This window comes from Indicator indicator, chromosome 6 (assembly GCF_027791375.1).
Source record: "Indicator indicator isolate 239-I01 chromosome 6, UM_Iind_1.1, whole genome shotgun sequence".
In the NCBI taxonomy this organism is placed as follows: Eukaryota; Metazoa; Chordata; class Aves; order Piciformes; family Indicatoridae; genus Indicator; species Indicator indicator.
Genome location: NC_072015.1, coordinates 32,391,791 through 32,535,969, shown reverse-complemented (window position 1 = coordinate 32,535,969; position 144,179 = coordinate 32,391,791).

The following is a 144,179-nucleotide window of genomic DNA, read 5'->3' as shown; positions in this document are numbered from 1 at the left end:
AAGTACCCTCTTTCATCCTGGGTGTATATCCAGGATGAATCTGTCTGCTGAGTTGCTCAGTAATTTTTTTTTTCCTTATTTGTGAAATGGGTGCAGTGACACTTCCCTGCCTCTTATAGACATCAGGGAGAAGAAATAAATTACAGGTTTTGTGGTGTCTTAGCAGTACTATAAGACAGTCATGTCAGTACATATGGCATCATGAGCTGGGGTGGGTGGAAAGGCTAATCACATGAGCACTATATCTTAAGCAAGCCAATCCCTTCTTTATGTGTGTCTCAGCTGGCATTAAAATCTGACAGTGGTTAATGAAAACAATAAAGCTATCCAGTCTTATTGATGGCTATGTAGATTTCTTGGACATGAGGAGCTCTGTGTTCCCTCTTCTATATTGATAAAGATGTCTCTGGGTTGTGCACAGCTTTTCTAGTTGTATGCTGAAGTCCCAGAGCTAAAGGTCCTCCTGAGAGTCTAATTACTACTTCTCTCTTACTGCTTCTCTATGAGGATGGTGCAGATTTCTTTTTTGCTTAAGGCTTTTTCTGCTTTTCTTCCTTCCTTAGGTTGGAAGCATGCATTTGTTCAGTCTGGTGGATGTGGTCATGTTGGTCAGTTCCTGGAAGATGCTACATGTTGTTCTCAGCTTTGACAGATAGAATGAGTATGGACATCAGTGTTCACGTGAATGTTTAACACCTAGGTGACTTGCACAAGCTTTCATGCTCTAAAGCATGACTATAATGCTGCCCCAGGAGAAGGCACAAGGATCTTCCCTTGCATGCATCTATTGGACCCATTTCCCCCTCCATCAAATATGATATCAATATCAAATATATGATATCCATCAAATCATTGATGAGACATCTCTGTAACTTCTCCATAAGCCACACACGTGCTGTCATGCTGTAACTCTTCATAGAGACTCCCAGGCTAGCTGATTGCTGAGGAGGAAGCTTTTGGCTTTTCAGGCACCATTTACATGTTGTTTCAAAGTACTTCATGCTGCACTAGTTCTAGTTGTTAAAATGTGCGCCCCAGAGCTGAAATGTGCAATCCCACTTCAAACGTACAGGGACGAACTACAATGTGAAATGTTGTAGACCTCCCAGGTTGTCGCAAACAGCAAAGACAAATCCTTGGATTGAAATTTTAATGAAATACCCTGCTATACAGCCAGAGACTAAAACACAGGAATCATTTGTGCTAGACAAAGCAGTCAAATTCACTGTATTTTGTTTTATTTGATGTAGGCCAACTTCTCAATATTAATTTTAATCCTTAAAAGACAGAAAGAAACCTTTCTTTACAGGATTTTCTCTCTCTCACACACGTACTCAAGCACACATACAAGCACGTGCCATTTCTTTCTCTGGGTGTAAGGCATGGTGGACATCTGGTTGCCAGGCTTGCTCTTCTCCCCCACTAGCATAGAACAACATCATTGTTTGAATATGTTCTTTAGAAGTAGACATTTAGGGAATTTATCTCCTCTCCCCCAATAAGTGAGAACATTCCAACAATTTTTTGCAATGTGTAAACGGCAGATTAATTGCACAAATTATATAAATTACCTTGAAAGTTTTGTGTAATGTTTGCCATGTCAACACTGTAATTGAGCTGACTGGGCATGTGGAAAGCCTGCATGTGGCAAGTGACAGTCCATGATGTGGATAGAGAGTCAGTTTTCCTGTACTTCTACATTCTAAGTACTGGAAGGACCACAGTCTGCAAGCAGAATGAGTAATGTGAGACTTTCATCAAAACAAAAAAAAAAAAAAAGCAATGGGCTGTAGTCTTCCACATTACTACCTAATATGGAGGGGTCTGTATCCCTCTCCCAAATATTAGGTGAACAGACAGTGTATGTGTGTGGTGAGAGAAGGGGTAAAAAAAAGCTACTGGCTTAATGGTTTCAGCAAATAAAAATCTTCCTTGCATGTGAAATCAGCACAGCAAGGGAATAAAACTACAACTTTTAACTGATTTGTGTCCACATCAGCTGAAATCGATTCACTGTGGTTTGGACTGTGCAGTGACTCCTCATAGGAGGAATCCCACAGGTTGTGTCAAATTTGTCTTGTCATTTCAGAGGATGTGTTAGTGTAATATCTGGATTTGTGATGGAAAAGAACAGAGCAATGACCCAGAGTATGCCTTTCCATCAACAAACACAAGCAAAATAACTGTAACAAAGCATATAACAGTAGAGTAACCTCTTAGAGGTTATGTTTAAAGTGCTGAGGACTCTGAATATTTAGGATTCACAGGAAATCATATCCCTCATATTTACAGAAACTAGAACAGGGGATGGTGAAGTAACCCCTGAGGAAGGAAGGCCTTGAAACAAGCTGACACCTACCCAGGTCAGAGGCTGAGCTCTTGAGAAAACTTCAGCTCTCACTTTACATAAGCATTGTGTGGCATTTTGTTAACATTCTCTACTTGCTTCCACCTCTACTTGCTTCCAGCTCTACCTCCAGCTACTAAGGCTTGCTTAACCACAAAATGTGCCACTATTTCTTAAATTCTTAATTTATTTTTTTTTTTTACATTTTTCCTTTCAGAAGGCACCTAAAGACTCCACTGTTTCCAACAAGAGTTGGATTTGGACAAGAAGATTGTAACAGGGCATGATGTGTTTGACCTCAACAAATTTCATTCAGGCTTTCCCATGTCTGTGTAATGCTCTCAGGGTTTCTCATCAATGGGAGAGGGGTGTGGATAGTTATTCAATGTGCATTATATAAATCAGGTGTTTGGTGAATGTGTGCATTCTCTGGTTTAGGGGAAGAATTCCCTTTTGTGTGGTACTCGAGTGGTGAAAGATCTCAGGCTTAGTATTCTGGAAGACATGCGAGAAGAGCGCAGGGCAGGAAAGGAGTGTGAATGGCTGAACCAGGCAAGATTTGTGTCTAAAGAAGAAATTCTGCTGTTCCTCCACATGCCTTTAAAGTGAGGGGCAAGTGAAATCTTGATTTTGTTACAGTGAGAGGAAAAATTCCCATTGGTTAGACATGGCAGGGATTTCATCCAAGACCTCCATATCGTTCTAAGACACCCAAGTAGCCCATATTTCATCTTTTACAAAGACTATTCTGCTTCTAGAAATTACCAACGTTTTCTAATTTTGTGACCTTATCATCTGCAGTGCCCCTGTTGTGACTTCTTTTTATACAACACAGTTTTGTTCTTTTTTCCCCCCTTTCTTTCATTCATTAAGCCCCCAAAGATCAAAGAATCATAGCATGGAGTAAAAACAGCTCCTTGCAAAGAATAAAAATATCCTTTTTTATAAACTATTTTTACTTTAGTACTTAATAAAGTAAAATACCTGGATAAAATCTGGCAGTTGAAGAAATGCAAGATGTGTTCCTGATTTGACTGGGGCCAGGATTTCACCCCACATTTTAATGGGGAATATTTTGTGCACAGGCAGTCCATCCCCCACTCCCCTGCCGTCCTCATATCCTCACTTCTATGTATTTCAAAGCAAGAACAGAAGGCAACGCAAAAGTAGCTGCCACCATCCACCAGATAATTCTTTCAAACATGCCTCAGCATTCTAAACCATAATCTAAACTTATGTCCACATAACAAATAACAGCCCTTTGAAATGAACTGAGAAACTGTAAAGCCATTAAGAAAATGTGCCATTAAGGAATGGATTTCAGCATTTCCTATGAAAAAGGTTCACAATGTATGTATTTCCACATGTTCAGAGAAATGATTAAAATGTTTATAGCTGTTGTAATTGGTCTCTCTCAAGCTAAAAATACAGGCTTTAAAAAAAAGTTACATTTCTCTGCCGCTCTTTGTCTAGAATAACATTAATGAAGTCCCATTTACTCAGTTGCTGAAGGTAGAAAACAGGGAAGTGATGTGTTTAAAGAGAATGTGTTCTTGAAATGTGCCGTCTGTCTGCCTATATGCCAGCAAGTGTGGCCTCTTGCTGATGTGTCCATCAGACACATTGTGCCCCTGCAGGGTCTGGGGATGCCATGATGCAGGTAGTGGTGGGGTCCATACAGCAGCAGGGAATCATTGTCCCTCTCAGGGCACCCTTCTCCATGCCACCTTCCATGCTGGAACATAAAATTTGAAGGAAGACACATACATCTCCACCCTGCTCACGTTCAGACTAGGATGGTCAGCATAGTAAGAAAGCCAATTTCCATCGTTAAATTCCTAAAAGAGGAGAAAAGGAGGTAAGGAGTCCCTTTCCAAAGTACACCCAGGCCTTTATAGGAGTGCTCATGCTCTACTCTGTTAAATGCCATAAACATACTGATTTCACTGATAGAAATCACATGGCCACGTGTTCACTGTGAGTGAGGGAATCAGTAATGGCTTGGTCCTGGAGGCCAAAGCCACTTTCATCACCTGCAGACTGTGGCCATTGGAGTGGTTCATGCACATCTGGATCGATCTGTAAGAGAAAGAGGGAGATTTTCACCCAGTTTCCAGCAGATGAAGACGTTTGTTTTACAGATAAGAATATATACACAGATGTATAACTTCCTTTTTTATTTTTTGTAACTACTGTCAGTCAGGTCACATGTTAATTTTTTTCATTCTATTATTTTTCTTTTATGCTGTTAAGCTAAAGCTTTAGGTTTTGTTTGAATTGTAAAAGCATACATCAAATGTTTCCTTATTTCTTTTCATAATACCCTGGGAGAGGGTGTTTTACCTTTCCTTTTGTAAATTAGCTTAAGTAGAAATTGTCAATCTGGAATTGACAGGTATTTGTTACAGACAACAAGGCATTGTTCCCACTTTGCTTCATCCACCAACACAGGTGCTGCTGTCACATGTCACAACAAAGGGGAAACTTATTAATCTATAAAGAGTAATAACACTGTAATATAAAGGAACAAGGGTAAAAAACCTGTAAGTGAGTTTGCTGGCTGGAGGTAGGAAATTCCATCCTTCATGTAGCTGATCTGACAGCTCTCTGCCTCTCCCACAAAACTCTACTTTTCTGGCTCCTTCTTCCAGTACCTCCTTTATAAACCACTGACACCCCCTCTTCTCTCAGATAACAGGAGTATAGAGGCATAATTTGATCCATGAGCTTGCTCCTTACATGCTGAATTGATCAAGGGGAAAGGGCATGGCTTCTGGGAGAGCCAGGATTACAGAAAGGCTGGGCCAGTTGCAGAATTATGTTGAGGAGTGTGATGTGACGATGCAAATATCCACAGGCATTTCTTCTGTCAAAGACTGACCTGGATACAGGGAGTTTCCTAAGAAACTTACTGAAGAGCTCCTGTTCTGTGAACTTGTCAGAGAAAGTGATAGTGGTCTTTACTGGGCTGGTGATGCTACCAACCCTGGGCTCTGACACTAATGACTGGAGAGAGATGTAGTCTACAAAAAAGTCTGAGATGCAGAATGTGGGGCAGGATTCTACTCGCGTCACCCAAATTTGAGTTGAATGTGAGCAAATTAAATCATTGCTATCCTCTGAGTGACCACAAATAAATGGGTTCTTTGGGCTTTTTCCCTTCACCACAAAGTCCAACAAGAGTAGCAGAGACAGAAGTGACATCATCTGTAGGAAATTTTTCCCTTTTCTGCCTGAAGGACTGTTTTGATTTCCAGCTGCATCTCAGGTAAGCACGAAATGTGATATTGGATTGAGCGTGCCAACTGCTTGTAAATGGAAATACTTGTGGTTGAGCAGAGGAAGAGACAGCATTGTGCTGCCTTTTTGATATCTTTTCAGGTATTTGTAGAGACCAAACAGCTCCTGGCCTAGCTTCAAATAGTTGAGACATTGGTTAAGTAATTTTAGATGTTGCAGTCTCAGTGGGAGCATGGCAGTGGCGGGGGTGATATGCAATATTTTGCAGTCTCCTGCTACTCCCACTCCTCTGTACTTCAACTTTCCCCCTAAATCCCATCTTTCTTCTTCTGTGGTACAGAAGAGCTGGTGATTTGGAGCCAGCTACGTATGCTTTATGTTTCCTGAAGATTAAAACCTGTGTGTAATACTCCATAGCCTGTCAACAGCCAGCTTGGGAAAAAGACCAAAGACCAGAGAGCCAAACCCAGACTGTTAGATCAATTAAGGCCAAGATGTGCTTCCCAGTTATAAAAACTAAAAGAAAACTGGTCAGGAAAGAAGTCTGTCCTTTTCGATGCTGGAGGACAGCTGCCCCCCTATCCTGTGCCTGATTCCCTGGGAGTCAGACCATATACAAATCTGCAAAAGAAGATACTGTGTGTTTGTTTAAAATACTTCTGCCATCAGACAGGGAGAAGACTGCTGTCTACAGCAAGTATCAAGGCTTAGGATAAGGAGGCAATGATTTGCGTTCCTTTTTTCTTTTTTTTTTTTTTATTTTCACTTGGGTTAGTACTAAATAGTTGTCTGAAATTATCTGCTTGGGCAGAACTGAACAAAGTGGTATGTGTTCCCAAACACTAAAAACAAGTTGTTAAGACACATCCTCAGAGACAGAGGGTCCTTTTTTTGTTGTTGTCCAAGAATGTCTTATTTAAAATGGCATTCCTTGTAAAGATGCAAATTCTATTTCTTTTACAATGTACCAGTACTGAGAATAAAGCAAGCAAAAGAGGAAATTAAAACAGTGGCAGGGGAGGGAGGTCTAGCAAGTTGGCTTTCAACCAAATGACCTCTTGATAGATCAGCTGGGAGCCAGGAATGCATGAGATTACCAAGAACTAGAGAGATTTATAGTTCTTTGTTTGGTCTCTGAGTAAATTTCCACATATCGTCAGTTTTATGATGGACAACGACAAGGGAAAATGGTGGGCAAAAGAAATCCAGAACCCCAATTAATGTATTTATTGTGATTTCATAAACAAACATGGAAAGAAATAGCTATTTAAATAGTCAGAGCATTTGTTTATTACAATTTAACAATAAACACCCTTACTAATTTTCAAAATCCAGTGCTCTTTAAGGAGAAGATATTTGCATGTTGCAAATATAACTCCAGTTGAATCAGGCACGTGAGAGTAGCACAAGAAACATTCTGTCATGGCAATGGGTGTTTGAGTTTCTGTAATCACCATACAACCTTCCCCTGAGCTGACCACCTGCAGAGAGAACATCCCTCCATGGGCTGCACTAGCTAAACACATCCACATACTGTGCCAGAGCCTCTTCAGAAGCATGGAACTCTTGTATTATCTCCAAAACTTGAATGAGTACTTCTATTTTCTTACCATCCAGGTGACGAGGAACATCTGAGCATTTACAGTTTATGTTATCCAGATTAAATTGTAATATGGTGCATTAGAGATCAAAGATATTAAACCAAAACCCCAAACAGAGTTCAAATTCTAATTTATGAGGCTGTCCCAGTTTAATTGGTGGTGCCATCAACTGGTTCATCAGTGTACAGATTGACACACGCCATTGCATCCTGAAAGCCCAATCAGTATGGTGAATCCAGAAAGATGGGGTGATCCAGGGGTCCTTAGGATATGTAAATCTTAAATAGCAAAGCACAGGATTTTCCATGGAGTTGCAAGTGCATTTTACAAATAGTGGAAGTTTGAAACAGCATGAGTTAACAGGGAGACTCTTAAACAAGGCAGAGGATCTGGCAACAGTTTTGTTTTGAATGCAACCATTTGCTTCTTTTCCATATACAGCATATATGCCATTAGTTCATTATTATTACACAGTTCTTTTCAACCAGTGAAGCTGTGCTTGGCTCTGTACTAGGTAAAAATAAATAAATAATCTTATACCCCAACACAATATTGTCTGTAACATCACAACTATGATGTCTGTAATGTAACATTTACTATTTGCTTTACATATTAACTGATTCTCCCTTTCTGTTAAATGGATGTATTATATTGTCTCAGTAATTTATTCACTTGTCAAAAATGAATGTTAAGAAGCCATGAGGTTTACCTTAAACTTCTAATAGAATTTAAAGGGCAAATGTTCAAAATTCAGCTTCAAGGTTTGGACCTTTAGTACAACCTTACAAGTGCGTTCTGAGTCTTATCATTTTGTCACTATGGTTCTGCCCTGATTTGCATTCTTCACATTTCTCTGTGTTGAACAGGTTGGAGTTTGCACATGTAAGTTGTAAGTTACTGCAAGCAACAGTTGATTCAAAGGTACCTTGCAAATGCAAAATAAACACATTTTGCTGAATGTTCAGCTTTAAAACAAGAGGAAGACTGATAAGACAGAAAGGGTTTGCAAACAGAAATGTCATGACCCATGTCTTGGTGAAAAGGTTTTCTACAAAACCCACTGACTTCTGATATTGTAGATTTTCGAGTGCCCTAACCGTGGCTTGGAGATTCTAAATTTAAAGTGATGTTGAGGAGCCCAGATAGAGAGTATGCTTTGAAAATATTTTTATCTGGGCACTGGATGGCCTGACGATTTGGACATTTTGAGAGGCTCTATTCACAGATCCCTGGAGAACTCTGATTTACATGAAGGAAACCACTCATTTCTAAGGAATTTGGAAAAAAAGAAATGAAAAGTTCAGAGGCTAGTGAGGGCCTTTCCACTCGGGAGAATGCAGCCATAAATCTTTCTGAATATGAAGCTCATCCAAAAGCTCATTAAATAATTCAGAGCCAGAAAGAAAACTAACTTCTGTACTCTTAGTGTGATACAGTGTGCAGCAGCATGCTATATTTTTTTCTAGCAAGGAGTCCATCAAATACAAATGTAACATGTATGATGATCCTTCATTCTAGCTCTAACACAGATGGTTATCCCTGTAACAAATAAATAGGCAGGCTCAGAATCAAGAAAGGATAAGAAAAATGATAACCAAAAGAAAACAAGAAAAAAAGGCCCAGTGTAGATGATCTTGTGAGACACCATTTGATCCAACTCTCCTTAATACCTCATATCTCAAAATCACAGTGGGATAGCAGAGCCTAGGAGCACTTATAGAGGAATACAAATATGGATAACTGCAACTCAAACTATCTGTTAAACACACAGTCATATAGTATTCTGTCAGGCAGGTTCAAGGCATTTTGGAGCATTTTGCTCTGCAGTATACTCCATTACCCTGAGTTCTGTGGTCAGTTCTGGGCTCCTCAATTTAAGGATATTGAGACACTTGAACGTGTCCAGAGAAGGGCAATGAGGCTGGGTGAGAGGTTTCAAGCACAAGCTCTATGAGGAGAGGCTGAGGGAACTGGGGTTGTTTAGCCTGAAGAAGAGGAAGCACAGGGGTGTCCTTATTGCTCTCTACAACTACCTGAAAGGAGGTTGTAGACAGGTGGGGGTTGGTCTCTTTTCCCAGGCAACCAGCACCAGAACAAGAGGACATAGTTTCAAGCTGTGCCAGGGGATGATTAGGCTCGAGGTGAGGAGAAAGTTCTTCACAGAGTGATCTGCCATTGGAATGTGCTGCCCAGGGAGGTGGTGGAGTCACCATCTCTGGAGGTGTTCAAAAAAGGACTGGACATGGCACTTGAAGCCATGGTTTAGTTAGTCACGAGGTGTTAGGTGTTAGGCAATATGTTGGACTTGATGATCTCTGAGGTCTTTTCCAACCTTGTTGATTCTATGATTCTATGATTTCTTCTGGAGCCCTCCAATTCTTTCAGTTTCCTTGCAAACTTTGGCCCTCCTGAGCATTTATTTATTTTTAATATCCTTTTTACGTGATGCCTCTGCTTAAGAATAAAAGCAACTGAAGAACAGCTTCCCCAGTTTTATAAACTTGGGCATTTTACTGTTCATTTTCTGTCAATAAAACATTTCTGCAAGGTAATTTTGTATCTGACCTGCCAGTGTTGGCAGGCCTGCACCAATGATACAGCATGGAAAATGCCAAGATTAAAGCCTACACTCAGTCATTGTTCCTTCATGTGCCTCTAATTTTTCTTACCATGGCTTCTTAGGGTTCTTATCACCAAAATCTTTAGTGTTTACTAGTAGTAAGGGAAGAAAAAGAGATGAAGATGTTAACATCTTTTGGGGTGCTACTGGGGCAATCAGACAAATTCAAAGGAAAGCCACACGAGAAGTCATTTCATCTAAGTCAGGTCTGTAAGCTCACAGATTCACTACAATCCTTTCCTTGAATCCGCAGTATTCAATGCAAATCCAGAAACCTTGTCAGCTCCTGCAGATTAGCACAGTGAGCTACAAGACTGGTGCAGAGTTAAAGCATTTCCTGAGCTTCTGGAGAAGCTGGTCCTGTCCTTTGTTGCCAACTTGTGGGGTGCCCTTACATAGGTTATTTAAAAGATAGTTTTCAAAGGCTTGCCTGGAAATGTGGTAAGTGACAAAGAAGGGTATTCATCCGGGAATGCTTAGAATAAGTCAACTGGAGTCAGGATTATTAAATTCTCCTGCTGTCAGTGACTTGCAATGCATAGCTTGCACTGATTTAAGTAAGCTGCTTCGTTGTGGCCTCTGTTTATATTCTGGTCTTCCAAACCTTTAAGATTTTTATTAGGCAAGTTTCATAACATTTAAAAAGTAAATTAGTGATAAATATATCCACACTTAATAACATTGAAGTAATATCTTCACCAAGCTGCAAAGATTGCATGGATAATTCAATCTATAGATTTACAAATAATTTATTCAGTTATTATTTTAACTAGTTTTGCTGTATGAATGAATTAAACAGCTGGCAGCTTGCCCTGTCTGTTCATTGCTCTGCTCCTTTCTCTTCCATTTCTAAGGCAGCTATTTTTGTTCTTGCCCTAGCTGGAAATATGGCATCTCTTTTACTTCACAAACATCCTCTCCAAACAAGTTAGGCAAGGAAGATGTTGGAGTGTGAGGTGATCTTTCAGAGCAATTTGAAGACGTGTTTTCATATACGATTTACTAAGTGTTCTCAGAAATATTGTTTCATTTCATAACATCTCCTGGCTCTTTTTTCCCCTTCTTTTTTTTTTTTTTTTTTTTTTTAATTTCTGGCAATCTTCTTTCCTAGTACAGTGGAGCAGATTTCTGAATGAGGCTGATGAGATTTGTAATATACCCTGAGTTAATTTAGACAGCAGGTTAGTCCTCTCAACAAAACCGTGGCACATATACAAGTCAAATCTGCTTTTTTCCTTGGGCAATGATTTATTTCCCTCTTAAATTGGCTGGACCAGTTAGTTTTTTATTTTTATTAAGTCACACTATTCTTAAATGAAACTATTGATTTAAAGTCAGCTTAGTGAGGATTTAATTTGTTTTCAGGGGATTAGAGCAGGTAACATGGGATAATTTTACAATAAAGTGGAATAGAAGCATTCCTTCACATTACCCTCACCTTTTTTTTCTTGCCAGGCTGCACAGACATTACAAATTTTCAAGTGAATTGTGGAAATACATTCATAAATCAGGCCTAATTCCTCTTGCCTGCTTAAGGGCTATTCTAAAGAATATTTTCCTTTGACCTTGTCCATGTTTGTCCTTCCATGGGCAGATGCATCTGATAATTCCCCAGAAACACAGATTCACACAAAATATTTTTGTGTCCACAGTAAGAATTGTAAACAGGGGCATTTGTTGATAAATACAAGACCAGACACGTCTTTTAATGCAGTGGCTACAGAGCACACTTTAGAGTTTTAAAATATCACCATATTGCTCACAAACAGGGGGATAGTTACAGTTATTTTTGGCATGCCTCTATAGTGTATATAGTGGAGATGCTGGGTTTTGTCTGGATTTTTTTTTTTTTAATATAGCATGGTGTTTTTAATCTGTGTTCCATGTAACTTCATGAAACCTCTTCCCTCTTTGCCATTGTCTTTCAACCACATCTAACACACCTGCAACAATTTCACTTGCTGTGTAGCCTGCTTTTGCTGCTATTGTACTCAGTGACTGGAGTAAGGGTAGGATCTATAGCCCCAGGTGACATTACCCCAAAATCAGACATCCCCCTTTGGAGTGTTTCTTTGCTTTGGTTGCTTTGCTTGTTTTCCTTTGCAGCCCTCTGCTTTTCACACCACATTCTTCCTAGGATATATTCCAAAGCTTAACCCACATAGCGTTCACACGCATGGATCATGTTCTTCCTGACTCTGCCTTTAACTTACGTGGAGCACAAATGTGCCCCAACAAGTTGTGGGAAAACATGATGAGACCAGCCCTCGCTGTAGCACTGAACATCATGTTGCTGCCTGAGCTCCTCACTTCTGCTCTGCCTCAGCCTCACAAGCTGGGAAGCCAAAAGCAGCAGCAAAGTAATTGTGCTGACTTCACACCTTCCTCTTTCATGCTTTTCTGTTGTCCCTGTCTCTCCATCTCTGTCTTGTAGGGTGTGAGGAATATTACTCCCTAGTACTACTGAGTGTTGTAAGGAAAAAAGGCTCAACTCTTGTCCTTATGTATTCAGCATGCAGAAGCTGTTCCTCTCTTACTTGACTCCTTTTCTTCTCCCTAGTTTGATGGCAGGTGTGGAATGAATGTCGATGGACTTATCTCAAATATTTATAAGAGCAAAAGAAAAGAGGAGGATGAATTAGAGGAGCCAGCACAGATACCTGGTTATGAGAAGGCAGGAGCCCTCCTTTCCCCAGTGCAGGACAGACCCAGGACAGGAAACACCTGCCCTGCTAATTGAACTATGTGGTTTCCTGGTCTTTCAGGGCTTACTTTAGAGTGGAAGATGTCTCGTACTTTCCTCTTCTATTTCACAGAATCACAGAATCAACCAGGTTGGAAAAGACCTTCAAGATCATCTCGTCCAACCTATCACCCAACAACATCTAATCAACTAAACCGTGGCACTGAGTGCCTCAACCAGTCTTATTTTAAACACTTCCAGGGATGGTGACTCCACCACCTCCCTAGGCAGCCCATTCCAATGGCCAATCACTCTTCCTGTGAAGAATTTCTTCCTAACATCCAGCCTAAACCTGCACCACGTCCTCCTGCAGGTAAAGGCCTCCTTTGCTCTATTCCTATTACAGTCCTGTGGACTGCCTGGATTTTGAGGGAATTTTTAAGTCCCTATCACTTAACACAGTTGGCTTCTGATTAGACTTTCTGTTGTAGGTGTTGCTGATAAATTTCAGTGAGAGCACATGGAGTCAGCTCTACATGTATTTTAAACCAGATGCGTCTCATTGGCTAGGCTTTTTCCCCCTTGCTATATAAATGTGAGATCATAAGTAGCAGAGAAAGAAGGAGCTGTTTCTTGGAAGAGAGAGGAAAAAGACCCAGCACATATTCTCCATTGCACTGCTTATAAGTACTGTGTTTTATTATTGTTATTTATTTAATAGGGGGAAAAAAAAAGAAAAAGCAGGGGGTTAAAAAAAGCTTTACACACACTATACTACAATTTTATGAGATACACATCTGGAATCCAGAGCATCTCAAGAATCAATCTATCAGGCCCTAGTCAATTGTAATAGTGCACCTGGGGTAAAATTCTGGCTCCATTAAAGTTAGCTGGAATTTTGCCATTGCAATGCAAAAAGTGATGGCTGATATAGGCTACTCCACATTAACTCTTGGGCAGAGTGAGATGGCCTTTAAGTTGCCAATATTTCCAGATTTGGCTTAACGTCCAGGGGAAAAAAAGCAAACCCAATCCCATGTCTCTATACACAGTGAGGAAAAGTAAGAGTTATAATGAGGTCATAGCAATTGTACATTTGGCTGTTACTGGAATAAATGGCCCAAGTGCTCATGAACTTTTATCCTTGGATAGAGGCTTTTAGGATTAAGCAGAAATACTGTTTGTTGTACCTCAGGGTGAACATATATATTTGTGTGCTTGTGTGTGTGTGTGTATGTAAGCCATCCAAAAGCCTACTTATAAATATCTATTTTGCTGTGCTTTTTCAAAACCTTCCACTTGAAATGAATTTCCCACTGTAAACAGTATGTCCCCATTACCTACCCATCAGTCAAATCTACTCATTTCTGAAATTCAATTAAAAGCATCTCATTGCCATAAATTGAAAAGGATATTTTATTGTTACTTTGTAATTTGGAAGAATGAAAATTAAAACAGTGGCTCTGATGGAAAGAAATGGCTACTAAATCATAATGATATTTTGCAGTTTATCTGCTCATTGCCATTTTATTTCAGCTATTTTAGAATGGAAGGACGATGAAGTGACTTGCACACTCTATACTAGTTTTATTTATTTTTTTGGCTACTCCAAGGACTTGTCTAAATCTTTTTTATGATTGTTTATCTAAGTTTCTCCCAAATGTTTCATCAATTGCTATCCCTGTTCTTTTATTCCATATGTTAACTGCTTCCTGTGTATAAAAGACAGTTTGCTTAAATTCCTTTGGCTCTTGACCTATTCTTACCCTTGGCAGAGATGCTCTGTAATTTTGGGATTGTTTTTTATGCTGAGCATCAATTGAATTGTCTTAGTGTCAGATAAAATGCACAGAAAGGCCACATGTGTCATTTAACTTGTGAACTTGGCTAAAGATACAATAGATTTCATGAAATGGGTGCGAGGTGGGGGACAACCAGAGGTTGAAATTGAAGTTCCCATGCTCTGGCTGCTGATTAAAATGGAAAAGAATAAGCATGTTAAGAGTCATTTAGTATCAGCCACAGTGACTAGTAGTAAATAATAAAAAATACTGCTGCTCTGAGGAAAATACAGTGCCAAATCTACCACCAATCTTTCAGATTTAGCAGGAGCTTTAGTAGGGGGAAAAAAAAAGATCCAGTTTTGTTACGTATTAGCTATAGTGCTATCAGTATAGCGCTTACAAGGGGCAAAACTCATTCTCTCTGTTTTCAAACTCCACTCAAAAACCATAATGCTGAAAGTTTTACTTCAGCTGATCTGTTATGCATTTTGCCTAGAAACATCTGTGGAAAAAGAAGAAGAAAAGGATAACTGGAAATGCAGAGTAAAATGAATTTACCAGCTGGAAGAGTGAAAAATCACACATATCAAAGGATTTTGTGCAAGGAGAAGAGATGACAGCAGAGCATATCTAATAAAACCCCTACATAATTACCACCTATGTGTCATATACAATATACATAGATGATGGACTTTGGCCTGTTCAGTAGAAGATTGGCAGAATAATGTATGTATGTAAGCTTTCATTTGGGCTGGATGCAAGCATTTGGAAGCATACACATATATGTAGCAACTGTAAGCAAAGAAAACATGGTTTTAAATTTAACCTGGAAGAAAGATTTACAAAACCTGCTCTCCTTGGTAAAAACTGGTGCAGGTCCACATAACAACTACCATAACATTTGGTTATCTCTAGTTACCATAATCCTTGCAACAAAAATCAGGCAGAGCCTGTGAGACCTCTTTGCTGGGCTCCACGTTCCAGGACAATTACTGTTATCTTTAATCGGTGCTGTGCCTAAAGAAGGGCTATAACCCATCCCTTAATGAGGAGAGTGGTGTAACTTGGATGGCTTAGAGTGCTCAGCACCATAGCTGAAGTCTATGTTTCCCTTCCCTCCAAAGGTCCCCACAGCAGGTGAGGCTTTTTTGCTTCCTTTGCTCAGAAAATTAAACACAACAAAAGATGTTTTCTGTAAAGCGAGGTATGCAGCACAGTTTTGCCTTCTCTCTAGTTGATGTACTAATGTGTAACTGTAGGATTTAATTTGGCTTTACATTAATCAAAGAACAACAAAGGCTATAAAAACCCCACTAAGAAGCATTTTAAGTTAAGATCCAAAGCTAAATGTCATGGGATTTTGCCTATTGTCTTGTTTTGTCCCCCTGTAAAAAGAGCTAGATAGCACGAGAAAGAAAGAAAAATTGAGCCTGTGTTTTTGCATAGAGATGGAGAAAACACATAATAAATTAGGGGGAGGGAGGAGTGAAATAAAGGCCAGAGGTAAATGATGTTTAATTGTGTGAGCTGCTCTTCCTCTTGTGGTTCCTGCCAGCTGCTGCTGCTATTGCTACCTTCCTGTTTTAAGATGAAAGCAATGATGGTAGACACGTGCAGACACACAAAAGAACCTATTTGGACTGGTGTGTCAGCTCATCTTTATCAAATGTTGCACAGGTATATTTTGTTGCCATGCTTCATTACCCCAGAATGGCGTGCCTGAAATGTTTGTCTCTTCTATAAACCCAATAGCTTTCCCAGCGAGTCACATTTGACAGAGCAATAGACAGGTATTTGCTTGCTGGCATCCGTTTGTAAAGCCTGGGCAATTATATATATATATATATTATCCATCTATACACACACATATATGCATACATACAGGGGAATAAGTACACACACACATACATACATATATACATGTATATAAACACAAAGAACATGAGAGGGAGATATATTATTATGTTGTTTGTATACACAGAGGGACTAGACATGCATGTATGCACTGTAAAAGGGATGCTCAGTACATAAATACATGCACACCAAAATTAACCTGTGCACTTGTAATAAATTAATAACAGAAACTAGGATTTTAATATAAATTTCCTGATGAATCAAAGAAAGAAACTTTAGTCAAGAATGTTAATGGGAAAGATAAGTGGATATCCTATTATGAATATTTTATTTAAAGGGTTTTACACAGGAGAAAAAATATCCACAAAATATGAGACACATTGCTTTAGTTTGGAACTAGTGTTAATAATAGCCCTATTTAAGAGAAGGAGGAAATGAGAAGAAGAGAAGAATAAAACGAAGCTTTCTCAATCTCTTGCTCTCTTTCTTTTCTTTTTTTTATTTTATTTTTTTTCTTTTAATTTTTTTTTCTGAGGAAAAAGGAGTTATTTGGAGGAAACAGCTATGAGGGAAAAAACCAGCCCCAGCATGTGCTTCAGGGTCCTTCTGCACAAACAGCCAGCCCAGCACAAACAGAAGGATTTGCAGGCACATCTGCAGAGTGAGAGAACGACTCAATAACAGCCTGGCCACCTTTGATAGTTTTAAGCTAATTCACGTGCTAGTGCTTGGTGTACTGCCTGAATATATCAGATCGTTCACCTGTAACACAATAATATTTCCCTCCTTCACAGGGTGAAGCTGAGGGCTTGTGTGCTTCTCCCTGGCAAGCTCCTGTTCTAGCTTTACTGAAGATGTGCACACAGCAAAGCACACGTATGCTTATAGTAGAGGAGAGAGGATGAACTATGCTGCCAAATATTCTTTTAGATGGAAAGCAAGCTGCAAACTTTGGCATTGTGAGGTGCTTGCTCCTTGCCCTGCTGTCCAGGGTGGAGGGCTAATGGCAAGGAGGCAGAGGGAAGCTGGGTGTAATCACATGGGACTTGAAGGGTGGTTATGTCCCAGAATGGTAACAGCATTGAAATTACTTGATGGATACTATTTTCATTATTATTACTTTAATGCACCATTGTGGACACACGGTTCTGTGCTGTGAAAAAAGTAACACAAGCAAAACACAGGACTTATATATGCAATTACATCTGCTGCAGCTCCAAAAGAAGACAATTAGTGGAATGCATTCCCCAGAAAGCCATCCATGGAGGTCAGAGTTCAGGAGCAACATTTCCTTTCTCCTCTCTGCTCCCAGAAAACTAGACATTAGCAACATCAAATAATCTGTGGAGCACATTAACTGAAAGGAGGACATTATGGGTGTGTAACAGGCAATGTAATTACCTAAACAAACAGAGTTTAGACAGAAAGACTGTGATCCTGGCATTTCTAAAATGTGGTTGTGTTTGGTGTGTTTTGATTGGTTTTTGTTGTTGTTGTTGTTTGGGCTTTTTTGTCTGTTTTGTTGCATATTTTTTGTAAGTTTTTTTGTTTGTTTGTTTTGTGGGTTTTTTTTTGTTGTCATTTAGTTGCTGTTATTGTTTTGCTGGTGTCTAATTCTAAGAAGCAGTATAATCCAGAGAATGCTACCTTGAGTTGTTGCCAAAATGAAAATACAAATTTGTACATTCCAGTAAAATTATAATGAAGGTGGGAAGAAAAAAATAAATGATCTGGACTCTCAAATTTGAAACAAATCTCTGAGTATTGAAAGCATTTGTGGAGCTAGCTTTTTCTCCATTTCAATATGTGCTAGTAATACTCAACTGAAACTGGAAGACACTTAGCCTGTGAGATGTTGTCCTTGTTGTAGGAGTGGAGAGGAAGCCAGAAATAGCACTGCTTCTGTACTGTACTGCTACTACATTTACAGCCTATTTGAGCAGATAGATGTTGTTTGGATGGGATTTGGCTCAGCATTCTCAGGGCACTTGAGTCAAAGGTTCTTCCCTCCTCTCCAACTGTCATATTGGAATCCTCCAGAAACACATGGGTATGGCACTACCTGTTACTAATGACTGCAAGCAGCTGCTGCAGTTCATATCTTAGTCTGCTCACCAGGGGCTGGTTTATGTGAGGAAGGTGGTTCATCCACAACTGGGTTGGGTACAGGAGACCTGTAACTAAGTAGATCTGGAGATCTCTCTTTTATAAGCACATCCAGCAAAAGGCTGTAGTACCTCTCAAGTAATATTGGCAGCAAACATGTTGATTGTTGTGCTTGGAAGTTTGCTCTTGTCCACCTCCATTGCAGACTCTTCAGAATACATATCCAGTCCCAGCCAGCTTGTTCCCAGGACCAAGGTCTCTAATCTTGATTGGTGCTGAGGCCTTACCAAACCTTTTATGATTAGATATAGTTTAATACTGACGAGAAACCTGGAACTCCTTTGACTGTTGCTGGGTTTGAAGTTAGTTCAGGAAGTTAGTTCTAGGTTCCAGAGAAGTGCTGCAACTTCCATTGCAGATAATCCACATCCTTTTAGGATTGTGGAGGCCAACAGGGCGATCAGGCTCAGTCGGAATAGATCCGTGTAGGGCAGGTGCTGCTTGCTGAACCAGATCTCCTTCTATGAAGGTGACCTGCTTTGTGGATGAGGGAAAGGTTATGGATGTTGTTTACCTCGACTTTAGTAAAGTTTTTGTCACTGCCTCCCACAGCACCCTCTGGAGAAACTGGCTGTACATGGCTTGGATGAGTGGACGTTTCATTGAGGGAAAAACTGGCTGGATGGCCAGGCCCAAAGAATGGTAGTGAATGGAGTTAAATTCAGTTAGTAGCTGAACACACATGGGGTTCAACAGGGCTCAGTTTTGGGGCCAGTTCTCTAATATCTTTATCAATGATCTGCATGAGGGGATTGAGTGCACCCTCAGCAAGTTTGCAGATGACACTGAACCTGGAGACAGCGTTGATCTGCTTTAGGGTAGGAAGGCTCTACAGAGGGACCTGGATAGGCTGGACTGATGGGACAAGGCCAGCTGTATGAGGTTCAATAAGGCCATGTGCTGGGTGTCACAATAACTCCTTGCAACGAAGATGACTTGGGGAAGAATGGCTGTAAAGCTGCACTGCAATGTTGGTTGGTAGCCAGCTGAACATGAGTCAGTAGTGTACTCAGGTGGCCAAGAAGGCAAATAACATCCTGCCCTGTGTCAGGAACAATGTGACAAGCAGGACCAGAGAAATGATCGTGCCCCTGTACTCAGCACTTGTGAGACTGCACCTTGAATTCTGTGTTCAGTTTTGAGGCCCTCACTACAAGAAAAACACAGAGGTGCTGAAATAGGCTCTTCAGAGAGGTGGTTGAATCACCATCCCTGGAGGTGTTGGAAAGATGCATAGATGTAGTGCTAAGGGACGTAGTTTCTCACCAGACTTCGTAGAGTTAGATAATGGTCGGTCTGAGTGATTTTCAAGGTCTTTTCCAAGTGAAATGATTCTATGATTTTATTATCCCTACTGTGTATAAATTTATTATCTAAAAACCTGCACAAAATCAGAAGGAGGTGGGTTATGGGAATCAGGAATTGAAGATTATGGGCTTTAGGGGTCAGGAAGAGACGCTGAAAAGACGCAGCAGGTTATGTGCAGCTATAGCGTGCATAGGACCTTTATGGTGAAATTATAGTACCCATTGTGCTTATAGCCAACACCATGGGGATTTTCTTTAATGAAAAACCTCAGGCTATATAGGTTCCCAGTTTTTCGGTTGAGGAGATTTTAGAGGCTGAACAGTAATTGACGCACTAGAATCAAAGGCAGGGGAGCACGAAATCTGTAGTTGCCTCACAACTTGTTGGTCCAGGATATAATACTGAATACAACTGCTGGGGTGGGTTTTCATTTGCGTTTCCTGTATATTCCCTTTCCTTTAATGATATTTCTTGTGGTCAGAATTTTGAGGTGGCTGATGGAAATCTCTATGAGCCTGTTCCTAGGCATGGCTAATGGTAGAAGTGAGGCTGTGTTTGGTAGTCGTCAGCCCTGTGTCTGACCTCCACATCTGTGTGCATCTATAACAAGAATGCCTGTTGATATGAAAGAATTATTTCCTTCAGATATTATTTTGGCTTGATATCTGCTTGTGGACTGAAAATTGGCAGAGCAAATCAGAATAATTCTAAAAAGTGTATAACATTATAAAGCTGCTGTGAGGGAACCAGTTGGGACAGCTGTGGTGAAATCAGATTTGTAGAAGCAAGAGTTGGCCTATTGGAAGAAAGTAAGTAAGTGGGGTGTGTTACTGTGTTAAAATGGCATTTTAACTCAATTTACTTAATTTAAAGGCTTGCAAATCTTAGAAAATTAGTTAGAAGTCATTTTTATCTCTTGTTTTTTGCTTAGATATCTTTGCTTGTTTAGCACACCTTTATTTCCCGTGTGTGGTAATGCAGGTTGAGTAATCTCCAAGAAAATGAGAGGGCAGAAAATAGTGTCTGTTATTTCATGTAGCCAGAGAAAGAAGCAACACCTTGGAGGTGAATGATAGATATTATGATAAAAGAGTTGTAGCTCAGGGCAGGTGAGTGGTGTGTTAATGAGGAGCCACCTCCTGCTTTCTGACAGATGACTGTCATTGTTCAAATGCTGCCATCAGATTGATTAATAACTGGGTCATCCTGCCCTGCAGTTGGAGTAGACTGTCTTCATTCTTCTGCTGATTTCTCTAATCTGCTGACCTGGAGATGACCCATTAGAGGTGGAGTTGAGATTAGCATTTCATTTCTTGTAGAATAACTGGAAAAAATTCACAAGGGAGGAGGGGGAACACCAACTGAAAACTCAAAGAATGCTCCTGTCCCTAGAGCAACCCCCAAATCTATTCAAGAGCAAAAAGTCCCTGTTTTATGAATAGGCAGTTATAGTATTTGAGACATTTATATTTTTAATAAAGATTTAAATCGGTAGTGTTCTTTTCTGCAGTGTCAGCTTAACCTATATGGAAAGATGTATAAGGTCTTTTCAGAACCCACACAGGAATGTAAAGACCTGGGTATTGAGGGGCAGGGGAATGAGCTGATAGAACATAAAAATGCTTGCTTTGCCTTAATGTCTCTTAATGTTCACTAAATTCACTATTAAAAGACCAAATAGTAAACAGCATGCTTTGACAAGTGAAATACAGGCATATTATCCCAGATGACTGTTATTATGTGGAAAGAATGGTAATTCTACTTCAAGATTTGTGTAATTTTCTCTCTTTTCTTGATTTAAACTCTTCTGAAAGCAACGGCATGGTGAGTTTACCTTTCTCCTTGTCATATGTTGGCAAGGTGTGATGTCTCTCATCTGCTTCAGGAGCATATAGCACAATATAATAGTCAACTTGTGAGCCAGGGGGATCCTTGTGACTAATTAGGATTCAATTTTCAGACTTTTTGGAACAGTGCTTTGGCCAAAAGTTATGCGAAAATATCCTTCAAATAGCTTGTGAAATTGGCTCATTTCTGGCAGTCTTTTAAAATTACTGATCCTTCTATTACATGGACCAGCTCTGCAATTTAATACTTTTCTATTTAAATGCAACATTTATAACACTTTACAAGAATACTCTTTATTCCTTCAATCTTTCTGGAGGACAAGGTCCCTTCCCTCCTTCTTTCTTGTTACTTAACTTACAAAAGCAACCAAAGCTTTCTGGTCTGGGATTCCACAACAGAATAGGACTCTCCTATGGGATTTAGGTAATCAGGTGTACAGACCTAGAAGTGCTCCAGTTTGATCATATGTAGTCTGTTCATGTGTTCATACCTTGCAGAGTGCCTTTAGCTCAGTTAAAGCATTAGATGGCTTGTGAATTAGTTGTTTTGTTTCGACAGAGGACAACTTTCCCTTTTTAAGTGAGGCTTGTGTTTTCAGATAGAAGCAGTGAGAAGCCAAAGCCAATAATTATCACCTTCAAGATCAGCTTCAAATCTCCACACTACAGTTCTGAATCATAATTTGTGTTTTAAACACATTTGGCCTTACAGCATGCGAGATGGCTTTATGCTTACAAAATACATAACTAAATACTATAACAAGACAAAACCAAGAAAAAAGAAAAGAAAACCATAACCTTTTTAAATATTTAATATCTCTAGCTGCTTTTTTTTAATACTTAATATCTCTAGCACCATAGTTCAAGCAGTTTCTTTACTGTGAAGTCATCTTTGAACAGTTATCTCTCTCTGCAGAATGCTTTTTAAAACAAGAAAGAAAACTTTCATGTAGGTCAGCCTCTAAAAATTGAGGTTTTTTGAGCATGGAAGATTCCAAACAGAAATACTAAATCAGTTCCCTTTTACTCAAAGCTGCATGCCTATAATATATTCACCACATCCTTGGTGCTTCGTTCAATGCTGTTGGACCACTTCATGTCCCCACATGCAGTCTTGGTAAACTGGCATCACTTTGCAAGTAGCTTCTGTTTGGAAAGATTCAGCTTGGAAGCATTAGATCTGCTCATTAAAGACTGAACAGATGTAAAATGGGAGGTAGGCACTGCTGTCCTCTTGTGCAAAACAATTGGTCCCAAATAACTTTCAGGTTGGGTAAAACAATAACCAGGAGGTTGCTTTGCTATTATGCAAATAATATTTAGCACAGGGCTTCTGTGAAAGTAGCCACCTCTGGAGCTGTGCCAGGCATAGAGACCTGCAAGTAGACGTGAGCTGCTTCTGAGCCCCTTGAAGTAATGGCTATGAAGATTCTCCATTTAGCTAAAGCACACTGTTAAATCAATTCAGCTACATAGGACTATGGTAGAGTAACATTAAAGGCTGACTTTAAACCCATAAAAGCCAGGAAATTCAGGGTTAAGGCTGAAAATCTCGACTGCAGCTCTGGTCTTGGCTCAAGGCCTTATGCAGAAATAATAATAATGCAAAAAGTTTTGCATTAAGCTGAAGTGGCACACTAAGTTTCAGACTCCACTCCTTCTCCTCAGTCATTTTTTTACAGCAAACACTTCTCTAAACACTATGCTTCAGACACCTGAGGTAGTTGATACTTTTCTGTAGGTAGAAGTGGACCTAACACAGTAATGTAGTCACCACAAAATGGCAGATGTTCTGTTCTCAGCATCGGCCACTAAGAAACTTTTAAGATTCCAATCTTGGGACTTGTATTGACAAACTGCTATGCCATTGAATCTGAAAACTGCTTTTAAATATTATCTGGTTGACCTCCTTCTGCTTAAACCATAACTCAGAAAGAAGGAGTTCATCTAAGAGTTCTAGAAGCAGCAGAGAAAAAAAGTTTTCAGGGAGAAAGTTCTGTTGTGAGTAGTGGTCTGTTTTCTGTAGTGGAACAGAGTAAAATACTGTAAAGTCAGCAGAAGAACCAAGGCACAGGCTGCAGAGGATTCAGAATGATCCTGTGTCCATTTTGTATCTATGGTAGAACAACAAATGACTTTGACCCGGTCAAGATTTCAGCTTGAGATCCCCAGTTTCACAAACAAGGTGATCAATGTTACTTTTGTGTATGGGAAATCTTGTTGTCCCTTTCTGCTTATTTTAGCTCCCCTTATTGTAAAGACTTTTTTTTCCAAAGGAATATGGAAAAGAAACTTAACAGATGATTTTATCTTCATATGTCTTCCAAGATGGTTTGTTTAACCTGACACTTTCTATATAGGCATTGCAAGCACTAGCTGAAATGGCAGAAAGGGGAACAGTGTGTGGAACCTGAGATGAATGTTGGAGTCTCTTGTAGTAACTAGCTAAGTATTTGTTGCTGGTTTAATGAGGAAATTGATTTGGCATATTTAACGTTGTTTCTTTATTTTATAGGTAATGGACTATTCCCATAGCTCTGTTATAAAATAGTGTGCATGTATATATATATCTATCTCACAGATTTACAACCCTTCTGTTTCTCTAGGGATACACTTAATGTGGTATAAGTCTCTGGATATGACAATTAAATTCACATGACCCACAGAATACCTCACAACCCAAAACTGCCCTTTGCATATTACAAAAGAATAGTGATTACCCTCTAATCACTTATTAAATCTACTTTTCCAATGAAATTTTGTCTTTCCAGGCACTAAAAAAAAAAGGAAGAAAAAAAATCTGGTGTTTGTAAGGAAAACCAGTAGTTTTGCAGTGCCCATTACCTGTACTTCTGTTGAATATGCTCAAAAGACCAGTAACACTTTCCTTCCCCATCACAAACTTGCTGGAACAAGAGAGCCTTTTGGTCAGAAGAATCTTGCATGCATGTGTCTACATAAATTTGTAAATGGATTAATTTGTGTGGATAGTAATATTGCACTGAACGGTCTATCACTTAGGATGTGTATTGTGTATGTGGATCTCAGTCCCAATGCTGACAAAAGCAATCCTATTTTTTTCTTAACTTGTAAGAGGGTAAGGATGAACAAATGTCATAGGGAAAATCAAAGTTCTGAATTTGCCATCACTTTGTGGTTTTAGAGAGTCCAGATTCTAGAGAAATTCAAAGTATTACCTGATCACTGATTTGTTACAACTTTTTTTCTGTCATTGCCATAAGCTGGAAGTGCAAGAGTGCAGTGTTTTCTTCATTATGCTTGGAATGCCCAGAGTCTCTAAAATGAGAGATTGAAGCTTGGCTGAGTCAACTCAGCATTTCACTTTGTGAAGCAGATAAATACACATACATTTAACTTACTGTGGGAAAGTCTTTAAAAGCTGGGTCCCATGGCACTTTTGTTGGTAGAAGATTTCTGCACCTGGGGTTTTGGCCAAGGTTATGTGTACTAGCTGTCCCCTTGATTGCCATTCTTCATCCCAGAAGTGACTGAATTACAGTGATGGGTGAAGTGATTTTTCTGCATCAACTTAGGATATCTTTGGACACAAAGCTTAAAATAAATGTGAACTGGGGACCCCAGAAATGGACACAATACTGCAGACCAGGGCAGAGTAGAGGGGGGAGAACCTCCCTTGACCTGTTGGCCACACTCTTCTTAATGTCCTCCAGGATAGCATTAAAGAAGATTTAATATTAAAAAGTAAAGGCAAAAATGCCAGTTCTTGCTGGGTGAAACTACTGTGTTCTGCAAGCTTGTTTGGGACAGAGACAGGGCTGTGAGATCTGAATATATTTTTTGACCCCTTTCATAACTACAGAGGACAAATGGCCTGCCAAATAAGCATGGGACTCAGGAGGGCTCCTTGCCCTTTTACAAATGACCTGTGTTAAGCTGAGTAAATTCCTTATGGAAATACGTACCACCTACCTGCTTGGAAGAAAGGGATGGAATAGCATCTCCCTCAACTACAGAGGTGAGGAAAACCACACTAAATACACCGTGCCTTTCGGCTCTGATGAGGAGGGAGAAATGAAAGCCTATATTTAGAATGCTAATGCTGATGCGATTAAGATTAACCTCAGATTCTGTCTGAGGTTTTTACTTGAGATCAGCTACAGCTGCAACACCTGGATCGGAGTTTCACTGGAGTTTGGGGCTTGTGGGAAACAGACTGCTTTGGCTTGGGCCCCTTATTCTATCATGGAGACTTTTTTCACTAGGCTGACCCAGGGTCTTCCAGGCTGATCCCTCTGTCACTCCAATTTCATGCTGTAGCTGATGTGATGGTGCAAAGCTGGACAATATAAGCAGATCTCAAAGGAAAGATTCAAAGTCCCCTAACAAGTTGTGCTTATGTCTACAGAGTGGTCTATCAGGAACTCTCAGCAGTCAAATTTTCAAAGCAGTGCTAAGAACATATATTTCACATGGTACCATTATTATTAACAGCAAATATGAGCAAGGGAAAGGAGAGGGCAATCAACACACAACCCTACTATTAACCCACCCACCTCAGTCTTATTTTTCTTAAGCCTGAATTCAGCTTGAAGTATTATTTTGAAACCTTTTGAATTTAACCTCGAACTCACCCTCCCAAAGTTCTGTTGTTGGTTCATAGTAACAATTCAAACATAACCAGTCATCCATTAGCTGCAGCCTGTCCAACACAAAATCTGTTTTCACCCATTGGAGTCCATACAGCAGCATTAGACTGCAAGTCCCTTCATTGTCCTTGGCAAGTGACATGCCAGGACATGTGTAATGTGTCTTTATCTCAGCGTATCCATGTGCTGCCAATGTTTGTGGGGACCCATTCAATGTGAAAATTTTCCTTACCTGCCAGTGCTTGAAGGCACAGATCAACCTGAACCTCTCCACTAAAGCCATGTGTCTGTTACCATATGGGTGAGTGGAACAGAGGTGCAGCACTGATGGGGACACATATGTGAAGCCATCCCTGATGCTGTGCTGTCAGGCTGGGGTTATCCAGGGAAAAGAGGCAGGAAGGACCCATGCATCAAATATCTTGGCAATTCTGAGCTACTGTTTGCAATCCGTATAATCCTTCCCAGAGTCTTAAAACATTAGCGTACAGATGGATCTCTTCTACATGACATGAGAGTTCCTCAGTGCAGGACCCTTCCAATACCAGGAAATACTCTCCTTATCCCCCTCAGCGGTGGGGAAGCTGAGACAGGAAGGCAGCAGGGCCAGGAGTTGTGCTGGAGGTCTGCAAGTGTGCGGCAGTTCTGCTGCTCACCCAGCCGCCTCCACTCAACTCCAGCTGTGCCCCAGCAGCTCACTGGAGCCTGATCACAGCCTGGCTCCCATCGGACTGGTTGCAGCATGAGGCCAGTGTGCCCCATCAGTGGACACTGCGTCCACACCTGGCAGTAGCTGGCACCAGGCATCAGTTACAGGATTGGGACCTTGTGCTGTACCCAAATATGGCACAGGTTCATTTGCAAGAACCAAGCAGAGATATTTCAGCATTGGCAGAGGTTGCTGACAGGCTTTTGGAAAAGTGTGTTTTCCCACCTGCATGTTATAAAACCATAGAAAATGGAAACTGTAATCTCTCGACATTAAACAAACGAGGAATCTGCATTCTGAAACTCGTAAGTCAGCACCAGCCTTTACCAAATAATAACAATTGCATTGCTGATGGCCTTGCCTCTCGCTGTTAACATGCTGAATGACAGGGAGTTGCGTGTGCTGAGTGAGAGCATCTCATTTGCTCCAAGTACTGCAAGCATTCCTGCAAATCCACAGAGGCTCTTGATAATCTTTTGCAGGTGGTCAGATTTTAAATATTAGAAAAAAGTGAAGTAACATATTAAAACAGGAAGATAAGCATTTCCTTTGTTTGTTTTCTCTTCATTTACTAAAGCAATGCATCTTTGCGTCACCTATTAGCTGGTTTTGCAAAATCCCAATGGATTGATGATTTTTAAGTGTTGGTTATTTATTTATTTATTTATTTATGTTTCATTCTGATTTGCAGCTCCACAAAACCATATCTATAGCCCAGAGAATAGAATGGAGGAACAAGATAACTACTTTCCCAACAAAGTCTGGTAGCTTCTAGAAGCAATGACAATAGTATTTAATATGAACAAGTAGCAAGCTTTTAAAACATGAGATAGAGGCTATACAGATAAATACAATTTTTGTCTGCAAGCATGCACAAAAAGACAAGATGCCTATTGGTAATTACCAGAAGACTGCAATCCAGTTAATGTGGCCTATGGACTCCTACCTGGTTCACATACAAAAGAAACACACAGGCATGGCACGTTCAGGAGGCCATGCTTAAATCTTGTTTAAATGGCTGTGACTTGGGTACAAAGAAACGTCTCCAGCTTAACTCTGCAGTAAACACTCTGGTTAACAAATCTACCCAAGCTAGATGAGCTGATACAAAAAAATACGTGGATGGAAAATACATGTGCCACTGATTGACTTTTCTCCTTCAAGATGCTTTAAATACTACCCTCAAAAATCACCACCTCACTTTTGCAAAATCCGTCTGTTGGACAGAATCCTCAGGCTTTCTGTTTAGTTTGCATTTCCTTTCATGCAGCAATCATCTGTCATGGAAAATGACTTCTCTGATTGCTTGTGAGCATGGTTTTCTCCATGATCAGGCTGACCAGTGGAAAGGAGTGGTTTAGGATAGAATTTGCACATGGTAGTCACAGGTACATGTCTTTTTCTCCACCACCTTTTTCACCACTCTTAGACTTGATCAGACTTACCTAATACAGTGTCTAGTCTTTCATCTGATATGTGATGCACCCAACAGAACTCACCAGCTTATGTCAGGAGTTGGTTAAGAATAACTTCTTCTTTTGTGTGTGTGTGTGTGGATAGTTAGGCTACAAAAGCTTTGAAATGGATGTTTTATTAAAAATATTAAAATAAAAATTAATTCTCTTGTGATATATATATATATATATATGTATCTTGGGACACAGAAAATGGCAAGTGTTTCCCCCTTTAATAATTTTGCAGAAAAAATCTTCTTGCAATTTAATTAGGAAAAGACAGAGATGTTCATTGCTTGCTCTACTGATTTTTCCAGAGATTAGAGTAATATTTGAGAGCCCTGAGACAGATTAGCTTCTCTGAGGTTTATCTGGGCCTCTGCATGCTGATGCCAATCCAGAGTATTAAATTGTTGGTTTTAAGCAGAGGCTGACAACCTGTATTTGAGAAGTTATTGCACTTGGGGCCTCCTAAGATCTTTCTAGTGTCTTTCTGTTATCATGTATCATCATTTCTTGTTACACTGGACACTCTGGAAAAGTAGAACTCGGGATGAAGGTCAGGCCCAGGCCAGTGAAACAGAATTGTTACCACCTCTTTGGTGTGCACAGGAAATCAGTCTGGCTGCTGCAATATCTTTGCTTAAGCAAGCTGTTGAGAAGCCTTTCCCCCACATACAATGGCAAGTAACCTACAGTTAATTAATCTACAACGACAGGAATAAGCATCTCTTTGTCCCTGGGATTGATCAATATACCCAATAGTGTGTACTATTAAAATCCATGTCTCCTGGCTTTCCTGGTTGCCTCAAATGAGATAAGAGCAGCTTGGAAATCCTTGCTGGGGCAAAGGAAAGCAAAAGACCATGCCTCCATTACTAATTTGTCTTTAGGACTGTGCCTTTCTGAAGAAGTCTTAACTGAAAGCACTGGGGAGTGATCTTTCCAGCTTTGTTCCTTGGTCTTGGATGGGCACAAGCTGTTTGCAAGGCAGGAATTGACAAACCCACAGCTACCCCCATTGTGACCTGGAACATGGCTCAGAAAAGACAGCAAACCCATTAATATGTCTGGAGGAGACAATCTGCATGTGGTGATGCAATGAAGGAAAGGGAAGAGTGGGAAGGATCATTTAGGATGTTGAACACACTAAACACATTTGGTATGTGCTGTACCTTTTTAGTACGTGTTTTAGTACCAACTTTGAGGGCTGGCAGGAGAAGTTATTTACTCTAATTAGTATTTCTGAATTGGTGAAACAGCAAACATTGTCTGGAGTGACGAGAGGAACACTAATGCAGCTCTTCTAATCCTGTGGCTTTCTAACATGAGCACTCAGCTGGAAGGAGACTTCATTGTTCTGTAGAATAAAAGAGGTAATGCTGTTTTGAGCATTTTGTTTTGTCTCCTAATGTGTCTCTTATAAGTGTTACTGGGGTCAGTTTAAAAAATATGCTTTTAAAATGTTTGCTTTCACGATGTCTCATAACTAAACTTCATTGAACAATAGTGATAACAGGGGAGTTCTGGTCTGGTTTATGAGTCAATAGTCTAGATCCAAAGTGAGTAAATCAGGAGAACTAACTTTCTTATATTGGAATTGGGTATCATTAGAAAAACCAGAGTTGTGCTTCTCCTGTTAATGTACTGTAAGCTTTTCAAAATAAAGTAGCTGAGCCCTCCCTAAATAATGGCTTTCATGGAAATGCTGGTTCCTGAAGGTGTGACCTTCAGGCAGTTGGAATCACAGCCTGGGTCCAGATCTGGCCTCCACAGCTGGCCAGCTTGTCTGCAGCTGCCCAAACCTCTGGATCCAAATGCTCAGAATGTTAGAAGGTTAGAGATTTTCTGCAACTCAGACTCACATTTAATTAGAAAATAAATACCAAAAATAGTTTTTAGGGAAGGAAATGAAAGCCTAAAAGCAAAATGAAATTAAAGGTCAATCTTCAACTTAGCAGGCTGGTGCACAATGTGGATTTAATTACAAAAAAAAAAAAAAAAATCCATTCTGAGGAAGAAAGAAAAAAAAATCTAAAGTGCTAGATAGGTAAAAAGACAGAATGGCTTAATATGTAGCAATAGCCTCTGAAAAATAAAGCAGGTGTAAAGTGTGTGTGAATTCAATAACTTCAGGAAAAGCTAATAGTTGAGAGGCACTGGAAGAGAGACTGGCTACACTTGGAGGCATCTAGAGTGAGGAAAAGCAGCAATGGAAAATTAAATATAATATAGAATCAAATTTTGACAATACAGTGGGTTTTAAAAGAACAAAGAAAGGAACCTGCTCTACAGAATTTAATTTAAATCATTCTTGCTTCCTTATGGCATTTAAGTGAACCCAGTACAATTTTACATGCACAGTTCAAACTAATCAGAAGATGATTTATTAGGTTTTTAAATATTTCTACATTCTTTTGACATTTTGATAATATTTTTTCCCATACCTATACAGTTGTTAGTCCAGAGAGCTGTTAGATACCGAATCTTTAAGCAGGCTTTAAGTATGTCTGAAGCCAAAAGAACGTAATTATTTACCTTTATTTCCCTTTAAGGACAATTCAATCTTCCTTTCACAGTTGGTGCGGCAGCATTAATAAATTCTGAATTCTTTGCATTCGAGACAAAGCTGTCATTGCTGCCCAATATTTTGGGCAATAGGAATTTCCCAGCTCTCACACTAAGCTACAGGCTGCAGCCTCATGAATGGTTTTGCTGTGGCCTGTTAGACTTCCCTCCCTGTTCCTCGGCAGGGCAGATAGCCAGCGAGAAGTGATGAGTGCCTTTCATGGCAGGGAACAATGCATGAAGACTTTCCAAATTAATTTAACATTCGCAAAGAATGCTGTTGGCTGCATCAATTTAAGATACACTGGCAAGCAGGAAATTATTTTCCACGTAGATGTTGTTTCTATCCCTTCCCCCTCCCCAGGACCCCTATGGTGAGAGGGAGGAAGAGAGGTTTTGCCTTTTAGCAAAATCTAATTGTGGTGTGCGGTCAGGGAGGGGAAGGGTCAGGGGAAGGCCAGCCACACAAGTCTCTACAGCAAACCACAAGACATTGCTCAGAAAGAGACACCCCTGGTGGCCTTGCAAGCACCCTTGGTCCCCAGGTCTCACCTCAGGGACAAGGCGGCTTTGAGAAGGAGGTGGTTGCTGAGCTGGTGGAAAAATATTGCTCCCCGCTATGCTTTCTGGAGAGGGACTCATTCTCTACCTAGGCTAACTCACTAAAAATATCCTGGTGTATGTTTTTTCATCTTTTCTCTCCCCAAAGAGTCCTTCAGGCTTTGTTAATTAAACACATCTTACAGTGCTGCTATGATTTGCCACAGCTTGTGAGATTTCCATTCCTGAGCAAAGCAAGTATCTGCATGCCACTGAAAAACCACCAAGGACATGGCAAACATCTTTACAACAAGAAAGTTTGAGTACTTCTCCTGGTGGCCAGGGCCTTGGGCAGGGGATGACATAACTTAACCTAAAAGCAAAATGGAAAATGATGTTTGCTTGAGCTTTGCAAGGTGAAAACAATGAGAGACTCAAAGAAAAGGAAATGTGTGCAGTAGGTCCAAAGTATGGAAACTGTGACGATCAGGAGTGAAGTATCCTGAATATTCTAGTGGCTGTTCCAGGCTCTGAACTGTATGGAAGCAATTCCATATTACAGCATTAGGGGTGACATAAAAAACTTCAGTCAATTGAATCAAGAATATCTGAGAAATTTTGAGGAATTTTTATGTGGAAATATTTAGGAAAATGGATAACAATCAGGAAACCATTTGCTGTTTGTATGCAGCATATACTGTCCTGCTGCCCTTTGGCATGTAGGAAATACAGATCTCTAGGTACCTGTGTTATTTCTAGTCGTCCAGTCTCTGAAAATATTAATAAATATTATCTAATCATCCAGAAAAGACCCAATTTCTAGGCCTTGCCCTTAATCTTGTTTCCTTCTTTCTCCCCAACATTCCAGTAGTACTCGTCCCTGCAATACTGTGATTGCAATGCAGTTTTAAATAACATCTGTGCTCTCTCCAGAGCTTTGCATTTGTTCCTTGGAGCCCAACAGCCAATAAAAAATTCTTAAATTGTCAGTGGGAGCATTTCAATAGTAAAGGGAGACCTAAGAGTTGAATTTAAATGTGCAATCTGCTGTGGGCATTCACACACCTAGCTAAATCAGCCTTCAGCAAAACCATGGGGCAGGACTTTCTCTCTTGCTGTGGTCACTTGTAATTGTTAAGGTGAGTGAAAAAAACCTTACTGAAAAGTGACATGCTTTGTGTCAAGAAGTTCAGACTGTCTGAGGGACTGCAGGTTAGGGCTCAGCCCTGCAATTGAGTTAGTGCAGTTTAACAGGTTACTGTGCATCAGCCAAGCTGCAGAAACATTCTGTGTGTGTCCTCCTTGCCTTTGACAAATGTAAGGTGATTTGACTTAGCTTAATCCATTTTCATTGCAGGCTAAATTGAATTACCTCATATTTATGATGGGCTATAAGGGCACTCAAAGAGAGTTATCTGAGTTCAACTGATCCCTGGTAACTTGCTTAGCTGTGGTAGCCTGGCTGTGGGTATAAACCCTGAGACACCTTGTGTTCATAGGAGAGAGCTGATGTGAACTTCAGCGGACATGGATTTATAACTCCTGATGAAGTAGTTTGGGATGTGGTAAGCCAGTGACAGAATGGCTGGAATTTGCCTTTAAAGGAATAGAGTAGCTGGCAGGGTGCTCTGCTAATGGTTTTCTGATCCTGGAACACAGTTCCCTTCCCCAGTATAGAGCCTGTATTGGTTTGAGCTCCTGCAGCACAGAGGCTTGCTTGCCTTTCCTTTTTCAGCTTTTTTTTTCCTTTTTTTTTTTTCTTTTTTTTCTTCCCTCTCAGGCAGACATTTGGGATAGAGTGGGCTGATAGCTTTAACTCCCTGTAGGTTTTCTGTGAGGGTACTTTGGTAGAGTAAATTAGTTTTAAATTTGGTTGTTCTACCATAACCTAAGTATTCTTAACTGAATTGTAAACTTAAATGTTAAGTGTTGCACTGAATGTTTAAATAATTCTAAAAGCACTTGGAGCATGGGATAAGTGCTGTAAAAATCTAAATAAATGAGTAAATTAGTTAACAGCATATGTGGTAATGCAAACTACTACATGTGTGCAAAGAGGAAGAGCTGTGCTTGAAGTGGTTGCCAGAGCTTGAATGTCCTTGCTACAAGTGGAACCTTTCCACATTAGCAGGGTGCTTTTTTTTTTTCACATTTAGCCTACTGTATAACTGGAAAAAGAAGATGAAGTTGGCAGTTTAGACTGTCAAACAGAGGTTTCAGCTCAGCAGTGAGGTTCAAAGAGATTAATTTGAACTCTGCTGTTTACGTTACTGATCTCATACCAGCTGGGTTTGTGGCATTAAGATGTCAATAGTACAACAGAATTTAACTAACAGTTTCATCACTGACATCATCTTTTGAAGGTACAGATGATTGCCTCCTTATGTACAGGGACATATTTCTTTAGGACAGGGATCTTTGTATGCTTTTATCTGTGAGAGAGAAGAAGGAGAGTGGGGTGGAGAGAGAGCCTTGAAGTGAAGCTAATTAGAAAAAATTCTAGTACGTAAATGGTTTATGTAAGCAAGTTCCAGCAAAAAGATCCTCACTGCCACATGGCACAAAAAGCCTTATTTTCTCTTTTCCTCCAAGTCCCTCTTCTTTCTTCTCCGAAACAGAACAGCTAAGGTAATAATAAACTGTCCTGTGTGTAGTGGCATTATTAATTTTAATGGTTCAACCTTGAATGGAGTAGGGAAGCCTCTTAGAAGGGCAGGAATAGTTGATAATGGTACTTCTTCCATATATCCCCCCCCTCCCTCAGCTCCATATAATAATTGTTAATCAAAGGTAGATGGATTATTTTTCACTGGGGCACTTTTTAGTAACTCCCTTGGTCCAACATAGGATGTATGAGGTTCATGCTTGGTGAAGATGTCATTGGCCTGGTAGGCTGATCACCAGTGAAAGTTGGGAAAAGATCAGGAATAGAAAGGATGAGAATATTAAAAAAAAAAAAAAAGCATCTGGCTTAAGGACTTGAGAAGTTGCTTCAGTGAGGGAGGTGGTTTTATCAATAAAGCTTCCAGGATGGGTCCCTTGTTGAACAGGTTTTGCTACTGTCCTTTGGTGCTGAAGTAAAGTAATACCTAAATGTGAAATGGCCTTGCTCTACAAAACAGTGATACAGCAGATTTTGACTTAAGTATTCTGTAAAAGCCCTTTTTGCCCTGTGCTGTAGTGGCTGCCATACTCCCTTGGAACCCTGCACCTTTGAAGGAAATCACAATGTAATCCTTGGTTCAGCACGTATTGTCCCTTAATGACAGACATTACATTTGCACAGTGCCATAAATCAAAGCTAGAGGCTGTTTTAAATAGGCTGCAGATCCATGTGGATGTTGGTTCTCTAAGTGGCACTTTGCTGGAGAACTGTGGGGGGAGCGATCCCACCACAGCAGCTCCAGGTAGAATAGGGTCAGCAGAGGGTGTTGCCATTTCCACGATGTTTTCACTTCAGCTGGGATTTAGCTCTCCGTGAAGACTTGTTTAGCAGAAGGAAATGCCTTTTGACTACAATCTCTGAAGGGTTTAATTGGGGTTTAACTGTTCCTATTTTTTTTTCCACTCCATGTGGGAGTCTGGAGCTCTGTTTACAAGGTGTGTCATATCCTCTCAACCCCAGACTCTTTCTCCCCCTCCTTTCTTTTTATGTTCTGGAGAAACAGGCAGAAAGATACTTTTAAAGTGAATGTGCATAGAAAACCCCACAATTACCGTCCCTGATTTTGCTGTGAAAACTTTACAACAGCAGTACTGAAAAATCTTCCCCTACCCCTCCCACTCCTTCTAAGAGAACGAAAAAATCCATCAAATTAACACATCAATGAGTTGATTGTAATCTCCAGGGTTCAGTGTAGCACTTTCTAGCCTCTCAGACAGGAGGCCAGCATGATTTATCAATGCAAACCTAATAGCATCAATATGAATCTAACTAAAAATCAATATTTCATTACCAAATTGTTAGTGAGAATGAAGAAAAATTGCCAGAGTCAGAGCATTCTCTAGGGTAGGAGCATCTGGAGTTCAATGTGACAAGATGAGTGATGCATGACTCGGGGCCTGGGGAAGGACACTGGGAGGACAGGCCACTACGTAAGGCCGAAGACTCACGAAGAAAGCACTTACTTTGTTTTTTTTTTTTTTTTTCTTTAGAGCTTTCTCTAAGAAGAAAGAAAATGTCTGGAAAAGGAAAAAATGGAAGACTTGCTGCTATTTACTAAAACTGATGCAAAGTAGCTCAAACAACTGAATCTGAACAGATTAGTCTCCTCTGTGGACACCTACACAGAACTGGTTTTCATAGGAGATAAATGGGGAAAATAAATTCAGTGGTCCAGATCCTGATTTCAGCTACAAAGGACAGAAATTTATAATAGCTTGCACAGTGGAAATTCTTTGGTTTCATATCCCAGGTAGCTGAAACTGGATTTGGTAGACCTTCCTCTGGATTTTCTGAAGTTTCAGGTTTAATGTGCATTTCTGTAGATTGAAGAAGAGATGTAGACTGAAATCTGCTATGAGGAGGATAGCAGATTTCACAAAATATTGTGTTCACTTAAAATGCATCCTAGTAATTAAGGTGCTTCTTTTTCTTTTTTTTTAAAGAAACAGAGCAAGAATACATGGAACAGTGCCCAAAATAGAATTGGAGCATAACTTTATATTCCTTTATGTCATAGATCTATTTTGGATAGTAAGAATTTACAAACAGAATTGTGGAGAATTTACAAACACTGAAGTGGAGCTGTGATTTGATATTCCCAGACAGCCTTGTTTTGCTCTGATTCAACATATATTGAAGGATGATGGTTGGTGTTTTTGTGTCCTGTGTATCTTTTGTTCACTTGGGGTGTCAGAAAGTTATTTGAATGTATAGCAGCTGCTGTATTGTTTAGCATCCACACCTGTTTGGGCAGGGAACAACCACATCATGCAACCCACAGAGACCTCAATATCCATTTTCTTATGGATCCTGTCATCATCTGAGGGGAAAAGTAGGAACCTTTCTGTTATCCCTAAATCTACAGCTTGTGGAATCAGATTATGGGTAATCCTCTCTGCTTTTAGCTTTTAAAGAAATAAAAAAAAGACACAACAACTTCTAGTCCTTGCACTGGGAACAAACGGTCAAAAAGTGCATTGCAAAGGCTTGGAAATCATGAAGAAAGCATCATATATACCAAACTACCTTGCAAAGCAAACAAAGTACACATTACTCTCTTCATTTTTTTCATTTAATGGAGACATGCAATGAATAGCTCTGGGTTTTTTCTAGTTCTTCTGTGTTCTCCTTTGGCTAAGTTTGCTCCATGTAGCTGAAGTAAACTCATTCTGGCCCTCTTTTTTTTTTTTTTTAATTGAGGAGGGAGAGAGAATTTCCAGGTTAGTTGAACTTATTGCTCAGAATAAAATTTTTCCTAGCCCTTGTGTTTCTAATTCTGGCAGCCTGTGATACATCACGAATCTCTAATTCCCTTACTCCCTAGGATCTGTCATTATTTTATGTATTGACTAATACAGTTGTCTCAGGGTAAATTTCCCCTGAAATCGAAGTTTACTTCTTGCATTAGAAGTAAAGCTCACTCCTTTTTATAAATGACAGACTCCATTTACAACTTTACATGTATTGGAAGCAGTCAAACTAGAAATGCATGAGGATTTATTTTGTTTAGTCTTATTTCTAATATTTTTAATGAGGTATTAACTGTACTTTAAACTGAGCAAATTGGAATAAATGCCAATGCAATCATTTCACCTTTTTTTTTTTTTTTCTAATGAAAAAATCTAACGAGATCTGAAAATATCAGTAAACAGAAAAGTTAGTGTTTCTGTTATCAGGAGCGTCTTCAAAGTATCAATGCCAATAAAAGATTCTACATTGTTTCCATTAAACCTTTATTTAGCCTCTAGCACTGCATGGGTACAGCACTTTATTTAAATTCAGAGCAATTATAATAAACACTTTGCAATATGAAAAGTGAGCACGTTGTTTAAGTAGGCATGACAAGTTAACTGAAAATATCCTTAAATAAATTTTAAATGTAAAGGCATAAGTAATACCGCCCTGTCCACCTCCCCAAGCAGCCCAACAAACTTTGGGGGCTAAACCACTTTCTAACTGGTATTGATTCCTCTCTCATGGTTTCCACTTCACAGACCTTTCCCTTCTTAGTATCTCTTCATGCCTTTTCTGTAATAATTACCATAAGTTTTAGTTTTTGTTGTATGTGTATGTGAATGTGAAACCTGAAATGGAGCTATTTGGTTCCATGAACACAAACTATTGGTGGAAAAATGGAGACAATAACTTTACCTGCTTGTGGAGAAAAAATGGGGCAAACATCAGATAGAAATAAATCAGGAAGATTATTTTTATTTATTGAGAATTTTTATTAATTTGCATGACCCACATGTTGAAGTTTTTCTTTTACTTGAAGAGAGCGTGGAACTGAGTGACACCTTTTCTGCTAGTGAATAGCTTGAAAACAGCAGACAAGATCCAATCAGACAGATTAATTAGGGTATCCAGTCAGGATAGAGCCTTGAATATTCACTGCACATTTTTTGGAAGTATAGTACTGTGCAAATCCTTGTACTCAGGCTGAGTGATACTGTCTGCCAGCCAATCATCCTTAGTGATCAGTGGGAAATAACTAAAAAGATTAGAAAACTAACATCCGTAGCAGTTTCAGGAACTGCTTAAATTTAAAAAAATCCAACATTCTTATATAAACAACCTTGCATTAGCTACTGTGAAATGTCTTGATTGAAAAACTCAGTTTTACAGCAGTACCTTGCATAATCATTCCCTTCATTTTTTTGCAAGAAGAAACTTCACTCAGAGATGAAATCGCAGAGGCTGAACAATAATGGTGAACAGTAGAGGACAGCCTGGAGAATGGAAGAAAATCACTCTTGGTGGAAATAAACCTCTCCTGGCTGTTTTAGTCAAGGAACTTCAAAACAAAACTGAAGCAAATTGCTTTTACTGTTTGGATGTTGATTGTCTGTGCTTAGCAGGTGCACTGATTTCCTAGATGCACTGCAAACTGGGTGCTTTGTAGGTGTGCACCAGTCAGATGTTGTTGGACAGTAGGAGGAGCACCTTATGCCCAGTTTCTCCATTTGCATGGCCTGGGTAGGTAGAAAAACACGTGTTAGTTCTGAATTCTAATATTATTATCAAATATTATTATCAAAGCACAAATTAAATTGTAGGCATTTTAATTCTCACTTTGTTAGCAATGTATCTTCTGCCTACCTTCAACCCACTCTTTTTTTTTTTTTTTGAATCTGCAGTATAGACCAAGCTAGTATGGAAGAATTGTTTTCTATCCTTTCATTCACTTCAAAACATTCCAGTTTATGACTGCAGTCACCCTTTTCAGAGGCATTTGAACACCTGACATTTTTGTTCTTGTGGATGTGCACAGAAAATAAATACTGGGCCTGTAGCAAGAATGAACTAAAAAATGGATTGATTTTCCTGTTACGACTCTGAAATTTGGAGGGGTGGAAGGCTTTAATTTAGCTTTTCCCTTTTAACTGAGGGAGCAGAGCTAATATTAGAAAATACAGGGAAGTATCCGGAAAAGGTAGGGAAGCACCCATGCAGCAGTAATGGCTAATCACAGATATTGAAATCTATAATGTGAGTCAGAGACATGCCATGCAAGAGCTAACTTGTAGTCACCCTGCTCATTTAACTCTTGCTATCTGCTTTCATACCTGTAAACAAAAGCAGAGTTCAGTTCACTCAGTCTGTTAACTTTCATTCCCCAAATCATTCCCTAATGTTCAGTGGAAAGTGAATGGACCTTCTGCTTTCTAATGATTCAGGGTTATGGTTTCAGCTCCTTGAATCAGTTTTTTTCTTCTTATGCTCTTGCTTTTTTGAACAATTTTCTCTTGCTTACACCCTAGTCTTCCCCGCTCCGTCCCCCATCCTGTTCCCTCCCCATCTTTCTGTCACCTCTCTTTTTATTCCATGTTCTGTCCAACCTCCTCAGTTTAGATTTTTTTGTTTTATACCTTCTAGTTCACTCACAGTTTTGTCCTTGCTAAATTCTTGGCATTAGATCTTGATTCCTTGATTCTAACCAGAAATATCTGTGGTTGTCTAACCTGCTTTTCTCTTGTGCAGTAGGCAAGCGAAAGGCCAGCTGAGAAGCTTATTCTCTGTAATGAGTAGACTTCATGGTATACTTGATAGAGTCCTTGATAAGAGCCATTTATAGTAGGAGTAGCTAAGTAGTAGCTAAAACATTGTGTTCTCTGAAGAGAAATGCTTTGGTTCACTGCCAAGTTTCTGTTTGATTATAAAGAAATTGGAAAGGGACATCCATCCGGGTCTAATATAAGCAATAGTTCATTTCTTTTAGGAAAAAAAATGAGGAGAAAAACGTTATTAGAATGGCTGATACACTTGGCATTTTACGTATTTATTTGCATGTCTGCAAGGCTTGTGGGTAAAATAGACACCTGCTAAATGCATGGTGTGACTGATGGTAAAAATGGATTCTTTTCACAGGTTTGTTCTTTACAACCAAGCAGGCTTAAGAATTTTGCCATTTACATAACACAGCATAAATTGTTTCACAGTAAATCTGCTTAGCAACTTTATTTATGGAAGAATGACATGTGCATTTTCTATGACACCTAATACTTTGGGTCTTTATTTTGACAAAATTGTTGGTTTACTCCCTTCTCCCCAATTATTTATAGTTAAGATCTGGTTAGGCACTTTGTCTGAAAGGTAAGTTTCAATAAGATTCTGTTATAGCATAGAATTTCATGTTTGAAGCATGAACGTGGGGCACTTCTATGCAATGCTCTTTATTTGTTCTTTTCCTGTGGGCTTTCAGATGCAAAATAACATAGGATTTGGCCTTTCAAACGTATTTAATTGCTGGGATGGTGAATCTGTCATGAAAAATCAGGACATTTTTGTTATTTTAGCTCCAGACACTGTTTTCTTCCCACTTCAGACATACAACCAGGCTTCCAGGTCTCCTCACTATTGAGCACTATAGGTTTACTATTTGTATTGAGACAAGATGCAGGGTTCACATTTAGAGTCTGGTTGGGGTAAGCATAGAAAAAACCTGATGGAAAGACATTAATTCCTGATCATTCTGGTCTCTGGCCTGGGGAAAGTCTTTGCCTTTTCTTCTTTCATGTCCTTCATAGATACTGCTGAAATACAGTTGGGAATGTCCCTCAGATTCTCCAGTGATCAGTAGTCTAGCCCAGAGATGTCTTTATAAAATTTTTCTTCTTTTCTTTCTTTTTCCTCTTTTTCTTTCATTTTTTTCTTTCATTTCCTTCTTTTATCTTTCCTTTTCTTTTGTCTTTTCTTTTCTTTTCTTTTCTTTTCTTTTCTTTTCTTTTCTTTTCTTTTCTTTTCTTTTCTTTTCTTTTCTTTTCTTTTCTTTTCTTTTCTTTTCTTTTTTCTTTTCTTTTCTTTTTTTTCTTTTTTCTTTTCTTTTCTCTTTTCTTTTCTTTTCTTTTCTTTTCTTTTCTTTTCTTTTCTTTTCTTTTCTTTTCTTTTCTTTTCTTTTCTTTTCTTTTCTTTTCTTTTCTTTTCTTTTCTTTTCTTTTCTTTTCTTTTCTTTTCTTTTTTCTTTTCTTTTCTTTTCTTTTCTTTTCTTTTCTTTTCTTTTCTTTTCTTTTCTTCTCCCTTTCCCTCTCCCTTTTCCTCTCCCTTTTCCTCTCCCTTTCCCTCTCCCTTTTCCTCTCCCTTTTCCTCTCCCTTTTCCTCTCCCTTTTCCTCTCCTCCTCTCCCTTTTCCTCTCCTCCTCTCCCTTTTCCTCTCCTCTCCTTTGCCTTTTCCTCTTACCTCTGTGCTCTCTAGCAATTTTGTCTTTGTGTTTGTGGCAAGTCACCTAAGAAGTTACAGTGTGGCTCTTCGGCAGTTATGAGCTGATGTTCAGAAATCATATTGAACTTGGTTTTGTTATTTGTTATTTTGATGCAGGATGACTTTTTCCAATGCTTTATCACAGAACCACATAATAATTTGGGTTGGAAATAACTTTAAAGATCATCTAGTTCCAATTCCCCTGTCACAGGCAAGGACACCTTCCCCTAGATCAGGTTTCTCAAAGCCCCATCCAGCCTAGCCTTGATTTAGGGCAATCTATTCCAGTGTCTTACACCCTTGCAGTAAAGAACTTCTTCCTTACACCTAATCTAAATCTACCTTCTTTCATACTGAAATTATTTCTTCTCTTCCTCTCACTACACTCCCTGATAAAGAGTCCCTCGTAGGCCTGCAGGCCCCCTTTAAATACTGGAAAGCCACTAAAATGTTCCTCCAGAGCCTTCTCTTCGCCAGGCTGAGTACCTCCAACTTTCCGAGCCTGTCTTCACAGAAGTGTTCCAACCCTCTGATCATCTTTACAGCCCTCCTCTAGACTCACTCCAACAGGTCTGCTTCCTTATTATGCTGGAGCCCCAGAGCTGAACACAGCACTTCAGGTGCTGGCTCATGAGAGCAGAGGGGGCACCTCCCTCATCCATGTAGATCTTCTGATGCAGTCCAGGATGCAATTAGAGTTTTGGGCTCTGAGTGCACATTACTGGCTCATGTTTAGTTTTTTGTCCAGCAGTACCCCAAGTCTTTCTCCATAGGGCTGCTGTCCACCTACTCTGCCTAGTCTGTATTTGTCCCAACCAGACTGTTTCTTTGCCAGACTGGCCCTTTGGTTCTTATAATCTGCTGTCACCTGCCTACTTGTTTTTAGGCAGCATGACTGTACAGTTACATTGATCCCATTGAATGAAGGCTTTGCTGTTTTGCTGCACTTTCTAGCTAGTTTATACTGTTATAACATTTTTACTACTATGTCAAGTTTAGCATGGAGCAACAAATTCCACTCTGCTGTCTTTGAGTAAAGCTACTCCTACCAATGGAGTTATAAGTGTGGACCCTGCATAAAGAAGCCCCATTTCTGACTTCTGTAGTTCAGGTAAACAATTTATCCAATATCACTGCCTAGTGGAATGGATGGGAAAGCTCAAGATTTCTGTAACAGAGCAACATTTAAAATTCTAGTCCTTGTGTCTTAGCAATGTGGCATGTAAGTGTACAGGGTAAAGAGAAATATACACATTCAAATCTACAGCCAAAATAATGTTTTAAGGGCAAAGTATCTTTAACAGACCTATTAACTGGCAAGAGAATGGATAGTTTCTTGCTCTGGAAATAAGGTATTAGCCTAAATTTCAGAAGCAGTCAGTAAAATTTGCAATTTTTACCCCAATTTTCTTTGTTAATTTAGGCATGTCACTTTAACCATAGTGTTAGCCATCTCAAAGACTATGTTCTCAGTGGCAGCACTGCATAACCTGGAGCTGCTTTCTCTATCACAATATTTACTTGTCTTGTAGAAAGCAGTGCACAGGAAAGGCAAACATCTTCCAAATTTACTGGACTCTACAAAACTGTGACTGGGAGTTCAGGGGTACAGAAGCAGGAAATCATGTGTGCTGTTGGAGACATTTTCTATAGAGAGAGCAAATGCCTGTTGAAAACAAAATGAAAAAGCCCATACATGCAATATCAGTAAGACTTTGCTGTAGGAGGAGATTTCATGGTGTAAGCACCATGGCTAAAATATTTACTGTCCTTGTGGACACAAGTCAAAATATAAGTAGTTAAAATAAACTGCACATATGTGTTCTTTGCAGAATTATAACGTGAAGCATTTTTGGACATAACATATTTCTTGTTTTCAAAAGAGAAAATGTGCAGTGCACTATAAAGATACAAGTTTTGCACCAAGTATTTTTGTCCTTTGCCTCTCCTGTAAAGCAGGCAGTTTTCTGGCCAAAACGTGTGAAAAGTGATCTGAAATGAAAGTCACTATTTGGGTACAGAAATATCAAAGCATTGTTTGTGTGAAAAATGGTTAGAAAAAAAGAAATAATTAGAAACCCCTAATGTACTCTGATATCTATCTACTTAGCTTCAAATTCAAAATGAGGGAGGGGAAAAAAACCCTTCCAGTTCATCTTAATAAGATGACCATAAGTTGGCAAGTCTTTATTTTTATTACTCTGTCTACTCCAGCATCCTCAGATAGGAGTCAAATTGTTGGCACAGAAACATCCACTTTTCTTGGTCTTGTTCCACTCTGCTTCCAGTATTAGCCTGAGGACTCTATACAGGATTAATCTAAAGGGAGAAAAAAAGCATTAAGCAAAGCAATAAAGATAATTAATCTAAGTTTGAAAGAGATATTTTCCCCTTTTTCTGCTGTTCCTTTGCTACAAATGTGCAAACATTTTTCCCTACAGTGGGAAGCTGAGAGATGCTATTTACTTTACTGGAATATTGTTTCCCCCCTTCATCTCCTCTCCAGTCTATTTGCCCCAGTCTTAAGCACTGTCATCAAGGACTCCCTTATATATTACTGGAGTTCACTGTTGTTTCAGGCTAATCTTGGATATCCGCTAAAGCCATCAAATCAACCATGTGCAGCTGTGCAGTGAGTCTAGGAGGACTCCAAGTTCTACAGCTTTTTTAATTCTTATCTTTTGGTCTTGTTTTGTTCATGACATATTTATGATCAGTGGGGTTGAGATTAAAAGTCTTCGCGTACACACATGCAAAAATCACTGCTATACTATGTTGTTGTTTTTTATTTTTTTTTCTTTTAATGATATTTCATTCCAACAAGCTCTTTCTATCTAGCCAGGGTTCTGCTTAATTAGATATTTAAATGATTGGAGCAATGCTGTTGCTTTAAGTCCTAACTGCGACAAACACATACGAAACATACTGTTGGCGGCATTTAATCAACAGCAGTCAATTTATCATTTTCACAGTTTTAGTGAGTGGTTATGAATCACTAAAATCACAGGTATTGTAGATGCAGCGTTGTGGCATGATCATTAACAAATATACAGTGCACAGAGGGATGACTTGGTAATTGAGTGGGACTAATAAGAATACATCATTTAGCTGTGTGTGACAAACTGTGCCTCAAAACACAACCATGGAAAATTCACGTTTTGCTTAATAAATAAATTACACAGCCAATGTATTATACATAATTTGTGTCCTCATGGATTTGAATGATATATAATGCATGGTCCAAGTCATTTATTTATTAAGACTAACTATATATATTGTAGATGGGGAATTTTAAACTCTAGAGTAAGACCCGCATAGGTAACTGTTACAACTACTGAGTTTGATTGGGCAGCAAATGAGGCTGTGCATTTGGGGAGCTGCAAACACAGGCAAGTGTTTCTAATGTTACAAGCTCCAGTGTGTTTATAAACTTCACTTTCCTCCATTAATTTGAGGGATAAGAGGAGTAAAGCTGAAGCTTCACTGGAGATGTTGGTTGCATGCTACTTATTCAGTGAAGAAAAACAAAGTATTTCCTCAGTAAAAAGGAAGCACAGATCGAGGCAAGGGGCATTGCTGCATTGGTGTAATAACCAACGCTTCTGCAATGTTTTGGAAGAGTCAGGGATATTTTTTTTTGTGGCATCTAGGCATGTTGGGCAATTCAAAGACTACAGCAAATGAAAAAATGTTATTCTCTTGAGCATCATGGAGAAGCAATAGAAAAATATTTGACCTACTGATATTTTCAAAGTAATTTTCAATAGATGCCCTAAACTTTTTCAGCTAACAAGCTCTGCAGCTGGCCTATGGCATTTTGTTTCAAGACACTCACAACTCTCTACTCAAACTACTATTTCCACCAGATTCCTCTGAATCTTTTTTTCCTAGTGTCTAGCAACTCTGATTTCATTTCAGGGGTATCTCTTTGTTTTCTTTTAGCTGGTTGACCAAAATATAGTATATTGCAGAACCTTTAGAGCATCTAAATTGAAACAGATTCTGAAAAAGTAATCTTTTAAAAGGAAAGTGTTTTTATGGATAAATATCATTACTGCTGTGAATCTTCAATTAAAAGGGAATAAAATAGGCACTAAATAAACAGCTCTTACTGATTTCAGTTGAACAGCATTGTATTTTAGGTTTGCATTGAACAGTATACAGCGTCAATAACTTCCACCCTGAGTTTCTCCTGAAACATTCCCTATACATTGCATAAATCTGCATGTAAATAGGTTTTTATAAGGAGACTAGAATGGCCCTTTTCCTGACACTGGGTCAAAGAGGTTGGCTCACTAAAAATGATATGCTGTATGAAGCCACTGAGAGTAGTCTAGGCTAGTGTGTGAGAGGGGGAAGTACTAGCTTTGGGAATAATGTCAAGATTGACTTCTCAGCTATTAATTATTAAAAAAAAAAAGAGGCAACAAAATGAAAAAAACCCTTTCTTTTCTTACTCCAGAAAGGAAAACTGTGATTTAGCTCTGAGCAAGCTAAAGTTGAGCTTCGCTAAACACACAACCTGGAGCTAGTGATGTTTTCAGGCAGGAAATAAGTACATTTTAATTGTTTCAGGTAAATTCTATTTCAGATTTGGTTTATTGTTATCCTTAGAATTTAAAAAATGAACTGAAATAATGACAGCTGGAAAAAGAAAAGCCCAAACATTAGAAAACAGACTTGCCTCACTGGGCATAGCTTCCCTTTTGGAACTGCAAACCAATGTATACTAAGTTTTGAATCCTCCCTGATAGGAAACCTTTTGTAGTATATTTAGCATTGCTTTGATTGGTGCCTGCTTAGCTGCTCCTGAGGCCCAAACTGGGTGTATAATGCTTCACAGAAGAAGGCCTGGTAGCTGTCAACTCTCCATTACTTGTTTCATCCTTAAATATCGTCCTGTGAATCAAATTGTGATTACTTCAGCTGAAGCCTTTCACAGCTGAAGGGATAGCAGAGACATGGTAACATCCTACCATCTGCTTGCTCAAAGAGCACTGCACAAGGGGAAAAACCTTTATATCTATGAGAATATCAAAAGTGAAACCAATGAGAAGCTTAAACCTATCGATCCATCGTAAGGTATGACTAAATGGATAACATGAATTTCCTAACTTCCCACAAAATAAGAGCACAAGGTCTTTGAGGATTTCACAGCCTGGCTGCATATTGTATTAGCTTATGGAAGTTGTTGATTTGTTTTCTTCAATAGGTTTTTACCTTCTTTGAAAACAAGCTTTTAATCTTTTCTGTCTGTGGGGTCAAGATGATCTTAATTGTGAAGCTGCCTTAATTTAAATTCAAATTGAAGCATGACTGTAGTTGTCAGTAATTCAGGCTCCAGCCAGTAACTCTTTCCTGATTTATCCCATCAGTGCTTTAGTGCTTTTCTTTTGGCCCTAGTGTACTCTCCTTTCTTTCTCTTTGCTAGAACGCCACCACAGCTGAAACTTCTAAAAGAATGCTATCAACCAGCAGTTAACTTAAAATCTTTCACTTGAGGAGAAAGAGCCAATGTGCTAAATTTTCATAGCTCCAGAACACATCAGTGGGAGTTTTACACATCCTGACCCTTTAGTGAAACCATCTTGGTGTTCACAGACAGTGGGGCTGGTTTACAAAAGCCCTGCATGCCTTGGCACTAAATGTGGTCTGTGGGTAAATGACTGCAGTGGTCCCAACTGTCTGTAAAAGAAATGAGTGAAAACATAACATGCCAGTATACTTATTTCACCTTATTTCCCAGTGAGTTTTGGACAGCTTTCAGCAGCAGGCAAGGCTGCATCTGTCTGCTTCCTCCCAACTCTACTCAAAGAAAACAGTGAGACTCAGGGTAAGACATGGAAGTAATTGCAATGCATCGTCCCCTCTTTTAATGCTTGTAACAAGCCAATGAGCACTGAAAGGACCCTTCGTATAATAATGTGTAAAAAAAAAAAAAAACCCAACAACAAGAAAACCTGATTAAGGCTGCTGGGTAATAAAACGTCCTTGGTATAATTTGAGTCATTTCTCTTTGTGGTTCTATTATTAACCCTACAAGAGCCAAAGCCTGCATTTTTGTATTCTGCCTTCTTAGTCTAGCCTTTCTGATTCTGCAGAATTAAACCTATGCTAACAGGACTGCAAGATAAAAATGCAGGCACAGGGATGGTTAGGCCCCTGCGGTCACTGAGATAAATTAAATAATTTAAATTGACCTAGGGGCCTGTGTGTAGAATAATCCTCCACTTAGATGACCCAGTGATTCTTAACTCATTTTTAAGTCTGTATCCAGTCAATGTGAAAGTGTTAATGTTCCTGTATCACAGTACACTGATTATACTTATCTTTTTCATACCCAATAACCAGAGACAATGATTATATTATTCATAAGATATTTTTACCTGAAGTAATAAAGCATGCAGCTTCAGTTATTATTTCCTAATCTTTTTTTTTTCCCAACTGTACCTTTTTCTCCAGCCCCAGGGATAACCCTACAATTTATATTAAAAAACATTCTTCCTTTGCACACCTTTCTTTTTTTTTTCCCTCCTTTTTTTTTTTTTTTATCTCTGTCTATGCTAAGCTGGTATAATTGTATCAGTAACGTTGCATTTATATGAGAATTCTTGTACCTTTCAGGGAATACTATCCCTGCAGGGCTGACCAAAACATCCTTTCACTTTAAATTGAAAAATAAAATTGGAGAGGGTTAATGTGGGAGAAAGAGGCTTCTATCAGCACGTTTTCTCTTACCTTAATCAGGTAATACACAAGGCAAAACCAGTCTGACATGTCCACAAACAGTTACTGTGCTGCCCCACCATATGCTGCCCTAGTGTTCCAGATGGACGGAGAATCTGTGAAAGTCATGTTTCATGAGCATTCCCTGCAGGCTCCTGGGAACCTCCAGGACACAGCTGGAGAGATATATGCACACACCAGTGTGGCAGTGTGAGGGGGTGTGTGTGTACGTGTGGGAGAGAGAAAGAGCATAGACGTTTGGTAGGCAACGAGGCTGCTTCTAAATGAGTCTTGAGATAACTAAAGGGCAGGGATGACTGAGGTGGAAATCTTGCACTTGACTTCATGATGCACACCAAGACATTTTCTGAGTGGAATTTCTAGAACTCATTTGCTCTTAAAAACCCCGACTTCTGAGACTTTATTTAATTTCTAAGGATGACTCCACAGAAAAATGGTACAAATGTACAGACAAATGATTAATAGGTCCAATCCCTGCCCCTGTTTTTTTCTCCTGGGACTTTCAGTTGTGTTTTAATGTCCTAATTAATGTTATTGAATCAGATACAGCAGGAAGATTTTTATCTGGCCATAGATATTTAAATATAAGTCATACTTAACAACTAAGAGTTGTTTTTTCTGCTAAAATCAACACGACTGAGTTATAGTTAGCCAAAGCATGGCTAGAAACCTGATCATTAATCTGTGTGTCCCTGGCAAAAAGTTTGAGTTAGCCCTCGGTGCACCCCACTTTGTTAGATGCTGTAGCTGCACTCCCTGCTCACACTCCAGGTGGCCCAAGGAGGGCTGCTTTTCACCCAGCATGATCTTTCCCTTTTGCTGCTTTTCTTCCTCCTTCCAATGCGTGAGCACTTGGACTCCTCTTTGCCTTCCAGCAGGAGGACAGCAACTCAAGTGAAGGTGGGGTCCTCGATCTGCCTTCCCAGCTGTTCTCCAAGATGAGGCAACTGAAATCCCAATGAAGTGAAACCCCAAACTTATACTAGATGGCCCCACACAGAAGCATGGAAGTGCTCAGTTGCTGTTGCATATAACCATATTTCTAAATACAAGGCTACTTTCCCTTTTCATTTTAGGTCTAAAGTTATAGGCAGAGAGCTATCTGTAGGAAGCTATAGTCATGATAGGAACACAAACTTCTTTCACTACAGTTAAGCTAACAGTTATTTCTTATTATGTGCTCTTCAGTCATGTAATTTTCTGCAAAATAGTGAACCACACTGATTTCCATGACATTAAGTTTGAGCTAATTGAAATTTCATGGCCAAAAATAAGTCTTTTGTTGAAAAATTTCCAGCCAGCTATCTTCCTATCATAATATAGAAAAACATGCAGTTGTGGAGTGACTTAGTGTCAGCCCTTACCACTCTATCCATGGTCTGGCCTTTTCAGATGACAGTGGTTTTACAGCTGATGTTAACCTAAAGGCAAAACAGAGAGTAGTTCCTCTGTATTATGTAGATAATCAGTGATGTTTGCAAGGTTATGTTCAACGTATGTGGCTTGATTAGCCACTGCAACTTTCTGTATAAACTGTAGTGAAAAAAAAAGAAAGAAAGAAAGAAAGAAAGAAAGAAAGAAAGAAAGAAAGAAAGAAAGAAAGAAAGAAAGAAAGAAAGAAAGTGAACTCCAAAAGATAGTTATTCTCTTTCTGAATTAAAAATTAGAACAAATCTATTAAAATACAGCACTTCAAACAACCACCTGCAGTTTCTATCATGCAGAAGTACTCACAAAGCTCTTATTCATGGGTGAAAGTTGACTCTCTGGCCTTCATAGGTAAAAATGCTTCTATACACAGAAAATTTATATGTTTTTACTTGGTACTTAGCCCACATATCCAAATTTGTACTAGAAGCAACCAAACTTGGGTTTTAGGTGGCACTGCCAAGGTGAACTCTGTGTACACTGTGACCTGAGGTTGTAGCCAGGAGGGGTTTGGTCTCTTCTCCCAGGCAACCAGCACCAGAACAAGAGGACACAGTCTCAAGCTGTGCCAGGGGAGGTTTAGGCTGGAGGTGAGGAGAAAGTTCTTCACAGAGAGAGTGGTTGGCCATTGGAATGTGCTGCCCAGGGAGGTGGTGGAGTCACCATCCCTGGAGGTGTTCAAGAGGGGATTGGACGTGGCACTTGGTGCCATGGTTTAGATAGGCATGAGGTGTAGGGTGACAGGTTGGACTTGATGATCCTTGAGGTCTCTTCCAACCTTCTTGATTCTTGATTCTTGATTCTTCCTTCCTTTGCTGGGAGGATGGCTTCGCACTCTCCATTGGGAAAGCAGCCCAAAGTGAGAAGAAAAAAGACACCTTGCAAAAACTCTAGTTCAGAGCTCAGGTGAGGGGGCAGAAGTGAAAAGCTTGGTCAATGAGGCAGAGCCTAGTGAGAGGACACTGTACACTGGCATTTGCTTTGGCTGCCATGACCCTGAGGGCATCCACAGCCCTGTTCATCTCTTCTCAGGCCCCCGGGTCTCCATCTACCCTACCCATCTCAGCCCCCTTGAGGCCATCATTTCTCTCCTTGGCAATGACCCAGGAGGGCCAGTCTTCAGTTCCTCACAGCCCTGACCTGCCCAGCCATGGGCGCCTGAGCCAGGCCCACCCAGAGGACCATGTCCATCCTGGCCCCACCTGGTCCTTGTTCCTAGGGACATGTCCTGTGACCCCTATCTGAGGCTGCCTCATTGTTCCCCAGTTGCCTGGCTCCTGGCTGGGAGGTGGGACAGACACTGTCTTCCAGGCCCTGACATGACAGATCCTCATGGGGAACCACCAGCACTCATGACCCCCCAGGGATCCTTGACATTGGTGGACTTCCCAATATGCACGTCTGAATTAATTTGTCTTTAATTCTGAACAAAATCAATGAACACTTGCATGCAGATATTACTAACTGACATAGGAACAGAAAGGTGATATCCTGGTGGTTTATATCTGTAAGTTGAACATATAAAAAGAGACACTATTTTAAAATCGGAAAAAATAAAATCCAGCAGAAAAAAATCAATCCCATTTTCCATTTGTTCTTATCAGAGAGGAAAAGGCCTTGGACACATCCACAGCAGTTTTTGTCCCCTGTAAGGCACTACAAACTCTATCTTCCTTCCCTACTTCCAGGAGTATAAATTAATACCTCATTATTGACCATAATATGCCCCGTAACCATGTTTATTATTACTGCATATTTTAGGCAGGTGGTAAGTATTGACACTTTTTATTATGCTGATAAACAATGTTGGACTGCCAGGTGAAATGTGTTGTTGGGATGATTTCTCATCTTTTTGCAGCCTACTGTCTTCCTGGGCTGAGGGAGCTCCAGCAGGGCTGCCTTCTGCAGCACCCCAATCCTCTCTCTCACAGGGATCAGCAAAGGGCAGTCACCCCTTTCTGATCCAGCCTTTTAAGGGAGATAAAGCTACAACAGTGCATAGCTCTTAGAAAAACAAACACAAAACCAGGCATCTTCCCTTGCCTCTGGTCCTTGTTTGGCCACTTGTGAGCACTGCTGATCTCTTGGATTCTTGTCCTTTACTCTCTAGCACCACCGGTGGAAATGGTCTCTGTGTCCCTGAACTGCTATTTCTGGAGTTGGGAGCCTGGCGTGGAGTGGCCAAGAGATGTGGATTTATTTGGCTATTTATTGAAAGATCTTTAGGCCTACACTCCCTTTTCTTCTTGCGTGGTGCTGCCTGACATATATCAGATTCACACACAGTACTCACACAGACTTGATGCTGCCTCACATCTGTTGGAGCCTTTCTCATGCATTGGTGTCTCTCAGTCTCTCCTCCTGCAGCATTTCATCTGTTTGCCAGCTTTACTCCTCATACACCTTGCAGCATGCTGCAGAAGGGGTGTGTGTCTGTGCAGTGTGTCTGTGCAGTATGTCTGTGTGGAACACTGTGGGGGAAACCTGAGCGAGGTTCGGAAACCTGAGTGAGATTCAGAAACCTGGGAACAAATTCACCTTGATGGTGCTGGCAGCACTAACACTGTTATGTTGTTTCCAGTGCCTAAATTAGCTTTGCTATGTTTTCAAAGCATGCACTCTATATACAAGTGTACAATGTTCTGTCTGGCAAGAACAACAGCCATTTTTCCTCTGCAACCCTCCTGTCCAAATAAGAGTTGAATGTAAAGAATTGTATGCAGCTTATTTATAGATCTATTATTTTATACCTGCAAATATTAGACACTAAATGGGAAAAAAAGAAAAAAAGAAAAAAAACAAAGCAAAAAAAAAAAAACCCCCAAAAACCAAAAAGCAAACAGTATATTGGTTTCCAATTTTACTTCAATAATCAAAAGCTACCAACTGACAGAATTGAGTAGTTGATGCCTCTTTGTTTAAATGGTTTTGTGTGCATGCAGTAATTCATTAATAAAGTGTGCTGTTTTTCTTCCCTGCTTTTACAGGGTAAGTCTGAGTTCTCTGAGCAAAAGGGCAGTGATAGGGATTCAGTGAATGCGTTAAAAGGTCATGGAAACTGACTTGTTTAAATCCATCTTAACAAATCTGATTTTGGTTTCAACAGGGGGGGATTACCCTGTTTGCCCATTAGGAAATCATCAAGTAATTTTCAATTTAAAACTGTTGTAGATGGAACCTAATGTCGATTTTATCTGGTTTTGTTTGTTTCAGATTTCTTTAATCAAATACACCCACTACTATCACTCTTCAGATGGGCAAAGGAGGGGGTACAAGAAAGAGAACAAGACTTAGCAACAAAAGTCACAGAGTTCTTTTCCTCTCCCCTAAGAGTTCTGTTGTGAAGCCTGTAGGGTCACAGAACACAGTCTCACAGAACAGATGTCTCCACAGTGTTATTAGGGATGCTTAATTCCCAGGCCATTTTGGCTTATTTGAAGATGGAAGACTTTCCTTAGCACTCATTCGTGCCATGCAGTTCTGTTTCAGTGGCTACAGTTGTGATAGTTACCAGGTTTACAAGACCCAGTACTTGGGATAATAAGAGTGTGCAACTTATCAACTATAGTACAGAACAAGAAATGCAGCACAGTGGCTCATGTGGGCTTCTGTCCTAGGTGCACCTGCTTTGCTAATGCTGTACAAGTGACCCTGAATGAAGCGAGGAAAGGGAAAGAGCATGGCAACAGGTTTGGAGTGGGATGCGTTATGTATGCCTGTTTACTGTAGATTTGCTAGGTCTGTAAGCCTCTGTCCAGAAATGAAGCTGCATATTGTTTTCCTCAGACAACAAACTACAGTAATAATATCAACTGATCACAAAAAAAAAAAAAATAGTGAGAACTGTATGTCATATGATGTTCTAATTAATAACCTAGAAATCAAATTCAGTCCTAATTCTTAGATCTTCTCATTACTGGGGGAATTCTGCATCGTGCTCCATCTGGGCATGCTGCCTGCTTTGTGAAGGAGGAACTGATCCGTGATACCATTATGACACCTCATAGCACTTGTCCATTGGTTATTGTGGACACATTCTGGTGAGGGATGCAGTACCCTGAGTGTGAAATTCCCTGATAACTGGGTGGCTAAAAGCTAGATCTGGATTTTGATGCCAGCGGCCATCTCTATTTAAAATGCAAGATAAATTAATCTCCTCCCCCAACATTATCAGAATCCCACAGATGGTGTTATTATAAATAAGTTCTGTTTATCTAAAAGTATTAGCATTTAACTGTAGGAGGAATAGTTGTTGTCATGCGTGGTTCAGATCTTCATAGATGCTAGGGGTTTCTTTTGCCTTTAGCTGGACAAATATACAAAAAAATCCCCACAAACAAACAAACCAACCAACCCACCAAAAAAACCCCACCACAAACAACAACAACAATAAAGCCAAGCTACAGCCAACCAAACCCTAAACCAAGACACATCAACAAACAAACAAACAAAAACCAACAAAAAAATACCCACCCAACAATAAAACCCCAAACTCGTTTTAATGGAACACAATCTCTTCTACTCTTTTATTTGTGAATATTTAGCTGAGCAACTGAAGCTATGGAAAGAAAAAGTGTGCAAATAACATTCATGAAAGTAATTTAGGCTAAAGCTACCATAGCCATGCTTATTATCATAGGTTGGTAATTGAAATAGGAGACAGAATGAGCTTTTTGCACAGGAACATAAGGGTTAAGAAATAATTTTAAGGATGAAGAGTTGGGGTAGGTAGTTTGGGTGAAGGTGGAGTTGGTAATGAAAAAATCTCTTGAAATAACCCAAGCTACCATCAATTTTTAGACACTTCTGTAAAGAAAATGAGGTAATCCAATCAAGGAATGCAAAGTGAGCCATTTGGTTAGATGACCAATTACATTGGGGCAATAGTGACTCATTAATATTTGTGCCATATGTTTATGAAGAATCCAAGGGCTACATTAAGCAAACTTGAAGCAACTGGGTCTTAATAGGTAACTCATAGAGAGGAAAAAAAGGTCTAGAGAAATGATAACTTTATTCACTGGGAATGGTGTGCCTCCCTTTCTGAACAAAGACATACTTGATGTCCTTGACTTACTATATTAATGATGGGTATTGTCTTAGATTCTATATTTTGCCCTGCATCATTTTGAATAACTCAGGTTGATGAGCATTCTGTTTTTCATTGAAAAGTAGTCTGTGTTCCCTAAATAAAAGTAAATGTAAAGCTCTTTACATTTATGCAGTCATTAATTAACCTCCCAACAACCTAGTGGCACCAAGGGACTGAGTGTGTTAAAAATAGACATTGAAGTCAGTGACAACTTTGACTAACTTTTCTACTTTTTTTTTTTTTGTCACTAAAGCACTTAACTGTGTTTAATTGAACTGTCTACCTGAAATCATGATGATGTAGTATCATATATTAAGACTGTCAAGGTTTTCATTGGTCATTTGCTTGTTCTCTTAGCCCACTCCATATTTAATGTCCTTTAATGTACTTCTGCTGTAGGTCCCAAACCAATTCTAAGCAGCAATGTATTTTAGAAAAGTCCTGTGTTGATCAGTGATTCATGAATGGGAAAAATGATTTCTTTGTTCCTGGTAGTTTGTTTTACCTTCAGAGCTGAAAGTACTGAGCTGGAGAAACAGAAGTCCAAACCATGCTCATGGTCATGATGCTTGGCATGCTCAGTTTGGTGTTGAGAAGGATGGAGAGTCACTGATGACTTATAGGTGTAGGGAGCTTTTTAGCAAAGGAAAGTTTCCTAATAAGCCAAAGTTTCCTAATAAGCCAAGGTCAAATGCTGAAGTTGAAAGTACAAATCAGGAAAGTAGTTCTGTTTCAGAGATTTACACTTTCATTTGTACCATCATAACTTTGGAAAGGGACTAAATGCCTCTTTAGACACTCACATCCGATATGTTAAACCTCAGAGCTCTTGTCTGATACTAAAGAAACCCTCAGATTTGTTCTGTAGATTCTTGGCTATTATTTCTGTACTCTATGCAAAATAAGCTGTTTTGATAATATGAAGACACTTTGAGCTTATCCTGTGCTTAAGTCCTAGCAGGACTCACATTGTATCTGCAGCTAGGATTTAATGTGGTAGGCATGCTTTGAGTATGTTATGCTGCTCAGAAAATACAATACAGAGGTAATTATTATTCTTGTGCCTTCATGAATATAGGCTGTTTAGAGAATCCAGCTAGGATGTAGGACAGTCAAAGTCCACTCCAGTGAAGGAAAGATTTGAGGCTTGATGGTTACTCATTTCTTGGACAGCCAGGTAGTACTACATAGCTGCAAATCCTAAGGGAAGAGCAATGCTAAGGTTCAGTTTTAGAGTTAAATTTGTTTGAAGAGCAGGATTTTGCCTTTTTTGCTTATGATCAAAATTCAGTTGGGGTATCTTAGGCTTTTTTGCGGACCATGCCATCTTGAAATTCCATCTGTAGCTGACTGCTGCCACATGACCTATAGGTGGCAATTCCATCAGGTTTATGGCAAAAATGGCAAAGCTAAATTCTACAGTACTGAATGCAGCCCAGTTTGGTTTTTGCCTAGAATGAATAAATGCAACAGAAGTCTTCAATGGGCTTCCCAGTTTTTCGGACTACTAGGTTTTCTCCCTCTGCTACAGACTCCTTCTATTTTAAAACAGTTTCAAAGTCTAACAGTCTAGTTTACTCCTAGAAAAAATTTCCAGGGAATTGGTCTACATTTTCATTTCTTCCTAAAGTGAAATAATGCATCACTATGCCTAGAGTTCTGTATCCTTACTACAGCTTTGTGACTAACTTTTTTCCTGCCCTAAAGAATAATGCCTTCCTACTGACACACTTCAATCCACCACATCAGTTGTTAGGATCTTCTGCAAAGTGAGATCATGCTGTTCCAGGCCTGTTGTGTGAGTCAGCTGAAAGGACTCACCACAGAGAGCTTGTGGGGAGGGCCTCATTTTCATTCTACAGCAAAGTCTCTTTCTTCCTAATTAAGACAGTGGAAAATTTTACTTTGTCTTCATTGTTGTAAAGTAGAGGACAGGAAAAGAGAAAGTTGATTAGAACCTCGTATGTGCAATGTTTTGGCCCTGACTAGTCTGCCAAATAAGAAGCAAAAGGTAAATTTTTTCTTTTAAATGTGTCTTAATTTTGTTTGTGTCCCTGTAAAACAGTGGAAGCTGAAGTAAGAAAGATGGGCCACCAACAAATAATGGGATTTTATCATTGTCCATAAAGAACAATGTATTGATTGATTATTTTTTGTTTATACAAAGGCAGTCAACTGAAACTTCAGGCACAACAGCAATCATTATAAACTGCAGAGACTTTAATAGCTCAGCATCTGAGAAAGTATTTCAGCAGAAAGTTCCATAGTGCTTTGCTCTGCCTCTGTAGCCTCTGAAAAAAGCCAAGAACAACAGCAAGGTTTTGTGGCATGGCCTGACAGTCAGTAAATCCTGGCTTTGCTAAACCAAGTAGGGCAATAAAAAAATCTGGAATTAAGCACCCCTTACAGGAAGTGTCCTGCAGCTTTGTCTTGGGCAATTCAGGTGTTATAGGTCAACATAATTCCACTGAGCAGATCCTTATGGTCATTGTTAAAGATGTCCAGATCCAAAGTATTTAGGGATTCAAAGCTCAAAATTAATGTTTAAAACAATGCCACTAACTGGAAGGTGGCACAGAAGGGCAAGTAGGAGGCATAACTGCAGCTGAAAGAAGAGGCAGAATGACCACAAAGGTATGCGTACTATGGTGCACTAGCAGCACCAGTCCTCAGGGCAGAGCTGAGAATTAAGTACTGGTTGTGATCAGCACAGTGGATCTGGAACACAACGCTTTGGGTCAGTAAAGACACATTTCTCAATAGGTTCCTGAGGAGCAATGTGGGCACGACTGTCCAGAAAGCCCTCGCAGGCTGCAGAACAGGCTAACAGCACCTATATAAAGTGTGCTGCTGCAGTGGAGTAGGCTCTGTGCTCCCTGCATCACTTGCATGCACAGCCCAAGCCATCTTTCTTAGACAGCATTCCTGCTTATACAACATGTAAAAATGAAGATGGCAGAAAGCTTTGCAGGATGGGGCAATATGGGACTTCTCTGGGAAGAAGGCTCATCAACTGCTAATGGCACTGTGGAGCAGAGGTAGGAAAAACTGCTTGAGCAACTCTATCTTCTTCCTCAGGGGCTTTGAGAGATGTCCACCTGAGAGCTCCAAGCTGGTGGCAAAGTTTGTTCTTCTGTGCTTATAACAAACTCTTTTTTGCACACACAGTATTTTCCCCACAGCCAGCATGTTAACTCAGATGGGATCAGGTTTTGTTTGAACCATTGGGGAAGAGTGTGCATTTAGAACAGCTGCAAATGAACTAAACACTAGCTGGAAATGGTCAGGCAACAGTCCAAACTAACGTTAGAACAACAGAGAGGGTGAAGCAAAGTGCTTGGGTTTTTTTTGCTGAATCAATAGCTCCATCCAGGTTAACTTCAAGGTGTTCCGTACTTCATTGCTGTGCATCACATAATTAATTTTTCCTACATTTGGAGATCCAATTTGTGCAGCAGGCTTCCCACTGAGGCTTCACCTAGGTTTTAGTTTAATTTAGCTAGAGGGTTGGTGTTTTTGGTGTGTGTTTGCTTCCCCTCCCTATGCTTCTAAATCTAACTTCTCATTGGGAAAACAAGGAAGCATTGCGGTTAAAAGCCTAATGGAGGAGCTGGCTCTGGTATGCAGTATTCTCACCCCCCGAGAAATCTTGGAAATGGGGCATGTCTACAGTAACTAATGCAGCCTCTGCAATGATGAATTTATTCTTTCATTTGTGAGCAAAATTGATGCACATTGCTGGGTCTTGGTGACCTCTGCTTTTTTTTTTTTTTCCTGTCAGTTTTTCCTCCTGTTTGCATAACGTTGTGCAAGTTCGGAAAGAACTTGGGGTTTTTCAAGACTAAAGGATTCAAGCATTTACAATTCCAGCTTTTCTATTTGATGCAAACAAAAAAGAAAAGGAAATCTGTTATATACTGCTTTGTATGGGAATGACTTGAGCTACTCAGCAGTCTTCTTCAAATTCTTGCCTTAGAAAGGCAAGTAACTATTTCTCCACTCAGCCTCAAATTTCCAGCATAAAGGCTGGACTGAAAAGCCAAGGCAGTGGGAAAAGAGACAGATGTATGTGGGCAATAAATTTAGCTTGAAAAACTTTGTTAGCTATCACAGCCCATGCTGTGTATGTTACTATTATCTGTAAAACAGCATAGCCCAAAATTTATTACTGAGCATCAAAGAACATTTCACTTATAATTATTGAATAAAAAGTACTTACAATTTACTTACTAAACACTTTCTTTGCACACACAAGTGGTTCTTGCCTTTTAAACCTTCTTAATTTAAAAAAAAAGTAGCAAACAGGCTACTTCCTTTTGCTGCTTCATGGTACCTTGTAATTTCAAGGTGCCAATGAAGAAGGAAAAATCACACTTCTTAAAATCTACTTTTAATTAAAATGCATTTGACAATTGTGAGTAAGAATACTGAAACTGAGAGGAGAGTTAAAATATTTTTCAGCTTAATTAGAGGCTCGGTGATTGAGAACCTGAAAAGAGCATTTTTAAGAGTATTTAGGACATCCTGAAAGTGGCTAGGGAGTTCCTCAGGTCAGTGGACATACCTTCTTTCTATTGTAGGCAATTGCACCAATAATAAATTCAACCAATCTCATGTGAGAGCTGGTCTTGATTTTGCCCCCACTACTCTTATTGCGTGAGTTTCTCAAGCTCTTATTCTTCCTTTTTAACAGCAAGAGAGCAATTAATAGTGGTTCTGCAAATTGAATGACTTCCATCTTTGGCACAGAGAATATTGCATAAGGAGTGTGAGTTATTAATGATAATATGTGGCTGTTACCTAAGACATCTTTACCAGTAGATCTTTAAGTTCTTTAAAAATGAAGTAACTGTCAGGGTCTCCATTTTCATGTGGGGAATAAAAGCTTTGCGGAGTGAGATGATGTACTCAAGGTCATCCCAGTCAACTAATAGCAGAACTGGGATTAGAGGCAAATCTGTGCAGTTCCAAGACGCTGTGTTATCCAGTAGACTACACTGACTTCCCCCAGGGCTGGAAAGGGATCCCTTGATTGGTGATAAAACAGTGTTAACTATTGAGATCAGGATTTTTGAAAGAACCTTGGGGCTTAATACATGTCTCCCATATGGAGCAGTGCAAGGGTGCCACAAGCTGACCCTGAAAATCCTAATACCCTATTGTGTTTAATTTTTTTTTTCTTAAAGATGCAAGCTGTAACAGCTCTGTCTCTCAGTTCCATCTTTATTAAATGTATATGCATAGGAGATGATGCTCTGCCCCCTTTCTGAGGCCATTCAATTAAGCTTATAATTAGAGATTTGCTGTTGCAGCAGAGAAATAGATAGTTACAATACTGCCTCAGCTGAGCTCCACTGAATGAAGAGCAACACACAGACACAGCCAGAAATGCTTCCTTCTGGAAACTGTTTACTGCCTGAGCAGAGGAGTCCAAAGGTGGCAGCGAGGCACAGAAAAATGATGCAACTTGTGTCATCTGTAATGAATTTGGAACAGACCTGAGAGCAGTTTCTGCTCCATGACTCTGATGCAAGCCTTCCTCAATGAGGATGTTGCTGTGTAGTTTTACACTTGCAGTTTCAGAAACATTTCAGGCTAGATATTTAAAACTTCTTTTGTGTACATAGTTTGTAGATAAAAGCAATCCTTCTTCCTTAAGTCTCCATGGGTGTAGGCTGGGGATTTTGGATCTCTAAGTGCTTATTTAAAACTTCAGACTGGATGCCAAAACTGTTCTGACAACAACTTCTCACCAGAGGCAGAGCACTGTCCACTGCTGAGCAGCTCATTGTTGGACACTGCACTCGTCCCAGGTGAAAGGAGTGAGCAGTACGGGATGGTGGCTGCAAGGGGAAGATGAGAGCTGCCCAGCTGCTGCTAGGGCACATCTGGGGCTTGCTCATTGTCCAAGCCCACTGTGGCTTCCAGCTACAGACGCAGCTAAGTCAGTCCCCACTCCCTCATACAAGAGGTCAGTTAACATCTGCCGTGACAATCCTGATTACCTGTGACAGAAAGCAATCAGGAAAATCAAGCCATGTGGATAAAAATCAAGCCCCCTTTCCAAGGTCTCTCCTGAGCTCAGTGCTCTTCTGCTTTGCCCTGTTTCCTAATAGAATGTCCATGAAAAAGCAAATCACAAAACTGGCAACACAGACAACACAACAATTTAACCATGTTTTTGTCTGGCTTTTGCCTCCTGCACTTGGTTTCTTGTGGTTTTTTTGTTTGTTTGGTTGGTTGGGTTTTTTCTTGGTGGTGGTGGTTCTGGGTTTGTTTTGGGGTTGGTTTTTTTTTTTTTTCATTTTGTTGTTGTTTTGTTCATATTTTTAATGGAAATGCTTACTACTCTGATGGAGGTGAAAAGCTGAGTTTGATGCTTCATAGGCTGAAACTAGCAAGGGGCCACAGTTCTAAGTAGCACAGTTTGACTGCACTCAGTATCATGGCTTCCAGTAGGCAAGTAAACATGCTATTTATTCACAGCTTTTTGACTTGTCATAGTAATAGCCATTGAACTGCAGATAAGTCAGGCTGAACACAGAAACAAAGACATGCTTGTATGCATACACATATATACATATGTGCTCCATACAACTTCAAAGCCTTGAAATGGTTCTGTTTAAAAAAAAAAATATTCAAAAATCACAAGTCTATGCTTTTGAAACTTCTGTATAAGTAGCTATACCAGATCCAAGCTTGTTTCTTTCTTAAAGTAACATCAGAGCACAAAAGGAAAGATATTATAAGAGTACAATTGTTCTGCTCTGGAGTTTTTAATGCATCATTGTACTGAGGAAAAAACTCTGACGAGTTTCCAGACCCTTATGCTCTCAGAATATCATTAATGGACAATTAAATCTTCTTGAATTTAAATCTAAACCTTACTTGAATTCAGAAGTTGTATTCAGACATTTCCTTTCAATGTGTTTGTGGTGTTTCAAAATCCTGAGACTGGACTGAAATCTTCTATCACATTCTTATTTATAATTAAAGTATTGCCCTACATATGGTGTTGTAGTTACAACTCTGGTCTTTCTCCAAATTTTAATTGACTTTTAGATTACCAAATCTCAGTCCTGCTATGTAATTCAACGTGTAACATCCAGCAAATTATAAGATATGGTTACAACTAAGAAGAAACTTACCTTGAATTATGATAAAGCCATTTTCCAGTCCAAAATCTGTACCCATGACCAGACAGTTATATGCTCAATTTTATTGATTATTTTAGGCAACTCAAGCACTATGGGTAGAGTGCTTTGAAGTTTGAGGTCTGTTATCATCTTTACCAGCAACATTCATCCAGTTGTGCAGAAAGCAAAAAGGAAAGGACACATAAAGGGACTGGAGCCAAATATCTTCAAAGACAAAGTCATATTTCTGTTGTTAGTTTGTTTTCTTTTTTCCCAATATTCAACTAGTTATGTGTTTTAGCAATACACTCATCAATAACCTGGTAAGTGACAGAAATGTTATAATTAATATGTAATTTCTAAAATTAAAAATAAATTTGGCTTATCTATGTGACAGTGAATAACTTCTAATGTCATTTTCCAAGAAATATATGAAAGGAGAATTTATAGTAGAAAGTCCACCCCGTTTTGTAGGGAAAACAGATGTTCGTTAATAAACAGCCTGACCACGGAACACTGGAACCACCATCTGGATGGGATGTTGTACAGGATTTCCCCCCCTCCTTTAACAATTTAGTCAGTGAAGCTCTGGTACAGATCAGGTGACTTTTTTTTTTTTTTTAAACAAAATATTTGGAAATATGTTATTCTTATTTTCTTTCTTTCACACTTTTCTTTCCTTCCTTGAAACAAATCAATAACAAGCAAGTCATAAAGCACTCCTGAAAATTCTGGGAAAATACAACAACAACAACTACAACAATAATAATAATAAGTAGGAGTAGGAGGAGTAGTAGTAGTTAGCTATAGTAGCATCTCTTATTTCTCCTTGCAAAGCTGCTGGTGGTGTATAACACCTTTTGTGCCTCAGACAGCTGTAGACATTGTTATGTGCATGCCTGTACTCTTTGGTGGCTGGATTGTAGCAGCACCTAGAAATACCAGGCAAAATTAGTCCCACTCTGTGCTCTGTTCTGCACCTGCATGTAAGGAGAGCATGTCTTCACCCCTGAAGAATTTACCACCTGGGACTGCACCCCTGTAGGCAGCAGTGTTCATGGATTGCTGTTAAACTGTCATAGACATGACATAGAAGTGCCCTTTAAGGTGGATGATGTGTTAATTGTCATCATGTAGGACCTATGTGCACATGATGAGATGTAGTATCATCCTTAAATTACACATGGAAAAATAAAACTCCAGACAAAGCCAAGAATTAAAAAAACAGATGTCCGTATTTCTGGAGGAGAGTCTTGATGAGCGATGCTGCTGTACCTTTTCACCCTAGTGCATAGTTCATAGTTTAAGACCTTCCAGGAGTCCCTGCTTCTCCTTGCCAACGTGTAAAACAGGTACAGAAATGCTTATCTAATCTCTGGGCTACCATGGGGCTTTGCTGTGTGGATTTCTGAGATCCTGGGGTGAGAGAGCAGGATCACACAGAGCTGATATTTCCACAATATTTCTTAGGTCTGGTACAAGGGAGTGACACATATATGTCAGACGAAGCAAGGTGCTACAGTTGTCAGATAATTATAAGCACTTACTAAGTAATTAATATGTTTGGATTTCACTTAATTTTTGTATACTTTCTCCTGTCTGTTTTACTACATGCTATCAGGACTCTTAAGTACTTTCTTAGCAAACAAACCAAGAAATTACTTGATATTAAGTGTCTTACCTCCTCTATAGTCACTACTGCCTGCCAACAATTCATCAGTACACTGCTTATTAATTTTTTTGCAATGTACTGTTTATTGATATTGCTTTTATTGTGCTGCCTCACCTCAGCCATGAAGGGAGGACATGCACCTTCATCTCGAGCTAATGGCATTGCTGCCAAAGCTGCAGGGAGGCTGAAGAGCAATGTGACTAATAAAACACAACCAATAAAAATATGAAGGAAAAAATGTCCCTACTAGTAAGAAATGCATATTCCAAGTGCTTGCACAGCGCCTGAGGCTGTTAATCATCACTCCATGGGCACCCCTAAACAACTCTAAACAACGGTTAGAAAAGGATCAGATGGCTGTTTAGGGGACTCGATAGAGTGGTATTTGTTTGACTGGCAGGTAGCCATGCTTCTGAGGTGCATTGTGAATAGCATGAAGGTTTTTATCCACATACTGTCTTTAGGACTCTTTTCTTCTTTGTGCAAGGAGATGAAGGAGCTGGACTTAAAGGGCGCTGGCTCATTGCTGTGGGGATGTGGCCTGCTGAGCAACCCTCTGCAAAGGGCAAGCTGGAAACAGCCACTCTAAGTATTTTACCTGGACTGGCTTCTCCTGAGAGGAAAAAAAAATCTGTTTATACCACTGATTAATAGTTCTTTTCTCCCTCTTTCTCTGCTGCATATGTCATGGAGGAAGCTTGTGAACATCCTTTCCTCCTCTCCAAGTGCATATTTAAACTTTCTTCTCATCTCCTATCCATTAATCATAAGCACTTTTGTTACATGGGTTTCTCCTCCTCTCCTTCCCCTTCTGAATTCATCCCCCTGCCATTCCTTTCCCTTGACAGCTGCTGCCAAGGGGCCATACCACCCACAATGGCATGGTGGCCCAGGAGCTGTTGTGTTCAAGGAGCACGGTGGGTGCCCAGGGCATCTCACCTGCTGAAGCTGGACCCTCTAGCCAGGAAGCAGAGGCCTGCTGTCAAGCTGGCTTTCCAGCCTGGCTCTGTTGCTCTCTGGTGCTTAGGGGCTGACTTGGCCGGTATCTATCATTTTGCAGGAAGTAAAAAAGCTACATGTAATCATCATCAGTCATTCATTATCAGTCCCTCTCAGCCTGCTGCTGGGCAAAGCCTTCTCCTCTGCTTGCTTCCCTTCTGCTGATTGCTGCACTTATTTATTTATATATTTATTTTTGCCAGATCTTTGCCACACTTTGAAAGCAAAGCTGGCCAGTGATAGCAGAGCATGGTTTGCCAAGATGCAGTCCACCTTGCCTTTCACAAAAAAGCTGGTTTACTGCTGGTGGTATACATGTTTTTTTAGTTACTTGGACAGGAAACTGTGGAATTTACTGAGTTTTAACAAGAGGTCTGAACACACACTGATACAGGCTTCAACAGGGACCAGTGATTTGAGCTCATACCTGAGATGCCTGGTGGGATCCCACAGCTTGATCTGAAGTCCATGCCAAGAGATCTGCCACCACTCATGGCAGCTAGCATCCTGTGTTGTAGGCATGCCTTCAGTGGCAATGGAGACGCAAAGATTATTTGATTTTAGCTGAGCTCAGATGAGCAGCAAGACAAGAGTGTTTCAAATGCTTTTGAGGGAGGACTGCGTTTTTAAAAAGCTCAGTGTTTCCAATTCTCATAAGCATCCATAGGCTTGGAGACTCAGCCATTCATAGGCCTGGAGACTCAGACAGATTTTGTGATTTACAGATACTGAGAGATTAGGCTTTTCTGAGACTTTTTCCTAATGCTTCCTGGTTTGAGGAGGGCTTTTGACAGATATTTCTCTCTGTTGCTTCACAGGTCCAAAACCATTGGGAGCTCTCTGTTAAAAAGACAGTTTCAAACCATCACACTCTCATATTGGAAGAAAAAATAATTTTTAAACACTGTGTTTACTAGATCTGTTCCAAGTGGGAATAAATATTGTAGTGTTTGAAATGTCACCAGGAAAGATCATTGCTTTTGCACTAGGATTCTTGTGTTGCTAGTGAAGGCAAGGCTTTAGACCTAGGCCCTTAGAAATACCTCAGTGCCCTTGGCTATCTGAAGAAGCCTCACTGACCCTCACAAAATTGCAGCACCTTTGTTTGCAGAACTTAGAAGCAGAAAAGTTTCCCAGTCACATGTATTTCTGACACATACACTCTCTGCCCTGAAGTACCTAGGGTTCTGGTGATAAGCATTCATGAATCTTTCTGGTGCCTATTCCTAAAGCCATGTGGCTGCAGCAGGAGTCTCAAAGTAGGTTCTTTTTGACTAACTTGCCTTGAGAGTGACAGAGAAGACATACCACAAACCTGCTTAGAGGAGAACTAATAGTTCCCTTGTGAGTTTGTGTGCCCTTGAGATTAGAATGCTGAGAATATATGTACAGCTGGGAGGTGGGAAATGGGGCTGTATTTGCAGGAAGAAATGTTTACTCTTCCTTTTTCCCTCTGCAAAGAGTTGGGTCAAGGGGAGTTGCTGTTTTTTGGGCAGTCAGCCCAATATCTTCCTTCAAAGTGCCTTTTCCACCTACATTTGAGAGGATCTTGGTGTATGTACCTTACTTGCATGGAGACAAAAGTCCTTAAAATGGTATTTTCAAAATTCTCTACATCCTTATGCTCCTAAGTTTCCTTGAAAACGGGTTTGTTTCTGGATGTGCATGTTGGCTCAACTCTTTATCTCTTTTTGTTCAGTAGTATCTTAGAGTTGCAGCTAACCTAAATGTTGTCCATTGGAGGCATAATAACAAGAATTGTTGGGGCCCAGCATCAGGAGAAAGTTTGACACTTGAGACAAGGAAGCTTAAGCCTGGCTTCCCTCAGTAAACAGTAATGATAATGAGTAGAGACACGTAGATGTCTCTGCAATGTGACCCAGGAACAATGATGGAAAATGGTACAGGTGTCTTCTCCCAAGCCAAGCATTTGTCAGAAATGAAGTAGACCCCTCCCTTTTTGTTTCATGGGTAAAATTTGAATGGGAAATGTGAAGTAAATACCTTTTTCTTTCCATCCCCTGCCAAACTGGTTTTTTTCAGACCACCATAACTACCCTCATAAAAATATCCTCTTTCAAATGAAAATAAATTTATCATTTTTCTATTCAGTTTGATTGGTTTGTCTGTAGTGAAAATATGTAAATATAATACTTTGCTATTGGTGTAACTGTTCTTTCCTCATTTATTCTCGAAAGGAGCTTCCTGTGTTATGAGGTCAATACAGATAAAAAAGAGGTTACTCAATTTTACCACAGCTGCTGAATTTACCTGCATGTGTACATTCAAATCTGGAATTTGTATTTTCTGTTTAAATACTATAGTACAAACACAAGCCTTACAGTCTCAATAATTTGACTGATTTCTTGTTGTATATGGTGTGGATTTCGTTTGATTTAGCATTCAGGACTACAAGAGAAAATAAAAGTGAAATGATCCAGAGGCCTAAAACGAAGGATGCTTTGAGAGAGAATACTTTCTAAATTATTTACTTTCTATGAGCTCTCACTCTATGGATTCACTCACAAATTTCCAGCAAGTAAATCAGCTGCATGTGTATCTGTGCACGTGTGCTGTGGCTGTATGGTAAAATGTTCCTGGCTGTAGATTTTTGTTACAAAGGGGAAAGCCAGCCCATTGTTCCTAAGTTGCAAATGTAAATCCATTCATGGCTTTGTAATTTTGCAATTTTGCACGCTATTAACGTGAGATCAGTTTGCAGTTTTGCAGCTCACATGTCCTTAAACCTTGAAGCAAAACCCAGAGATTTATGAACCCAGGTGAATCAAAGCTTTGGGAAAAGCTCTCACAGAACAGAGAGTTGCACAATTCTTATCTTCTGCCAAATTATTGAAGTGGAGAGCAGAGAAAATATTTTATATAATATTTGGGAAGAGAGGAAAAAAAAATATAGACACAGCACTTGGTAACATGCTTCTTCACCTTCCTATAAGAATTTTGACTGACTGATTGATTTATTCCTCTGCAATCTCCTCCATTAGGCTAATTTAGAGTCACCTGCATGTTGTATGTGTAACTTGCTAAGCTTTTCAAATTACTCCCTTAAGAAAGAGGTGTTCTGTGCTGTGGTTTATTAAGCCTACATCTTCGATATATCTCAGTGCCTGAAAAGGAAATTTGAGCACATGTTAGATGGTGGTGAACTTGGAGGTTTAAAAATATCAGTATTGGTTTCTTTCTTTGTCTTTCCCACACCCCCTTAAAGTAGTTAGACTTTATAGATTATAAAGCCAGAAGGGACCATGGTGATCATCAAATCTGACCTCCTGCTTAACACAGGCCATAGGCCCAGCTGAATTAATTCCTGTCTGAACTAGAACATATCTTTTCAAAAGTCAACTTCTCACTTCCCAGCATATGAAAAGGTCTCCCATGACACCTATAGACCTTTCAGAATGGACAGATTCTTCCCATGATACAGACAAATTGAGTTTTTCCTAGGAGGTACTGCCCCACTCTGAGCTGATAAAGGAAGACCCAGGAACTATAGGTATGCTGTGATTACTTCTTTTGCACTCTCTGATGTTCCAGGAGCTTGTGCATCTTCTGCTTTATGAGATATACTTGGCCTAGGGGAGCTAAGTGGAAGGATGAGGGAGAAGAGGAGGTGCATAATGGTATGGCCTCCAGCACTATTATTTATGACAGTATCCTTCCAGCAATCTGTGCCTGCATAGGGTGAAGGCATGGTTTCAATTCTGCCCTTGAAACATGGATTAAGCAATGTTGCTAATACATATTTGTCCCTGCGGCTGTCAAACATTTCACTGATACTAGACTCTGTAGACAGCTTAATAGCTAGGTCTTCTGTCAATGTTACTGCAGCAGTGTCTCCTTTGCTTTAAGATGCTGTTCAGATTTATTCAAGCAATAGGTGTAGCATGGTGCTTGGTAAATAGCAGCACCTGACTGTATACTTGTATCATCACTGCTTGCTGACATCCCAAGTGACCAGATGAAATGGATAGACTGTGGAAACCAAGTGCTGAGAAGAATCTAGTGAGTGAAAGTTGGAAAGATCATCTGTCTCATTCCTATTTTATGCTTCCTAACTGAGTTACATGCACAATGCATTATTTTTCTAGAAGTCTCTGAACAATAGCTACCATCTGCAGGAGCTGAAAATGTGTGCTTCCAACAATACTGGACAAATGGGTTTATCACTGGTTTTTGTATAACACTTAGTATTTTACATATGACCTGGTTTCTTTTCTCTGGGTGCTAGAGACTGAAATTAACTGTGCAAAGATAAGCACCAAAAACATTATGGTACGTGCCCACACATGATGCTGATATATTTGGTACCTATTGAAATGCAAAAAAAAACAATTTAAAGATGATGCCTTTTCAAACTGCAAAACTACAGTTCACCTGTATGCTGGGAGCTGATGCAATATTTGGCTTCTCAATGCTATTGCCTCTAACAGGTATAGGAACAATGATTGACAGCATTACCTCTATCTACTTCACATTTGCTTCAATTGTCAACTTTGGCTTTTCAGACTATCCCACTTTTTCATGATTTTTTTTTTTCTGGAGTTGATTTGTTTCTTTTCATTACTGATGATTGGAAATCAGTCATGAATATCTCCAAATCTCACCCCATCAGATAAAACTACCTCTGTGGGTTATTTTTACTCTTCAGCATGTATTTCTTCTCCCCAACATTTGCAGATAACTACCTGTCCATGACTGGCAGGGTACCACATATTTAAAGGATCCAGGTCTGCTGCAGATTCTGGGTTAGACTTGCAAATGGTGGCACTTCCTACCCTGGGAAGCTCTGGGACACTGCTAAATTTGAAGCAGCAAACAATGTGGAAGGGAGTTGAAGTCTTGGCAAAATCTAAGCACACCCGATGTGACAAAACCCCCACCCATCTGAAATAAAGCAAATTCCTAGATCTTTTGGAGCTCCTTTCCCCTGCCTTGACTTTCTCTTTCCTTCCAACAGTAGTGGGAGGACTGGAAGAAAAAAAAACTCTGGGCCTTGTTTAATACAATTTTCTGTGCAGAACTGAATGTGTCAAAGTGTTTTAGAATTTAATTTGTGTGATACCCTCTACAGAAACTACAGTTATTATTGTGCCATAATTTCTTTGAAGTTTCTTCAGCACCCATGGTCATGTGCACCGTCATCTTGAAAAACACTTCCTCTCTGTGACTTTGTTGTAGTTTCAGACTTTCTTTGCTGCCCTCCAGGGACACAAAGACCTTGACTCTGACACACATTTCTGCTAATTCTCCTACTGAGTCCCCCTTTGCTTATTCTGCTTTGCCAATAATACCTTTATGTCCTTTTCTTGCCTTTCTGCCAACCTCTATGATCTATTGGTAACTGTTCAGTCCTCTCTAAAATTTCTGTTTTGCCTTGAGGCAAATGGAAGAAAAATGCACTGTGATTAAACTCACGTGTAGTATGGAGAAATAACATTTTTATTTTCTCTCTCAATTCTAAGGCAACTATTTGGGAAGTTGGAGGGAATACTCCATGCTTGGTATTTCTGTATTTTCTAGAACATGGAGTATGAAGTAGAGGATGGTATCAACATACCTTATAGGTCAAAGAATATTTTTAGGTTTTGTTGTTGTTGTTGTTGAGAAGTGTTGAAAAATTGGTGGCCATATTCTTCCGGAAACCTTTTGACTTTCCTATCTGTTTGTTGTGAACTGATGGTTGAAATAAATAATCTGAGAAGGGCATGGTCTTGTTATATATCAAGCAGTGAAAAATGCAACTTTAAAAATGCTGATGAAATGAAATGGGTGTATTTATCATGAGAGACCTGGTAATTTTTGCCAGATCAGACCTGAATTTCCTCTTAGTCTGGGCCATCCTCCTAAACAGAGTAGGGAGTATAAGCTTACCTGTGTCTCCTAGCTGGGAAGTGCTGTTCATTTTGTTCTACCAAAACCATCAAAGCTGGCAGCATTTATTAACATTTGGTAGTCTGTTCTTACCGACCTTCCTATTTTTGCCAGTCACCTTGGGCATTACACCTACTGTATCCTGATTTATTACTTAGTCAACCTGCCATTTTTTCCTCTGCTTGGGGTTTGGTAGGATTAGTTCAATGTTCAGGAAAGAAAACCAAGCCATATGATCTGCCTGACCAGTCCCAAAGGCTGACTACTGAATTGCAAGTAGCAAATACTGGGAGTACTACTCACAGGGAGCAGTTTACGAGCAATTTGTAGGCTGAAATTGGTTTGCACAAAACATTTATTTGACAGCTTCACATAGGAAACGAACTTGTAAAAACTGCCGTTTGTTCATGAACTGCATTCATGAGTGTGATAAATTATGCAATACAAACTCTTTGCCTGCTGGTAACTTCTCCAAGGGAGACATAAGATACTGCTGATGCCACTGGAGAGAGCTCAGGACCCATCACCCCTACCATACAAGAATATTGTTTAAATGAAAGAACTCATGTGAAACGAAGCAAATGATGGAATAAACATTGCAGATGCAATTGAAGATTCATGCCAACTTACATGATTAGAAATGAATGTTAATGTTCCTTACATCCAGAAATTACCAGCTCGTACCAATTCCCCTTTAGGTTCTTAATTTTAAAAAGACAATCTTTAACTTGTTGAAAAGGGAAACTGCAACAGCACTGTGTCATTCAAAATACCTAACCCTTCTTTCTTCCCCTCACTCTTCCTTCTTTTCTAGGTTGCCCCTCATTCAAGCCTGACGAAGAAGGGAAGTGTGGTCCAATTGATGTGACATCTTTGTGACAGTCATGGTCTGTAGCTCTTTCATTTATGCAAATCTGGTTGCTGAAGGAAGGTATTCTGATGTGTCAGCTGTATATAACATGAGCACTTTGTCGCTCAAATGACATTCTTACTTTGTTCTGATAATTGTCCTGCACTCTCTAATGTCTGTGAAGCAGGTGGATTGTGAGCTGCTGTTCTAGATGTCCTAGGCGAGGAGGATAAATGCTGAATGGCATTTTTTTAGCTGAGGGAGATGTTAGTCTTGTGTCATTATGCAGTCTTTGGGGTTGAATTTCATAATTATGAAATAAAGTGAGAAGGAACATTTGATCAACTGCTTCAAAAACATAAGTTAATTAAATGTGTTCTACGGCAGAGCTGCAGCTCTCAGTAAAGGCAAAAGCAGTTCCTCTCTGCCTCTGAGAACAACATTTTGTTCACAGATTGTAACTTAAACTTATTTTTATCTGAAGTACTATGTTGCAAAGGCTGGTAAGAGATTTATTGTGATGTATTAAACCATCTGTTCCCAAGGACTGTGCTGCACATTCCAGCAGTAGCCAATGCTTGTGGTGCTGTTTTTTTTGATTCTCGAAGCTCTTTTGCCATTTTAACATGCTTGTAGGTAACAGAGAGATTTTCACTAACTTGAAAAGCAGATGTCCTGATTAAGTCCTGAAAAGAAAGACTACAGGGGAACTCATCTTCAGGAGTGCTTGTAACTTTTTTTCCACTTATTTTTTTCCTTTCCACTCCAGACTCCTAATAACCATTGGAATCAATGAAAGATAAAATGCAAAGCAGCAGGTTTTCCAAAATGCAGCAATGAACAAAAAACAGACTTTGACAGGAGAGATGTATGAGATATTTACTTTTCAGATAGCTATCTATTAAGTAGAAGATATTATAGCTAACTTCAATAAAACAATGAGGAATAATGTTGCAAGTCTGCTGGTGATCAAAGTTCAAATAGTGTGAACTCTTTTTCCAACCACAGAGAAAAGAACAGGTGTCAGGAAGCTTTTCTCTCTCTGTAAGCATTGCACTCAAACTCAGAGAGCTTTCAGAGGTTGTTCAGTACTGGCACTGTTTTGTTATGATTGGAAGGAAATAAAATTTGGAGAGATAATAGTTTACTTGCCAAAACCAACAGGCTTAGCTCTACTTAATATGTTCACAAGATATACATGTTATATTTGTTGCTGTGAACTGCTGACCTCCAGTTTATTGTTGTTTTGTGTTGGCCCTTCCCCCCCCCCCCACCCCCCGCCTCCTGAAGTCAGTATTTCTAATTTTGTGCTGATATTCTTCAGAACTAGGATGGGTGGGCTAGTCATGTGTTACATACATTTGAACTATCCAGGTTCTAAAGGCTTTTAGTTTCTTAGGTGCTCTTAATGTGCCTAGTTGAAAAGATTGCAATAAAAGAAGAGAGCATGTCTCTATTTTCTCCTCCTGTTCTACTCTATCCTGTACATCTAGGGAAAAAAAAGATAAAATAACCTAGACACTGACAACACTGACTCACCACAATGTCCTCCACTGCCATGATTCCTGGATTTTGTATTGTATATCATCTCCAATATTTCATGGATACTTGAGGAAACTGAAAGAAAAAGGCCCTTCAGTCCCATCATGCCTGGTCCTTACTTGTTACAAGCCATCACATCATATATATGCTCTTGTATTCCAGGGTATTCCTTTATAAAAGAATGGCTTCTGCCCCCAAAGTATAGTATTTAGGTTATGCAGAGTATCCTGTCCACACCTGTCCAAGGAGATGGAAGAGAAGGCAGACTACTATTTCCAGTTGGTCACCATCAGTACTTGAGGAAATCTGAAATCAGGCAGTGCTTACCTATCTCTAAGCTTCATAGGCTGAACTGCTGTTAGGTGTAGCTCAGCACACCTCAGTAATCCACAATGATAAGTGTTCACTGAGAACATGTCTTCTTGTTAAGGAACCTTATGGAGGCAGGGACATACATTTTTGGGGGCTCAATTTCTTATTTATATGGGTGCCACACAAAGCCATGACTCAGGAGGTATCCGTCACAGAGAGCAGAAATGACCTGTAGCTCAGAATTACAGACTCACAGAATGATAGGGGTTGGGCATCATCTAGTCCTACTCCCCCAGCAGATCAGGTTCACCTAAAGGAGGTTGCACAGGATGGTGTCCAGGGAGATTTTGAATGACTCCACCACCCCTCTGGGCAGCCTGTCCCAGAGCTCTGTCACCCTCAAAGTAAAGAAGTTTCTCCTCATGTTTAGATGCAGCTTCCTATGATCAAGTGTTTGCCTGTTACCTCTGGTCCTACCTCTGGGCATCACTGAAAAACAGACTAGTCCCATCCTCCTAACACCCCCTTCTAGGTATTTGTAAGCATTGATATGATCCCCTTCTACTCCGTAGGCTAAAAGGCCCCAAGTCCCTCAGCCTTTCTTCATAAGAGAGATGTTCTAGTCCCCTAACCATCTTTGTAGCCCTTTCAGAAGGCCTTACCACAGCAGAGTAGAGGGGAAGGATAACCTCCCTTGACCTGCTTGCCACATTCTTCTCAATGCACCACAAGATGTCATTGGCCTTCCTGGCCACGAGGACACATGGATGGCTTGTGGTCATCCTGTTGTCCACCAGGACCCTCAGATTTTTTTTCCCAGAAAACTGCTTTCCAGAAGGTCAGCCCTTAACCTGTACTGATACATGGGTTTTTATTCCTCCCTGGGTGAAATACCCTACACTTGGCCTTGTTGAATTCCATGTGGCTCTCTGCCCATCTCTCCAGCCTGTCCAGGCCTGTTGGATGGCAGCACAACCTTCCAGAGTGTCAGCCACCTTTCCCATCTCACACTCTATCCTTTCATTCAGGCCATTGATGAATATATTGAGCAGGACTTGAACCAGGACTGACCCCTGGGGAATGCCACTTGTTATGGACATCCAACTAGACTGTGCCACTAACCACAATGCTCTGAGCTCTATCTCTTAGCCAGTTTTGAACCCACCTCACTGTCCATTCTTCTAACCCATACTTCCTAGCTGAGAGAGCATGACATGTGGTAGGACAACATTGAATACATTCAACAGGATCTTCTCTACCATTAGATTGGAAGAAGAAGCTACAAGCTGGCCGTATAGAGCTCAGCACCTGTAGAGCCTACTTAGGCAGGAAACCTCCCTCATCTCATAGAATCATAGAATCATATATTGGAAGGGACCTCAAGGATCATCTAGTTCCAACACCCCTGCCATGGGCAGGGAGACCTCACACTGCTTTATAGCACCTGTATCCTCTGGTGGAAAACAACTGGTGCATGGTGGTCTTAAAGTGGTTGCATAAATTAATTATATTTGATCAGTTTAGCCTGTTGGATGACCTGTGCTCAAACTGTGTCTTCACAGGCTTGGCTTTCATGGAAGGAAAAAGACAGAGGAAGGAGAGGGGTAAGGTGAAGATGTGGATTTTCTATATGGGTGTTAAAGGACCATAGAGGTCTCTAGCAGAAACCAGCAGGGGCTGGAAAAACAATGTACTCGATCAGGTGGGAGAGGATAAACTGACCAGAATTGCCCTCCAGAGCACTCTCCTAACTTTGAGGAATGCTTTTTATGACACCAAACTGGCTGGTGGAGGGACATCCAAGGATAAGTACTTTGTAACCCTGAACCATGACAAGACACCACGGACATTCTTCAGGTGACACAGTCTAAATACAAGGAGATGGGGCATGTAAATCTTATCTATCTGGCAGGAAGACCTCTTAGAAGTGAGAAAGGAAGTGGAGATCTCAGGAAAGAAGGGCATGGCTAGCCAGAATTAGACTGCAGTGTGCTGGAAAAGCAGCAAGGGAGATGTATACTCAAGAGGAGCAAAGCAGGCACATAATTTTGAGCAAGCCTAATCTTGCCTTTGCTGAGGCAGGATCAGAGGGCTTTCACCTGCATTGTTCACTTGCCATGATCTATTCAGGATATGTGGAAATCCAGCTGCTCTGAGGGGCTGGAAACAGTCTATGTTTGTACTTGCCACTGATTGAAAAACAGAATCACAAGTTTACAGAAAGATACTTTGGCATGCCCCGACTACATGAGAGTTGTAGTTTAAACATGTTTATAGCTGCAACATTGAAATTTTCTTGGTAAGGCTTGCAGCAATGCTGAAAAACTATGAGTCACCCCATTGCTCATAAACATCTTGAGATTACATTGAAGAAGCAGGTGGTGTGTAGTGCTGATTATGCTGGGAGGAACCTCAGTGAGGTTTCCAGCACTCTCTCTCTTGTGCCATGTTGCTTTTTGAAACTGATTTCACTTTGTCTACATTTTAATTTTTTTTAAAGTTTATGTGTTGTGCATACAGGGTTAGAAACACTACAGGGGTGTAGAAGCAGATAATTCGGCACATATAGACAAATTGTACATTAAGAAAATAGGAAATATTACTAGATCTTACCTGTTATAAATCAGAGAAGTATAGGAAAAGGAAGGAATTGTCTCTCACAAGTGTCTTGTGGGAAAAGTGCCACAATGTTCATAGCAGACACAGTCTTGTTCTATTTGTGTATTGACTAATCCAACATGGATTTTCACGTATTCATGGCTGTGAAGCAAATAACGGTATAGTGCCTTGCACAGTTGTTAGGTTATGTGCAGCAAAAGAAAAAGCCATCATCCACCTCCAAATATCCTTCCAAACCAATGATTTTTATAAATAGCATGAATTCTATGCATATACAGGTCATACAGCTCTTTTTTCCTCACAAGCTTTTTTGCCCAGTCAATCCCAAATTTTGGGTACCTGCTTTTTCCCTTGAGGTAAAGCAATCATTTTACAAAGATAATTTCTTGTTTTGTGAGACTATAGACTGTACCACATTAAAAGGAGAACTCTAAGAGATTTCCCTTTCCCTTGATCTCTTTGGTTTCACAGGAAGGAAACATTAACCAGGGCTCTCCTAAGAACGAGTAAGAGATCCTAGGAGAATCTCCAGGGATTCCAAGGGGGCCTACAAGAAAGCTGGGGAGGGACTTTTTAGGATATCAGGCAGTGATAGGACTAGGGGGAATGGAATAAAGCTGGAAGTGGGGAGATTCAGGCTGGACCTGAGGAGCAAGTTCTTCCCCATGAGAGTGATGAGAGCCTGGAATGGGTTGTGCAGGGAGGTGGTTGGGGCCCCATCCCTGGAGGTGTTTAAGGCCAGGCTGGATGAGGCTCTGGCCAGCCTGATGTAGTGTGAGGTGTCCCTGCCCATGGCAGGGGGGTTGGAACCAGATGATCCTTGTGGTCCCTTCCAACCCTGACTGATTCTATGATTCTTCTATGATTCCCATGGTATCTCCTGGCAAATACATTGTCTGTGTAGCTGAACTAACCCTGCTTGTGCTGCTTCGGAATTAGTGTCCTGATGTAATTTTTTGTTGTTATTTTGCCATTGCCAATCTCAAACATCAGTAGGCCTGTAAAACCAGTGTGTTTTGGGGATAACCATAGCTACCAACCAAAAGATGCTAGAACAAATTGTTTACCTTAATACCTAGTTGACTGCAAAACAAATATTATACAGAGAATTATTACAGAACTGTTGTGAAGTGGATTTCAGGCATGCAATCAAAGAAAAAGTGGAGCTATTACTAAGAAAATATTTAATGCACCTTGAACTTTCTAATTATTTTTTTTTTTATTTTGACTTAGGTGTTACTTTTCTAATCTTGCTAGAAGCATGAAATTATTATTTAAGTGCCTGCCTAGGTGCTTAGTAAAATCAAGCCTGATATTTTTCATTTGTACAAGTTAATATTTCTGCCTTCAGTAGTACTGCAGACAGCAGTGAATCAGGGTTATGTTGCATTAGTCCCAAAGTTAGTTTTGCAGCATAAAATATTTTATTTACATGCTCTGGTTTAAAAGGTAACATTCCTGTATGATGGAAACCTATATCGTACAGCCTTGGTATAATATTTGGAGTATTGTACATTGGGGAATGAACTAGAAGCCCTGAGTGCTGACACAATGACTGAACACATGATCATATATTTACAGTATAGTATCTCATTTTTAATAGAATTTATCTAGCAAAATATTCCAAACAAGGTGCTGATATCTTGCTTTTCTGAAGGCAAGGTTTGGCTCAGGTCTCTCAATTTAGCTTTCTGCTTCAACTGGATTCTCAGTATTTTTGCTGGATTACCTGCCTAAATTCCTTCCTCTGCTGTCCTCCTACCAGTTTTTTAAAATGCATGTGATTTCTGGTCTCTCAAATGGTTGTGATTTGAAACATATGATATAGTAGTTCTGGAGAGAGATTATATAACAGCTACTTTGGTAATCCCTTTTTACTACTTTGATAGGAATTCGCATCAGTTGTGCACTTGAAAAAAATCCCTAGCTGCTCTTTTTTCCCTAAACACTACTTTTATAAGTGCTGCTTCTATATGCCCTAGCTGTCCCAAATTAGAGCCCACTCCAGGAGGAATTCTCTTGCCTGGGGAAATTTCAGTTTGCAGATAGTAAATCTGTCCTGTGGTCCATGGGAGAAAGAGAGACAAAAAAAATTTATCACAGTTAGAAATGTATAAAAATCAAGAGAAGCTCAAGAAGGATGACAGAACAACACATAGTAACAGGGTGAAGTCCTGAGAAGTCCCTGATAAATAAAACAATTGAGAAAGCATTTACAGTTGCTTTCAGGAACCAAGAATTTGTCAAGTGTTATGAAGCAGCAAGCAGCCAGCATTAGACAGAAAATATCCTTAGACAAGAGTACTGATGCTAGCCAAAAATATGTGCAGGAGTTATTCCTAATGTTATCTTTTTCCTAGTGATTTGGATGTAGATTTGCAAGTTTCTTTTTATGCACTGGAGGAAATGAAGCTTTTGAATTTGTATCCAGAATGCTTCTTCACTGAAGTATACAAAAGGCTTTCCAATTTGCAACTATACCAAAATCATTTGAGAAACATTCTGTACTGCTGGCAGTGCTACTGGGTCAAAGTCTTCAGTACCTTGTGGTGGTGTTTTATCCGTGCTGGACATTTCACAGAATATGTCATGGCCTGCAGTTGGAATAATACCTACTGAGGTTTTTGTAGACTAAACTGCACATGCACCTCTTTGGCCATCTATTGAGCATGATAAAGGCCACTTCATGCTGTTTTACAGAAGATTTTTGGTCTGGAAGCTTGTAGATGAAATTCGCCTTGTGCAAGAAAGCTTTCAGTGGCACACATTTAACCTGAATTTTGCCATTCTGTTGCCAACATGAAGTGATACAGTTGATGGGAAGAAAATGTAAGAGATATAATCTTTAAATTTCTCTGCAGTGCTAAATTTCAGATCCCATGTTCCACTTAAATCAAAATATTTGCTGATCAATCAAAGTATGATACTTTGGAAAATTCACATCCTTTTATTAATTTTTTCCCCTTTTGCTGCTATTGAAGTGAAAAACAGAATCTTCCAACACAAGAAAAGAAAAATCCAAAATTATTCATCAAAATTATTCATATAATTCAATTATTCATTATTCATTTGCAAGATAGCCAAGCAGTACATTTTTCTTCATTGCTAGAACCTATATATTTGTATTTCTCTGAAGCAAAATTTGGCAAAACCCCATGTAAGTTTTCAAAATATCTTACTTTGGACATGTTTGAATTTTCCTTCGAAAAATTACTCCATCAGAAGAATTTTGAACCACTTGTAATGGCAATAACTCTCTGTGTTTTTGACTGCTCTACACTCATCTTCAGGAAAATACACACACATTTAAAAACAATTTAAAAAAATAATGACTATAATAATATAATGTAATAACAGGGATGTACACAATTTGCTGTTGCAATGGCATAGTCATGTGTAGGTTTTCTTTCCCTTTTTCAGCTGTAAAAAACAGATCAAAAGTTTCAAGTGACACTTCTGAAGCAATATAACCCACATCAGGGCATTATCGTTTGATTCCAATGTCGTACTGAATTGTGTTGTGTTTTCTACAAGGTCTATACTCCCACCATGGAAAACCATCCTGGTCTTCATTGACATCAGCAATATGAAATGATGGAGGAAAATCTGAATCTGGTGGAATTAGGTAGATGCAAGACCTTGGGTAGATAAGACATATTTCATTAAGGTGATTTAATGTGCTAGTTAAAAAAATAAACACAATTTAAAAAGTCCAAAGAATTTGTGGCGTCTGTGTTAAACTTATGCAAACTGGGGAAATACAAGGTTATTTTTCTGAACCTAAGTAAAAATGTGAAATTGGAAGAGATTGAAGAATACTTACAGTTAGAACTAAAACCCTTCAGATTTTACATCTGTTTAAAAGTACTTGAAGGTTGTATTTCAAAAGAAGCAGGATTTGGATGACTTACAAGCTGTACCATGACAAAAAAAAATTGCTTTCAAATTATATAATCAACTTCAGGGTATATTCAACCAGGAGATGAAAAAAAAAAAAAAAAGCCATTTAACCTTTTCAGTAGAAAGCATGTTAGTCAACTTTTGGTATATTTTTTATTTTATTTTTCCTTTTTGACTATTGTTAGAGCAAGGAAGGCATGAGCTGCATGTTCAAGCTGACAGTGATAAAACTTTTATTTCTTACCTTTCATGACACTATATAACAGATATGTAAAAGATGGATTTTATGCTTTATGATGTTTAATTTGTTCTGAAAAATGAAACAATATAAATTTATGCCTATGTCTTTTTCATATAAGGCAACTCAGAAATATCCTTTGTGATTTCTGGATTTTTCTTAAGGAGTGTATGAACCTTGCTGTATGAGTCTTAGTTAAACATCTATTACTTTTATTACAAGTATCTATATTTGCATTAATTATATTTATAATTTAGTTATTATATTATATTATTTATTTATTTATATAATGGCCAAAGGTTTTGGCACTTAAAGCTGAAAAGGCATGTTGGTAAATGTATGATTAAATTGTTTTCACCAGATATTAATTATGCTGAAGATTTTATTTTTTTTCCTTTCTTTTTTTTTACGGGAAATGTGAAAAAAGAATATTTACTTTAAAGGCATATTTGTATATAGTTTTGACTGAAGAAAAACATATTTTGATTTGGAAGTAAGACTTGATGAGAGATTTTATTTTTTTTTCCTTTCAGTTTTTAAGGGATATTTAAAAATAAAATTTACTTTAAAGGCATATTTATATATAGTTTTGACCGAAGAAAAAATATATTTTGATTTGGAAATAAGACTTGGTGAGGGTTGTGAGGCTATGGTTTGTCTGCACTCTCTTTCAGGGACAGGCTTCCTATATACTCAGTGTTTCTCAGTGAGGCACTGAAGTTACAGACACACTGTAAAATGCTTTCCAGTGCATTGCCTTTGCATTGTCCTAGAGAAACGGTCATAATGATTTTTGGGGGGGTGAAAGCTGTCTGCAAAGTAGACCAATGGAAAGGAACTAGGGCAGACAATGTCTGAATTATATATGTGTGTATACACATATATTTTGACAGCATAATAGTAATAATTCCACATCAGCATGTTTTGAATTTTGGTAGAATTTTTTTTAGTTTTTCAATTGCCACTAAAGGACAACTAATTTTCCTGGAAAATCTGATTGGAGTCGCATTTTTCAGATGAACTCTGGTCAGGACTTAAGCCAGGGGATTATTTGTTATCTTCAAAAAATGTCTTTAAATAATGTTCTACTTTGTAGCAAATTTCAGCTGTCCAGATCAGGCTGTACAGTTTACAGCTCAGTTTCTTAATGTCCTGAGGTTCCAACTGAACCGACTCAACATAACATGCCTATTTAGTCTGACAGCTGGGTTTAATGTATGTAACCAAACCCACAGGATTCTGGAAAAGTCTTCAGCATGGAAGGCATCTCCACAGAGTCTTTTTTTTTTCTTTTTTTTTTTTTTCTGTTATATTTATCCTACAGTGAGTATCTTGTCCAGAAGCTGAAATATCATGGGAAAAGGTGTTTTTGTTGTAAAGAACCATTACAACTGATTCACACTCAATGAATGATCTGTCCCAGATGCTTGATTATTTTTGTTGTTGCTGTTGTTGCTTGTAACCAATGTCTAATTTTAAAACAACCATATCCAGATTTAATTGCTGTTTTCTGTTACTGTGATGTGTTGAAGGTATGGCTAGGCTCACAGTAATTTGTGGCAGATCTGTTCATTTCTGTCTTCTTGGTCTTCTGTGCAGGGAAAGAAGGCGGGGAGGGAATTGTAAGATTTCCAGAGAAAATCAGGTTCAAAGAGGTCTGGTTAGAATCAACACTCAACAGAGCTATGGCACAACCTACAGCTGACTGAGTCATCTTCAGAAAGATGCTTGTGGGATACACATGATAATTTTTGTTTCTTTTTTTTTTTTTTAATGTGAGCTCTCTTTACGACATTTTGAGAATTATGAATCAGATCTGATTAATAACCTTGAATAAGCTGCCAGTTGAGACGAATCCAAAAACCAGAGCCTCAAGATTTTAGTCTCAACCAGTTTGTGTAACACTATGCAATGCAGATGAAGGAACTGATCATAAAGAAATGACAGTGTAGTCAGGAAGGGTTTTTACCCCTATTTGTCCTGCAGCTTATTTTAGAACTGAGTTTTAGTCAGTCATTAAATTGATCAATCTATTATGCTACTTTCTGTCCCAGTTGCCTGATATTTGCAGTTCTGTCTGCTTCACTTACAGCTTGTTTTTCTTTAATCACAGCTTTGATTTAGCTATATGTTTGTTGTAAGGTCTGTAATAGTCACAATAACCATACAATGATACAAAATGACTTAAAAACTCTATTTTCATATGTGTGTGCATTCATGAAGATGTTTCTAACTTCCTTAACAAACAGATTTTGAAAATACTTGAAAAGATAACCTCTGTGTACCTTCTTGAGTGTTCTTTTCTATGCAGAGTGCTTGATTTCTTCATTTCTTTTTTGGCCCAAGATTGCTTTCATATACAAATGTGATGGTTGGAATTTTTTTTTTTTTTTTTACTTCCTAAACAGCTGAATTTACAAACTCATCTTCTTCTTGTATGCATTCATTTTAAATACTCAAATGCCATCAGCTTGTACTTATCAGCACAGCTAAACTCTGGACAATTTCAAATTATAGGTCCTTGAGACAAAAATCAGATGGCAGATCTCACCCTACATTCATGATTGTCTCTGGAATTTTGGCTTAGTTTGCACAGTACCATATGATGCTTCCCAGATTTCAGATGGAAATATTACAGACAAACTCTTCTTAGTATCCTTAATCTATTCCTCATGAGGCTTATCTGTGCAGGATCTTGGATGGCTACCTTGTTCAAGAATCCTAGACAAAGCTCTGCTTGAAGTTCTACCATGGCACTGGTGTTTATGCAGCTTAAGAGTAGGATAGATGCTTTTATTAGCAAATATACAGATTATGTCACTTTATGTCTCCTCTTTCATCAGCCAGATGTGAAGGGATCAGTGTGAAGGATCAGATTATTCAGTGTTTCACTAGAGAAACTGATTCCTAGAAACCGGGTGTGGAAGATAAGTTCATTCCCTTTTTTTTGTTTATGAACACCTCAAACCCCTCAATCCTTTTTATCCTTGGTGCTATAATATAAGATAAATGCAAATCCATGTATTTTGAATTTAGAATACAAATTCAGAATTAGATTTTGCATGGGTTCTGGGTCTTTTTTTAAATTGCATTCAAATGATAAAAAAACCCCAAACAACCAAAAGTACCAGATCACATGAATCCTGGGAAACAAATTTAATGGAGAGGTATGGTGATATCCTTCATCTGAGGAAGGCATCTCCCATTCTGTAGATTGTACTTCATACACGCTCTGGAGGTGTAAATCTAGGATGTCTTTTGCTTTTGTGTTGTTTTTAGATATAGTTTGTGGTATCTCTCCTGCCATTCTTTTTTTGTGTTTCATGGCAGTATTGGACATAAGTATACTGATTGAACAAGCAGTGCAATGTTTCTGTGTCTAAATGTTTGTAAATGCACACTCTTAAATGACTGAGCAGTATTACACCTTGAATTAAGAAAAGCTCTGTTTACAAGGAAAATCCTAAAAATCTTTCTATGGTTATCTACTCTGAGAGAAAAACTAATATGATGAAAATCTTTTCCTGTGCAAACTTGACCCCCTCCTGGTGTTTCATTTTACCCTTCCTATGTGGAATTGCCCCAGGAATGAAAACAGAAAAATAAAGTAACCTGATGTAGGTCTGAACCTGGGTGTGATTTACATCAGCATTTAGAGCAGACTGAGTGAGACCGTTAAGAATGGAGCTCTTTGCTGTGTTTTGCTTTAGACAGTCCTGCTGCAGAAACATTTTTTAAATGAGAATTTTATTCCCACCGATGCTTATTTTCAATTATTTTAAAACAATACATTACAAGGCTTTGTAATTGAGAAAATACTAACTTGACTGAGTTTTTGCATTTGATTACTGACCACTGCTGAGAAGCCAAGTTTCCTCCATTTGCCGTAAGTAGATGAAAGCGTGACACCCGGGACTTTGGCTCTTTGTCCCAACAAATAACTCATATTCATTCTGAGATAAAATGTTCCCTTTAGTCCTCATCTAATTACTAAATAGATTCAGTAGCCTAAAATCTTCAATCAAATCCTAACCTTAAGCCTTCATATAATTTTTCCTTCAGTTAATATCCTGCCCAAACAGGAGCTATTTATTAGAATGAACTCTCTCGTTTAATTGGTTGTATTAACGTTAATAAAAGATGGGTATAGACCCTGTCCTGTGCTAATTGAACATCTAGCATTTCCCTATTGCTTCTCATGGTTGCCTTTTAATATTTGTAAACAGCATGTCAGTGCTTCAGTTACCAGGACATCTGCAGCAGTATCAGCTATCTGTATTATCTTGACATGGCAAGAATAAGTTAGAGTCCTTCACAATTTCTTTGCATTTAATTAGACATTCTGTGGGAGGTTCTGTTGGTTTAAATTGATCTTTTTGAGACCATTATATGATAAGCAGCTTAATAGTGTTCGTGAATTTACCAATTTCTCTCACACTTTATGGGCAGGACATCTTATTGTAAGTTTATAAATTTGCTTGCCCATTCCCAGTGTGTAGTTTTAGTATAAGTTGTGTGGATAGTTAATACATGAGATATGTTGAAATTTGGTACAGGACTTTTGGATAAGTCCCAAAATATGGTGCAATTGCTACTGTACCTGTCACCACTGTATCAATATGTACCAATACATCACCATTTCTCTCTATTCACAATAACTATTATGCATAATAAAGCTGCTGTCCTACTTTCCTTTCTTTTCTATATTACTGGAAAATATTCTGTATGAGAGGCCACCAGACAAGTATGTTTTTTCTCTTTCCCCCCTCTCTCTGTTTCTTGTACAGGACCAGGAAACTTGTGCTTAAAGAAGGATCATAAAAACAGGAAGGAGTCTAACAGGAAGATTGTATTTTAATCCAACAATCCATAAAGAAATTAAATCTCTTGGGAGAAAGAAGCCTTCAATTCTGTAGTTAAAATTCTAACAGAAGATCTAAAGTTTGAAATATTTTTTTTTTTTTTATATTAAGGCTAAACTGAGAAGTGATTGAAAGCTAGGGCTCTTAAAGCTTTTTAGACTTCTTTCTGCCATCTGTCTGCACCTCAACAAGTTTCTGAAGCATGAATACTTAAGATATCTAAACTAGTCTGGAGTACAGTGTGGAGACAGCTCTAATGATCCTGATGGGGAAATTTCTTACGGCCACTGAGCAAGGGAAGACAACCTACATTACTGTTGCTTGATCCATCAACAGCCTTCGACACCACCAGTCTCTCAGGTGCAGCTGATTCACTTACAGGACCTGGCAGGGCTGGATGTGCAGCTCTCGGTTGGATCCCTGTGTTCCTCTTGGAGAGATAACAGAAGACACTCCCTCGTGGGATATGTAGTTTTCAATCCTCTATCTTTTTCAACATCTTTGTGGGATCTATCATTGAGAACATGCATACACATCTGCCTGTCTGTTTTTGCAGAGGCAGTCAGCACTAGTGGCCAGATGTCACAGTGCTCGTCAGAAATAAACACATGGTTGAAAAGAAGAGGTTTTCAGCTTTTTGTGGCTAAGACAAGATGAGGTCAACAGAGAAAGGCAATACTTCAAAGAACTCACCTTTTGTTGAGGGCTTTCCTCCACTGATCATCAGTGTGATGCATAGATCCAAGCTTCAGCTGGGAGCAAAATCACTCATAGGTACACAGACGAGGAAGGTCTTTTTGGGTTAGCATGGTGTGTATGTACATTGGCCTTGAGTGATGGAATAATTTCAGTGATCTGCCTGTTAGCTGTTCAGTTTATAGCACTTCAGTTCATTTTGGTTTGGGCCAAGTACGAACAGCACATGGAAAGTGAATCAATATGCTGTGATCTGTCATGTAGAAAAAAGAGACCAGAGTGAAAATGTCACACAAGAGTTACAAACATATTTTTTACTTCTCTTTTGATACTTCATTCTCCCAAACTGGCTTGGCATTTGCAGCATTTGAAAGATAGACCTGTGCCCACCGTGGTGAGGGTGCTGCAGATGGTAAACCTTAAGAGTATGTATCCTGTATGGACATAAGTTCTTCTCCACAGAAAATCTTCACCACCAAGGGACAAGTAAATCTTCTGTCTCATCCTTGTCTCACTGACTTTAAAACTAAAGTAAGATTTTTTTGGGGTAGCTTTGCCACTGTAGAAGTAGCAGGAAAATTTCATTTTACAATTGTCACAAGCAAGAAACGGTATGAACAAATCAAACACCTCTTGAAAAAAAGAAAAGGAGTGCTTTTCTTCAGACCAAAATATTAATTTGAAACTTGATTCTCTGATGGTAATAATAAGCTATAAAATCCAAGGTGGGAATCATTAAAAAACACAATTAATATTGGTGCAGACCTCAAAAAAAGAGTGATACAACAACTGTAATTTTGAATAATAGTTTTAAAATGACAAAAATCAATGAATACTAATGTGTGTAGTAAAAAAAAAAATCAACTGAATTAGCTGACAAAAGTGAACAAACGGCAACATGCCATGGCTGCAGAAAAGCTTTCATATAAAGTAAACCAGGGAGAATACAAATGAGAAACTGCTGGCACATGTTCTGTGTAAAGAATAAGATGAAGTATCCCAAACTGCGTCAATTATTAAAACTAAAGGCTCAAACTTTGACATATGATCTAGAAATCATAAATAACATTTTCAAAGAGCAGTGTCAGACACTCTAATCTTCCAAGTTGCTTTAAGCAGGAGATAAAGTTTGTAAACAAAAGCACTTTATTGCAACTTTTACCAGATCAAAGTGTAACCTTAGACTTAATAAGAAATAATAAATGCTGTTATAGTTTAACAGTGGGGACAGCAATGCTCTTAGATGAGCTGCCAGTAAGCGTTCAGTGAGAAATTGTGCATACACAACCCAACAGTTATTGGAAGGGTTTAACTGAACCTTTAAATAAAAAAGTCTGTTATTACACAACTGAACAACTCCAAAGAACTGGTTTTCCTATCTATCTGCAGCACTGGATATTGGTCTTAAACATTGGATTACATTTATTTACCGTTGCTGAAACGCGCTCCTGTGTGCAAAGTGCACATACATTCACTCAAATAACTAGTAAGCCTTAAGTGAAGGTTTAAAGGGGAGCAGAACCTTGCTGAGACGCTTCTTCAGCTCATCATGAGTGATTTCCATGTAGATCAGTCTGGATTATTTCCTTTGTGCTTCACTGAGAATGATTTGGAGATTTGGGTTCATCACCTGATTTTGATAATAAAAGTTTGTCCATTCAACCAACTGGGAAACCCTTCAGGCTCATTAAAATGGAAATCGTTGTTGATTAAAAAAAAAAAAAAAAGAAAAGAAAAAGAAAATTCCAACCCAAAACCTCCCAAACCTTCACACTCTTCACTTTAGAAAAGCTTTCATAAAAATTGGATTAAAATACTGTGTAATATCCTGCCCAGGTCTGTACATACTAGCAATTTAAACTCGCCCTTTTTAAAATGACACTAGGGAGCTAGACAAGGCTGTCCATTATCCTCTTTTTTCTTTTTGCAATTGTAATTGAACATTTAGCCTTATTTTTCAGCCACTGAGAATTGCTTCAAGGAATTAAAATTGGAAACTCTATAAATTTGGATTCATTGTATGCAGATGACATATTGATTCGCTCCTGTAATCCTCATCATAATCTGCCTATAATCTTACAAACAATGGATTGTTTTTACATTACCACTGGCTTCTTTGCAGCTGCAGTGATAAAACCTGTTCTCTTTAAATGAACACAGTTGCAGAGCCTACCTGACCAAAGCAGGAGCAGATGAGACAGAATACTGCTAGATACATAGAGATACATGAACCTAGCATCTACATATAACTAAAAAACTCACTTCCCAGAGTAGACCATGAATTGCTTTATGCATACCTTTATTTTAATTCAAACTTTTTTTAACCATAAACCAAATAAATATTATAAAATAACCCAATAAATATCATAAAATTTGTCTTTTTTCCTCTGTTTATCATTTTAATCTTTTTCCTTACTTTGTGCAAATGAAATATTTGAGGTCTGTTTCTCCAAGTTGGTAACCACTGGTAGAAAAAGGTTGGTGAACTTCCGAACATTTAGAGTTGTTATTAAAGTTTTGCTTCTTTATACTTTGGATGGCTGTAGCTGCAGAACTAAGATACTGTTGTGGTAGCAGGTGTTATACATAGTAAGAAATTAAAATGGCAAAACCTGTGTGCTGAATTTAGTGGTAGCTACCTGAGACAAATCCCTTAGTTCTGGGGATATCTGGAAAAAAATGTAATATAAATTTCTTTAATTACTTCTTGAGCAGTTCTTAGTGTAAATTCTTAGATCTCTGTCTTTTTACAAAGCTTGAAAGACTGAAACAGATACCCAAAATTTGGTGATGCTTTTGAAAGTCCAAATATCATGTGTCAAGGTGTTCAGCAATTAGACCAGTCTGGCCCATTGTTTTGCTGTCAAACAACTTTAACCGTGAATTTTTCAGCTGAACATCAATAAGCAGATTGCATAATGTTGCATTAGAGAAGAATTGTTGCACAGAAGTATTAACAAAGTATTCCTTTTTTATTAACTGACTCTCAAATTAGACTATTTTAGCAAAAACAGAGTTAAAAAATGGAGCTTTAATTTTTAGAGTAGGTTTTCTCTGTTTGGAATAAGGTTCAATAGTGACTCATTCCAAATACATATTGATTTTCTTTAATATGTTACCCAGGTTATAATTAACTCCTCAAAGAATAGCTTAGTTTCAGACAAATTTGTCATTTAGCTGTCATAAAATATACATACCATAAAAAAGAATATCCTAAATCAGCTATTTGAAAAGGAGAGTGACAAAATGGAAAACTGACAGAAATGGCTTCTGCTCCAAGTTCTTAATATAATATCAGCTGGACTACCTACTTGTTTTTTTCCTACTTGTGCTCACACATGAAAATAGTTCTACTCTCTTCTGAATATATCAGACAGAAAGGGCACAAGCAAATTTTTCTCTCAGAGAAATAAAAACCAGCGTCACATTAAAAAAGCTGGAAAACTGTAGTGTTCATTTTCAGCTCTTAGAATTTCCATAGCATGAGTGATTATTTCCAGACACATGACACTCTTTATTTCAATCCTCTGTGCTTTGCTCTAGTTACCTGAGAGTGTAAATCTAGTGAAGGCTAGATTGTAGGCAATAAGGATGTGAAATTAACAGAGTTGAAATCAGGTAGTGCGTATCCAACATGCTACTAAAACAGAATGATGCTGGGTTTATCAGTTAAATATTAATGTCCATTCCAAACAGACAGGCAGAGGGGCTATTCACATCACATTTAACTTTTTCTTTGCACAAAAAGTATGATCAAGGACCAATGACTTGGAGCTAGCATAAACCATAAGGTAGAGATAATGATGAATAGTAGAACCCACAATACTGTGCAAAATGAAATTACTTCCTTTAATGGTTTTAGGAAGATACATTTTATTAGGATCTGTCCTTAAGAAAATCTGAGCCACATCTAAACCTTCTACAATTGCCCTTTCAATGAGCTTGAGGGTGGCTGGGACCTAATTCTTGCAGCCATTCAAGATACACAGGCTGAAACAAGTCCATTTGTTCTGAGATTCTTCAGTCTTCTGGAGAGATGAGGGTGGTAGCAACTGAAATATCTGGTCTTTTTATGAAATGGGTCGATTTTATTTCCTCACTACTCTGTGGTCAAATGGAAATGTAGATTGAACCATCTCTCACCAGCAAAGGCTACAGAATGGAAAACATATATTCTGGCATGTTTGCCTTATCTATGCATCTTGTGCATAGATGGCAGACTCAAGGGCTGTTGCTACATCCCTTCCATGAACAGATGTATTCTTACTTTTGTCTGCACACAAAAAGGAAAAAAAACCCAACCCTTTACTAATCTAAATAGTGTATGTACCAAGTTTTCTTTTTTTAGTAGAATTTGGTACAAACTTCAGGTTAAAAGTGCCGTTGGATTACTTTTGATTAGTTTCTCTGTTTAGTAGGAGAAATCCATAAACATGAATTCTGGTGAATCTTTGTGTTGCTAAAATTTAGTGCCTGTTGTTATTTTGAACAAGCTGGAATTACTGATTGATTCTTTTCTCCATGCAAGGGATGTGATTTCCAGCATACAGAAAGTCACAGCAGTTGATTCAAGTTGTTGCCTATTTTTTTTTTTTTTGGTAAGTTATGATCCTAAGAGTAAGGATCACACTAGCAGATGTAAATTAACATTTTTTTACCACTACGGAGGTTTAGATGTCCAAGCACAGTCCCACAGCTCTGTTTAATGCAAAATCACCATTAAAACCAATAAGAACTGTATGAGATTTCACCAAGTGTGACATCTAGTCTATGTCCAAGCAGATGATGCAATAGTTAATCAGTCACCTGTGATTTATTACGTGGATGAAACTTAGGGAGAGTTCTCAGCAAAATGCTTATTGGTAAGCCTTGCTACCTCAATCTGTTTTGTCCATTAGATTTGCTCATGCCTCAATGGGTTAAATTAAGTTGCTATATAATCATGACCATGCCGTAGTTTGGAATTAAGTTTGAGTGAGCTCTTTTCAACAGTTGAAATCATTTCACAGGCTCCATTATCAAAATGTTCCTCTGCGAGGGTAGTGTTTTATATGTCTCCTGAGTATCCTATAAACTCCCAGTATTAATGGTGTGTTACTGGTGGTATTGATGTGTGATAGCCTGGTACTGCATGCGTTGTTACAATGCTTTAAGACTGTCAACCATTTTTAGCAGCATTCTTTGCAAGGCTAAGCCTTGATAGTGTAATATAGCACTGCTAATTATATTGATCTAATTAATCTAATTAAATTACAGCTAGATATGCTGTCATTTGTCTGTATTAACATTATGTAAACCTATTCTGCTTGTCTGTGCAGTTTATATACAATGTCTCTTTAGTATTTGACCAGGAAAGTGATTGTATGCCTCCTGCATCTCATACTGGTGAGAAAGAGAAGTGGTGATCAGGTGGTTTAAGGGATGAGGAAAAACTGACTCTTTTTATGTCTGGTTTTGTTTGAAGAGCCAAAGGATTTTCTCTTCCTAGAGCTCAGAAAATGTCTTCTCTGCTTCCTTGTTTGTTTATACCACCTTTTTACAAACACACATCTTCATTTTTCAGAACTGGTATGCATCACTTTCAACATGTAAATAACAGACCAAAACGCCCAGACTCACTTCTGCCAGAACAAGGGAAACATAACTGCACTGCTTCGTTATTTCTCTCTTATGTATAAGAGAATGAATATGGGGAAAATACATTCCTGAGGGAAGTGGTAGCTCTGTTAGTAGGTAGCACTGTTAGTTCTGCCTTCCACCAGCTGCCTCAGAGGAAATGCCTTAGTGGAGAGGCCAGCAGTGAATGAAACAGCAAATCTTTGACTTTGTTGGCCTCGGCATCTTCTTAGGTAGCAAGGGCTCTTTTCATGGTTATACTTATCCATTGTGGTTCTAGCAATGAAGGGTAATGTAAGCAGATGGTATCTCTACCCTCCTCCTACCACAGGACACACACTTGAATGTCATCCAAACTCACCCTTCTCCTGGGTTTTCTTTTATCATCAATTAAATCAAAGCAAACATTTCTTCGGCGTGAGCTGGCTTTCCAAACTTTGCATAGTTGTTGTTTCTTGTCTTTAATTCAGAGACACTCCATCATTTTCTAGGATCCCTATCTGGCTTTGGGAAGACTCACTTGGTTCAGTTGCTATTCTGAGTTCGCTGTGTCACTCTGCAGAGTCATGGCAGACTGCACTGCGTTAAAAGAAGAATGTGACTATTTTCTTCCAAGTCAGCCTCCTGCAGCAATTAGTGCTGTCCCTGCTTAGTTAGCCAGATCAGCTGAATGCTAAAAATATGCAATACCGGGCAGGTTATGAGCCTGACTGATGGCTGAAATCTTTGTGCAATTATCTTGATATCAGGTTTATTTTTGTGTGGGTTTTTTTTTTTTTTAAGATGAAAATGAGTAAGATGAAAATGTGTTATTTGTCTTTAGTTATTATGTAGGATTTTTTAAAATTATTTTTTACTTTTTAATTCTGCAGTGAATATTTTAGGCCAGGTTTTGCTGTTGTTCATATGGAGAAGTGAGTGATCCTCCTATCTGCAGCTGACCATTGTCTTGTTGTTGATGAAATAGCCCTCACATTTCTAATGTCAGGAAAATGGAGTGACAGAGGGAAGAGAAATAATAGAGATATTTTTTAAAATTTCATTTTCTTTGTGCAGTGTTGAAAGAGCTGTTTTTTTTTTTTTTCCAGATTGCACTTGCTAATGGCATTAAAGTAAAACATTTTAAACCAATTTTCAATTCTGATTAATATAGCAGGCTAGCTACAGTTATAATAATTTCCAGGTGAAACACTTTTCAATTTCCAAATAAAGGAAGTCAGGAAATCCACCTGGGCTTTGAATAGTTATCTAACAAGATTCAAGAAAGATGCCTAGTTTATGATGCTTGGACAAGAAAGAAGTAGTATAAGTCTTCCTTTCATGTTATCTCCCTTTCTCTAGATGGCATAGGGCAGAACTCCACAAGTCACAAAATTTAAAACTGGAAGTCTTCCACAGGTGGCCTTTACCTACTTTTCTCTAAAGTCTTTTAGACTATGTAGAAGCCATATGCACAGCAAAGAAGGCAGCCATAATCCTACAGTTTATCTGTACGTGGTGCTCAATGTATTGAATACATGACGGGGGGAATGGAATTTGCTGTTTAAAGCTTTCACTCAGGCTGACACATGGCAGAAGCATCAGAAATAGTGTAAAAGAGGAAGATGTGAAAGATGAATAGGTCTGCAGATGACCTGTTGAAGTACATAGAAATATTTTTAATGGTGTCAGTAGACTGGGAGTCAGGCTCTCTTGGAGAGAGAGATAGCATTAGTATTTCTGAGAAAGTGAAATCCTGGGGGTCTGCAGGAGAGAAAAACAACAACAAGCCTGAAGGGACTTTGGAGCAAAGCCAGCAGAAGCTGCTGTCATCTCTATCCTGCTTCTTGAACTTGGCACAATCAGCTGATCTGCATGAATGTGATGTTTTTATGGCACTGCTTATAATTGGTAGTGATAGCAGTGCAACTGAACAAGACAGCACATTGTATGAAAACTGGTTGAAGGGAGGATGGGATTCAGTTATAAAAACTTAAAAGTCACTTAATCAGATAAAATTTTTTTCTAATCAGAATATTTTCTGTGAATCTTGGAAACTGCAGACTCTGATCACAAACCAGAGAGTAGGAGAGGGTCTCATTCATAAACGCTTTATCTTCTCAGGAACAAGTCGATAAGCCTTTATTGTTTAATTTTTCTTTCTTGGGAACTGGGCAGCTGACATTTTTTCAAAGTCCCTTAATTTGTAGGGGACTTTGTGGGAGTCACAAAACCCCATTAACTGTATTTTTCATCTGGCTTTAGGAGGAATATATTTTAAAATGGTAAAAGAAAAAGACTTTGAACAGCTTCTGATAACTCACAGTTTAAGCATGGCTATAAAAAGAAAATGAAAAGGCAATTAAAAATGGAATATTTCTTTCTCCAGTCACATTCCACCCCCCCAACTGTAATTTGTCACTATTTCTTCTAGGCAGGCAGAAGGATGAGGCTAGAGAAGAACATTTAGCACTGCAAAGATGGCCGCTATAAAGAACCGTAATTTGGCATTGGGTTAGGGAACTAATTTTTTTCAATCTGTATCGTCCCTCCAGAAAGTCCTGAACAGCTTTGTTGGTTTATTTTCTTTTCAAATTTGGGAAAGAAATGGAAAGAAATTCATTAATGTCTCTGCAGCACTAGCTGTCGTCAGTGAGGGTACTAACAGTCCATGTTTCTTCAGATTCAGTACTTGGCTATCAGTACTCAGAAATTCCCTCATGACATGTGAGAAACCTGCACAGATATACACCCCAGATGGTCAGCAAAAGTGGGCTTGGATCCCTTGCAGTGCATGCAAACTGAAATTTATGCTTCTGCAAATGCAGTGGTGAATGGATGTCAGGAGTTTCTCTAGTCCCTAGTCCACAGTGGACAGCATCTCTTAGGTGGGTTTCATTGCTGACTCCTGAGCTTCCCCAGACAGTCACATCTGCCAGAAGAGGAGTTTTTGTGCTGACTATACCCATCCTTACAGAAATTACAGCTGTGCTAGGGGGGATGGGGATGAGGGGCCATGCTGAAGGAGGGGCCGCTCAGAGGACCTGCACCTGCTCCACTTGCCTAGGCAGAACGGCAACAGGGACAGGTTCCATCACCACAGTGGTATAGCCAGAAGGCCCCAGGTTTTCTTCACTGGCTTTTACAGCAGTACTGTGAGAGCTGTGTGGCTATTTTTAGTGAAATAAGTATTTGCATGCTGCTAAGCAAATGTGAATTTGTGGTGCTGAAAGCCATTGACACTCTTCTGTATGTGTATAGATGTAAAGTTGTACTTATTTATCACACGTGTTTGTAAAGCAGCTGCCACTACATCATCCCAGCTCAAGTTTTGTGAAAAGTTCACAAGTCTGTATTTCACATGAGCCATATGCTGAGCTGAAGGCACATAATTTACAAACCTTTTAAGCGATTGTGTTACCAACATTTCACGTTTCTGCTCTCAAGATAAAGTCCCAGCCCATTCCATCTGATCGGCATCTTATTCTTCAAGCAGGTGTCATGGTTTCTGAATCTTGTCCAGATGGCAGCTGATGTGGAATGAGAGACTGAGTGAATAAAATCAAACACTGTGAGAAGAGCCAGTGAGCCTTTGCTCCTCGTGTTACTGCTAGTGACAATAGATTTAATGCAGCCTTTGTTCACGATCTGTGAGTTTATTAGAGCTAAATGGTTAGGATTATCTCATCAAGTTGTAACAATCAGAGAAAGTGATTGAAAATGCCCCCTTAAATATATTGCATTTGATTCTAGCTCGTCAGCGTTTTGCAGTTCATGTCTTTTGGTGGTATGCATGTATATATATATATATCTATTCATGTCCAGAGCTGCTTTAGCATTTGTTCTTCCCAGTATACCTCTGATCTGCTGAAAAGCAACAGTAAGGCTTGTGGACACGATACTGAGTACAATGAAAATTTCAATATGTGTGCAAAAAGGGATTGGTCCCATGAGCTGTCTCAGGGAGCGTATAACCACTAATTGGACCTGTGAGGGTCAGCAACTACCTCTGAGCCAGCTCCTGGAACTGCACATCTTAGTCAGACAGGAGCCCTACAAGCACAGGGCAGAGAGGGGTGGTGCTGAGCCTTCCCTGTGGAGATTTGCAGCCCTTCCTCATCCACCTGTGAGAAACAGGACCCTGCTGACTGATGCCCATCACCGTCTGTTAAATAATCCTGGAACCATGACATATGCCCCTCCACAGTGCTAGCACTAGATCTGGTCTGGGTATAAATGCTGTATGTTCTGCCTCACCTGAAGCTGAGCAGCATAGAAAGCAAGTCATCAGGACTTACTTTGATCTTTTGATCTCCATTTCTATCACCTGGGTGTTTGCCTCCGGAAAAATCCATATCTTTGAGTTGCCTCTCAAAGAGGCTCTTATTATGACACCAGTGGGCAGAGCCCTTGTAAAATAACCTGCTGCCATGTCAGATTAGGTTATGTGCCATCAAATTATTTAAATCTTCACAGTTACATTTGTTCTACAGACATGTGTGCTCTCTCTCTTGAGACTAGCATTTCTGCACTTTTACCAATACTTTTCTTTCAGGTTTTTAATTTTTTTTTCAATTTATGGTGTTTTTTGTGGTTTTTTTTTTTTTTGTGTTTGTGGGTTTTTTTGTTGGTGCTTTCTTTTTTTTGTAGAGGCAAAAATCAGCTCTCAGAGTTCTTCTAAAGACCACAAAAAAAAAAAAAAAAAAGAAAAGAGAGGTGGTGCTTTGTGTACATTTTATGGGTTTTCTGTCCAATGACTCTGATGTCAAAATTGCTACAACCTTCCAAGAGAAATGTTAAATCAGAATGTGGTAAGAAAGGCACCCTCGACAGGTCTGCGAATGACAGCTCTATAATTTCAGCATTATTTGAATACAATGCAGAAGTGCCTTATATGTTTAAGCAGCTTCATTTTACATCTGCTTTTTAGAATAATTGATTCATACTTGTCTGCACAGGCTTTCAATAGTTCTTCTTTTCTTTTCTTTCCTAGTGTCTTTGTCTATCCTTTACTCCTTTTTTTTTTTTTACTTTTTTTTCTTTTTATTCCCTTGAATTATTTTTTTTCTATAATATTTATTTTTTCAGTGAAAAGATGAGAGGGCCAGGCTGAGCATGGATCAGACTGAGCTGCAGAGTGTTGGACTGAGGCGGCTTTACCTCTGTGCTCATTACAGCCATAGAGCAGAAGGACTTTGAATTACACATGGATTTTTTCCTGTTTGCTTTCACACGTGTTAACGTGCATTCCTTTAGTTGTGGCTCAAAAAATTGACTTTATTATTTCTGAGTATTGAAGTATATTTGACACATTTTAATAGTTCTGAATTTTTTTTACCATTGTTGCTCAAGTCTTCATGGGTTAGTTGGAGTCCTTAAAAACCTTCCAGTGCCTCCTGATGACAGTTTTCTATCAGGCAATGGGGGCTTCAAATCCTGCTAAACAAAAAAAAAAAAGTTTATAACCCTACATTTTTGCCTCAAGTCATGCCAAGGGAGATTCAGGTTGTAAATCAGGAAAAAATTCTTCACAGAAAGGGTTATCAGGCACTGGAAAGGGGTTCTCAGGGTGGTGCATCTGACACTTAGCAACATGGTTTCATGTTGACCCTTCAGTGCTGGCTTGAAGGTTGGGCTGAATGATCTTTGAGGTCCTTCCAATTGGATGTTTTCCATTATTCTGTTAATTCTGTGATTCTGTGGTGGAGTCACCATCCCTGGAGGTGCTTAAAAGACATGTGGATGTGGTGCTGAGGAACGTGGTAGTAGCTTAGCAGTAGTAGGGATTGTGAACTCTAGACAAGTGTTTGGACTTGATGATCTCAAAGGTATCTTCCAACCTCAAAAGTTCTATGATTTTATGATTAAATTTTTTTCCTTTTTTTTTTCCATTTTTGTTGAACTGACAGCTGAGATCCTACCCAGTTTCCTCTGTGCCTGATGTCAGATGAAGCCAGGCAGAACTGAGAAAACCAATACACTTTACATAGTTACCACCCTGGCTAAAACTATTTGTTGTAATATCAAAATCTATGAAACCTGGCAGATCCCCGTGGTGGCAGCTTTGCTTCTTGCTGTAAGCAAAGGAACCTGAACCTTGCTGCTCTGACACCAAGAAGATTTACTTTATCTAATTCCAGGATAAGTTTGGGTGATATATGGTAGCCACCACCTCTGTCTGAAAGGCAGGCAAAATCCTGGGAGCCTCTTTCCAGGAATGGGTTACTGAGCTTCTGCAGTATTCCCTAGGTAGCAACCTCTGGGATCAATTCATATACCAACTAACTTGGGAGTAAAATGGTTTAGGCAACAGCAAATTGAAAAATCTATTTAACTGAAGATGCATAAATCAAGTTGTTTGTTCTAGATACTCTTTTCCATAGCATTTACTTAAGTTTGAAACCAAATTCCTAAAGATTTCACATTGAGGGAGGGGAGAGGAAGACCACCTCAAACATCTAACTTTGTAGAACTTACACTGGTGCTAGTCTTTAAACAGTGGTCTACAATCATCTTACTCCTATTCTACAGCTAAAAGTTTGCAGTCAGTTTTTAAGGTGGATCTGAAGATTTCATTTGCAGAGCAAGACCTGCCTCATTCACCTGGTTTGTTCTGGGAGAATTAAGTAAAGATTTCTGGAAAAAAATGGCCTTAAAATGCAAAAAAAAAAAAAGAAAAAATGGGATCTAAACCAGTCTCCCTCATTTCTTTTTTTAACTGTGAATCCATATTTTTTCCCTCAGTTATGCTAAAGCCAGATGTGAAGAAATGTGATTGGAAGACAGAAAGAATTAGAATTACAGAGGGAGAAAAGTCTTTCCTAAAAGCATTGGCAAATATAGCTTAATAAGGTGTTAGCCTAAAAGCTCTGTCCTCATAGTAAGAAAGAGATTATAGTTAATTAGTGATACTACTTATTTTCAACACTATCATAAACAAAAAGACAGACTGTTCTCAGCCTCAGACTTTCCAATCGATAAAAATATTTCCAAATTAAAAAAAAAAAAAAAGCTTTAAAGACAATTCATAAAGGTTGTTCTTACATAATTTTTCTCCCATCACATGCTGGTACACCCTGTTACTGCTCTGTCATGGGGAAATTATGAGCTGTTATGCACCCAAATTTCCAACAAAGTGGTGCCCTGCACCTTTGGAGCTGGGCTGGCTGCTCCTGAGGAGACAGCAGTCTCTGCCAGTCATAGCATCACCACACTACCAGAGATCAAGTCTCTTTGCTTCATTTAATAAGACCCAGTGACACCTCTTCTTTGACTGGAAATTTTTCAGAGGATCCCAAAAGTTCTCAAAGCAATATTCTTCAACATTTAGTTTCCATTTCAAAACTTCCTTTTTTTTTTTTTTTTTTTTTTTTTTGTATTTTTTCCCATAACTGTATAGGTTGTATGATTCTCTCTTTTGATCTGTTCTACTTGTATTGATGGGCTTTTTTCAGTGTTCACAGCAGGAATTGATACAATGGTTGTATCTTTGTACCATCTTTCCTCTCTTCATAGTGTTTCATGTCATGGGGTGCACCATGAAAGCACTGGAAAGCCTCCTGGGGAGTGGGAGTATGTGCATGTGAACATTAAGTAACCTGTGAAACTGTATGTGAAATTCCTGATCAGGAATTTCAAGAAGGATGAGAAGGTTAAGCCAGCTTGCAGCCCAGGTATTGCTGAATGCAGTGTCAAAGCTTTGAGATCAGCCTAGATAGTAATTTCTGGGTTTGTGTGAGACAGTGAGCTATTTAGATAGTGTTGTAGCATGTAAGGCTTACAGATAGATAGAACTGAAGGGAATAGGTAATAACCATAAAACAGTATTATGAAAATATAAACCATAATTAGTGATAATGGGTTACTCTCTTAATTAAATACATTAAAGTATGGATGCAGAGTTTTGATGCATGGGTGCTTTTGTCCAAGAACATATGTGTGTTCACATACTGATCTAACACTGATATATAACTGTTGTATTTAATATGCATCTAAGGATGAATACTCTACCCTAATGTTAAATGAGTCTCTTTAGTGCTATATAATTGTACAAATGTATGGAAGCAGATAGTCCCTGACCCCAAATTTTCCATCGAAAGAGGAAAGCATAGAAAACTTAACTGCACATGTGCTTAGGGGAGGTCCAAGATTTTAAACGGGATAGGCTGGATTTTGTCATACCCCCAAATGCTCTACTCATTCTGCTCGAGGATCTGAATGCCAGTAGGATCTCTCTGCTCCTTATTAATACAGGGAACAGTCTTGATATTAAAATTCAGCTTCTGTGTTGGGATTTGAGTATCAGTAGATTGAGGGGCTATATGGAAGGGGCGTTCCTATTTCTCTTTCTGCTTTCTTCTGCAACAGAAGCTCTGTTGCTCTTCTCCTTTCTAGTGATGGAAGAAACCTCATTTCCCAACATCTAGCATTCCAAGTTTCAGATGTGTTATCAAGAAATCCGAGATTATGATTAGTACCAGTGAAGGGGAAGTAGTGAAACACATCTCTAAATTACATATTTACCCTATTAAGTGTCTATGCTGTCACCTTTCCCATTGGTGTTGCAGACCTGTCATGGTCAACGTGCACCACTAGCATACTGGTATGGATGTCTGGCCTTTGTGGCTCTGTGTTGCTGATCACGCAGTGGGAGGAGGGTCTCATCTTATCAGTAGCCAAAAAATAATTGGAGTTTATTTGCTTCCTCTCCTGTGCTGTGTTATTCCTGTTGCTTTAGAGAAAATTCGTGCATGACAACATTAATTTGCCTTTTTTGTTTCAAATGTTTGTCTAACTAAGGAACAAAACATGCTCTGCCTGGGTCTTGAATCCACCAGAATGTCTGAAGTAAACTTTACTCTGACAGAAGTACTGATCCAATTATTCCCTACATTGCGCCTTCTGATTTTGGACTGAGGAGAGTCATGCTCCCTGTAATTGCTCTTGCTTACAAAAGGGGCAGCCACAGTGGTTTCCTTTCATAACCTTCTTCCCTTCATATGCTCTCTGCAGCCATCTACCTCTCCTGCCTTAAACATTTGTGTCGATATTTTCTCTGCCTGGTCTCAGGGCTACAGTGATATTAAAAAAGGAAAGTCGAAGTAAAATGGATTGCTCCTTATTGAGGTAGAGCATACAGGGAGACAAAAAAATTATGTTTTTTTCCTTGGAATTTTAGCATAAGCATACAGTAAGGAAAAATGGCAGGTTCCCTAAATGTCAGAGACAATTTTACTGGTAGAAACCGTTAAACATAAAGATATTCACAGAATCACACAGAATCAAACCCCTTAAATTGTCCTGCCAGTGTTTTAGCCCACAATTACATGGGACATGGGAAATATGATCATATGTGTGGGATACTACTTCTAGATTTATTTATTTATTTATTAGTTTATTTATTTTTAGGACTTGGTATTTTAATTTGATGCTTTGAAATCAAAAGAAGTATATCCATCGGGTTAAATGGGTTCAAAAGTGGGTCTTAACATGAGATTACTTTTTTCATTAAGGGCATTATGTTGTATCATTGAACTCAATGTTTTTTTTTCCATTGACTTCATTAGATGCAAAATTGACTCCTTTAAAACATATGTCTTGATAAGACGCTTTGCCTTCCGTGACTGCAGTAAAAAAAAAAAAAAAAAAGAAAAATCATAACATCCTTATCTTTGCTGTTCCCCATTTCTGTGACAGGTTGCCTCTGATATTCCTGCATTTTGAATCATAAGGGCTCTATTCTCACTGGGCTCTTGTCCCATGTTAATCTGATATTCATATAATTTTGCTAGAAAAGAGCCTGTGAATGATCCCCTCCCTTCTAATTTATTCAAGACTAACATTCAGCTACTGGCAAACTTGACTCCATAGTTCCTCTGTCTGTACAGCATAACCAGATGTTTTGTAGTTTGGGTCCCTCTGCACATCATTGTACAGACACTGCAAGTACCTCTTTCCTGCAGATTTCTCCAAGAGCCCTCACAATGGAATACACGAGGAATGTGTAAAAACAGGTCATAAACCAAGCTACAGTGAAACTTAAAAATACAAAAGTACTTCTTAAAAAGCAGAAGAAATATTATAGAGAATTTTGTAGAGCAGATTGGACCGTCATCTGGGCGCTGTGTGCATAATGGTGCAGTTGCAAAGCCTTGTAAACAGTGAGATATTCATTTAAACCAACTTCTAAATGAAGATATGAAATTATGGCCATAATGTGGAACAGGCTTTGAATCAGTAGTGCTTGTTTGGCATTTATTACTAACACACTTGTGTGCCTTTCAGCATTGAAAGGATATTCCCAGCACCACTCTCAGGGAGGAAAATGACTTGGGGAAAAGAAAACTGAGGTATAAAATCTATTAGGATTTTAAATACCAAACTTTGCATTTGATTTCACGGCTTAGGAAAGCCATGATTAAGTGTTTAAAATCTTCTGCCATGTTAGTCTTGTTTTCTGTTTAGTGTCTTGAAGGTATTTGGAGAGTCCAGTGACATCTGAAGTTAGTGCTACTAGGGCAGTCTTTCTTTCTGTGGAGTTTTTCAAAACAGGTTTCCATTCAGAATGAAGTAAAAAGGGATTTGTAGGAATGATCGTGAGGAATGTAGGAAAGTTGTAAAAATGATAAAATTTGACAGGGACTTTAGGAGATTTAGGATATTGCTATGAGGAGAGAGTCAACCTGCTTGAAGTCAGACAATGGCAATAGGACATTGTGATTCTTCTAATGAAATAAATAACTGCAGACCTCTAGGCCTTTGATACTTGTGAATGCAGCTTGAATTTTCCTCAAACTTTGAGAGATTTCAGTGGGAGTCTGTGAACTGGATCCATCTCTGCTTAAAATGAAGAACAGGAACTGACTGTCAATTGCTGTGCATTCTCTGAGCACAGAATTAATGGTTCTATTAAAATGAGACATCCCCAAGAAATTCTATAGGAATTGAACTACTTCATAAATCAAGACAAGCGAGCACAGTTGTATAAATACTGGAATGGCTGACCCAGTTATTTGTAACAAAGTTTTGTCCATTATAGCCTTCAGCCCCAACTAGGTGATGACAGAAATTTATGAATATCCCAGAAAATAGTTTCTGAAGCATTGGGTGAGTATTTTCAGTTGAGAGCATGACATGGAGGGCTATTCTGTTCTCTGGTGCTCTAACCTGGTTTGAATGGCCTGCATCAATCCTTACATTTAATGACAGAAAACTCAGCTTAACCCTGCTGTAAAGTAAGTATTTATACATATCAATGAGAGAAATAAAACACCTTATTGATTTTACATCTACTCTCACTGTGGTAATTAAAATGTACCCTTGCAGCTTGCAGAATAGTAGTCTGTTTATATTAGATCAAAGGAAAGCTCTTCCACAGACCTTAGTTTGTATTCCTGTTGTCCCTTGAAAAGTCTTAAATAAATGCAGAAGGACGAGTCCAGTCTTCATAGCCTGCCACTCTTTAACTCTAGTAAAAAGATATCTTTCAGTCAAAGGAGCTAATTGTTTTCAGTGGTATATTCTACCATTTACAAGGTCAAAATCAGTGTTAACTACCCCAAAGTTCATCGTCCAGTGTAATTAATGGCTTTACCTGGGTACATACTTTCTTAGATGGAAACCTCTTTACTATAACTGGAGGGTCATTACAGCAAATCTCTTAAAAAAAAAAAAAAACAACAAAGCCCTCAAGGGGGGTTTCAGTGGACCTTTCAGTTTTACTGAATATGGTCTTAGACCACCACTTTTAGCCGTATGCTACTACTTGGATGCTTTGAGCTGGAACTACTGGCTTTCTGAATGTATGCAACCCATCTGATCTATAGACTGACGCGTTTGCAATTGTTTGTGCTGGTGGATCTGGACTGTGGCCCATGTCCTGACATTAATGTGGAGGCACCAGTATAAGCAGAGCCACTCAGCCACCTAGATCAGGGTTGCTTGGTCAGGAAGTGAGTTTTACGTCACTCTGGAGTTCCCTCTGCCAAAATTTTCACCCTAAAAGCTTCACCTAATGGAAAAGAGAGTTTCCCAGGCAAAATTAACTTTCGGAGGGTAGATTGCGTCACCTTGTAACTACAGCTGTTGATTGTTTTGACTGAGTAATTTCAGCAATATTGGAATAGCCTTCACCAACATTTTGTTTTGGCATGTGTGTGCGTGTGTGTGTCAAAGCCAAGCTTTCGGTGGCACAAATAATTTAGAGAAACACATCTGTTTTCTATGCTTTTCTTTTTAAACCTTTCTCCAATTCTCTAGACCTGTATGGCCACATGGCGTGTGTAGTTTCCATACCTTAGATTGCTATTATTCTCTCAACTGTCTCCAGTGGCATGCCATGATTAGGCCAGTCTCCTGATGTAGTTCATGCACAGTTCAAGGTGTGGATTATCCAGTGCCACACCAATATTCATGATGTGCTTCAGGAGACTCACAGATTTAACACAGATTTAACTGAGTCTGAAGAAATTTCTGGAATACTTTGACTAAGCCCAAAAAAGAAGAATTTCAGTTTGATTCTCAAAACTCAGTAGTTTTGGGGAACTGGATGTTTGTAGGAAGTAGACTTAGACTTGTACTTTTCTGCTTCTTCTTCCCACACTCAGTATAGGTTGATGGAGACTATTATCCAGTTTAACTGGTGATTAATTTAGCTCCCTCTGTACCTTTTATCCTTCTTATATCTCATTAGTTCAAGGCTTGGGACTTGAAATAAAGCCAAGATTTTAAATCTGGAGCCCTCTTAATTATTTCCTTTACATTTTTTTTTAAATTAATTTTATCATGTGAAAAAAAAATCTGATTATAGATATGTCTACATAGTAGCTCACTGTAGAGATATTTAAGCTAGATCTAAAAGACTTAGTTTAGTAGCGGAAGCAGTCTAGCCATAGCAACGTTAAGATAATTTGTATAAACATACACTTACTACACAAAAGTATGAGCATTTTAGAACATGCCATATATGTGTATATATATATATACTTGTGAATATATAGGACTGCATGATGTGTGTATTTATGCATACACATCTAAAAACCTTGCAAGTATAATTTAGCAAGTAACACATTTCAAAAGCAGAAAAAGAAAGGAAAAACAGAAACACAATTGTGATTAATCATGCTCATTATCAACTCAGACTTATGACCTGTGTAAATTTTAGGGCTTTTTTTTTTTGAAGTGTGTGTGTGGTGGTGGATGGGAGGAGGGGTGCATACGTGTGGAATGAGAGATGAAAAATAAACTCCTTTCCCTGCCATTAAAACAACCCCTTCCACCCCCTCAGTTTTCAACTTTCCCTCCTAAAGTTAGGTAGATGTCTAAAATTGGCTAAAGCCTTATTATTTACTTAACTCTAGGTGGTTTCCATTAGCCTTACAGTACATGCCACTGAGCAGACATACAGTAACTGAATTGTTTCAACTTATCCAAATAACATTGAAATAGACTTAATTGTTGAACTGCAGGAAAGACCATGTGTCTCCAGAGACTATTAGTGTCATTTAAAAGGCTAAATGTATCATAAAACTTGTCTTTAACAGAATAAAATTGTACAGACCAACACAATTTTAGCTAATGTTTTCCACATTTCTTGTAAAAAAAGTCGTTGGCTGTGAAGCAAGTTCATAACATTTCTAGGAGTTATTTCAGTGCAGGGCTTTCCAACAAGTTTGAACCTACTATCCTTTTTACTACTGAGTAGCAACTTCCTTTGAGAGTAGTCACTCTGAAATCTACTGGATTTACTTACAGGACTTATTGCTGTTTATTGTGAGAAAACAGAGGTTTTTGCACAGCAGATGATTCAAGAAGACTTCAATTGCAATAGATAAGTGTTTTCTTCCTCTTAGACTGCCTCATATTTAAATCCATCTTTGATTAAGGGAGAATATGGTAGTATTGAAGAGTAAAAGTAAATCTGAGTCCTTGTTAGTGAGTTATCCTCAGCAGTCAGCATTTTGGTAGTTTATGATTCTTATTCTGGGATACATACTGTTATTTTTTTAATTCTAGTGTTACATTTGTTCTTTGTTTGCTATGGTAAAATATATATATTATTTGGATAGAGAAAGTTATAAATGTAGTAGAAAACAGACAAAAGAGGAAACCAGAAAAAGAGCATAGGGGAAGTAGAGTGAGAGGTTGAGGAACAGTGAATGAAAAAAGAGAGAGTTACTTTTATGCTATCAAAGGGTTATTTCTTTGTTGCAAAGTTCAAAATGTTAAGGGGAACAGAATTAAGAAGAAAGAAAAGTAGTGGATCAGCTCTCAATAGAAGGAACAAATCATTCTATTTATCGGTCTCATCTTTTCACTGGAGTCTTATATCCACTAACAAGGAAGCCATTTCAAATAACTTCTGTTAACATTATCATTATTTTACAAGTTTAGTCGCTCTGTTATTCTGCAAGTTTTGTTGCTATGGAAATCAATGATGTAATCTACTCTTTCCGTCACAATCACTTACTTTTGAAAAAATCTTTTTAACCTGAAGAGATTTCTTTCCATCCCCCCACCCTCCCCAGTTAGTTCTCTCCAATCTCATGGACAAAGACATGGTATCATTTCTTTTCTGGAAAACATCAGAATCAGGATGTAATTACCCATGTAGGAACACTAGTGCTTTTCCTGAAAAAGTTAAGAATTTCTTACAACAGCAGTTACTGTCAAGTTTTTCCCTTTAGAGCTATGTGAGAATGGAAACAACTGTAATTTCTTCATTGCTCGGTATTAAAATGAACTTGAATCATGTAACTCTTTTGAAAAAGAGACATTATGATGACAAAAAATATTGGTTAAGTCTAGCCAGGGTTTGATTTATTTGGTCTTACTCCTGCGATAAGGAGAGGGTATGTGCTAATGAAACAGTTCCCGTTTTGAGGGAAATTAATCCAGTAACAAGTCATTGTGCCACTAATTCTTTTTTTCATTTCTATTTTGGGAATTTACGTAGTGTCTAGTCTCCCGGTGCTGACCCTCAGGGTGGCTCTGAATTCACCTGTAATGAAGGATATCCATGGATGTACAAAGCTAGAGCACCTTTACTTTGAACTAAGAAGACTCTTGCGATTTCCAGGTTATTGATGGGACACTGTTGCACAGATTGCCCTACAGATGTTGTATTCTTACACTATGCAATTAAATGCAATGGAGAGATCTCCCCACACCTCTGATGCAACAAAGATAATAGAATGACATCACTAATCGAAATTTTAAAGTAGGATGATTGAACTAGAACATTGCTAGATTCAAACTAAAAAGGTCTGTTATGTGTCCAAGCAGCGTTTCTACTTTTGACATGTCAGCTTATTCAGTCTTTGCTTTGTCATTTTGCATTTCAGACTTGAACTGAATGTATTTAATTATAGTTCATAAGACAGTTTTAGGGTTCAGTATGACCAGAAGCAAGGAGCACAAAGTCCAAGCTACACATTCAGATGACTGGAGGAAATTCTTGCGGTTGCTCTGTGGTATATTGGATGATGGAGTTAAAGTCACTAGCAGCCTCTCCTTGGTAGATCTGTTTTAGGAAGAAAGTATCAAAAGGCAGGGTAAGTCTTTGACTTGCCTAAAAATTAAGTAACTGGTACTGGATTGAAGTTGTATTGATTTGTTTTCAACCTATTTAGACTTTGAAAACACAGTATTCCAAAGTCTGAAATATCACTGTTTCTCAGGTTATGGCAGCATTATTGAGAACATGGCAGCATTACAGAGAGCATTCAAGTTATGTGGAGTTTTTTTGCTCTTTAATTTAATCTCTGTCATGAAGATTACAAGTCCTACAAATGTTGAACAAAACTATTCAAATAGTGAGCGAGAAATAAATGGATTTTTTTTCATATTTTATAGAGAATTTGTACAAAACCCTTCCCCTCTTCATAATCAAGATCCTAGATTTCCTACCCAGATTTTCCAGTATTTTGATAAGGACTTCCCTGCTTGTTTCTTGCTTTTAAACATGAGAGAAAGAAACAAAATGATAGATACTTTTCCCCCTGACACTTATTATTGATAATAACAGTAAATACTCTTATACGAGAGGGACTGTAGGGCAAACCAGGAAAAAAAAAACACAACATAAAACCAACATCAAAGTTTTCAAAAAACATCACAGGAATATGTTTTTTAATAAGGTATGTTGACTTTAAGCCAGTCATCTATGAAGCAAAGATGTGAATCTCTTGGAATTCAAAGGATACAGTCCTGAGGTATTGGGACATGGAAAAAATATTGAGATGATGACACAACAAATTACAAAATACTGTTAATAAATACATTTTTTGGGGGGAGGAGGGAGTATATATAGGGGTCTATTGAGTTTAGATAAAAATCTGAACATTAAACATTATTTTTGTCATTTAGCAGCTGAATAAGAGGTTTACAAGATTTGCCCAAACTCCTGTGGGAAGGAACAGAAAAGCAAAGAAGAGAAACCATCTACTTAGATTCTCATTCCCACATTCTTCATAGATGACCTGAATTAGGACTTATTTTAGTATAGACATGACAAAAGTAATGTGCAAAACTAATGAAATTTAAATTAAAAAAGGACTGACTCAACTGTCCCCTGACCTTTCGTGTTGAAATAGAATCTCATTCTAATATAAAGTGATAATTGTCCAGTGTTGATCTTGCTGCTTCATTCCTGATGGGATTGAAAAGATGCAACTAAACCTACTAATTTCTAAAGCTTGCAAAATTAAGGCAGATAAGGTAACTAAACCCACCTTCCTGCTGTGCCCATTATGCAGTCTTATGTGACCTGGCGAGACCACTCAGCATAAGTCCTAAAGACTTGCAGGACTTTACCAAGGTTAAATACTCTGCATTCTTCAATGGGCATACAAAGTCTCTGAGAATTGCTGCAAGAAAATCAAACAACAGATTTCTACATGTTCAGCCCATGTCTTGAGCTGATTAGCACCGAATGTAATTTGCTCTAATCAGCCCAAGGTGGATAGAATGTGAAACAGATGACCTTACTGTTCAAGAACAGGTATTTCTGTTTATTTGTGGTGAATAATGACATTTTCCAACTGATGAGTATTCACCTTGCCCCTTAAATTGCATCAGGTCAGTGCTGAGAGTAACTGGTGCAGCAAGTTTGAAATTCCCTCTACTACATAATAGGTAACTTTTCTGTCACTGCCAATTTGAACTAGACTCATGTATGAAAAACAAAACTTAGGTTCCTGGTAAATATAACAATTTTTAATATCCCCAGCTGGAGAGAAAGTTTTCACTCCTATAGCAGAAAGATGTGTGTGTGTAAAACAGCCTCAGAAAGAGGCTGTTTCCCTTCTTGAAAGGGAAAACCTTTCTTTTCCCTGTGCTTAGAATTATTAAAAGTACATGCCCGAGAAACAAAACCTATGAGTAAAGGTGCTAGTTGAACCAAGGTAAGATAAAGATCAAATCACTAAGATCTGACTTGGGCAAGGTCTGTATAGGCAACTCATTCTTTACTTCTGAAGTGCCTTAACCCAGTAAAAGATGGTAACTTCAGTAAAGGGGCCATTAACCAGGGCAAAACTTGAATTGAGCACCTGAAATTTGGCCATCTCAGAATACTACCTAGTACTGAAAATCAGATTCCTAACCCTCCTATAAAGATCTAGAAATATATCAAGTAAAGACACTGAAGTACTGAGGATTATCTCTTTGTCCTTTCTCCTCTGAAGGCTGGAAGCCAAGTGGATGGAAACATGTTATTACTCTATCACCCCCTCCTCCCCCTGCCTGAGGTACATTTTTTAATGACCCCCAGGTCCTAACCACTGTTCCAGCACTTTTTTTGGATGTTTTCTGGATGTTCTTTGTCTGCTGGGCTCTTTTGTTGGGGAGGAGGTAGGACTGCTGCAATAATGGACATCAAAAACAGAACTAGAGAGGCAGCCTGGTGAGGTCTTCAAAGAAAGAGAACTACTTAGCTGTAAAGCATAGACATAAATCTGTGCACCTTGTTCCCAGGACCAGCTAGATCTTAAGATCATTTGCTTCAAGGCAGAGCCATACAGGCACAGCCTTGAACTAGTAGAAGTCAGGTAAGAGCCAAGATTTTCTCCAGGGAAGAAAGCCGCATGTTTACTTTTGCTTAAGCAAAGCTGAACAGTTCTAAGTGCAGGGGAGATGTTTACTTTTCTCTCTGACATATTTGGAAGACAAAAAATGAATCCCCTTTTCTCCTTACAGATAAACAGAGCAATGATTTCTTATTCAAAGGTGATCTGTTCTTATGATTCAGGGGGAAAATGCCACATCGCTTTTTGTTAACAGGAGTAACCACTTTCTAGTACTTGGGGCTCAGAACTGCTATCTGGTGCCTGCCCTCCTCAGGGGATTTTTCAGTAATGCTTTTGCAAAACTCTTTTACCAAGATTGAGTTGCAATTAGAACGGACTTCAATCAGTTCTGTGGAGATGTCACTCCACATTATGCTGCAGGCTTCATGATGCAACATGAAGGTGTCACTTCTGATAGCACCATGGGCTTGAAGTGGCAAGGCAGAGATGTCACTTCTCCATTTTTAACTGCTGCAGGAGAATCTGTCTTTTTTGATGGATCTGGCCCCATACTTTGCTAATAGTGTCTTGATGTCCCTCTCAGTGGGCTTGACTTCACTGAAACAGTATGACAAGTTAAAACATGTCCTTGAGAAGTCATGGTAACTAATGCAATGATGGCAGTAGCTTCACGGTGTGCCTAGGCAGGACCAAAGTGGTTTTTCAATCACAGAAAAACCTTACTAGTGAGGCCTGACTCATGAGCTGTTGCTGGACACAACTTATCTCTGTCTACAATGACCGCAAGTCCATGGTCATCGTCGTGTCAGTTAACATGGCTTCTCGAGGTCATGTTCCACACTGCTGTAAATTTTAAAGGAAGATAAAGGGGCAACAGGAATTTATTTTCTTCCTGGGTGCCTCTGTGGCTTGGTTAACCTTTAAAAATGGTCTCTTTTTAAGTGGGTAAACCGATAAAGAACAATGCCACAAAGCTAGGAGCATGAATCATAAGTTTCAGGCCATCCTAAATAGTTGAGCCTGGTTTTCACTTCAGTATTCTAATCAAAACAACTGTCTGTTGATAAAAATGTCTGTACATCTTGACATATACATTCTGATTTTCAGGTATTCCAGCATTTGCTGTGGGTAGATTAAGATTTCTAATGAAATAAGTTGCCCAATGTGCTTTCCCCAGTTAAATGCCATGCATGATCCCACAAGTACAAATGATGTTTGGTAGTGCCCCCTTTTGTAATTGCTTTAAATTAAAAAGCAATTAGAAGACCACTAATTTCAGACTAGACCCATTGGGTCAGGACTGAGATCACTGACAGAGCAGTCAGAAAGTATGCATTACACATCCCTCCTTCCGAAGGCCAAGTTTATATTGGAGGTAGGTCAGTAATTCCTACCACTGTCAGTGGCAGCCTTTTAAGGCATCTCAAGGACACATGCAGTGTCCATTCATCCTTTGGCAGGTGTCAGTACTTGGGACAAATTTACCTTCTGTCATTTTGTTACTCATGAGTAATAAAAGTCTTGGACTTTGCAAGGTAATGAGCACTGCAAGTCCCTGCAGCAGTGGGCTTTTCAGGTGCAGAGGTTTTGAAGACTTGCTGCCATACATGAGGCAGATGGGAGGGGTACAGCTCACCCAACATCCCCCTCACCCTGCTGGGCTTCCTGCTACTGATACACATCTTTTCTTTGTGTTGCTGATTACTGAGAGTTCATTTAACTGGAGAAGAGAGAAATGATAATGAGATTACTCAGCAGTGCTGATTGCTTGCTCTAGTTGAAGGGCACCTTGGATGACCTGGTCTCTTTGTCCATGGGTTTCGGTGGCCTTGATTCCTCAGTACAGCTCCTGCCAAGGCCCTCCTCTGCAACCATCATTGGTAACCCTGGAGGTAAAATTTCTTCATAGAAAGGCTTTTCTGGGCTTTTCCCATGATCCAGTTTTTCTTGACACAGCTTCCAAGTTTTTTCAGAGAAGCTGTGAAAACTTTTCCTGAAATGATCCTCCTCTGCCTTCTGGCTGAAGAGTATGACTGATGCTTTTCTTCCCTAGTGCAGTAGTACATCTGTGGAGCAGAGAGACTAGGTAACCAGCTGTCATGTCAGGTTTCCTAAACACAGTTGCATGTCATTTCTCACTTGTTGGTCTGTATCAAAGCAGAGAGCCTCTGCTGCTAGCTCCATTGCATATTAGGGCTAGAAAATAATTTCATTAAGGCTGAAAAAAGTGTTTTAGATAAGTCAAAATCAGTCTATCCCTGCATCTGTTATTTCTGCTTCTCCCTTAGACAGCCTGATGATAACACTTATCCTTCTCTTCTCTCTTGCCTTCTTTCCTACATCAAAGATACTAACTACTGTGTTCTTTAATTTAACAGCTTCTGCAGCACAAGGGAGAACAACTTCATTTTATGAATAGTGAATCTTTCTATAATGTCATCTTCACATAATCTCTGTTTCGCTCCTCTGAAATAGATTTAATTTCAGTAAATGTGCAGACCACCACTACAGCAACGTTGTACTGACTAAAGAAAGTAGTGTTACAAGTATAATCATTTGATTTTGAAGCACACTAAAGTGCACTAATTATTCTGTTCTTCTAACTGTCTAATGAACAGGTCTTTGGTTGCTTATTTCTGCCACAGAGAATAGTCTTACCCGAGGTCACCACCACACTGTCAAGTGCAGGCATTGTAGCCAAGACAGAGGCTGTGCCACCTGTAAATTATTGTCATACTTAGAGTCAGGATACAAACTGTAGTTTATGAATAGTTAGGATAGAATTCATATTTGCCACAACTGGAAGCATAGTTAAAAGTGTAGCCAGCAACACACACACACTCATATACATAATTTAACACTTAAAGCACAGCCAAACACAATATTGAAGTATTTCATATAAGCATGTGAACAATGTGTCCACTAAAGAGTAAACAAAGACTTGTGAAGCTGCAAGTAGGAAGTGTGGGAAAACATATAAACAACAACTCAAGTAACAGAATTTGCAAGATAAAGAACAAAGAACAAGATAAGCACAAGGAACAGCAAATGGGCAGGATATCCTACTGAATACAAAAGTACCCAAGAAGGATGGCTGTCAAAGCCAAGATAAGGGGCATTGGAAGCAGATGGGAGAGGAGCAAGCTATGAAAAGCGTTCAAGCATCCAGAGGAACTTTATTCATCAAATGGCTCTCAAGCCTAATCACCTTGACCTTCTCCATCATCAGCTATAGAGTACTGCAGCCACTGGTTCATCAGCTCCATGTTACTGCATAATCACAGCTAATTCAGGGTAGAGAGGACTAATAGTTTTGTATATATAAAGCATTGTATTGACAATCTGTAAAAACTAACTCTTGGCACAAACTGCTTTTAATTAAAGCCCTTGTACAAAAGCTTCATTTTCAAGTTGGTTTATCAGTCTTCTAAACGCTCCCATCACAGTGGTTTCTAGTTCCCTGATTGAGACAGATGTAGATGCATGTTTACACACACATATACACACATGTATACTCAGCTGTAATTATTTTACAAAAAAAACCCAAACAAACACACCCCCCCCCAAAAAAAAACCCCAAACCCAACCCAACCCAATGCGAAAATGAAAACCGAAACCAAACCAACCAAACAAGAAAACCTGAACCTAATCAAAAGTCACAGTTATCACGTTGAACAGTGTGCTGAATTTGTACTGTGCATCAGAAGAGGACAGAAAATGAGAATCTCTCTCCTTCCTGATGACAGAGAGAGAGACTGGTCATTGCCAGCATGTCTGTGTCAGAAGCAGGATGTGTAGATATACACTTTACATTGCTGACCAATAAAATACCACTGCCTTACAGAGTTACTTTGTTCTTACAGCTTTGAAACACTCAAGGGAAATATGCCACTGCTGCAGAGATGAGTGATGAAGCATATGGGTTCTCTTTATGTGAAGTTTTGATTTTTTTTTAATTTTTTTTTTTTTTTTTTACTTTTTGAGGGTATGTAGAAATGTGGGTGAAAATAACTACAGATTGTAAGATATCTAGAAGCCTATGAAGTGTTTGTTTAAATTTACGTGCTGTATCTGCATTGCAGTTTCAGACACTAAACACTGATGTATGTTTTGAATCTCTACAAGTTATGCAACTTCTTTTCCTTTCCTGCTGCTTCTCTTTTCATATTAGCACTATCAGCATATTTCTATTGCATACCAGGAATAATAATGATTTCACCTGCAAAATTCAGGCTAGATACAAATTACCTCATGATTAAGAACAGCACTCTCTACATTTTTTTTTTCAGAAGAATAGTAGCAAGATTTCGTGTGGCCTTGACTGTCACTTTGCTTTCTTCTTCTTACTTTATACCATCCTTCTAAGCTGTTAGTCAAGATCCTCACCCGATATAGTGATGTTACCCTTTTGAAACCCTGACTAAGACCAAAATCAGAAACCTTCCTCCTCCAGTATCTGCATGGCTAAATACAATGCAAACCCCACTTTGTATTCAAATGAATATGGGTTTGGTATACATTTTTATCTATTTTCTGCATTTCCAAGGATATGAAGAGAATATACACATGTTAAAAACTATATTGCAGTATAATATTAAGGTCTAGATTATATTAAGAGAGGCAGTTTGTAAACATGTAACAGAGTCACAGCCTTTCTCTTTAAGGGTTACAATCCAAGTATTAGACAAAATGCAACTGTTTACTACAAGAAATTGTGCAAGGGTTTTGTATCTGTAGATTTAATGTTCAAATTCTTATTCAGGACAACTTCAAGTAAAATTAAAAATTCAGAGGAAGTGTTTTCTGATGAAGGTATGTGAGATTAGGTAATATTTTATTTGACTAACACTAAGAAGCAAAAGCTTTATCTTGCTAGGAAGGAAGATTCTGTTATCAGAAAATGTCTGGCTTTGACTCTTGACCAGCAGTGTTTAGATGTCTTTTGATATGGTATGTTAAGTGCATCTGGAATTCTTGGCTTAATCTCCAAAGAATTGGACCTTCTCCTGTTATTGTCACTGCTTTCCTTTCAGCAAGAATAATTTTTTTGCTTAGTTTATCAAGTAAACTTATTTGGGATATAATTTCCTCTATAATCAATAAAGGTGAACTTTTTATCATATATTTGAAAATTCAGAGAAGGGGACAATTTTGATTACCTGCTAACAAAGTCACAGACATATTCCAGATTGCAATAAACCTGACTTTCCTACAAAATTTGAAAATATTTTATAATTTATTCATTCCCATATCTTTGCCTAGTGTAATTTAATTTTGTGTACAAGAATATTGTACTGTGTTTGCAGTGAATTATTGAGTACTTGCAAGTCTCTCTGGTAGAACTCCTGTGATCTTAAGTAGAATTCAAAATTCATTCCTTCTGTCCAGCTTCTCTTTTTACTGATTTTTTTTTCATTAAAAAAAAAAATGAAATTCTGTGAGTCACAATGTTCTGTATGCAGTAATAAATCATTGTATAATTTTGGATTATACTTTATTGCCCTGACCAAGGAGATTTTAAAAGTATAGGAACATAGCATAGCCTTATCTTGCTAATAATGAAACTCTTAAATTTCTATAAACCCAGATGCCCTTTACTATGTTAAAGGACCATAAAATTTCAGCCTGAGATACAAATTATTGAAGTTTATTTTCATGTGGTTTCATATCTATTCATACATGTGACAATATCACTCATTTTGTGAGAAAATATATTTTTCTTAAAGGCATAATTCTTTTAAAGAATTACCTGAAAAGCCTGATTTTCATTAAAATTTGTGATGCTTCTAAAGCCCATGACGGTGAAAAAGCTTTTGACATAAAGCACAAAAGTTTCAATCCCACATAGCAAGAAATGTGACACAATGACTATTGCTTTTAAAATCTTCTGATGTAAAATCAGTGTCTTGTTTTATAAATATGTATGTTTGTCAATAGTAGACCCTCAGCCTGTCTTGGAGCAGATCTGCTAATGTTTCATTTTTAAAATCAGATTTTCCAATTTGACAAACATTTTCCTGCTGTTCTGCTACATGAAAGACACACACACAGACAAAATAATTTTCCTTCTGTTCTGCTACACGAAAGGCACACAGGCAGACAAAATAATTTTACTGCACAGGCAAAACATTGAAGATGGTCATATAACATGCAACACGGTCTATTAAAATATATTTTTCCTTAATTTTTTAGTTACAGCATATATAAATATGAGGGGTGAAGGGGGAGAGATAAATAATAGTAGTTAAAGAAGCTGGACATGCATATATGTCCAGCCCCTTGGGGAAGGGGAGCAGGAGGGAAAGTTGTATGAGGAAAGGCTGAGGGAACTGGGGTTGTTCAGCCTGGAGAAGAGGAGACTTAGAGGGGACCTTATCACTCTCTACAACTACTTAAAAGGAAGTTGTAGTCAGGTGGGTGTTAGGCTCTTCTCTCAGGCAGCTAGTGACATGACAAGAGGGTGTGGTATGAAGCTGCGTACCGTGGTTAAAGATTTGAAAGCACTTCATCACAGAAAGTCTGATTAGGCACTGGAATGGACTGCCCAGGGAAGTGGTGGAGTCGCCATCACTGGAGGTCTTTAAGAAAAGATTGGATGTGGCACTTTGTGGCGTGGTTTAGCTGATGTCATGGTGTTAGGTCGTAAGCTGGACTTGATGATCTCAGAGGTCTTTTCCAGCCTCAATAATTCTCATTTCATGTGATCATTCTCATTTCTTTAAGTTGACTGTTGACAGCCAAGTTTCATACATGAACATATCAAAGTTTATACAGTTCTTGGGGAAGCAGCTCTAGACGCTGGAGATGGAAGAATCCGTTGTGTCCTCCAGGGCCAGCCTAGTCCTTTGGTAACTGGGAATACTGAAGGCAACAATATTTGCAGGGAATATTGCAATGAATATTACTGGGAAAGATTACACTCATGGGGTTGGAGTTGGAAAGCTTTACTGCACTTGAAAAAAATTGGCTTTTGACATTAAAATGTGCACTTGTGGCTTAGTGGTACAGAGGGCTGATTTGCTGAATATCTGAATTTTTGCGTAATTCATTTTGAATGATCAGAACCAACCCATTGTATTCAGTAAAAGTTCACGTTTTTTTCTTATGTCATTTTAACCCACAAATGTATGATGAGACTTAGCCTGTTGGATTTACCTGCTGACTTCATTGATTAGCTGCCAGATAACTGTCATCTTGTCTTGCAAAGCCATTGTGTGTCTGTTTTGGTTTTGAGTTTTGTCAATACTGACAGTAGTTCCACAACAATAAGCCTTGATCAGCGATTTCCATGTTCATTTTTTTCCTAGCAGATGTGGCTTTTGAGTTGTTATTTGAAACCTGATGGGCTGGCTGTTGCAGGGAGTGCCTTTCTGCTCAGCTGGTGAATTTAGTCAGTTTTTGTAAAGACTTTAAAATTTCTTCATTAAAGGGAAACTATCAGTCTATGATATGAAAACTTTGCCACTGGAGTTGCTTCCAGATAAATTAGTAAATGCTGATTGTCACTCTTCTGTGGTTCCTTGGGCAGGAGGCTAGGAACCAAATTCCAGGTAGTAGTAGGAGAAAGAAAACTGAAAATGTTGCTGTAGCTGCACAGGAAGAAAAGACAGACAAACAAAGGTTCAGAATGTAGAATGACCCAGAAAATGCCTTAATCTCAGTTACAACTTTTATGTCCTGTGTAGCCCTGTTGAAAAATATCTTCTGTTGATACTCCATCATCCTTTAAAAAAAAATCTTTAGATCTTGCTGTTTTGAAGATAATAAAAGAAAAAAAAATATTAATATTGGAATTGAAGAGTGGCTAGTTCTCAACTTAGCTAGAAAGTTTTTTTTTTTAAATTTCTCTTTTTTTTCATATTTTCTTTCTTTTGACTTGTGTCAAAACATCCTGTTTAACAGTGTAATTTTGAGACAACTTGGTGGCTAAGTATACTCATACCCTATCAAGAGGAGTAAGAAGACAGGGGAAGGGAGGTGCTGAGACAAGTACACTTATCTGCTTTTGAAGTGAACCCTGTTTTGTTCCTCTCACCAGGGCAATGCCACCCCCACCATACCATCAGTTCAGCTCTTAGAAAATTTGATTTTCTGCTGAATAAGATCCAAACATTTTGGACAGTATTGGTTGGATTTTTCATTTCTTTACTTGGACAAAGATATACAATGTTTAGGGATTACGTTTTTCCTTTTTCAATTGCAACCTATATACTTCATTGCCTAAGTGCTACTTTAGCATCAATTGCAAGAATATAAATAAAAAGCACCGCTCTGTATTTGTACATCTAAGACCTTGAAAAGCAGTAAATCAAAATCCTTTCTTGGTCTACCTTCAGTTCTCATGACAGGACCAATACATTTGGACTGCTGCAACTTATTTAGATGATGTTTATCAAGATGGTGGATTTAAAACACATAGCAGCTTTTTTACAGCAAGGCTGATTACTATTTTATGTGTCTAGTCCCATAGTAAAGTGAACCTTAAACATTTCCCCTTTCCAAGCAAGTTTGCTCTACAGCTTATGGCAGGGACATTCTCTGTGTTCCTGGGAACAGCTTGGGTGTGCAGGCTTTTATTGCCCTTAGAAGTGAGATCTTGTCTCTACTACCCAACACAGTGAACCCCAAGTTCTACCTACTCTCAAGTGAAAGACCAGCATATGGGAAAAGACAGTATTTCCCATCCTAGGAAATTAAGCAGCATGCAGTTTTTCCTCACAGATAAAAAATTATCTAATTGACACTGTAGATTGACAGTTGCAATTGAATGATGTTGCTTAAAAGTCTGGATTCTGCCCCTCTGCATTGAATGAATAGCATGGGATTGCTGCTGTCCCAGGAAAGGACCCCAAAGAGTTTAGGAAATTACATTTTTCGTTCACACATCCACCTTTTCAGGGGGAAAGCCAAAATGAAAGAAATTGAATTTGAATTTTGTCAAAAGAGATCAAACACAAAGCACAGAGCTTCCTTAATGAAGGAAACCTCAGGCTACATTCCTTTGTCTAAGAGTTAAATGGTGATTACTCTTTGGTACTTGAAAGTATTATATTCCCATTCTGTCTTTTCCATCCTGTCCCTTTTTTTTTTTTTTTTTTTGTTTGTTTGGGATTTTTTTAGGGCATGACTCTGAATGCAAGTTAAATCTTTGAAAATATGTCAATGAATTTCATCACTCAAGCATGTAATTAATCTTCATATATCTCTGGAAATAATGCAAACACACCTATAGGACATTTTCCATTGAAAACACAAGAGAGAACCTGTAATAAATCTCAGAGTGATAGCTTTATTGTGACTGACAGAGCTGCTGGAGGCCTCTTTGTTATGAGTATAATTTGGAAGTATATAAAAGAGAGATTAATTTCCACAGACCACTCTCTTTTCCTTAGTATTTATTTCTAGTCTGTACAACCCACCCCAGCTTTTATTTTACAAAAAGACTTAACGTGTGTCTTGATTAAAACAATGATTCCCATATTGTCTTTCTAGAGTCAGCACAAGCCAACGTGAACACAATTTAATTTTGCACTTCACAAGTCCCATGACTGAGTGGGGTGCATGATTTATCAGGGAGTTGCATCTCTCTTCCTTGTCAAGACTTGTTCTTCTGGATCCTTTGGAAAAAACAGTTTAACCTTTTGAACCAAGCCAGTACCTAGTAGCTAGAGAGGATGAAGTGCTTTAAGAAAGTGGCTATGGAAGTAATGAGATGTGACTGTGAGATGAGCCTAGCTTGACAACATCCAACAAACCTCACATTTTATGCTAGGAAGTGGCTGTCATTTTGATCTGCATGAAGTTTAGTGCTTCATAGGTTTGAGCCACTATATGTGTGTGTGTTGAGCCCAATCTTTCTTTTGAAAGTAAAAAAGTTCTGCTGATATCCACAGGACCATTCAGCATGTGCAACGGCAAGAAACTGGCTCCCTGACTGACCCTCTCAGCATTAGTTTGGTACATGTCATTAGCACAAATTACTGATAGGGAAGTTGAAAGGTAACATTTTAAATCACTCTTAGTACGTCCTTGCACCGAGCTGTACTGCTTGAACCATGCTGCCCCTAGATACATTTCCTTTTTTTACAAATCAGCTGTCATTGAAAATTGACAATTAGCTTTTCTCTTAACTAGCTCTCCTTTATGAATCTCGATGATTCTTTTTAATTTATTTATTTGGTGGGATTACTAGGCAGTAATTCTACACTAAACAGAGGAAATGAGTGTTAATGGGAGTTTACCAAATATACCAAATGAAAAATTTATGGAAACAAGAGGCCCTAGAGAATAAAGAACATCTTTCTACTTGCTTGTATCCCTTTATTCTTGCTGAGATCCGCAACAGGACCTTTTCTCTGCTGCTTCTTTTATTTAGAATCAAAACAAAATAAGGAGAACACAGCTTGACCACAGCAGAAATACATCTTCATTTCAGTTCATCACATTTCTGTGTTGTGTCAAAAACTGCGTTAGAGACAAAAAGAGATTCAGTCTAGCTGAAGATACTGCACTGCCAATAATTGTTTTCTGTAATAGTCTCCTTGAAAGTATTAATGAAATAAGGAGTTGATTTTTTTTCAAACTGTGATGTAATTCAGTGCCAGCTGGCTGACCACAGGCTGAGGCTAGGCTGTATCTGTCACTCTTTGAATAGAAAGAACAGATCTTTTATTTTACTTTGGTAAAACCTTGTGTGTTTGGCTATACCAAACCAGGCAGATTGCTTGAAGCTACCGGCTGCCAATGTAATTTGTGTTGGTAAATAAATATAAAATGTTGGGATCTTTCAAAGTTGGGATCCGGAGGCAATGACTGATGCCAAGAAGAGTGCAGTCATTTCCTGAGCAATAAAACTGCTTTATCAGCTCACCTTAAGCTTAATTTGCACAAGCTCCATTTGTTGTGCCCGTTTACAAGCAAAGCTGTTAAACCAAAAAATCTCCTGTGGCTATTGTATAATGCCAAGTTGATCTGGCTCCTTTTCACCCAGCCTAAATAAAGGGCTAACCTCAGTCCTGTCCCATAAGGCTTGCTTTTCACCTTCCTGTCAACCAGCTTACTGACACTGGTTAGTATATGTGCTGGCTTTGGCTGGGATAGAGCTAATTTTCTTCATATTAGGTGGTATGGAGCTATGTTGTGGTTTTGTGCTGGAAACAGTGTTGACACTTCAGGGATGTTTTTCATTGTTGCTGAGCAGCATCTACACAGTCAAGGCCTTTTTGGTTCTCACACTGCCCCACCAGTGAGCAGGCTGGAGGTGCACAAGAGTCTGGGAGATGACACAGCTGGGACATCGTGCTCAGCATATAATGCTGGAGGAAGAAGAAGGAAGAAGGGAACATTTGGAGTGTTGAAGCCTGGCTTTCCTGGAGATGGCTGGACACCTGCCTGCTGATGGGAAGCAGTAAATGAGTGAATTCCTTGTTTTGCTTTGCTTGTGTGTATGGCTTCTGCTTTACTTATTCAGTTGTCTTTATCTTAATCCATGAGTTTTCTTATTTTTACCCTTCTAATTCTTTCCTCCATCCCACTGAAGAGAAGTGAGCAAGTGGCTGGGTGGAGCTTAGTTACCCACTGGGGTTAAATTAAAACAGTGTATTAAAAGAAAGTGGAGCAAGGACGTAAGACCTGCCTGGATGTGTTCCTGGGTGATTTACTCTAAGTGATTCTGCTCTAACAGAGGGATTGGATGAGATGATCTTCAGAGGTCCAGGACAAGCTGGAGGAGTAGGTCCAGGTGAACCTCATGAGATTCAATGAGAGCAAGAGAAGGGTTCTACACCTGGCTGGAATAATCCTCACTATCAATACAGACTGTGGAAAAGGACTTGGGAGTGCTGATGGATAAGAAGCTGGACATGAGCAGGCAGTGTGCACTTGCAGCTCAGAAAGCTGACCACATCCTGGGCTGCACTAAAAGACTCATGGCCAGCAGATCAAGTGAGGTGATTCTGCCACTTTGTTATGGTGGGACCTCACCTGTACTGCCTCCGGGTCTGGAGCCCTCAATATAGGAAGGACGTGGACCTGATGGAGCGAGTCCAGAGGAGGGCCACGAAAACAAACAGAGGGCTGGAGCACCTCTGCCATGAGGACAGGCTGAGGGACCTGGGGTTGCTCAGCCTGGAGAAGAGGTGGCTCTGGGGAGACTTAACAGTGACCTTCCAGTACCTGAAGTAGGCCTACCAGAAGGATGGAGAGAGGCTGTTTACAGTAGTGATAGGATGAGGGGCAATGGCTTCAAACTAGAGAAGAGTAAATTTAGGTTGAATGTTTGGAACAAGTTCTTTACCATGAGGGTAGTGGAATACTGGAACGAGTTGCCTGAAGAGGTCATTGGTGCCCCATCCCTGGAGATATTCAAGGTGAGGCTTGACAAGACTCTGGGCAATCTGATCTAGTTGAGGATGTCCCTGCTGACTGCAGAGGGGTTGGACTAGATGACCTTTGGAGGTTCCTTCCAACCCAGACCATTCTGTGATTCTGTCATTTTGTGACCCCTACCATTCTGTCATTCTAATTCTGTGAATCTGTGATAGTTGATGCTTAAGAGTCAGACACAGATAATAGACATGTACTTGGAAATAAACTGTTGAGACTTTGGTGCAATATTTCCCAATTTGTACAATTCTTCCAAAGAGGGAGTAGTTATGGCATATCATGGGACAACAACTCCCTGGCCTGAGGAAGGCAGCACTACTTCAGAAACAGGTATCACCTGAGGAAAAGAGGTATAGATGTACCTGCTGCAGCCTCAATCCTGGTAAAAGGTCTAGGAGAGGATGTAATAGAGTCCTGCCTGTTGTCGGTAGGAATAAATTAGTCCCCTATTGGACTGTACTTCATTGACACAGGAAACTCGAATTGGCTTTTCCTACATCACAGGAATGATTGAAGGTAAATTGAAAGTCATTATTAAGATAGGCACATACTAAATGTGGTCAGCAGAGAGAGAAAAATACACTTCTTTTGCAGAACAATTCAGAAAGGGGAAAAGCCTTTGTAGAAAGGAATAAACTCAACTAAAAGCAAACCACTATGCAGTTCAATAAAAGGTTGCCCTCTCCAGTCAAACAGATATAATTTGCCACAGTGTGTATAAAGAGGATCTTTTTCAATTTAGCTATTTCCATTAATGTATGAACCACTGATCAATATTAGACATCACTTAGCTTCTCAGGTCATGAGAAACAACTCATTGGCAAGCATTGTGTTTCTAGGAGACAAAGTCTTGCTGTGGTAAATATATGACCATGAAAACAAATTGAATACTTTCCATGGAAGTTGAGGGCCAAATTAATAATTCTCCTTCATTGTGTCAAAGGTATACAGCTAGAGGACTACTCCAAAAGCTATGAATTTCTGGAAGGTCATATCAACATGGCTCTCAAATGGATCCAGAGACCTTTGAGAGGTAAGCAGACCTCTGGCCAAGCCTCTCCTGCCCTCATAGCCCTGTAAATTCTAGTAGATTTCACATGCAGGGAGGGTCTGGCTAAGAAGACTACAGAAACAAAGTCAGAAAGCTACATGCCAAAACCAGCACTTGTAATATTTGATGGCTTTTTGTTAAAGCAGCTTTCTGGGGCCTTAGCTATCAACACATCTCCAACATACCCAGCACTGAACGTATCTGTAATTGGACACTGTCCTTGTTCTGCAGTCTATAGCAATAAAGGCAACTAATATATTAGCTGTTATATAGATGGAGGACTGGGAGACTAAATATCTTGTCTGGGGTCAAAAAGGAAAAGTGTGACAGGTTTGGGACTTGTGAACCTGGAAATGTTGAATCGAAGGCCTCAGCTGTGGCTGTGTATTTAATCTTGAGTGTTATCTGACTGCACATTTAACAAAACACTCCAAAAGACACCAATATGTTACTGTTCCTATTGGAAAATGGCTGGACAACCAGGCTTCTTTTGATAAGTAGCCAAATCTTGCCTGGGCAAATTATTCTGTTTTGACAAATTGTACAAAGTAATTTGAAGAATAGATTGTTTTGTCTTCTGAGTATGCTTATATAGGTTCTCTGGAGAATAAACTGTATTTCCTTCTTGTAATTATTAATAAATAACGATTTTTGCATTTCACTTCAGAGAAATCAAACAGGCAAGAAATAACAGCTGAGCTACTAACTCAGTTCAATGCCCTCAGAAGACTTTTGGTCAACAGTGAGTTCAGGCAGTTAAAAAAGACTGGATAAGTATGGCAGGGATTTGGCCTTGTGTGATCTACAGAACTTCTCCTTTAGCTTAGCAAAAGAATGAATATTTTGGGAATCAATGACCCAGGTTATGGCTCCATTAGTAGTTTGGCCCAGTTTTAATTAGCTGATGATATGCACACTATCGCTTGCTAATAAAGAGTGCAATAATTTGAGATGCATGTTGCTATAAACCCCCCAAATTTTATCTGTGCACTGTCCAACATTAAGTCTTCTGGGTTCTTCTGGGTCATCTCCACTTCTAGAGGGAACCCTGCAAGGGTGTCCAGGTTTGAATGCAGCTGAGATGCTGAGTGAGCAGCCTTTCTGACTGGTGTTATACTACAGTGGCTTTTGACAGCTGGGTACCCAAATTCTCCCTGTAATTAACTGTGTACTGAGGGTCCATTAGAAAGGCATGTGATGACCTTAGGGCACAGATTTCTGGCTTCATCATAGCCCTGGAAATAGCAGGTTACCCATGAAGTAATTTCAGTTTACACCATGTGACTAAAATTGAAGCAAGCCTTTCAGTACCATGAGTAGCAGGGTAGGAGGTCACGGAAGATAGTATAAGTGATACTTTTTCAGAGAGTGATTTATTCTTTTTCATGCAGCAAAAAAGGAATAAATATTAATCAGAACACTTGAAATTAACTTCCTTTTCTCTGTTTTAGAAACATACACTCGTCAGTAGTGTGATTGTCTTTTTTGAGCAACAAATGAGGGAACTATAATTTTATATCAAGAGGGATTAACTTCTAATTTAGGCTATTTGACTATATAACAGAGGTACAAAACAACAAGGAGAAACAAAGCCCTCCAGAAAGGTGAATTTGTATGTGCAAGTTAAAAATACAGTTCCCCCACTGAGTCTATGTTTTGAAAATAGAAAAATTGAATATATGTGTGTGTTTGTGGAATAAGTAAGATACTGTTGTTTTGGTTAACAATGTCACAGAATCATGGAACAGCAGAGACTAGAAGGGACCTCAAGAGATTATTTGGCCTAAACTTTCATGAAAAAGGGAGCCTAGAGGAGATCATCTAGCACCTCGTCCAATTGTATCTTGAAAACCTCCAGCAATGAGGACTATATCACATCCCTGGGTGAAAATGTTTTTTTTTCACGAATGCAATCAAATGCGTTTTAAAATCCCTGTTTACCAATAATGCATCTGAACGAAAAGGAAAGAAAAGTGAAGTGCCTAGTGAGATATTCTGGATCTGATTAAGTATAACAACACCCACACTAAGGAACAGAGGAGATTTAGTGCAACATGTTATCAGTGCCAGAGGATCTTACCTTTCTCAAAGTAGCTCTTAATTTCCTCTCTCCACTCTTTAGTTTCTATTTTTGCTTATTTTACAGGATTTTCTGCCTCTGAGAAAAGGCAAACTGGCCTTCTTGTTCCTCTATAATAAGGTTTCACATAGAACTTAACTAGGTGGTTTACCAAGTCCTAGGGGATTGCTCGTCATAGAGGAAAACCAAATTCAGAGTTAATGCTGTTGGGACTGGCAGCTTTACACCACTCCTTGTCAGGCTGCTCTTCTCCTAAAATCCCTGAACTGGTGTGGGAAGCTCCTTTGGGTGTCTAATGATAATGTGGTTTTCCTCTTTCATTAACTTTTGTACACAAACAGCTATCATACTGACTGGATACTAAGGACTTTACTGCCCATCTACATCCAAGTCAATGCTACTTAAAGCTAATCACATACTAACTACATATCCCAGTGACAAAGCTGCATCCCTACTCTGTCTGTATTGATCTCCCATCAGTCATTTGTAAGTGACCATGCTAGACGTGGCCCTTGGGCATTTTTCCAATACAAAAACCACTTAACATTAAAATTGCAGGATCTCTTTTGGCTGTTTTACAACCCTTTATCAAAAACATTTAAAACCCTACCTTTAATCATAACTACTGTATGAATTTTTTCCACCTTTGAACATTGACCCCTTTAAGATAACAAGTACATTTGTGCATCAGACTGCCCTTCAGTTTTATTCATTGCTTGAGAAGACCACTACAAGCAGTGGCAAAAATAATGGACCTTTTACAGCAGTGTTTGCTTCATTTAAAATATAGAAACATTAAAAAGTGAGACTGGATCATATCAGATATATAATTTCCTATATTTTGCTATTATTTTCAGATATCATTTCAGATATTTTGATACCCTTTGGGTCAGATGCCCATCCCTTCATTCAGATAAACAGGCAGTAGGGCTCCTCTGTCTTCCTAGTCCTCTGCCATATACCCTTTCACTTTTTGGCATGGAGACTGTGTTTGTTTTGCATGTCTATGTGAAAAGCCAAACTAGTACAAATTCTTTTACTCTATCTTTGCCACGTATGAACTCTGTATATATAATTTCAGACACTCTGTGGTTGTTGGATCTAGTTCAGGAGGTTAGATGAGAATTTTAGTTGCATAATTCTGCCATCCTCTCTTTTATGCACCATTTCAAGCTCTCCCTAATTTGAGGATACATCTACAGCTTCAGAACAAGCTTAACAATTGTCTTTTTTCAAGTTGAGTACTCATCCAGCTAAATCAGCTTGTAATATAGCTTGGCTGTGTTCAAGTAGTAACCATTTTTGCTCTGGCTCTGGTCCTGGTTGAACCAGCACAGCTTTTCACACAGGACTGTGCAAAATACTTGTGGGGGAAGGGTATACTGTTTGCATATAAGCCTGTAAGGTTTGCCTCTCACTAGAGCTCCCACTTGCTTTATTTGGAGTGCTCTCAAACTTTAAACACGTCACAGACAAGTCTTACTTTATTCCCATAAGAGAATTCATCAGTGCATTTGAAGGGCCATATGTTGAGTTGACACTATCAACTATAGGCAATATGCCAACAAAATACTCAGGCAAGCAGCTCTTCCTGAGTTCTATACTATCTACTTTTTGACTATCTATTTTGATTTGTGTCTCATAAAATGCATCAATTACATATATAAGGAGAATTTCTCCACAGGATGTTAATGGAGTAGTGTACAGTAAAAGGTCAAAAGCACTGTGACTGATCCTCTTAGAATAACGTCCAGGAAAAGCTTTCCCTAAAAAAGACAAAGTATGTATAGTAACGATAGCAAAATATAAATGTCACTTTGGAGTCTATTTGTCTAAATCAATGGTTCTCAACATTTTTCACTCAGTGTATTACTTCTTAGCACTAAGACCAACCTGTCTGCTCCAAATTTCACACATTTTCTACACATGTAGCATGCTTGGCTATATAAAACTAGATGTGATAAGATGCTGGGATAGCACAAAGGGAGCAAGATTTAAATTAACTAAATGTGAAAGGTTCAGCTGCTTGTTGCATGACTTTATGTTCAGCAGTATCATTGCTGTACAGTGGCAATACTGATCTGGTAAATATAATCATGAGGGAACTCTTTGCCAGCGGATGACCAGATACAGAGAAAACATTAGCTGTCCTCAGCACCCCTGCCGAACACCTACTGGTGAAATATGTGCTTGACTGGAATCTTTGTTCTGCTGTTCCTCTAGCATGCTTAGAGAAACCTGGTCGGAGAAAAATTATTAAGTTTGGAATAATTTTGTAAACTGTTCACCTGGTGATGAAAGTAGATCCACAATGGATCATTAACAGCCCCAAGTCACACTCATTGGGATGCTGGACTGAACCGTGCCAATTACACTGAATATTATACCAAATTCCACTATTTTGGACAGTTAGTTTGAGATTTCAAAGTGAACAATAAGAAAATGTATTCCACCATTGGAATTGCAATACATATATTCTACTAACTCACCTTATATACAAATATATTTTTCCAGTTTTCATTAAGAATATAAATAATAAAATTAAAACTCTGCCTCAGTTCTAATCATATTTCTCTATATTCCTAGTGAATTCTTCCAGGTGCAAGGCATTTTGGCTAACTGACAGGTTCAGAATATGTGCAACTCTTTAATACTAACCTGTCTAGTTTTCTTATTTTTAATGCAAGTTAGGTACTTTCAGATAACATGAAATTATTGCATTATATAAAATATTAATAGTACTGAAAAGAAGGAGAGAAGGCAATCCACACAAGGAAGTTGCCCTTGGTAATTGAAAACAAAAGAATAAAACCTCTTACACATGTGCACAGAATGCAACAGTGCTCATAGCAAATCACTGAACTGTTAAGTTCTTAATGTACCTTTCTCCAGGATGTTTTTCATAGTAAAATTAATTAATTATTTTGTAGCTTGGGCATTTGTTTCCCAAAGCCTGGACTCACAGCATGAAGTAACTTAACTCATGCTGTCAAACTGTTGGCAACTTTTGGACACTCTTTCTACAAGTTTGAACTGATCCAGAGACGGAGGGTAGATAGCCTCATTTCCTACTAAAAAAAAAAAAAAAAAAGACAAATAAAAAATTAGAATTAATTAACAGTATTTATTAAGCATTTTTATAAACTTATACAAGACAGGTCCAAGTTTTGAGCCATGAGCTGCCCAGTGCAAAAGGGCAGAAAAGTCCTACCCCTTCTCAGGAGTAAATAAATAAAATAAATTTGCTCCCCATTGGATTGGAAGTTCAGAGGGAAATTCTATTTAAGTATATATACAAAAGGCATTCAGGTAAAAGGAATACACTTGGGCCTGTTGGGCCAAAACGTTCCAGAGCCTTCCAGTAAAACCTCCACCTCTCTCAGTCTCAACAGGACCAAGAGCAGGTCAAACTGCACCCCCCATCCCCTTCCCACCCCCCAGGTAAATTCAGGCCTATTGCAAGTTTCACAGTCTCACAGTGTATCAGAGGTTGGAAGGGACCTCAAGAGATCATCAGGTCCAACCCCCCTGCCAGAGCAGGATCACTTAGGGTAGTCTGCACAGGAATGCATCCAAGTGGGTTTTGAAAGTCTCCAGAGAAGGAGACTCCACAACTCACCTGGACAGCCTGTTCCAGGGCTCTGTCACCCTCATTGTAAAGAAATTTCTCCTCATGTTGAGGTGAAATCTTCTATGTTCAAGTTTGAACCCATTGTTCCTTGTCTTATCACTGTAAACCACCAAAAAGAGCCTGGCCCCCTCCACTTGACACCCACCCCTCAGATACTTATAGACATTGATCAGATCCCCCCTCAGTCTTCTCTTCTCAAGACTAAACAGCCCCAGGGATCTCAGTCTCTCCTCATAGGGAAGATGCTCAAGTCCCCTGATCATCCTCCGTTGGATTCTCTCCAGCAGGTCTCTGTCTCTCTTGAACTGGGGAGCCCAAAACTGGACACTATTCCAGGTGTGGTCTCACTTGGGCAGAGTAGAGAGGTAGAAGAACTTCCCTAGCCCTGCTGGACACACCTTTCATGATACATCCCAGGATCCCATTGGCTCCCTTGGCCACAAGAGCACATTGTTCCATGGAGAACTTGCTGTCCACCAGCATTCCAAGGTCTTTTTCTGTGGAGCTGCTTTCCAACAGGGCAGCCCCCAACCTGTTTCAACAGGCCTCACAGTGTAGTTCAAAATTCCCTGCCAGCCAAGGCCAAGAGAAAGCCATTCCCCCACGAACCATGAGATAGACCCAAGAGCAGAGAGAGAAATACCTGGCTGTATACTGCCTTAAAAAGAGAAATACAGGGAAACAGAATAGAATAACAGATTACAATATCCTGGGACGAACTGCCCACCTCTCTGGGACTCTCTAGCCTTTGGAGAAATTTGTTTGTGGTTATACCAATTAACTCTTGATTTCCCTCGACCTACCACAGAGGTATAACTTGTTTGTGAGTTTTATGACAAGTCCAGCCATAGTATCTGTGATCTGTCTACAGGAATTCTGAAAAATTCAAAATACAGGACAGTTAAAAACCCATCTTGCAGTAACTGTCTCGGAACAGAATTCATCAGACTGTACTGATTTTGAGGGTTTCCTCAGAGTTTGTATTTGTTCCAGACAGGGGAAGAATAGGCTTCTGAGTGATCTATTGGAATCAGAACTCACAAACATTTTTTGAAAAAGACACAGAGAGACTTAAGCTTATGAGAAACAGTGGAGAAAACACAACTGATACTAAAGCTGTCACGGAGAATTTCCAAGAGAGACAAATGCCAAGAGATGACGGATGGGGAGATATAAACAATGTTCGTGTTGGTAACACACATGGAGATGAATCAGAATGCAAAATTTTGCAAAGAAAAATGGAGATACTTTTATTCCAAAAGAAATGGGAGAAACTGAGTCAGGGAAGCAGAAGAGAATTAATTTCCTCATTAAACTGTGGTAGGTATTTTTTAACTTTCCTCATTTGCTGTACATTCAGAGGTGCAGATATTCTAGCTGATGTTAAACCAGAGTAAATTCTGCTCCTCTTCTTTTAAGATGCTGAGGAGATCGGCCAGCTTCCATTGCAGCTTTTCTTAATGCCCTTGTTTGAGTCAGAACAGAACTAATTCTGCTCAGGGGTTTTACTTTTCTAAGCGCCTTCATTTTCTGAAGATAATAGCATATTGTGCAGACAGCATCTGGTTCTAGAAGTGACAGTGGCTGGTGTTTAGAGTTACTACCAAGGATTGGTATGTAGAAAGGCTCTTGCTTATGCTTGCTCCTATGGAGACCGAAGTCACTGCTAGATCTTGTATACCACACTGGGTGCCACATAAGTGTGGCATAAGTACATAAGAGAAAGAGCAGGACAGGGCAGGTGACCTCTAATTGGCCAACAAAATATTACATTCCATATATATCATATTCAGTACAAAGCTGAGGGGATCACAAGTATCAAACTCTATTCTTCCATGGCCAGCACCAAGAAGGATTCTTTCTGTTCTGCCTTCAAACCTGATGTGTGCATTCCTGAATTCAGTTCCCATATTCACCTCCTGAATCCACTTCCATCTGCCACTGAGTCCAGTCTGGTACTTCTGCAGTGCCTGCCCATAGCATCAGTGATGATGGTGATGTAACTACCATCAGGGGGGTTGGGTTCGATATTGGTTTTGTATCTATTTCATTTTATCGTTATTATTTAATTAAAGATATTTAGTTTTCTTCTCAGGTCCAAAAGCCTCTCTCCTTACTCCTCTTCTCTTCCCTTTCTGGGAGGAGAGAGGAGTTAACAGAGAGCCTCTATCATTTGTCTAGTGGCCATTCCAGCCCTAACCATTGGCACTCAATGAAGAAAATGACAAACAGTGAGGATGATGTTGGGAAAGGAGGCTACCTAGATATGGGTGTCTGGACTGCTCAGTCCTCATCCAGCTGGAAAACTCCAATCATACCAGTTAAGTTAGCTCAAAATTCACTGAAATGAACAGTTACTTAAGAGTGTAACCTGCCTTAATGCTTGACTCATTTGAAGAATAAAAAAAGTGCCATTTATGACATGTAAACTTCCAAAGTCATTATTCAATCAATATATTCCTTTGGAGTCTTACTAAGCAACTCGCCACATTTATGAAATAACTATATGGTTTTCTAATTTCCCCATTTTAGATGCTTCCTCTGACACACAAATAATTTCTTGCTTTCTTTCTTCCATGGGCTTGTTTTAAATAGATAAAGTTTGGATTACAGTTGTTTCATCCATAGAATCTTAATGCCTAACCTCAAAAATCTGAATGCTAAATAAAGTCTTTCTCTTCAGAGCTCTAACCATATCCATTTCTCTGTTTTATTTCTGTATATTGCTTTTTTCTCTTTCATTTTTTTCTCATTCTTCAACAAAAGAATAAGTAAATTCTCATTACCCAGAATCAGTTGAAGCTTGTCTATATAAAGAATACATTGGGTTTCTTGTGAGTCTGTGTGTGTGTGCAGAACTGCATTGCATTAGCATTCCTGAATACAGGCTTTTTAATGTGCTAATCTTAGGAAGGTAAAATCAACATTCAAATGGTAATTATTTAGGAAGTAAATTGATCAATTTGTCCTAAGCTCCATGAAGATGAACTGAGGTCAATCCACTTTGCCTATTAAGATTTTGAAGATATCTAGTTGGATTGCTTTCACAGTAAAAGCCTGTTCTCCACTAGGGCTTAAGGGGGAAAAAATAATAATAAAAAAAAGTTGAAATAAACTGAGCTTTAATGTTAGACTTTAGGAAAAAAACCTTTTCATTTAAGTGCAATTTTCCTGGACCCAGCAAGCTGTCCATGTAAATAACCTCTGTGTTATTAGCCTTTAGTACCTTAGCTATCCCTGTGGTGAAGGTAAAATGGTTGCTAACTAAACAGAGTTGAGCTGTTTTGGTTCTGCAACCCTATATATATTTTCTGAAGCTTGGGAATATGTGGGTAAGCAGCTACAACACATATAGAACAACTGAGAAAACTTAGAGGCAAATTATTCAAACAACTCTGACATTTCAAAACTGAGCACAGTGAATTTTTGTAGCTAAGGTGAAGCACTACAAAATTCTTATTGTTAAAATAAGAATCTATAAATATTAGAATGAACACATTAAATTTTAGGTTAGAAGTCCATACTCCCTGATGGTAAATCACTAGACCACATGAATTCTAATACTGTAAAGCCAAAATTTTTCTTTCCTTTTAAAAAAAGAAAGCTACATTTTATAGAAAGACAAATGAGCACTGTGTCTGACTGCTGACTCTTTTCAGCTCTTGAGCTTGAAATACCTTCAGTACAGAAGCATTTTTGCCCTTGTCTCACCCGCCTTCTAGAGGCACTTTCAAAGTGGGTAAAGAATCCTTAAGTCTTCAGCTTTTTTTTTTTTTTGAGTGCACCATTAATATGTTAACCTAATATGGATTTTTCTAGTTGTTTTGTGATGTAATATTTTTCACAAACAAGAAAAACAGTATGAGCAATATCTCATTTCATATAGTCTTTATCAACTTATTGCCAGCATGGTTTGAACTATAGCATGAAGATTAATTTCTTGTGATTACTAAATTATCTGCCTTGGAGTGGATTTCCATAGCAAGACTGTGGAAGACAAAGAAGACTTATGGTCACTGCAGAGCTCATTCAAGATTGAGTAAGTTTAGGTAACAAGCCATCTATGCAGTCACTGAAACACTTGCCAATTTTTGGTCTCATACTATTTATGGTAAGAATTAAACCCAATGATGTTAAAGGCTCTCATTTTATGGCAGTGATGTTCTCTTGTCTCACCAAAAGTGTTGTCTTGCATAGCTGAAGCTTGAAATGCTATACAAGTGTAAAGAGATTGTCTGAGTCTTCGAAAATCAACAGGTTTATGGGTTTCCCTCTTGACTATGTGTTATCTGCAAGACAATGAAGTCAATATTAGACCAGAATCCTGGCAGCAGGTGTGCAATTCCCAGCTATTTTGGTAAAGAAATACAGGCAAATGAACATGCTAAGAGTTGGAGTGTGATGTAATTTTCAAGCATTGAAGAGGCTGTGAAATACTCTTGTCCTTCAGTGAGTATACAGTCCTTGTGCTTTACAAAAATTCAGGCAGCTTGTGAAATATCCAGTGTGTAATCAGAAGGCCTGATGCACTTACAGGTTCCTCTCACAGGTCAATAAAGGGAATTAATTATGATGTTTCAGAAATACACATTTTTCATTAAAAGCATGTTTTTTTTTCTGCAGATGTATTTATCAGGTACTGAGAAAAGGTATGACAATTCTTCCAAAACAAAACAAGGAGCAGAGATTCTGAATTTTAGTGGAAGAGGGCTTTGTTTGAGTTTATCTTTACAGGACAATCCTAGTATTTTTCTGACTTCCACTTCCTTTCCTCTCCCTCCACTTCCTTTCCTCTCCCTGACCTCACTAACAGGAAAGATTATGTAGTGGTTCATCCGGAGTGTGCTCACCCAACATGTGCAAGACAACCATGAGATCAGGCACAACCATCCTGAGTTCATGAAAGGTAGGTCTTGCTTGACTGATCTGATCTCCTTTTATGACTAAGTGACCTGCCAAGTGGATGAGGGAAAGGCTGCAGGTGTTGGACTTTAGTAAATCCTTTAACACTGTGTCCCACAGCTTTCTCCTAGAGAAGCTGGCCTCTCATGACTTAGGCAGATGTACTCTTTGCTGGATAAAAAACTGTCTGGACAGCCAGGCTCAGAGTTGGGGTGAATGGAGTTTGCCATAGTCAGCAGCTACTCACAAGCTGTGCTCCTCAAGGTTCACTGTTTGGGCCAGCTCCCTTTAATATCTTTATTAATTAACTGGATGAGGGGATTGAATGCTCCCTCAAAAAGTTTGTAGATGACACCAAATCTGGTGGGAATATTGATCTGTTTGAAGTCAGGAAGGCTTTAAGGACCTGGACAGGCTTTATCAGTGGGCTATGGTAAATTGTATGAGGTTCAACAAGGCCAAGTCCTGGGTCCTGCACTTGGGTCAAAACAACCCCTTGAAACACTACAGGCTTGGGCAAGAGTGGCTGGAGTTGCCTGACAAAAAAGGAGCTGAGGGTGATGGTTGACAGCTGGGTGAACATGAGTCAGCAGTGTGTCCAGGTTGCCAGCAAGGTCAACAGCATCCTGGCCTGTGTCAGAAACAATGTGGCCAACAGGATCAGGGAAGTGATTGTAACCCTGTAATCAACACTGGTGAGGGCACATCTTGAATACTGTGTTCAGTTTTGGGCCCCTCACTACAAGAAAGAAATTGAATTGCTGGAGCAGGTCCAGAGAAGGGCAACAAAGCTGGTGAAGGGTCTAGAGAACAAGTTTAGTCTGGAGAAGAGGAGGCTGAGAGGAGACCTGAAAGGAGGTTGTTGCTGGGTTGGGGGCAGTCTCTTCTCACAAGCAATAAGACAAGAGGAAATGGCTTCAAGCTGCACCAAGGGGAGTTAGGTTAGATATTAGTGGAAATTTCTTTACTTAAAGAGTGGCCAGGCATTGAAACAGGATGTCTAGGGAAGTGGTAGAGCCACCATCCTCAGAGGTCTTTGTAACAAGTGTAGACATGGCACTTTGGGACGTCTTTAGTGGGCATGGTGGTACTGTGTTGACAGATGGACTTGACGATCTTAGGTCTTTTCCAGCCTTAGTGATTCTATGATTCTGTAAGCTGAACATATATGGTTCAGTTTTAAGGCAGCTGTCCATCTAAGAAAGAAGACCAGAAGAGAAAATGTTGTGGTATCATAGGGATCCATCACAATGGCAACACTCCTGCTGCAATTTATAGCTGTGACTTCTGTCCTTTTTCAGATGTTTTATAGCACATTAAGATACGTGCTGTATAGGGACAGAAGGAAGAGATGTTATTGTGACCCTTCTGGACTACACATATACTAGATGCTCATAACCATGAGGAACAAATTAAAAAAAAAAAAACTCATATAATCCTCCCTAAATCTGTTTCCCAAATCTACTTTTCAATATTTTATTTGAGTCTAAACACTGTCTATTCTCTGCATGGACTCACTGCCCTCCAGGTTGAATTTTGCTTAAAAATAGCAAGCTCCTGCTTGGTGGGGATGGACAAATTCCAAATAACCTTTGACTATACAATAAAAGACTTTGGTGAGTAGAGCAGTACATCAAATATTTCTGTGTGAATGTACAGCTGATTAATCATTGGAGTAGTGTTTGGAGATGGTCTTTAGACAGTTCAGTCATAGACTTGAATGTCAGCATTATCATACATGAATCCCTCCACGCATTTCCCAGTCCTGTGTAGTGATGTTCTCAAGGAAAGCAGCAGAAGTAATGGCAAAATTAGTTTTGTACGTGTGCATGTATGTGAGTGAGTCCCTAGGGACTTGGTTCCCTCACTGGTAGCAGGAGGTGTGTAAAAGAGGTGGCATCTGCACCTAAAAGAGTATCATTCCCTGCTCCACTGGCAGCTGCTGACTCTGCTGTTGACAATTAGATTTGCAGCAACACTCTTTAAGAGCTCTGATGTAGCAGAAGTGATGTGCTCCAGTAGCATGCACCCTGTACATGTGCATTGTGCTTGTGTGCAGAGCTGGACTTTTCTCAGCCTTTCTGCTTCCTGGAGTGAGTAGGGAAAGCAGTGCAACACATCAGTGATGTGGCTGAGATTACTGTAACACCAACAGGATATTGAAAGCACAGCTATCCATGTAAGTCACCCGTTAAATAAAGAGTGGTAACATCTGGGCATCTTAAAAATGTTAAGACAGGTGCAATATATGTACATTAAGAATAAATTGCATATGTTTGAACTCAAATAAGGTACAAATTGGAAAAGGTTACTGACTCTCTGAAACCATCTTCCTGCCATGACAGTATATCCATTAGTAAAATTACATGAAGTGCAAGAGCTGGACCAGAGAGAAGAAGGACAAGCAGGTCCAGAGGAGGTCCACGAAGATGATCAGAGGGCTGGATAACACATTCCCTATTGGCACAGGTTGAGAGAGAGTCGGGGTTGTTCAGCCTGGAGAAGAGAAGGCTCTAGGAAAAATTTATAGCAGCCTTTCAATACCTGAAAGAGGCCTACAAGAAAATTGGGAAGGGACTTTTTACAAGGGTTTGTAGTGATAACATGAGAGGGAATGGATTGAAGGGAATGAATTCCCATGAGAAAATTCTCACTCTTATGAGCAGCAGTGATCTTCCAGGTTCTAAGGATAGATCTGAACCATCTGGTGCATATTTCTCCTATGAGTATGCTCTTTAGAAAAGATTACTTTTAATGGGAAATGTGACTATCAACTACAATGAGGATTAGTCACAGCTCCCCTTACAAGAGAAAGATTCACAAATAATTTGCAATATTTGGAATCACTCTTTGGTGAGAGGACTATCTATTATAAGAAGGTAGCATATAAAATGATATTAACCAGAAAACTGGTCAGGAATAGACAGTAACCTCTTTTCTGTTTGTGAGGTCTTTTGTAAAAGACTATTTACAGTCTTTTATAGCTATAGGAGCCCCTTGGATTCTCCCTTTCTCTATTTCTTGTCTAACTTAAAAACTATTAGGTTTGGGAAAGGATACTTTATAGTTTATGGAAATGATGGGAAATGATGGGGCTAATTGAGTGATACATGGGCAAAGACAGTAAACAGTGGATGTGGGAGGCAGAGGATGGAGTTCAGCTCCTTTTTCAAACATCTCTATATTCTAATTGAGAGACTTCAATACCTATGAGCTGAATTAAGTCCTTTCTTACATTTGTAATCTTTTCAGGCTATAAATACATCTGGTGAAGATTTTGCCTCTGTAATGGCATTTTAAAAACCAGCAAGAAAAAGCAATTTTCCTGATTTTTAAAATGTATTTATAAAGGATCATTTCTGGTATACATGTAGGTGAATTATCAATAACAGGCTTCAAGGTTTTGTTTTGTTACTGAGCCTCTGGCAACTGTACACCTTGGAAAGTTCCCTGTTCAGTTCACAGAAACACTGAAAGGTATGGTTTCCAAATTTTCCCAGACAAGCATAGGAGAAATAAAATGCCCATTTGTCCACATCATTAAACTACCTTGCAGACTGGTACAACTGGCAGACTCTGCTCCAGAGAGATTTAGGACAAAACTGTCAGAGTTTTTCCAGGTCAGGTTTCAGGTACACCGACAGAGCTGTGTTAGGCAACTTGTTCTGTGTCTTCCTGAACTCTGGGGACCAGTCCTGGGATGTTCTTAGCAGGCTGAGTCCCGCAAAAGCCAAAACTACTGGAATCTTCCTTTTGTGAATATTATATTCCCTTGCAAATCTGTGCATTTAGTAAATGTGAAATGTGCACTGCTAGTTTTGCACCCTATATTACTTTCTTTAATATCTTCAATTCTTTTTGCCATTGCATGACTTTGTTAATAACATAGTTTCACTGCTGCCTCTTTGTTTAATTTTTTTTTAAAGTGAAGGACAGCTATTTTATATTGCTGCAGCAGCAGAGCTCAGCAGAATTTGATGAAGGATTTTTTTTTTTTAAATGAGAAAATATTGTGGTTTAACCTCAGACAGCAACTAAACACCACACAGCTGCTCATGCACCCCCTACCACGGTTGGGGAAAACTCGTGGCTTGAGATAAGAACAATTTAATGACTGAAATAAAATATAAAATAATGAATTGTAATGAAAAGGAAAAGAATATGAAATCCAAGAAAAACAAGTGATGTGAATGAAAACTAATTGTTCACCCCCAACCAACTGATGGCCAGACAGTTCCTCAGCAGTGGGCTCCCCAGCCAGCATTCCCCATAGTTTATATACTGAGCATGATCTTATATGGCATGGAGTATCTCTTTGACCAGTTTGAGTCAGCTGGCTTTGTGCTCTCCCAGCTTCTTGTGCACCCCCATCCTACTCACTAGTTAAAGAGTCCTTGACTTAGTGGAAGCACTGCTGAAAAAACTTAAAGCAGCAGTGTGTTGTCAACTTTCTTCTCATCCTAAATTCAAAATACAGCACTATACTAGCTACTAGGAAGAAAATTAACTCTATCCTGTACAAAATACATAAGGACAGAAACACATAAAGCAATTCCTTCCTATGATGGTATTGATATTCCTCTTGTGCAGCCCCAAACCCCTTTGTATAATGGCAGTTTTGTATTAACTTGCTTGTTGCTTGTTATTCACAGTTTTCAAATTAACCTTTTGTTTTGTGGTAAGGCTTGGTCAGGCCAAAACTGGGAAAATGGAGCCCAGAAGTTCTCCTTACCTTAAAAATCTTTTTCTAAACAGATAAAGGGTAAAAAAGGGAAAAGGCTCAGATTTTATTTAAAGTTACACAGCAAGTCCAGATTTCATGGCTCCTGAGGCAAAGGATTCTGTTTGATTATCTAAATCATAAACACTATAGTGAAAGACTAGATTTATCTTCAGCCTTATTTGTAAAATAAAGCACTACAAGAATGGAAAATGCTTTTAAAAGAGAATTTGAAACTCAAGAGCATGATTTCTGCCACGAATATCTTACATACTTGAGATTTCAATTAGCTTTATTGTTATGAGAAAGGGGAAGAAGCAAGAAGACACTAATTAAACCCCTCCAATGCATAAAAATCCTCAAACTAGTTTATCCTAGTTTGGTTCCAGGGCAAAGAGGCTTTTTTTTTGTTTTAAACTGACAAGGTTTTTTTGGAAAAACATTGAAAATGAATCCCCACCTATGAAACCACTTTTCAAAGCAGAAATCATGATGATGGTTCCACGTCACTTTGGCTGACACTGGAAAAGAGTGACAAGAAAAGTCTGTGTACTGTGTAGCACATGCATGGCACAGAGGCTTGTCCACGTTCTTCTGGGCACACCTAGCCCCATGACACTTGGCAGCACATGAAAGCATGGCAACTGTCAGAGAGACTTGATTCTTCCTCCCATGTCCCAGCCCAGTCTCACGTAGCTTTTCTACTCCCAGTTGTTGCTCCACTTGGGTCCTTCCTAGAGCTCTGCTCTCTGATACACAGAGAGAAATATCCTGAATCACTTTCCTGGTGAGGGCTATGGTTTCCAAGTGACCAAGGTGGGTTGAAAATTAACCTCAGGGAGGAGTATCTGGCATATAGTCATCTTGCTTTGTTTTCAGAAGCTTCCTTACACTGCATTTTCTGTGTTAAGCAGTCTGGCCTCACTAAACAACCATTTCTGCTCAAAGTTCAAAGAGGAGGCTGAGCAGCTCTCACTTCAACTTCTTGCAGAGACATAGTATTGCAAACACCAACCTCTAAATGGTAAAAAAAAAAACATGTAAGAAAAGCTAGTAAAAAGTGCTGAAACCACAGACACAACATAATGAGATACATATGCAAGTAAACTGTAGGTATGCATGCAACAAATCACTTCCTTACATGCCTTACTTGACTGGAAGTATTGTGGGCTTGATTCTTTTTCAAGCATGAAAAACATCTATGTGCTAATTCTGAATACCTGCTCTTTGTTAATTATTGCTGCACACAACTAAAAAGGGACAAATTAAATATATTTACTCCTTTTGAAACCAACCTTCTGCAGTTATTTGAGATGCCTTTATACATATTTCTCAAAGTAAGCAGAACAAGAGGTCACAGTCCCAAGCTGCACCAGGGGAGGTTTAGGCTTGAGGTGAGGAGAAAGTTCTTCATGGAGAGAGTTGTTAGACATTGGATTGTGCTGCCTAGGGAGGTGGTGGAGTCACCATCCCTGGAGGTGTTCAAGAGGGGATTGGACGTGGCACTTGGTGCCATGGTTTAGTAGTCATGAGGTCTTGGACTTGATGATCCTTGAGGTCTTTTCCAACCTTATTGATTCTGTGATTCTGTGATATTGTCCCATACTCATTTATTTGCGTGTATATGCTCATGTCTTTAGCAATTTTGTAAAATGATGCTCTTTTTCTTTAAAAAACTCACTTTGTAGGCTTTTACTTAATTTCTTGTGCTCTTGTATTACTGTGACTTTTCTTACAAAACCTTGTAGCTTATAAATTACAATAAGATTAAACTAGGTATTGCTAATGTATTTTAAACAGTTGTTAAATTACCAAAGTTGGTTGATCCTTTCCCTGAAATTTGCTGATCCTAACTTTAAATGACTCCGAGGTTATTATTTATATCTTTTAAATCTTTTATAACTCTACACGGGTGCTTTTATGAAACCTGGTGTAACATATTCTAAGAACAAAAGCATATTTATGTAAGTAGCACTGGGAGCTGACTTGGCAGGTGTTTGCCACAAAGTCTTAACCCCTAAGCATTAGTTGTAGACATCAAGCACATCCTCAAAAGGTAGTGAGAGTATTTTTTTCTACAGTGGAACTGTTCAGGCTAGAAATGTATTAAAACTGGAAAGAAGGGCAGCACTAGAGCTATCATCAAGTCTGTGGGCTGCACAAATAAATGAAAATTTAGGAATAACCTTGGCAACAAGGGCCAGAAACCAAAAATACAGTTCTGGTGGTCAAGGCTCCTCAGGGCAACTGCAACATTATACAGCTCATGCAAAAGCAAGGCAGAATTGTTCTTGGGAAGAAAGGAGCCTCAGATAGGGGAAGAAGCAGTCAAGGCCATAGTCTCTTCCTTTGCATGAACGAGACAGGAAAAGTGTCCATCTGGAGGAGATCCAGAGCTGTCCCACATGAAGAGGTGTAGCAGAGGGAGCCCAGCCTGTAAAAAGAAGAGAGCTCTGTCTGGAGCAAGGATCTGTTATGTTAAGGTAGTGAAATCTGGTGTGGAGAACTGTGAGAGTTGCTCTGACTTCTGCTAAAGCCAGTGATTTTTCTGGATCTGTTGGAGAAGGCCAGCAAACTAATAAGTGGTAGTAGGATATCTGAGGGAGTGAACAAAGGGTCCACACATCTATGAGATGTGTTAGTGTTCTCTGAAAATGGGGCTTATCTTTGGGTGTGCTGGTAGAGGCCCTTCAAAAGAGTTTTATTAGTCTTGCATGGAATTAGTGTGAAGTTCTTGACCTCCACGACCCATTTATCTCAAACCTTTCCTGGGATTCTCTTCTCTGATGACTTACAAAATTTCCAAGAATCCTGCTCTGCTCTGTGACTAATGTGTTCTCAGTGGAAGTTCTATTCTAAGCTTATTCAGCACATATATATTTTTCTTTTCTGCAAGGAAGTATAACTGTTAGTTAATATCCACTGCAATCATACCAAGCAAAACACTTATTAAAAGCCTTCCATGTCATTCCAGGTTTCAGTCATTTACCTATTTTATATAGAAAAACTCAGCCATACTAGGAAAAGAAAAAAACAACAACAACAACAAAACAAACCATAAAACTAAAAATAAAACTTGTGAAAGAATTGCTTTTTATTGTTATGATTTTTTACTGTGGTAAAAATTCCTGCATGTATAATTTTAGTGAGTTTTATAGGGGTATGCAGGCAGATAACTTCATCCAGAGTCTTGAATGCAACTATTTGAGAAAAGTAAAAATAAAGTGCAGAGGATGGATACTAGGATGATCAAGAGCTTGCAGAGTACATGAAAAGATCTTGGCTTGCTTGGCCTTCAAGTAGAGAGCAAGAAATTAAATAATTTCCTGCATGAGGGAGTTGAAGTGTTAATAGAGGGGGAAAGCTTTTTGAGTGTGTATCAGTGTGAGCTGAAATTCCCCCACACCGACAATAACCAGGCTAGCTCAGTCTGGAAGCAAATGAAAGCTGTATTTACAAGCAAAATCTACAATCTATGATGAAATGCAATGAATATGTACAAATATACAAAATTCACAACATTTACAAATATATACAATCAACAGAAAAGCACAACCAAGCTCCCTTTGCTTCCCCCCAAGGGGGACCCTTCCCAAGGGGCCTCTCTCCCAGGGGCCTTCTCCCCCCAGGCCCCCCTGACAGAAAGCAGAGTTAGTTAAAAGCAAAGAGGCTGTTAACTTAGCTCGCCAAGGTCAGTGTTATCTTCAGTCAGAAGAGAAGAAGAAGCAGCAGCCAGACAGCCCAGCAAGTTGCCTCAACTGCCCAAACTCTGTTTTGAGAAGTGTTTCTTAAACATTTCTATCTACCCAATGGAAGTGTTTAGAACAATCATTATTTTGCTTTCTTGCACCCAATATTGACTTATTTACACTCTTTCGCTTTCTATGCTTGAACTTTGAGAAGGAAAATTAAAAAGACAGTTTCAAACCTTCACAGAGTCGAAGGATGATTTCAATGTGCAAACAGATGAATAGAAGTGGGAACAAAATGAGACTGGAAAATGAAGGAGAAGTTATGGGCTTCCTGAAGAGCATCCTAATTTGGATACTGGGGATAGTGCTGTAGAGTTCCTGTTAGAGTGAGGGGGCTGGTCCTTGCCTCAAGAGCTCCCTTAGGAGTGTTCTGGTTAGCCCAGTGAAATGTGACAGACTTCATCACATGTTGTGAGTTAACCCTGGGGGGCAGCTGAGGACTTGCTCACACCAGGCCCCCACCAAAATTGGGGTGGCGGTTAGGATCAGAAGGGTACAAGTGTGTGTACTTGTGGGTTGAGCTTAAGACAGTTAAAGAAAAACAAAAACCAAACAAACAAAAAACCAAAAGCAACAACCCCCCCCCCAAACAATCAAAAACCCCAAACAAACAAAAATAATAAACCAACCAGCCAAACAAAAAAACCTAAATCACCAAACAAACCAAAACCAAGTCCTAAAATACCGCATACAAATCAGCAACTAAGGGCAGAAACCAAGAAAACCAAGGGACGTAGAATCACCCACAGTTGCTTTCCTCCAGGTGATCAATGCCCAGGCAGTCACTGATCAACAGCAGTCCTGGCAGACTTCTCCTCCAGTTTTATTGCAGAGCACAGTCACATGATATGAGATATTGCTTTGGTGAGCTGAGAATAGCTGTCTGGGTTGTGTTACCTCCCAATTTCTTGTGCATCCCCAGCATCCTGTTCTCTTGTGGCACAGTGCAAGAAGCAGAAAAGACTGTGATGCTGTGTAAGTGCTGCTCAGCAATAGCTAACACATCAGAGTGTTACCAGCACTGTTTTCATCACAAGTCCAAAAGAAGCACCATAGCAGTTAGTATGAAGAAAATTAACAGTATCCTAGTTAAAGCCAGTACATCATGGATAGATGGTTTGAAAAGATAGGCCTCTTGTTAAATGAGTTCTAGGAAAGTAACCATTTGGACGGGCAATGTGACACCTGACTCTATCAGCACCTACAGATAACATGCCTCAGAATTTATTGTTGGGTCAAATGGTTTTTACTATGACAGCTGGTGTCCAGTTTAGTGCCTCCCTTAAAACTTTCAATTGCACTCTGCAAGGGTTTGTAGTTTGACGTTGTTTCTAAAGCAAAACTTCCCACTGAGGTGAATGGGAATTTCTGATTAAAACTGATGACAAAATAAGGCCCTACTTGCTCTGTAGCAGAGCCCAAACAGGGCTCTGATGAACTTCCCATCCTGCTCATCACAATGTTGGTTTATGTTCACTGTATATTAGTAAATATTAAAATGTATAGGGATTATTGTATAAGAGAATTCTTCTTGCCACTTAGTTTGGTTGTGCTCAAAACAGTAATTGTACTTTGTTATATTTTGAGAATCCACATTCTGGCTTCATCTGGAAAACAAGAAGTGCAAAGATTGCTTAAAAACAATGACAACAGAAAAGTCAGAGGGATTAACTTTTCTCCAACACTGGATTAGCAGTTTATCCTGAAGGGTCAGCTGAAATGCCAAGGTTAGACTCACTTTGGGTTGAGTTTGTCCCAGTCTGTCTTTCTACCTGTAATGCTACTATGCAAGACCAAGCTCCTGGAAAAAATGTTTCTTGTTAAAAGTCAGAAAGTTGTTTGCTCATAAGGTAGACCAGAAACTGATGGATCTCCTGTTTGATCTCAAAAGCCGAGGCTTGCCTTCTATCTGAGTTTTATCTTTTCTCTTTCACCCATCCCCCCAAAAAAACCCACCACCACAAGATTTGATATTTTTGTGTCTCTTCATCCTCTTAAGCAACCTTCCTACACACAATTCTTTCTAGGGCTAGGTGAGGAGGACTGGTTTTCCCATTTCTGAGGTCTCATCATGGTGTGTGATAACTTCAAAGAGAATCAAGGGGAAGGAGTTTCTCCCAAGTGTTACAGCAGTTTGTTATGACAGAGGAGAAATGCACAAACTGTACTTCATTGCCAGATTGGGACTGGCTGCAAGTGAAGCTGGCATAGCGACGCCAACCAGGCCTTTCATTTCCAGGAGTGCTCTGCCTTCTATTTATACCTCTAGCTGTTCTCCTCTTCAAATTCCAGATTTTTCCCACCTTCCACCCCCAGAAATTAAGCAAAGAGCATTTATTCTCCCAGGAATTTTTTTAGATATTTAGCAGATAATTTAATTCTCTAAGAAAGGTATTGACTGCTGCAGAGTGGAGGCCAGATCCTCATTGCAGGCAGACAGGCTCCACTTATTTTCCTGGCTCTTCAGATTTACTACTAACACACTGGCAGTCAGCAGTAGTGGATATGATGATGTAGTGTTGGAAATAATCCTGGGTTTTAGTAATACCTACAGACTGCCAGACAATTATGTCCAAACAGCCCAGATTTTCTAGAAGTACTGTCCCACCCCCCCTTCTGTTGGAAGCCCTAATTTCCTCCTTGCCCATCTTGCCTTGCCGTCCGCCCTATCATATCACTTGTGGCCAGATCAAGGATGTTTAAATATAGATTCCAAAATTTCTGAGGGAGGAGCAAGTCTGGCAAGGCTTTGTGGCCTGACTGATCTCACTAAACTAGTACTGACTATTCAGGATCTCTTCCAATACTATCTGGCCCTTCTTTAAATCTGCCAGTGTTTTAGAAA